The 122,254-nt window shown below is 42.4% G+C and overlaps 5 protein-coding genes and 1 long non-coding RNA gene across 8 annotated transcripts in view; 1 reads left to right on the top strand and 5 right to left on the bottom strand.

Annotated features, from left to right (window-relative positions):
• mfsd4b (major facilitator superfamily domain containing 4B) overlaps window positions 1-2,562 on the bottom strand; it is a 21,164-nt gene extending 18,602 nt beyond the window's left edge. Inside the window, exon 1 of the mRNA XM_034162451.1 lies at window positions 2,073-2,562. Within this exon, the coding sequence (XP_034018342.1) occupies window positions 2,073-2,342 (270 nt within the window). The 5' untranslated portion in view covers window positions 2,343-2,562. The remainder of the gene's footprint in view (window positions 1-2,072) is intronic.
• A 15,852-nt stretch (window positions 2,563-18,414) lies between these two features.
• slc16a10 (solute carrier family 16 member 10) lies at window positions 18,415-88,682 on the bottom strand. Of its 2 annotated transcripts, XR_004558490.1 has the most exons (7): window positions 88,256-88,682; window positions 45,171-45,315; window positions 33,693-34,122; window positions 27,323-27,466; window positions 20,681-20,909; window positions 19,250-19,563; window positions 18,415-19,029 (listed from the first exon to the last, which is right to left on the bottom strand). XR_004558490.1 is itself a non-coding variant. In XM_034162302.1 (6 exons), the coding sequence occupies exons 1-6, from the start codon at window positions 88,548-88,550 to the stop codon at window positions 19,334-19,336; spliced, it is 1,473 nt and encodes a 490-aa protein (XP_034018193.1). In that variant the 5' UTR covers window positions 88,551-88,682; the 3' UTR covers window positions 18,415-19,333. The 2 variants fall into 2 exon arrangements, 1 of the variants encoding a protein (XP_034018193.1); XM_034162302.1 differs by having other exon boundaries at window positions 18,415-19,563.
• A 6,274-nt stretch (window positions 88,683-94,956) lies between these two features.
• rpf2 (ribosome production factor 2 homolog) lies at window positions 94,957-103,963 on the bottom strand. The gene is made up of 10 exons (XM_034162609.1): window positions 103,849-103,963; window positions 100,845-100,977; window positions 100,677-100,714; window positions 100,264-100,303; window positions 100,090-100,171; window positions 97,637-97,713; window positions 96,630-96,729; window positions 96,452-96,554; window positions 96,204-96,348; window positions 94,957-95,404 (listed from the first exon to the last, which is right to left on the bottom strand). Exons 1-10 carry the CDS (start codon window positions 103,869-103,871, stop codon window positions 95,219-95,221), a joined length of 927 nt encoding a protein of 308 aa, XP_034018500.1. The 5' UTR covers window positions 103,872-103,963; the 3' UTR covers window positions 94,957-95,218.
• A 5,421-nt stretch (window positions 103,964-109,384) lies between these two features.
• LOC117503115 lies at window positions 109,385-111,772 on the bottom strand. Its single transcript, XM_034162285.1, has 2 exons — window positions 110,992-111,772; window positions 109,385-110,907 (listed from the first exon to the last, which is right to left on the bottom strand). Exons 1-2 carry the CDS (start codon window positions 111,352-111,354, stop codon window positions 110,620-110,622), a joined length of 651 nt encoding a protein of 216 aa, XP_034018176.1. The 5' UTR covers window positions 111,355-111,772; the 3' UTR covers window positions 109,385-110,619.
• A 2,518-nt stretch (window positions 111,773-114,290) lies between these two features.
• LOC117502869 overlaps window positions 114,291-122,254 on the top strand; it is an 8,268-nt gene continuing 304 nt past the window's right edge. The window contains exons 1-2 of the long non-coding RNA XR_004558419.1: window positions 114,291-114,670; window positions 118,814-118,818. This is a non-coding gene — a long non-coding RNA (uncharacterized LOC117502869). The remainder of the gene's footprint in view (window positions 114,671-118,813; window positions 118,819-122,254) is intronic.
• The window catches only part of amd1 (adenosylmethionine decarboxylase 1), a 32,383-nt gene continuing 26,560 nt past the window's right edge, over window positions 116,432-122,254 (bottom strand). Inside the window, exons 6-9 of one of the 2 annotated variants that reach the window (XM_034161999.1) lie at window positions 117,396-117,540; window positions 117,170-117,262; window positions 116,936-117,091; window positions 116,709-116,852 (exon numbers count right to left, since the gene is read on the bottom strand). In XM_034161999.1, the coding sequence (XP_034017890.1) occupies window positions 116,709-116,852; window positions 116,936-117,091; window positions 117,170-117,262; window positions 117,396-117,540 (538 nt within the window). Of the gene's footprint in view, window positions 116,853-116,935; window positions 117,263-117,395; window positions 117,541-122,254 lie in introns of both variants that reach the window. The other variant, XM_034161998.1, reaches the window with a different exon arrangement.

Genomic DNA, 122,254 nt, shown 5'->3' with positions numbered 1-122,254 from the left:
TTTCAGCAGCTGTCCGAGTGGCTGGTCTCAGACGATCTTGGAGGTGAACATGCTGGATGTGGAGGTCCTGGGCTGGTGTGGTTACACGTGGTCTGCGGTTGTGAGGCTGGTTGGATGTACTGCCAAATTCTCTGAAACGCCTTTGGAGACGGCTTATGGTAGAGACATGAACATTCAATACACGAGCAACAGCTCTGGTTGACATTCCTGCTGTCAGCATGCCAACTGCACGCTCCCTCAAATCTTGCGACATATGTGGCATTGTGCTGTGTGATAAAACTGCACCTTTCAGAGTGGCCTTTTATTGTGGGCAGTCTAAGGCACACCTGTGCACTAATCATGGTGTCTAATCAGCATCTTGATATGGCACACCTGTGAGGTGGGATGGATTATCTCAGCAAAGGAGAAGTGCTCACTATCACAGATTTAGACTGGTTTGTGAACAATATTTGAGGGAAATGGTGATATTGTGTATGTGGAAAAAGTTTTAGATCTTTGAGTTCATCTCATACAAAATGGGAGCAAAACCAAAAGTGTTGCGTTTATATTTTTGTTGAGTGTACATATATATATATATATATATATATATATATATATATATATATATATATATATATATGTGATAGTCTAGTGGTTAAGGTGTTGGCTTGAGTCCAGAAGATCATGGGTTCAACTCCCTGCCTGACTGGAAAATCTCTAAGGGCCCTTGGGTAAGGCCTTTAATCCCCTATTGCTCCCAGTGTGTAGTGAGCCCCTTGTATGGCAGCACCCTGACATCGGGGTGAATGTGAGGCATTACTGTAAAGCGCTTTGAGCGTCTGATACAGATGGATATATATATATATATATATATATATATATAAACAGCTGAGTTACCCGTTCTTATGCATGGATAATGCAGAAGAATTTTATATTTCATGTGACTTTAGTTAAGGTGTAGTAAGTTGTGTTGCACTGTGTGTATGTTGTCATCATTACTTTTCAGAGAGCAATTTGTGACATTCATGAGACTCAAGTGAATGATGATACAAAAGGTGACAGCAGGTCACATCACGGCAACGCTCTGACAGCCGTACACAGCAGGTATATTTTAATTGAACAAACGTGCAATTTTAACTCGCATGCAGCGCACGCTGGTCCGTTCGGATTCTAATTAAAGTGTACCCTAGTCAGCCGCTACTACTTAGTAAAGTCTGATGCTGCTACCTGACCTGAGTAGCACATGAACTGTGAAAATAAGGGCTCCAGTGAGCAGGTCGTGATCTAATATATAAGGCTGTGTGTGTGTGTGTGTGTGTGTGTGTGTGTGTGTGTGTGTGTGTGTGTGTGTGTGTGTGTGTGTGTGTGTGTGTGTGTGTGTGTGTGTGTGTTTGCGCACATATGCTTTCAACCTAAGGGTCCCAGTGTCCTCCCCCATGGTGCCCCCAGTCATCATAGCAAGTTTGGTGTTGATTAATTAATTACTGTGGCTGTGCATAGAGAACATACATGCACACACAGTCAGCCTTAGATAATAATATAATATAATATACATCTGGCAGTGACAGCCACCTCTCTGAGAGCTTGTGAGATTTTGCAGGACTTGAAACCTCAACAGAGTGAATTTATTGACGGAAAGCAGCTTTCCATAGCTGTTCTCTAAAAACAAACAGTACAAAGCTTCACTTGAACCTTTTTTTGGGGACAGAACAAAGCTTCACTTAAAGCTTCATTTAGGGGCAGAACAAAGCTTCACTGAAAGTATCGTTTAGGGGCAAAACAAAGCTTTGCTTAAAGCATCATTTAGGGGCAAAACAAAGCTTCACTTAAAGCTCCGTTTATGGGCAAAACAAAGCTTCACTTAAAGCATGACTTACGGAGAATAAGCTCGACTTAGAGCTTAGTTTAGGGGCACCTTAAAGCTTCGTTGGGGAGCAGAATAAAGCTTCGCTTGGAACCAGAAAAAAGCTCGCCTTAAAGCTTCATTCGGGGTCAGAATAAAACTTCGTTTAAATCTTCGTTTAGGAGCAGAATAAAGCTTCACTTTCTTAACAAAACAACACCAACAAACTGAATAAAGGTTCGGTTCTCACCAGGCCCAGGAAGGCTGCGCACAGGGAGACGGTGACCATCCAGCGGCCGAAGCCTCCTCCCCCGCCTCCGCCGAGCACGTCCACCCGGCTGTCGCAGCCGGTCTTCGGCGTCCTCTTGGCCGCTCTCAGCGCACTCTTCGGGCCTCGGCCGGTGTCCCTCCTCTTGTCGAACAGAGTGTCCTCCTCCAGCTCGTCGTTGTCGTTATCGTCGTCGTCGTCCTCCATTCGGGCGAAGCGGACCTGCTTCTTCTTCACGGCGGAGGAAGACATCGAACTCCCGCGAGCGACCTGTCACTTTAATGCCGGCGATGCTGCTCCGTCACTAAAACCTCCACGAGCTTAAAACAGCCAGCGGGCAGCTCGAATTACATCTACCGGACTTTTACGCTTCTTATTTGAACGGTTCTACAGACTCTGAGCCAGAAAACGGCAGCGAAGAACGGCGGAGCGTCCATATATCAAAGATCGTCAGTGGGACCGAGACTCACTCTGTGTGCGAATCAGCTGCCGAGAGACCCCGAAGAAGACGGCATGTTTACAGAGCGTGTGTCACCGTGTCATGGTTTTTGAGGGAAAATAGTGACCCCTAGTGTTCTGGAGCACCATTGCAACAGCAAATACATTACACTGGTCAACACTATTTTTCTTGCATGGAGTTTTTCAACGGTTTTGAGGTCATGTGGAGGCGCTGAATCCGAATCTTGTGTTAGTTTTTGCCAATCACATCACGTTTTAGAGATATGAAAACATATTCTCGTATCAAGCATTGAAGCCAAAGCTGCAGTCTCTCTCACCTCTTCAGAGCCAGAGACGATATTACGGCTCTTGTTCACATTTCGTGAACCTGGTTTAAAAACTGCGCTTTTAAGCTGCTTTTGTGCGATTAGTGGAGTCAAACTCGTGAATGAATGAGCACCTTTTGCATCAATATGGAACCTGCAGATTGCAAAAAAACGTGACATGATCGAGGAAATCTGAGCTCAGATTCAGGTTCAACACCAAAAATGACCCTAAATCAGTTCTCAAAGTCCATGCAAAAAATTTTTTTACCAGTTTTATCAGAGATTATTATGTTATTGTTTGTTTGTTACCAGCTGCTCGAAGCACTTCATCACGATGGGGGTCAGGGCCTCGTGGTCTTGACTGCTGCCTGTTTTGGGATGATCATGGAAGACTTGAGGTAGGTGGAGACAGTGATATGTTATACAGGCTGGTGAAGACTGCAGTCAGCTTTTCTGCACAGTGTTTCAGCTCCCGTCCTGGAACACCATCAGGTCCAGCTGCTTTGTTGGGGTTGATGTGGCTGAGGCCTCTTCTCACCTCAAGTGTGTGAAGCACCACTGATCCTCCTACAGGTTCAGCTGGGCATAGTGGCCAGTGTCCTTATCAAACCATGAAGTGGTTCAGATCATCGGGGAGGGATGGGTTTACTGTGGTGCTGCTTTTGTAATCAGTGATGGATTTTAATGCGCTACCACATGCACCGGGGATCAGAGCTGTTGAAGTCCTCCTCAGTTTGGTCTCTTCACTTCTCTGATGCCTCTCTTGAGGCTGGACCTGGCTGTTGGGTTTAACATATCACTCGGACGTTTGGCAATAGAATTTCAGCTTAGTTCACGCACACAGCGCTAGCACACACAGACCTTCCGAATCATGGTTTACTCTGGTTTAAAGTCAGAGTTACACTGCACAGGAGCTACATGGATTAAAAGTAGGGAAGTTCTTTCAGCTTCTCTCTTTTTCATTCAAGATCAACACAGTAGAGCCAGTATGGATGGGAACATAGTTAGGTACGTATGTAGGTGGGTACGTAGGTAAATAGGTAGGTATGTATAGAGGACGGTATGTATATAGAAAGAACCTGGATGTCAGCTTTCTTTACTTTGTTTTTTTACATAAGACGTAAGGCTGAGGTTCCTGGAAATTGTTACGTCCGCCAACGAAGTTGGGTGGAGGTTATATTTTCACCTGTTTGTTTGTGACAAACAATTTTACATATATTATGAAATTTTTACAGAGGATTCATATCCTGATAGGCAAGAACTGATTCAATTTTCAAGGTCAAAGTCAGGAAGAATCCCTATCATTTAACATCGAATGAATTTTCAAAAATTCATAACTTTGTCAAAAAAGATCGAATTTCTTTCATATTTGAGAACGTTATGTAGGATGGTAGCCTTTATCGACTGACAAAGTTTGGTCCAGATCTGATCTGGATTGTTGATTTTGTGGCCATTTAAATTTAACATTGAAAACCCCATTTAATGTACATTTTATTTTTACATATCTTAATCAAAACGTGCCCCAATCACTCTTATAATTGAAGTGGGGTTCAGAGTGGCACTTAGTTTCACCTGACAAAGTTTGATTTGGATCTGATTTGGATTGTGGATTTTGTGGACATTTGAATTTAATATTGAAAAGCCCATTTTGTGCACATTTTGCATTATATCTCAATCAAAAGTGCCTCAGTCGCTCTCATTTTTCTGCTGTGGATTTACCGACACCACCAAAAATGAATGGAGGTTCCAATGTTATGCTTGTTTGCCTTCCAGGTATCAGTCAGAAAGCAAATGCCAAAAAGCAATGACAAATTGTGCACAGCAGAGAAAACCAATGTTCTGTGAAAACTATCTGAAAATAATTCAGAAACCAAAAAAAGTTCATTAAAAAAAACTGACAACACCACAAAAAACTTTGCTCCAAGTGCATGAACTATTCATCCTGACTTTTGATCACATCTAATTTATCCTATGAAAAGTCACTTCTAACAGGACTGTGACCTTGAACATTTTTTTCAAGGTAAAATTTAGTGGAATTGGAAACTAGTGTTGGTGGAGGTTTGTGCTGCACGACTGCTTTAGTTTCTATTTGTATTTGAAAAAGGAAAAATGCTGCAAGCTCCCAAACATGATATATATATTTTTGACATCATGTTAATTTACTGTATTCACAAAAACATATTTCAGCTCCCAAATTCACTCTGCTTCACTATATGTTAATCGGACACTTGCACGAAATACTGATAAAAATGGCTTATGTATTGTTTGCACTGTTGGTTAATTTATTTCAACTTACACATTTTATTCTGTTACTGTACACAAATTCTAGAAATAATTCATGGAAAAATAAATGTATTAGCTTCAACAACTAATATTTGTCATCCACTTGATAGTGGGATTTAGTAAATCACTTTCTAGGCTGATTCACTGTGGCCCGGGTGCATGTGTCACACAAGTCATGTTATCAAATAGCTGATAGTCTGGAGAAGACATAACACATACTCATCAGTTGGACGGGGTAGTCTTCGAACTAAGAACAATTTTTTGCTCTCACAAACACACTGACATCAAATCAAATCAATTTTATTTATATAGCGCCAAATCACAACAAACAGTTGCCCCAAGGCGCCGCATATTGTAAGGCAAGGCCATACAATAATTACGGAAAAACCCCAACGGTCAAAACGACCCCCTGTGAGCAAGCACTTGGCAACAGTGGGAAGGAAAAACTCCTTTTTAACAGGAAGAAACCTCCAGCAGAACCAGGCTCAGGGAGGGGCAGTCTTCTGCTGGGACTGGTTGGGGCTGAGGGAGAGAACCAGGAAAAAGACATGCTGTGGAGGGGAGCAGAGATCAATCACTAATGATTAAATGCAGAGTGGTGCATACAGAGCAAAAAGAGAAAGAAACACTCAGTGCATCATGGGAACCCCCCAGCAGTCTAAGTCTATAGCAGCATAACTAAGGGATGGTTCAGGGTCACCTGATCCAGCCCTAACTATAAGCTTTAGCAAAAAGGAAAGTTTTAAGCCTAATCTTAAACGTAGAGAGGGTGTCTGTCTCCCTGATCTGAATTGGGAGCTGGTTCCACAGGAGAGGAGCCTGAAAGCTGAAGGCTCTGCCTCCCATTCTACTCTTACAAACCCTAGGAACTACAAGTAAGCCTGCAGTCTGAGAGCGAAGCGCTCTATTGGGGTGATATGGTACTATGAGGTCCCTAAGATAAGATGGGACCTGATTATTCAAAACCTTATAAGTAAGAAGAAGAATTTTAAATTCTATTCTAGAATTAACAGGAAGCCAATGAAGAGAGGCCAATATGGGTGAGATATGCTCTCTCCTTCTAGTCCCCGTCAGTACTCTAGCTGCAGCATTTTGAATTAACTGAAGGCTTTTCAGGGAACTTTTAGGACAACCTGATAATAATGAATTACAATAGTCCAGCCTAGAGGAAATAAATGCATGAATTAGTTTTTCAGCATCACTCTGAGACAAGACCTTTCTAATTTTAGAGATATTGCGCAAATGCAAAAAAGCAGTCCTACATATTTGTTTAATATGCACATTGAATGACATATCCTGATCAAAAATGACTCCAAGATTTCTCACAGTATTACTAGAGGTCAGGTAATGCCATCCAGAGTAAGGATCTGGTTAGACACCATGTTTCTAAGATTTGTGGGGCCAAGTACAATAACTTCAGTTTTATCTGAGTTTAAAAGCAGGAAATTAGAGGTCATCCATGTCTTTATGTCTGTAAGACAATCCTGCAGTTTAATTAATTGGTGTGTGTCCTCTGGCTTCATGGATAGATAAAGCTGGGTATCATCTGCGTAACAATGAAAATTTAAGCAATGCTGTCTAATAATACTGCCTAAGGGAAACATGTATAAAGTGAATAAAATTGGTCCTAGCACAGAACCTTGTGGAACTCCATAATTAACCTTAGTCTGTGAAGAAGATTCCCCATTTACATGAACAAATTGTAATCTATTAGATAAATATGATTCAAACCACCGCAGTGCAGTGCCTTTAATACCTATGGCATGCTCTAATCTCTGTAATAAAATTTTATGGTCAACAGTATCAAAAGCAGCACTGAGGTCTAACAGAACAAGCACAGAGATGTGTCCACTGTCTGAGGCCATAAGAAGATCATTTGTAACCTTCACTAATGCTGTTTCTGTACTATGATGAATTCTAAAACCTGACTGAAACTCTTCAAATAGACCATTCCTCTGCAGATGATCAGTTAGCTGTTTTACAACTACCCTTTCAAGAATTTTTGAGAGAAAAGGAAGGTTGGAGATTGGCCTATAATTAGCTAAGATAGCTGGGTCAAGTGATGGCTTTTTAAGTAATGGTTTAATTACTGCCACCTTAAAAGCCTGTGGTACATAGCCAACTAATAAAGATAGATTGATCATATTTAAGATCGAAGCATTAATTAATGGTAGGGCTTCCTTGAGCAGCCTGGTAGGAATGGGGTCTAATAGACACGTTGATGGTTTGGATGAAGTAACTAATGAAAATAACTCAGACAGAACAATCGGAGAGAAAGAGTCTAACCAAATACCAGCATCACTGAAAGCAGCCAAAGAGAACGATACGTCTTTGGGATGGTTATGAGTAATTTTTTCTTTAATAGTTAAAATTTTATTAGCAAAGAAAGTCATGAAATCATTACTAGTTAAAGTTAAAGGAATACTCGGCTCAATAGAGCTCTGACTTTTTGTCAGCCTGGCTACAGTGCTGAAAAGAAACCTGGGGTTGTTCTTATTTTCTTCAAATAGTGATGAGTAGTAAGATGTCCTAGCTTTATGGAGGGCTTTTTTAGAAAGCAACAGACTTTTTCCAGGCTACGTGAAGATCTTCTAAATTAGTGAGACGCCATTTCCTCTCCAACTTACGGGTTATCTGCTTTAAGCTGCGAGTTTGTGAGTTATACCACAGAGTCAGGCACTTCTGATTTAAAGCTCTTTTTCAGAGGAGCTACAGCATCCAAAGTTGTCTTCAATGAGGATGTAAAACTATTGACGAGATACTCGTCGAGTGGGGAAAACGGTTAGAAATGAAAACGGGTTGGCGGTGTACACGGGGCTTCTGTTTAGAACTACGCTTCTTCCTCACAGTCACCCAGTCAGCCTGCTTTCCCGGCTGCTCGGGATCTGCTGGAAGGGAACTTAACGGCGGCTAAGCTACCTTGGTCCGCACCGACTACAGGGGCCTGGCTAGCTGTTAGGGTTGCCAACCGTCCCTTGAAAAACAGAATCGTCCCTTATTTGGAAATAAAAGTGTGCGTTCCGTATTGACCTGAAACGGGACGCAGTTTGTCCCATATTTCTGTGAGAATCAAAAAGTCTGTAAAATGTCAATGGAATTGACTGGCGCGTTATATGGAAACTTACGGTAAATTTGATCCCAGCCTCTCTCCTGCTTTTCACCAATGAGCTGACAGACACGAGTTGACAATACAGAATCACTCTTATCTCATTGGTCGAGGGACATCTGCTCGCAAGAAGATACCGACGTCATGAGCCGACAACGGTCGCTGGACGACAATAAGAAATCAGCATGGCTAATATCGATACAGACACCGACACTGCAGATATGCCTACAGACAGCAATGTCTGTAACGTCATTACTCCTCCTAAAAAAAAAAAAAAAAAAAGAATGCAAAAATACAGGGGAGAATGAGAAAAGGAAAATGGCTGGGTGGAAAAGGTGCACAACAACAGTATTGTTTACTTTCCAGACTTTATTTTTTGCACTTTTTATTACACTAAATGTGTAAATGTGCACTGTTACATTGTTTTGGATGATGCAAATTTTCTATTGTTTTTTTTTTGTTAATTTATACAATTTTAAGTTAAGCAATAGCACTACAGAGATTTATTTTTAAAGAAGACAGAATGCTCATATTGAAATTGAGTGAAAATTTATTTTGCACTAAAAATAAATTGCTAAATAATAATTTGTTTTCCACGTGTTCATATCAGAACAAATGCATGTATGCATCTACCTAAATTCAGGGTCACGTCAACAGTCAAATGGTTAAAAATCGTTTCACACAGACGCTGGGAAGGGTGAAGGCAATGGTCAGAGTTGGCAACCCTACTAGCTGTAGAATTTTCCACGGTGCGGAGCCGAGTCTCCAATTCGCCCAGCCTGGCCTCCAAAGCTATGAATAAGCTACACTTATTACAAGTACCGTTACTGCTAAAGGAGGCCGAGGAATAACTAAACATTTCACACCCAGAGCAGAAAAGTGCGGGAGAGACAGGAGAAGCCGCCATGCTAAACCGGCTAAGAGCTAGTAGCTACGCTAAGCTAGCGGATTCCTAAAAACACACAAAGTGAATAATGTGTAAATAATTTAGAGGTGATTCAGCAGAGGGAGTGCTTTAGTTAAGGCACTTGAAGATTACACTGTGAAACAAATCATCATCTAGTTAACTAGATCAATCTAACTGCGCAGATTAAACAGCTAACAGATACAGAAAAACACCGCTGTGCTCCGGAACAGGAAGTGATACAATACCGCAGTGAGAGCCAACCACCAGTAGAGGCAAGCCACATCCACAAAATTTACTTTTGATAGGAAAAAACTGACTTCACTTGCCACTTAGTTTTACCCTTAAAGTATCCAAAAAACAAAACACTAATTTACAAGGGGGATGTCTTTATGCATAAAAATATGGCATAACTGGTGCAAATATATATGTAGTTTTGCAGATATAGCTACTGGTTCACCAGGCCCCGGTTTCCCCTACATATCATACTCTCCACTTCACTGTCCTTTTTTCTATCACTTTTTGTCAGTTATGGAATACAACACTTGGGAACAGGTTACCAGTTACTCCATGAACAGTCTTCTTGACAGACACCTCTTATGATGTCACAAAGTTGTGTATGATGTGATCAGGTTCCAGGTGATAATTCTGTGCTGGGATACAGAAACTCCCAATAATTTCATTCTGTCATGATTCAGTGTTCAAAAAAGGAGAAAGTCACTGAAAATTTAAACAACCTTTACTTCCTTGAAAATACTGAACTCCAAAGTGATTCATATCGTTTTGAAATATATTTTGAAATCAGATTACACAGGACGACACAGTCAGAACTCAGGAGAGATCTGAACTATTACATTCAACAGAAAAAAATACATGAGCTTCAAGAAAACGCAAAACAGAAAAATAAACACTGAACAGCAAAGATGTACTTTCTGCAGAACAGCCAAACCCAAAATGTATCTGTATTTTACAAACATGAAGTCAGAGGATCATTTGAAAAAACAAAAACAAGTAATAAAATGCATTAAAGATCATCTAAAAAGCTCCCAAACATGGAAAAGAAAGCCTCAATATGAACAAATAAAACACATAAAAGATTTGGTCTGACGTTATGTGATAAAAAAAAGTCTACTTATGTAAAGATTGAAAAAAAAAAGTTTGTTGTTAAAAACATCTCTTTGGTGAACACAAATCATTTCTGGTTTTAATTATTTTCATACTGAATAAAATATTTTAAAAAGACATTTAAATGCATGTGGAAACAGATTTACACTTTTTTTTAGGAAGTACTGATTAAAGGCAGCACGGTGAATTAGGGGTTAGCACTGTTGCCTCACAGCAAGAAGGTCATGGGTTTGATTCCCAGCTGTGGCCTTTCTGTGTGGAGTTTGTGTGGGTTGTTGAAGGTTTTGGGCAACTTGAGGACTAGATGTGAACACTGCCGTGTGCCTGAAGGCAAAGGACACGCCTCTAAAGTCAGAACAGCGATGTTTAGGTGAGGGCGGAGGCCTCACCTTTGACCCCTGACAACACAAACTGTCACAGGGAAAGTCTTTAAAAAGACACCGGAGGCAACTGTTCACTCTGTGACGATTCAGTCACTACGGACGCAACTGAACCGCAAATATACGACCCAACTCACAGTCAAATGAAGAGGGAAAAAAAACATGCACACACAACATTCCCCCGAGTCCAAATAAACAAAACAATAAATACAAAGTGAAAACACAAAATGTAAAAGCGCTAAGGTTAATGATGTAATGATTGTCTCCAATAATGATCAATAATTAGTCAACCACCTCAGATTTAGAATTAAAGCCTTAATACGCTGCTTTTAACTTAAAGTTCTTGTGGTTGTTTATGACCATGATGTGGTTCATGAGCATAATGTTGTTGTTTTTTGGAATAATGTTGTTGTTTTTGAGCATCATTTCAATTCCTTTTATTTATAATCACACCAAATCACAAGAAAGCTGCACCCAAGGCGTTTCACACGAGTAAGGTCAGACCTTACCAACCCCCCAAGCAAGAACACAGGCCACAGTGGTAAGAAAAAACTCCCTCTGATGTTTTTCAGGAAGAAACCTCAAGCAGACCAGACTCAGTGGGGTGACCCACTGCTTAGACCATTCTAACAGTTACAGAGCTACAAGCAGTTAAATTGCATTGACAGTTCAAATTCCAACATAAGGCCAAGCTGACAGAGTCCAAGAACTAGTCCCATATCTCTGAACTGGCAGTGGGACTTCTGGCTGTCATTGTGGAATGTGGCGGGTCGGATCGGCCCTCCAACATGTGGCACCTCGATCGCTCACCCAGCCACGAGGCACGCGGGTTTACCAATCTCAGCAACGGCACCTCAGACAGAGAGAAACGGTGAAGAATCAGACAGAATTAACAGCACCTTGGGCATTAGTTTTGAGAGCAATGAATCCACAGAAGCAGAGAGAGTACTAAAGTGGTCGCCGGCAGCTAACCCTTTGCTTCAATAACAAACCCAAACTTTTTGATCTAATAAGACTGAGACCTGCTCCATTTTTAAAAACACAGTTTTAGAGGAGAGTAAAAATGATTAAACACTACACATGTATGTTAGCCATGTGAAAGGGAAAACAGATGAGTCTTTAATCCGGACTTGAATGATTCCACAGAATCCGACTGTTTCATCTCAGCAGGTAGAAAAAAAAAAAAACAGGCGCACGATAAGAGAACACTCTGTGACCTGCTGACGTCTTTTTAACTTTAGGAACACATAGTAATCCTGCATCCCGAGAAGAAAGAGCTCAGGCTGGTACATAGGGTTTAATTAGGTTGGCTTGGTAGTTTCTTCACTTTATCACTAACACATTAGTCTAGGTTTATTGTTAGCTGTTCAAAATTGATGTCTGTGTCTCACAGGACCCAGGGCCATCATTTCAGTCTTGTCTATATTTAAAAGAAAGAAATTACTCGACACCCAGCTTTTCACTGAAGCAAGGCAATTCTCTAAGGTCTTAATGCATGTAAGATTACCCGCAGTTATCAGCATGTACAGCTGAGTGTCGTCAGCATAACAGTAAAAATAATTCCATAGCTTCACAATATCTGCCCAAGGGGTGCCATATAATGGGAGAAGAGCAGGGGGCCTAAAACAGACCATTGTGGGACCCCGTATTTCATTGGTATGTGATCTGACACTACATTATTGTACAATACACACTGGGAACGACTAGTTAAGTAGGATTTCAACCACGCAAGGACATTTCCAGCAATCCCAAAGAGGCCTATCCAGTAATATACCATGGTCCACCATGTCAAATGCAGCACTGAGTTCTATCAATAACAGAACCATTGTGGTGTCCGAGTCCAATTCAAGTAGAAGATCATTTACCACTTTAGTAAGAGCATAAAGTTGTTCTTTATGAACGTAAAGTTGTTGTTTATGATCATCATGTTGTTGTTTTGGGTGTAACATTGTTACAGTGGAGCAAAAAAGTATTTAGTCAGTCCCTGATTGTGCAAGTTCTCCAACTTAGAAAGATGAGAGAGGTCTGTAATTTTCATCATAGGTACACTTCAACTATGAGAGACAAAATGAGAAAAAAAAAATCCAGGAAATCACATTGTAGGATTTGTAAAGAATTTATTTGTAAATTACTGTGGAAAATAAGCATTTGGTCAATAACAAAAGTTCAACTCAGTACTTTGTAACATAATCTTTGTTGGCAATGACAGAGGTCAAATGTTTCCTATAAGTCTTCACCAGGTTTGCACACACTGTAGCTGGTATTTTGGTCCATTCCTCCATGCAGATCTCCTCTAGAGCAGTGATGTTTTGGGACTGTCGCTGGGCAACATGGACTTTCAACTCCCTCAACAAATTTTCTATGGGGTTGACATCTGGAGACTGGCTTGGCCACTCCAGGACCTTGAAATGCTTTTTACAGAGCTACTCCTTTGTTGCCAGAGCGGTGTGTTTGGGATCATTGTCATGCTGGAAGACCCAGCCACGTTGCATCTTCAATGCTCTCACTGATGGAAGGAGGTTTTGTCTTAAACTCTCATGATACATGGCCACGTTCATTCTTAACACAGATCAGTCGTCCTGTCCCCTTTGCAGAAAAACAGCCACAAAGCATGATGTTTCCACCCCCATGTTTCATAGTAAATATGGTGTTCTTGGAATGCAACTCAGCATTCTTCTTCCTCCAAACACGACAAGTTGAGTTTTTACCAAAATGTTCTATTTTGGTTTCATCTGACCACATGATATTCTCCCAGTCCTCTTCTGGATCATCCATATGCTCTCTGGCAAACTTCAGATGGGCCTGGACATGTACTGGCTTAAGCAGGGGGACACACCTGGCACTGCAGGATTTGAGTCCCTCTCTGCGTAGTGTGTAGCCTTTGCTACTTTGGTCCCAGCTCTCTGCAGGTCATTCATCAGGTCCCTCTGTGTAGTTCTGGGATTTTTGTTCAATGTTCTCGTGATCATAACTCAGCCACATGGGGTGTGCAGCCAGTACATTCTGAGTGCCGGTCCCAAGCCCGGATAAATGAGGGTTGCGTCAGAAAGGGCATCTGGCGTAAAACAAGCCAACCCAACTATGCAGACTCGGAATCGAATTCCCATACCAGATCGGTCGCGGCCCGGGTTAACAGCGTCCGCCACCGGTGCTATTGCCCAACAGGGTGCCGGTGGAAATTGGGCTACTGCTGGGCGAAGACGACGAAGAAGAGGAGGAAAACGTTGCCACGAACAGCGGGAGAAGAAGAAAACTAGAAGGGTGGAAATGAGAGTGGGGACTTTGAATGTTGGTAGTATGACTGGTAAAGGGAGAGAGCTGGCTGATATGATGGAGAGGAGAAAGGTAGACATATTGTGTGTGCAAGAGACCAAGTGGAAGGGAAGTAAGAGCAGGAGCATCGGCGGTGGGTACAAGTTGTTGTACCATGGTGAGGACAGGAAGAAAAATGATGTTGGGGTCATTTTAAAGGAAGAGTATGTTAAAAGTGTGTTGGAGGTTAAGCGAGTGTGTGACAGGGTGATGAGTGTGAAGTTGGAAATTGAAGGGGTGATGATGAATATCATCAGTGCATATGCCCCACAGGTTGGTTGTGAGATGAAGGAGAAAGAAGATTTCTGGAGTGTGTTAGATGAGGTGGAGGAGGTTGTGCCCAAGCATGAAAGAGTGGTGATAGGAGCAGACTTCAATGGGCATGTTGGTGAAGGGAACAGAGGTGATGAGGAAGTAATGGGTAGATATGGTATCAAGGATAGGAATGGGGAAGGACAGATGGTAGTTGATTTTGCAAAAAGGATGGAAATGGCTGTGGTGAATACCTACTTTAAGAAAAGGGAGGAGCACAGGGTAACATATAAGAGTGGAGGAAGGTGCACACAGGTGAACTACATTCTTTATAGGAGATGCAAGCTAAAAGAAATCAGACTGTAAGGTGGTAGCAGGAGAGAGTGTCACTAGACAGCATAGGATGGTTGTTTGTAGGATGACTTTAGAGGTAAAGAAGAAGAAGAGAGTGAGAGCTCAACAAAGGATCAGATGGTGGAAGCTGAAGGAGGAAGACTGTTGTGTGAAATTTAGCGAGCAGGTGAGAGAAGCACTAGTTGGAGGGGAAGCAATTTTGGACAACTGGAAAAGTACTGCAGATGTGGTGAGGGAGACAGCTAGGGCAGTACTGGGTATGACATCTGGACAGTGGAAGGAAGACAAGGAGACTTGGTGGTGGAATGAAGAGGTCCAGGAAAGCATAAGGAGAAAGAGGTTGGCGAAAAAGTTTTGGGATAGTCGGAGAGATGAAGAAAGTAGACAGGAGTACAAGGAGATGTGGCGTAAAGCGAGAAGAGAAGTGGCAAAAGCAAAGGAAAAGGCATATTGCGAGCTGTACAAGAAGTTGAATAGTAAGGAAGGAGAAAAGGACTTGTACCGATTGGCCAGACAACGGGACAGAGCTGGAAAGGATGTGCAGCAGGTTAGGGTGGTAAAAGATGCACATGGTAATGTGCTGACAAGTGAGGAGTGTGTGCTGAGAAGGTGGAGGGAATATTTTGAAGAGTTGATGAATAAAGAAAATGAGCGAGAGAAAAGGCTGGATGATGTGGTGAGAGTAAATCAGGAAGTAAAAGAGATTAGCAAGGAAGAAGTGAGGGCTGCTATGAAGAGGATGAAGAGTGGAAAGGCAGTTGGTCCAGATGACATTCCAATGGAGGCATGGAAATGTCTAGGAGAGATGGTAGTAGAGTTTCTAACCAGATTGTTTAATAAAATCTTGGAAAGTGAGAGGATGCCTGAGGAGTGGCGACGAAGTGTGCTGGTTCCTATTTTCAAGAACAAGGGTGATGTGCAGAACTGCAGTAACTACAGAGGCATAAAGCTGATCAGCCACAGCATGAAGTTATGGGAAAGAGTAGTAGAAGCTAGGCTTAGAAAACAGGTGAAGATCTGTGAGCAGCAATATGGTTTCATGCCGAGAAAGAGCACTACAGATGCAATGTTTGCTCTGAGAATACTGTTGGAAAAGTACAGAGAAGGACAGAAAGAGTTACATTGTGTGTTTGTGGACTTAGAAAAAGCTTATGATAGGGTGCCAAGAGTTGTGGTATTGTATGAGGAAGTCTGGAGTGGCAGAGAAGTATGTTAGGGTAGTGCAGGACATGTACAAGAATAGTGTGACAGCGGTGAGATGCGCAGTCGGAATGACAGACTCATTCAAGGTGGAGGTGCATTTAATGCACTCTGCATTTAATCAGTGATCGATCTCTGCTCCCCTCCACAGCATGTCTTTTTCCTGGTTCTCTCCCTCAGCCCCAACCAGTCCCAGCAGAAGACTGCCCCTCCCTGAGCCTGGTTCTGCTGGAGGTTTCTTCCTGTTAAAAGGGAGTTTTTCCTTCCCACTGTAGCCAAGTGCTTGCTCACAGGGGGTCGTTTTGACCGTTGGGGTTTTACATAATTATTGTATGGCCTTGCCTTACAATATAAAGCGCCTTGGGGCAACTGTTTGTTGTGATTTGGCGCTATATAAAAAAAGAAAAGAAAAAAAAAAAAAGGTGGGATTACACCAAGGATCAGCTCTGAGTCCTTTCTTGTTTGCAGTGGTGATGGACAGGTTGACGGATGAGATCAGACAGGAGTCCCCATGGACTATGATGTTTGCAGATGACTGATCTGTAGTGAGAGTAGAGAGCAAGTTGAGTCTAGTCTGGAGAAGTGGAGATATGCTTTGGAGAGAAGGGGAATGAAAGTCAGTAGAAGCAAGACTGAGTACATGTGTGTGAATGAGAGGGAGCCCAGTGGAATAGTGCAGTTACAAGGAGTAGAAGTGGTGAAAGTAGATGAGTTTAAATATTTGGGGTCAACTGTTCAAAGTAATGGAGAGTGTGGTAGAGAGGTGAAGAAGAGAGTGCAGGCAGGGTGGAGTGGGTGGAGAAAGGTGGCAGGAGTGATTTGTGACCGAAGAATATCAGCAAGAGTGAAGGAGAAAGTTTACAAAACAGTAGTGAGACCAGCTATGTTGTATGGTTTAGAGACAGTGGCACTAACAAAAAGACAGGAGGCAGAGCTGGAGGTGGCAGAGCTGAAGATGTTGAGATTCTCTTTGGGAGTGACAAGAATGGACAAGATTAGGAATGAACATAGAGGGACAGCTCAGGTGGGACGGTTTGGAGACAAAGTCAGAGAGGCGAAATTGAGATGGTTTGGACATGTGCAGAGGAGGGACCCAGGGTATATAGTCAATAGTCAATCAATTTATATAGCGCCAAATCACAACAAACAGTTGCCCCAAGGTGCTTTATATTGTAAGGCAAAGCCATTCAATAATTACGGAAAAACCCCAACGGTCAAAACGACCCCCTGTGAGCAAGCACTTGGCGACAGTGGGAAGGAAAAACTCCCTTTTAAACAGGAAGAAACCTCCAGCAGAACCAGGCTCAGCGAGGGGCAATCTTCTGCTGGGACCACATGCTGTGGAGGGGAGCAGAGATCAATCACTAATGATTAAATGCAGAGTGGTGCATACAGAGCAAAAAGAGAAAGAAACACTCAGTGCATCATGGGAACCCCCCAGCAGTCTAAGTCTATAGCAGCATAACTAAGGGATGGTTCAGGGTCACCTGATCCAGCCCTAACTATAAGCTTTAGCAAAAAGGAAAGTTTTAAGCCTAATCTTAGGGAGAAGGATGCTGAGTATGGAGCCACCAGGCAGGAGGAGAAGAGGGAGGACAAAGAGGAGGTTCATGGATGTGCTGAGAGAGGACATGCAGGTGGTTGGTGTGACAGAGGAGGATACAGAGGACGGGTGAGATGGAAACGATTGATCTGCTGTGGCGACCCCTAAGGGGAACAGCCGAAAGACAAAGAAGAAGTTCTCGTGATCATTTTGACCCCACGGGATGAGCCCCAGATCGAGGGAGATTATCAGTGGTCTTGTATGTCTTCCATTTTCTTACAGTTGCTCCCATAGTTGATTTATTCACACCAACCTGCTTGACTATTGTAGATTCACTCTTCCCAGCCTGGTGCAGGTCTAAAATGTTCTTCCTGGTGTCCTTCGACGGCTCTTTGGTCTTGGCTGTGGTTGAGTTTGGAGTCTGACTGTTTGACGCTGTGGACAGGTGTCTTTTATACAGATAACGAGTTCCAACAGGTGCCATTAATACAGGTAACAGGTGGAGGCCAGAACAGCTTCTTAAAGAAGAAGTTACAGGTCTGTGAGAGCCAGAAATCGTGCTTGTTTGTGGGTGACCAAATACTTATTTTCCACCATCATTTACAAATAAATTCTTTAAAAATCCTACAATGTGATTTCCTGGATTTTGTTTTTCCTCATTCTGTCTCTCATAGTTGAAGTGTACCTATGATGAAAACTACAGACCTCTCTCATCTTTCTAAATAGGAGAACTTGCACAATCAGAGGCTGACTAAATACTTTTTTACCCCACTGTATTTATGAGTGTAAAGTTGTTTACAAGAGTGATGCTCATTAAAGCAAAAACCTCTGCAAAGCCAGATTTTAACAAAAGGGTCGTGGTAATAAGACATTAAATTTTTAGGCTCCACCCACAAAATTCCAGGGTTTATATTTTAGGCCCCGCATGAATTTTTAATCTGAAAACGACTTCAGTGGTGTTTGAATAATTCTATTAACCACCAAACAGCCTCAAAATTAAATTAAAACTAAATTCTCAACACTGTTTGTTGGTAAAAGAAATACTGCTGAAAATCAAAACTATAATTAACAGACATTAATAACAGACACAAATAACCTTAATGTTTTTCACATGAATCAATAATATTTATGTTGTTAGCAGATATATGACAACTCTGAATTACCAGAATTGGCCTGTAGGGGGCAGATTTGTCTTCTAGCATGTTCAAGGGTGAATCTTAAGATTTCTTTTTGGAGCTGCTGTGCCTATATCGCCCCCTACTGCCTAATTCAGATTTTTTTTGGGGGGGGGGGGTCCTTGTCAGACTTTCAGGTTTCTGTTTTTTAAGGGTTTTTTTATTCACGGGTTTGGAATCATTCCCTCATCAGATCCTGGATCCTGGTCCTGGATCCGGCCTGTGGAGAAGAGCTGCTGGGGTCGAGGGGAAGTCCATGTGAATCCGTTCATGTGAGTGTCCAAACATCTTCACGGCTCAGATGATCCCAGAGCTTCACGAGTGTTACGGATAATCTCCTGAACTGAGATTCTCCCAGAGAACCTGATAACGGGAAGACGGACAGAAACTGTGCGGTTTTGACATTAAACAGAGACAGCAGTGAAGACGACAGGTGTCCCTTCAGACATCTGAGTGGACGGGCTTTGGTTTGTGCTGATGTTAATTTACTTGTATAATCTAAAAAAATCTGTGTTTTTCATTTTTAGACACATTTGTAAATCTGAAACCAGCCTTTGGATTAAAGTGGATTAAAGTGGAAATGTGGATGAATATTACAAACATTCTGTCTCTGTGGTGGAAGAAAATGTTTTGGTCTCGCATTGTTTGGACAGACGTGAGATGTTTCACTTCGACTCCTCATCCTCTGACTTTTTTCTGTTAGTTTTCAACACTTTGGTATTTCCAGACATTCTGCTGCTGCAGGCAGCTTCTGTGAACACATGAACACGGCGTCTCATACTTGGACTCTAAAACACTGCAGGTCAGCAGTCTCACGGCATCCAGGCGGCTGCGTCTCCGTTTGTTCAGAGGACAGACTCTCCGCTCTTCACAGGCCCGTCTTCCAGAGGTTTTTCGTGCTCGATCATCTTCTGGGTGACGTCCTGCTCCTTGTCCAGGGCCTGTTCCTGCTGCCGCCTCTTACGCCGGGCTTCCACCCAAGGTATCAGACACAGCACCATTCCTCCCACGATGGGCGGGATCCCCGCCAGGTAGAAGGCCACGTCGTAGCTGCCCAGCCGGTCCCTCAGGAAGCCTGCAGCCAGACACACAGAAAGAAGCACACTGTGATCCTCACCGGGGCTCAGAAACCACCACAACCTCCAACCGCAAGACACCAAAACGCCAAAACTCTGAGTCTTTGCAGAAAAAAAAAAAAAAAATCACTCGTTCATTCAAAGCGTCAGCCTGCGCAATCACTCGTTCATGTTCCTGCCTTTTGAGCATTTATGTAAAATCTGCCTCATAAACTTTGCAGAACAGAAAAATGAGTTTTTGTCTGAAGATGTTTCAGAGAAGCGCCTTGTGATGAACGTGTGAGCAGATGTGGACCGTGTGATGATCCTGGATGATCCATCATGGAAAACCTAAGAAGAATTCCAGCATGGATGCAGCTGCAGGACACGTGGACAATGTGTGCGCTTCAAATCACTGATGCTAAATGAACACTAGGTGGTGCAAATGTCCCATGAACACCCCAAGGTCTTTTGTTTAGAAAAAAAAAAGTAATTATTCTCACATGGAAACCATCAAGAAAACTGCTGCAGGAAAACTGTAAGTGATAAAATAAATATGTCTCCTCTTCATACTCGACCCCATCAGCTTGTTAGAGGATCCTTATGGTTTTTCTGGGAGACTGTCATTTTTTGGAGACCAAAAGTAACTGGACAATCAACTTTTTCTGTATCAAAAAAACGGAATGAGTGCTCAGTGTAGTAAACGTGGAGACAGACAGACAGATAATTGTTATCCTTTGTGGCCACTCTGGGGCGCTGTACACTCACAGCTCATCTTGCTTGTTGGGGAACTCATGAAAAGACTTGTTAAACGAGTCGCCGTCGGTGTTCTTCGTGTACGCTGTGGGTCTGTTTTGCTAAATGTTTGCCCTCTTTGCTGATGATGACTCAGTCTCCTTGACAGCATGGAGACACGTGAAATCTCCATCCTCTACTTTATTTATGACAACAAGTGGGATTATACAGAAGCAGAGCTGCAACTCCTGCAAAAGTCATCAGATGTTGATGGAATTAATCTCTGATTAAAGCTGACAGCTCTTTTCCAGTATCTTCTGACAGCTACGATAAGTGAACTTTTATCGTTCTACTGCGTGTGAGCGGTGGGTTGAGGGCGGTCTGCTGACTGTCCTGATTTACCTGCAATGGGAGGTCCCACAGTCATGGGCACGGACATGAGTCCCAGCAAGAAGCCGATGGCCTGCGACCCGTCTTTGGCTCCCACCAGCTCGAAGGCGATCGGCGCCATGATGCAGATGAAGCAACCATCAAACAGTCCCATCAGCAGACACACCGCGATCAGCCCGCCGAAGATGTTGCACAGTGGGATCATCATGGACATCAGGCCGATGACAAAAAAAGATGAGACCTGAGAACGAGACAGAGAAGGCTGCGCTCAGATGCAAAAATAATCATATTAAGATCATCTGCCAGTGTTGCGAAGTAAAAACAGGTTCAGGAGACACTGAAGTCCTCTGGACAAAGAAAGACTCGTTTTAACCAAATATGGTGAAAGTGGCTTTAATGATTCAAGGTGGATGGAAAACTGTATATGCAGAAACAAGGAAAATGTACTGAGCAGCTTTTCAGCTATAAACTGAGAAGTGTGAAAATTAAAAATGTCTGTTTTTGCCCTTTTGAGGCTGAGGGGGGGGGCACTTTTGATACCACTTTTTCATGTCTAAAATCAATGCTGATATTACAACATTCAGTATCTACCAATAATGATACCAATTCAAGGACAACTACATTTTTCTTATCAGTAGGCAGCCTCCCAAATAAGATTACCATATTAATTACAGACAAACGTATTGAACAGGTTTTCTCCAATACGGTGCATCCGGAAAGTATTCACAGCGCTTCACTCTTTCCACATTTTGTTATGTTACAGCCTTATTCCAAAATGGAGTAAATACATTTTTTTTCCCCTCAAAATTCTATTCACAACACCCCATAATGACAACATGAAAAAAGGTTTTGAAATTTTTGCAAATTATTTAAAATAAAAAACTAAGAATTCACTCGTCCATAAGTATTCACAGCCTTTGTTCAATACTTTGTTGATGCATCTTTGCCAGCATTTCCAGCCTCCAGTCTTCTTGAATATCATGCCACAACCTTGGTGCACCTATCTTTGGACAGTTTGGTCCATTCCTCTTTGCAGCACCTCTCAACCTCCATCAGGTTGGATGGGGAGCGTCGGTGTACAGACATTTTCAGATCTCTCCAGAGATGTTCAATCAGATTCAGGTCTGGGCTCTGGCTGGGCCACTCAAGGACCTTCAGAGAGTTGTCCTGAAGCCACTCCTTTGATATCTTGGCTGTGTGTTTCAATCAATCAATTTTTTTATATAGCGCCAAATCACAACAAACAGTTGCCCCAAGGCGCTTTATATTGTAAGGCAAGGCCATACAATAATTATGTAAAACCCCAACGGTCAAAACGACCCCCTGTGAGCAAGCACTTGGCTACAGTGGGAAGGGAAAAACTCCCTTTTAACAGGAAGAAACCTCCAGCAGAACCAGGCTCAGGGAGGGGCAGTCTTCTGCTGGGACTGGTTGGGGCTGAGGGAGAGAACCAGGAAAAAGACATGCTGTGGAGGGGAGCAGAGATCAATCACTAATGATTAAATGCAGAGTGGTGCATACAGAGCAAAAAGAGAAAGAAACAGTGCATCATGGGAACCCCCCAGCAGTCTACGTCTATAGCAGCATAACTAAGGGATGGTTCAGGGTCACCTGATCCAGCCCTAACTATAAGCTTTAGCAAAAAGGAACGTTTTAAGCCTAATCTTAAAAGTAGAGAGGGTGTCTGTCTCCCTGATCTGAATTGGGAGCTGGTTCCACAGGAGAGGAGCCTGAAAGCTGAAGGCTCTGCCTCCCATTCTACTCTTACAAACCCTAGGAACTACAAGTAAGCCTGCAGTCTGAGAGCGAAGCGCTCTATTGGGGTGATATGGTACTACGAGGTCCCTAAGATAAGATGGGACCTGATTATTCAAAACCTTATAAGTAAGAAGAAGAATTTTAAATTCTATTCTAGAATTAACAGGAAGCCAATGAAGAGAGGCCAATATGGGTGAGATATGCTCTCTCCTTCTAGTCCCCGTCAGTACTCTAGCTGCAGCATTTTGAATTAACTGAAGGCTTTTTAGGGAACTTTTAGGACAACCTGATAATAATGAATTACAATAGTCCAGCCTAGAGGAAATAAATGCATTAATTAGTTTTTCAGCATCACTCTGAGACAAGACCTTTCTGATTTTAGAGATATTGCGTAAATGCAAAAAAAGCAGTCCTACATATTTGTTTAATATGCGCTTTGAATGACATATCCTGATCAAAAATGACTCCAAGATTTCTCACAGTATTACTAGAGGTCAGGGTAATGCCATCCAGAGTAAAGATCTGGTTAGACACCATGTTTCTAAGATTTGTGGGGCCAATACAATAAGTACAATAACTTCAGTTTTATCTAAGTTTAAAAGCAGGAAATTAGAGGTCATCCATGTCTTTATGTCTGTAAGACAATCCTGCAGTTTAGCTAATTGGTGTGTGTCCTCTGGCTTCATGGATAGATAAAGCTGGGTATCATCTGCGTAACAATGAAAATTTAAGCAATACCGTCTAATAATACTGCCTAAGGGAAGCATGTATAAAGTGAATAAAATTGGTCCTAGCACAGAACCTTGTGAAACTCCATAATTAACTTTAGTCTGTGAAGAAGATTCCCCATTTACAAATTGTAATCTATTAGACAAATATGATTCAAACCACCGCAGCGCAGTGCCTTTAATACCTATGGCATGCTCTAATCTCTGTAATAAAATTTTATGGTCAACAGTATCAAAAGCAGCACTGAGGTCTAACAGAACAAGCACAGAGATGAGTCCACTGTCCGAGGCCATAAGAAGATCATTTGTAACCTTCACTAATGCTGTTTCTGTACTATGATGAATTCTAAAACCTGACTGAAACTCTTCAAATAGACCATTCCTCTGCAGATGATCAGTTAGCTGTTTTACAACTACCCTTTCAAGAATTTTTGAGAGAAAAGGAAGGTTGGAGATTGGCCTATAATTATCTAAGATAGCTGGGTCAAGTGATGGCTTTTTAAGTAATGGTTTAATTACTGCCACCTTAAAAGCCTGTGGTACATAGCCAACTAACAAAGATAGATTGATCATATTTAAGATCGAAGCATTAAATAATGGTAGGGCTTCTTTGAGCAGCCTGGTAGGAATGTGGTCTAATAAACATGATGGTTTGGATGATCTAAGATCTAAGATATGATTAAAGTGGTGGGTGGACTCATTTACTTTTTGAGCAAAGCCAATAGAGTCTAATAATAGATTAAATGCAGTGTTGAGGCTGTCATTCTCAGCATCTGTGTGGATGTTAAAATCGCCCACTATAATTATCTTATCTGAGCTAAGCACTAAGTCAGACAAAAGGTCTGAAAATTCACAGAGAAACTCACAGTAACGACCAGGTGGACGATAGATAATAACAAATAAAACTGGTTTTTGGGACTTCCAATTTGGATGGACAAGACTAAGACAAGCTTTCAAATGAATTAAAGCTCTGTCTGGGTGTTTAATTAATAAGCTGGAATGGAAGATTGCTGCTAATCCTCCGCCCCGGCCCGTGCTACGAGCGTTCTGACAGTTAGTGTGACTCGGGGGTGTTGACTCATTTAAACTAACATATTCATCCTGCTGTAACCAGGTTTCTGTTAGGCAGAATAAATCAATATGTTGATCAATTATTATATCATTTACCAACAGGGACTTAGAAGAGAGAGACCTAATGTTTAATAGACCACATTTAACTGTTTTAGTCTGTGGTGCAATTGAAGGTGCTATATTATTTTTTCTTTTTGAATTTTTATGCTTAAATAGATTTTTGCTGGTTATTGGTAGTCTGGGAGCAGGCACCGTCTCTACGGGGATGGGGTAATGAGGGGATGGCAGGGGGAGAGAAGCTGCAGAGAGGTGTGTAAGACTACAACTCTGCTTCCTGGTCCCAACCCAGGATAGTCACGGTTTGGAGGATTTAAGAAAATTGGCCAGATTTCTAGAAATGAGAGCTGCTCCATCCAAAGTGGGATGGATGCCGTCTCTCCTAACAAGACCAGGTTTTCCCCAGAAGCTTTGTCAATTATCTATGAAGCCCACCTCATTTTTTGGACACCACTCAGACAGCCAGCAATTCAAGGAGAACATGCGGCTAAACATGTCACTCCCGGTCCGATTGGGGAGGGGCCCAGAGAAAACTACAGAGTCCGACATTGTTTTTGCAAAGTTACACACCGATTTAATGTTAATTTTAGTGACCTCCCATTGGCGTAACCGGGTGTCATTACTGCCGACGTGAATTACAATCTTACCAAATTTACGCTTAGCCTTAGCCAGCAGTTTCAAATTTCCTTCAATGTCGCCTGCTCTGGACCCCGGAAGACAACTGACTATGGTTGCTGGTGTCGCCAACTTCACATTTCTCAAAACAGAGTCGCCAATAACCAGAGTTTGATCCTCGGCGGGTGTGTCGTCGAGTGGGGAAAAACGGTTAGAGATGTGAACGGGTTGACGGTGTACACGGGGCTTCTGTTTAGGGCTACGCTTCCTCCTCACAGTCACCCAGTCAGCCTGCTTTCCCGGCTGCTCGGGATCTGCCAGGGGGGAACTAACGGCGGCTAAGCTACCTTGGTCCACACCGACTACAGGGGCCTGGCTAGCTGTAGAATTTTTCACGGTGCGGAGCCGAGTCTCCAATTCGCCCAGCCTGGCCTCCAAAGCTACGAATAAGCTACACTTATTACAAGTACCGTTACTGCTAAAGGAGGCCGAGGAATAACTAAACATTTCACACCCAGAGCAGAAAAGTGCGGGAGATACAGGAGAAGCCGCCATGCTAAATCGGCTAAGAGCTAGTAGCTACGCTAAGCTAGCGGATTCCTAAAAACACGCAAAGTGAATAATGTGTAAATAATTTAGAGGTGATTCAGCAGAAGGAGTGCTAAGGCACGTAAAGATTACACTGGGAAACAAATCGTAATCTAGATAACTAGATCAATCTAACTGCGCAGATTAAACAGCTAACAGATACAGAAAAACACAGCTGTGCTCCGGAACAGGAAGTGATACAATACCGCAGTGAGAGCCAACCACCAGTAGAGGCAAGCAAGAGGATCCAACCTCTGTTTAGGGTCACTGTCCTGCTGAAAGATGAACCATCGCCCCAGTCTGAGGTCAAGAGCGCTCTGGAGCAGGTTTTCATCCAGGATGTCTCTGTACATTGCTGCATTCATCTTTCCCTCAATCCTGACTAGTCTCCCAGTTCCTGCTGCTGAAAAACATCCCCACAGCATGATGCTGCCACCACCATGCTTCACTGTAGGGATGGGGCCTGGTTTCCTCCAAACATGACACCAAAGAGTTCAATCTTTGTCTTATCAGACCAGAAAATTTTGTTTCTCCTGGTCTGAGAGTCCTTCAGGTGCCTTTTGTCAAACTCCAGGTGGGCTGCCATGTGCCTTTTACTAAAGAGTGGCTTCCATCTGGCCACTCTACCATACAGGCCTGATTGGTGGATTGCTGCAGAGATGGTTGTCCTTCTGGAAGGTTCTCCTCTCTGGAGAGGTGGAGCTCTGACAGAGTGACCATCGGGTTCTTGGTCACCTCCCTGACTAAGGGCCAGCTCTAGGAAGAGTCCTAGTGGATCTGAACTTCTTCCATTTACAGATGATGGAGGCCACTGTGCTCATTGGGACCTTCAAAGCAGAAAAAATGTTTCTGTACCCTTCTCCAGATTTGTGCCTCCAGACAATCCTGTCTCAGAGGTCTACAGACAACTGCTTTGACTTCATGCTTGGTTTGTGCTCTGACTGTCAACTGTGGGACATTATATGTAGACAGGTGTGTGTCTTTCCAAATCATGTCCATTCAACTGAATTTACTCCAGGTGGACTCCAATTAAACTGTAGAAACATCTCAAGGATGATCAGTGGAAACAGGAGGCACCTGAGCTAATTTTGAGCTTCATGCCAAAGGCTGTGAATACTTATGGACATGTGATTTCTTAAATCTAAAAAACAAAACAAAAACTTTTTTTAACATTGTCATTGTGGGGTATCGCGTATAGAAGTTTGAGGGAAAAAATAATTTCATCCATTTTGGAAAAAGGCTGTAATGTAAAAAAAATGTTGAAAAGTGATGCGCTGCGAATACTTTCTGGATGCACTTTAAATTGAACAGTGTGAAAAAAAAAAATGACATGGGGGGGGGGTGTTACCATGACCAGATAATAACTCGAGGAATGTCGACACCAACTTCATTGGAAAATCAGTGGAAAGCTTTTTTTTTTTTTTTTTTTTTTACAATTTTGGGGCGGGGGCTTCAGAATGAGTTACGGTCAGTGTGTGCAAAATATAATTTTTGGCCCTTTTGGGGGCCCGTAGAATGATTCACAGACATTTTTCTTGTCTGACCTGACAGGCCCCCAAGGATTGTTAGTACAAAATTCTAGAAAGTTTTTTCATAAATTTTTTCATAAATTTGTCAGCTGCAGAGTGAACTTCAAGTTGGAGTCAGTGTGGTTTCATGAGATCATTGCACGATTATAAAAACGCTGCTTCAGGGGCTTTTTTTGTGTGGGTAAGGAAGTAAAAAAACATTAACTACACACATTACAGACCGCCGGCAGGTTTAGAGCTCATCAGCGTGGAGACCTGGAAAGGAGCGCTGGCTGTGTGCTGCTGACTTTAACTGAGGCACGGCTCACCTGCAGGTAGACTTTGTTAACTCCGGGGATGTAGTCCGCCACCGTGCCAAAAATGAGACGGCCCACGCAAGACGTGATGCCGATGCACATAAGCAGCACCTCCTTGTTGGCATCTGTTCCAAAACGCTCCTCAACGTGCTTCATCTGATGAAAATAAAGCAAAAACAGAATGTCGGTTCCAGCAGGTGTCACTCAACAGCTTTCACATAAAACAAATGAAACACTTTCCTTTAAAACATATGAGGACAAATGCACAAAAACACTTTAATACGCTGATGTTACATTTTCAGTGCAGCGGAGCCAGAAGTGTGGTGGCCAATGACGGTGCCCCCCCCAACCACCACCAAATAAATGATCTCTATATAATAATTTAAAATTATATTATGGGAGTTAGATTTGTAAAATATATAGAGTCTGCTGTTTCTTCGAGAAATGTTTTAAACTACCTTTCCAAGAAAGAAATCCAGAGTTAATATTTTATTAGGCATGGCATGACATGACTTGTTGGCTTAGTGGTTAACACTGCTGCTTCACAGCGAGAAGGTTGTGGGATCGCTTCCCACCTGGTCCTTTCTGTGTGGTGTTTGAATGTCTCCCTCTGGATGCTCCAGCTTTCTCCTACTTCCAAAGGCATACAGATTGGATGAACTGTAAACTTTAAATCAGCCGTAGGTGTGACACCTGGGTAATGGATGAAGTAGGATATTTGCTGAGGTGAAATACGGTGGGGACATTATGTGCCCTGTGGCTGCTACAGTAACCATGAAGGTCCAACAGGAACCCTGAGTATGAGGCAGCTTTAGGGCTCTGGTGAGACAAGAAGTCCTCAATCAGGTGGACGAGGTGTTGGCCAGGTCAGGAATTGATCAAGCGACGATCTTCCTCACCATCAAGGGATTGCCACAGACAGACGGAGCACTTCTTCCCCTGTCTAAAAAGAACTAATCTGTAAATAAAGGCATTTGTCTGGATGGACTTCACTAAACGAGCCATCTAAAAAAAAAAAAAAACAACTCAAAGTGTGAAACAAATACTTTGTTCATCTAAAGGAAAACACAAGATGACACAAAGTGCTCCAACAGAACAGGAAGAGAGGCTGAAGCCGACTGCTTCAGGGAGGCGGCATCAAAGGATCGCTGTTAGCTTAAAGCTCAGTCCACTGTGCGCGCCACAGACACACAGACATGTGACACACTTTGGATGCATTCAGTGGTGCAGTTTCCAACAATCATCCAACAGTGAAAATAAATATGAACAAAGTTTGGAAGCTGTGGAATTTCCCCAGCGGCCTCAAAGAGGCCAAAGAATTCAACCACCAACTGGATCTTCTGTTTCTGGATGTCTGCTGAGCAAAAGATGACAGCGTCTGACAAGTCATGGGATCAACGCTAAGTTTTTGGACGTCATTGCCAGATAGTGTGACTGCCATGTGCAGTGAAGGGAAAGTCTCTCACTTCTTCCCGGTGATCTCTGGCGTTCCTCAAGGATGTGCTGTGGCTCTTGCTCTCTTTAATACTTGCATACATTGGGTGTTGGGTTAGGTCCTGGAGTCCACCGACTAACCTCAACTTTGCAGATGATGTTGTGATCTTTATAGAATCAGTTGATTCCCTGATTGCAACACTCGAGAAGCTGTGTTTGCTGTGTTCATTCATCACAGCTGTAAGACTTCAATCAAACAAACACCATCAGCTGCCCTGCCCCTTTCAGGAATCAAACACTGGAGCAATCATCACGATTCACTGCACTGTTACACCCCAAATGACTACAATAGCCGCTTGAAGCAGCGAAATCTGGAGAGCGGATTAATGCTCCAGAAAAGAAAAATCATGGTGAGTTGCACGTGAACTCACACATACACAGATCTGATTTCACAGCCTGGAGGAGGAGGAGTGTTGGGGAAAGTGTAGTGACACGGACCCACAACAGGGGGCGCAAATGAACAGTCAATAGATGAGCCAAAAGGTAACAATTTAATGTTGTGAATGTGCACAACGAATATACAGACAATCACAGAATATGATAGCAGCCAATACACAAAGGTGACGTGTTGGCAGGCTCGAGGATAGAAGACGTCTGTCCTGAGAAGAGCCGGAACCACACGATTTCCGCCGCCACCGAACCTGGTGAATACTGGAGCCGCCAAGTCCCGAATTCCCAGGTGATCACCGTCCCCGACGGTCGGATCTGGTACTGCTGGTGAGGAGCACAAACAGTGAGATGTGGGTGTGTGCACACCAAGTAACAAAAACAGTCAGAAGGTGGAAAGTCACCTCCACCTCTAATCACACACTCGTGCAGCTCCTGTTAAACCACTTATCTGGTTGGAGTGTGAAGCGAAGCCGTCGCTGATCACACCAAACGCCAATCCCACAGATAAGGAAACACTTACAGGAAAACAGCTGCAAAGAAGTTCAGACTATTAGTCAGTGTTTTCAGTTTAGCAGAGAATTACCTTCACAGGTAGATGATATCTTAGCAATGAGGTGGAGATGACGTCCGGGTTTTATGGAGTAGTATGATGAAGTGTAGATGGGTGACAGCTGTCATGAGATAATGAGTGACAGCCGTCACCCCCGGCTGTGTCCGTGGCGGCAGCGCCCTCTCGTGCCTGAAGCCCGCACTTCAGGCAGGGCGCCCTCTGGTGGTGGGCCAGCAGTACCTCTTCTGGCGGCCCACACAACAAGGAGAGTCAAATCACAAGAATTCAAACACGTCTGTCAGAGTGACATAAATATACACCACAGACTGTTGGCTTTGTGAGGGCGTATATGTGATGTCACAGACACTGATAGGTGGAGACACACACACACACACACACACACACACACACACACACACACACACACACACACACACACACACAACTTCACACAAAAAATCCCATTTAACTCCTTTCCACATAAGAAATGTGAACTTCAGCTCCATCCACTCAACCACCCATCTACTCATCCATTCACCCAAACAACCAATGGATGGATGGATGGGTGGTTGGGTGAATGGCTGGATGCATAAAGTAAGCCATTCACCCAAACAACCACCCATCCATCCATCCATCCATCCATCCATCCATCCATCCACCCATCCATCCATCCATCCATCCATCCATCCATCCATCCATCCATCCATCCATCCGTCCCTCCCAGCTGCAGCTGGTGGTGGAGGTAAACCCTGGACAAATCATGGACCATCACAGGATGCTCTGGTTTCCTGCAAAGCAAATACTGAATGACACAGCAACTGACAATCTGAGTGAACAGGCAGAGTGACACCAGCTGGCTGCTCGCTTGAACAAAACAAACCAAGATGGCAGAATAAGCTCCGAAACAGCTTATTTCAATTTATACCTAATATGTTTCTCATATATTTTGTAAAAATTAGTAAAAAAATAAACACCTTTAAATCTAAAAACGCTGTTTTTGTAACCAGATAAAATCTATGAAGTGATTAACAGGACAGCTTACAGAGATGTTAGCATACATGCCTCAGGAACGCACATCAAGCGACAAAGTCAACTGCGTGTCACCATCATTTGGAGCTAAGGTTGGGTGGAAAGTGTGACCTGACTGACAGTTAAGAAGGTCTTATAACATGTGCCATGTGCTGATATATCGAAAACGTGTGTGTGGGAGTACCAGCACACACACCAGACATCTTACACCGGCGTTTCGTTAGTACCAGCAACCTGTATAGACCCCTAGTGGTCAATGCCGTAAACACATTCTCGGCTGCCCTACGACAGCAGTGCCCCCCCCCCCCCCCCCCCACACCTGATCACACATCATTTTGTGAAGTTGCAGCATGTAAACAAGCATGTTGGTTCGTTTTAAGTCGGTTGTGGCGGCAAATAGAGGCCAAGACTTCTGGATCTGACTGTGTAATGCCACAAATCCTTCAGTATGATGAAACCTCCTCGTGAAGTTTCACGTGGAAGATGTGCAACGTAAGCTGAGAGAGTTCCTGCCCACGGCAATAACACACCACCACACCTTAAACCAACGCCTGAAGGTCAAAATCTTATCTGACATCAGCGATCATGTGTCCTCATCCGAAGTGCTGCTGGTGAACTTTGTAGTCTTTAGATATGCACAGCAGGACTTTGAGAAGAAGAAAAACAGACGGGGCGTGGTGCAGAGGCCCTAAAACACAACACTCAGCAATTTATCAAGGAAACATGCACGTGCACACACACGCACACACACACACACACACACACACACACACACACACACACACACACACACACACACACACACACACACCATTAAAAATGCAGAAGGTTTCTGAGGGTTCTTCGTCCCTGCAGAGTGATGAGTCACTTCCTGAGAGGCCTCGTGGCTCGTCTGCATGTGACGGCGGCAGTCGGAGTGTCAAAGCAGGATCCCTCCCGGACTTAAACGGGCTCCTGCAGCAGTTGCTGAGAATGTTGGGAAAACACCAGCGGGATCCTCAGAAGAGACCAATCTTCATCTAATAACAGAGTCATCTTATGCAAATACACAGTCCCCTCCTGAAACTCGTCAGAGTGCTCCTCTCCGGGCCTCCAGGGGAGGAGACCGCTCCAAAATCAGATTTCTCACCGCGACTCAGGGAAAACGACTCCTGTTTGTGAGACTGGAAGGAGATCTGCAGGTCGATGCGTCCTGTCAAGGGCAGACGGCCGAGCCCTCCTGTTTGGACACCAGTTGCTGAATTTGGAAAAATACTTAGGATTTTGATTAAGATCAAGGTTTTGGAGGCAGAGTCCTGGAATGTGTGCTTTAGCTATACATTATTACATTAATAAGCCCCGCCTTCCGTACATCCGAAACTTCCAAACTGAATAAGTGACTTGAGGGCCCCGTGGTTCTTTACGCACATGGAGGGCTCCCGGTCACACTGTAACATGGCGTCACACGGAGATTCATTGTTTCATCACAGTTATTGGGAAATTAAGGACCTTCTGGAACTGGAATATCAATGACAGGTAACAATATGATTCATCCTGTGATTTCAAATAAATAAATCTATAAAATAAGTTACGTTTGAATGCATTTGGTGGCTGCATTTGATTTTCTTTTCCTCGTGCGTGAAAAAGCGGCGACTTTATTTTCTCCAGATGCTCAGGAGACGATGGGACCCTGAAAGACCACCTGCTCACAGTCATGTGACTTAATGTAGCAACACTGTGCCAGATTCCAAGTGTCATCACCTCTAATCAATAGATAAACAAGTGACTCCATCCCTTCCAGGTTATTGATACAATAAGTCAAAAACAATAAACATTAGAAATTTGGAATTCTCCTGATTAACAGATCAAATAAAGAGAATAAAGTGATTTAATTTGATAAACTTTGATATACCAGATCAGTGAAAAAAAATATGTTTCACTTGTTACTATAATGCATCATATAAGTGTAACGGAGGCCAGCAGGTGTCGCTGTGCAGATGTAGTTCATAAACCTCACTCCAACAGTTCAAAAGGATTCTCTGGTCACAAGACCAGAGACCTGGCATTGTGACCAGAGACCTGGCCTTCTGCTTAGAGAGTGCGACCATGCTGAGGATCATGGGTTCGCGTCCCTTGGGGAGCGAATGGATGGAGTCATAACACAACGCAGAGTGCAGCTACTACATAAGTGTCTGCCACCTGCTGGGATTGTTGCAGGGAATGATCTTATTTCATGCATGAAATTAGGAGCAGGTGTAGCTGAAGATACATGTATCTTCAAATTAGTTTGGTTGTTGTTTTTTCTTTTTCCTGGTGTCTTGGGGAGGCGCTGCTTCAAGCACATGCAATCTAAATAAAAATAACATGAAAGGTTATAACATTTTTCTATGGACAAAGAGGTCTCACACACACACACACACACACACACATTATAATGTTCTTTGTTGACAAGAGAAATTTAAATATTCTCAGCTACTGAAGTGGACTTGAACACATCACGGAAACATTTAGAACTCCTGCGTTTGGCAGAATATTCCCTCCCTCTCAGACTGCACATTTATAGAAGTTAAACTGCTTCTTCTCAGGGAAAGGAGCCAGCTGAGCTAGTTTGCTGGAATCTGGTGAGGATGCCCCCTGGTGGTCTCCCTATAGAAATCTTCCAGGCACATCCAACTGGGAGGAGGCCCAGGAGAAGACCCAGGACACACTGGAGGGACTATATTTCCCAGCTGGCTTAGGAAAGCCTTGGGATCCCCCGGGAAGAGTTACAGGACTTGGTTGGTCTGTTGCTGGTCTGCGATCCGGACCCAACAGAAAATGAATGAATGAATGAATGAATTTCATCTGTTGGCATTTAAGTTCTGCTGCTCTTCACTACAGCAGTGTTTGACTTAAAGCAGAATGTCCGTGTAGATGTCAGTTGAAGAAATATCAACTTACCAAGTGCACGTAAGGCACAAAGTATCCATAAAGTGCTGCTGGGACGCCAAAAGCCCAGATACGATATCCAATAGAGCGCCAGATGTTGACATTGAAAATCTTGCTCATAGGGGGGCAGGAGCTTCCAGTGTTGCTGTTGGTGTGGTTGTTGGGCAGCAGAGGCCTGTAGGTGAAGCCGGCCAGTACCAACACAAACATGAGGATGCACAGGATGCGCATGGTGTGATACAGGCCCACCGTCTCCAGCAGGAACGACAGCGCAAAAGGCAGCGTGATGGTGAAGATGCTGCTGCCGGCCGTCACGATGCCGTTCACCAGGCCCAGTCGCTTTTTGAAGTAGTGGCCCAGGATGACCAGGCTGGGCTGGTAGGAAAACGAGCAGCCGCATGCAAAGACAATGCCATAGGTGAAGTATAACGGGCCCAGCGACCTGCAGGGGGCAAAACAAGAAGATACGTCATTAATCAAATCAATTTTATTTATAGCAAAAAGGAAAGTTTTAAGCCTAATCTTAAAAGTAGAGAGGGTGTCTGTCTCCCTGATCTGAATTGGGAGCTGGTTCCACAGGAGAGGAGCCTGAAAGCTGAAGGCTCTGCCTCCCATTCTACTCTTACAAACCCTAGGAACTACAAGTAAGTCTGCAGTCTGAGAGCGAAGCGCTCTATTGGGGTGATATGGTACTACGAGGTCCCTAAGATAAGATGGGACCTGATTACTCAAAACCTTATAAGTAAGAAGAAGAATTTTAAATTCTATTCTAGAATTAACAGGAAGCCAATGAAGAGAAGCCAATATGGGTGAGATATGCTCTCTCCTTCTAGTCCCTGTCAGTACTCTAGCTGCAGCATTTTGAATTAACTGAAGGCTTTTCAGGGAACTTTTAGGACAACCTGATAATAATGAATTACAATAGTCCAGCCTAGAGGAAATAAATGCATGAATTAGTTTTTCAGCATCACTCTGAGACAAGACCTTTCTAATTTTAGAGATATTGTGCAAATGTAAAAAAGCAGTCCTACATATTTGCTTAATATGCACATTGAAGGACATATCCTGATCAAAAATGACTCCAAGATTTCTCCATTAATGAGCAGCGTTAAGATGACATCCAACAGCAACAGCAGAAAAAGCTTCAATCATCTCCAAAGGTCAGAGCCATTTTTGGTACCAAAGATGCGAGGTTGGGTCTCGGAGCATGTGCTCCCTCCATCCACCAGACTACAGCACTGACCAGGCAGACAACAGGTCCATCCCCAACTCTGGAAAGGAGCCATTGCAGCCAGGTGATACGTCACCATGTCTGTGGCTTTTTCCAGTTTCTGAAGTCCTCAACACTGAGGCACCTACATGTTGGATCATGCTCAGGGAACCAATCCACATGGCTGTATTGTCAGTGCTGATGTTTCCTCAAAATGCAAACAGCACACCTCATCTCAGTCAATCTATCCATTTCTAGTTGAGGATCACAGGAGAGCTGGAGTCTAACCCAGTGGTCATTGGGTGAGAGGCAGACAGATCTTCAGACTATCACAGAGCTGACATGTATAAACAGAGAAACACATTCCCATTCATCTAAGTCTCCTGGCATAAGTGTTTGTTTGACACAAAGTCATTCTAGGGGTACCCAAGGATCTTCTGAACAGACCTTGTACTAAAGACATTCAGTCAGTGTTTGAGATCACGGCATAATGTCAGAGGCTCGCAACCACACTGGAGGAGAGAAAGCACCAAGATCATGAAGACTTGGACCTTCAATCCTCTGCTAAGGTATCACCATCGCCAAGCACCTCTGTCCAGAGACCACATGACTCCATAACCTCGTCGTAGGTGTCTCTTCATCTCAAAGCCTGAGGACCTGGACACATGAATGTCACAGCAGAGACGAGTGAATGTCTTACAAATCTGACATGGCTGAGTCCAAGAAGTCATTGAAAACCAGGATCTTGATCCAAACAATTGCAAACCCAGACACTCTGGCTCCTCCCTCAGCTTCTCAAGTGCTACAATCAGAATATCACAAAGCTCACAGCATCATCCACAACATCAAGGTCAGTAAACCTTCCAACAAAGGCACTTAAGTCACCAGTTTCCACAACCCTAAACAACATCCAGTATATGCAACCACTGGACGGTGTAGGGTCCAGTATTACTAGAGGTCGGGGTAATGCCATCCAGAGTAAGGATCTGGTTAGACACCATGTTTCTAAGATTTGTGGGGCCAAGTACAATAACTTCAGTTTTATCTGAGTTTAAAAGCAGGAAATTAGAGGTCATCCATGTCTTTATGTCTGTAAGACATTCCTGCAGTTTAGCTAATTGGTGTGTGTCCTCTGCTTCATGGATAGATAAAGCTGGGTATCATCTGCGTAACAATGAAAATTTAAGCAATGCTTTCTAATAATACTGCCTAAGGGAAGCATGTATAAAGTGAACAAAATTGGTCCTAGCACAGAACCTTGAGGAACTCCATAATTAACCTTAGTCTGTGAAGAAGATTCCCCATTTACATGAACAAATTGTAATCTATTAGATAAATATGATTCAAACCACCGCAGCGCAGTGCCTTTAATACCTATGGTATGCTCTAATCTCTGTAATAAAATTTTATGGTCAACAGTATCAAAAGCAGCACTGAGGTCTAACAGGACAAGCACAGAGATGAGTCTGAGTCTGAGGACATAAGAAGATCATTTGTAAATTTCACTAATTCTGTTTCTGTACTATGATGAATTCTAAAAACCTGACTGAAACTCTTCAAATAGACCATTCCTCTGCAGATGATCAGTTAGCTGTTTTACAACTACCCTTTCAAGAATTTTTGAAAGAAAAGGAAGGTTGGAGATTGGCCTATAATTAGATAAGATAGCTGGGTCAAGTGATGGCTTTTTAAGTAATGGTTTAATTACTGCCACCTTAAAAGCCTGTGGTACATAGCCAACTAACAAAGATAGATTGATCATATTTAAGATCGAAGCATTAAATAATGGTAGGGCTTCCTTGAGCAGCCTGGTAGGAATGGGGTCTAATAGACATGTTGATGGTTTGGATGAAGTAACTAATGAAAATAACTCAGACAGAACAATCGGAGAGAAAGAGTCTAACCAAATACCAGCATCACTGAAAGCAGCCAAAGAGAACGATATGTCTTTGGGATGGTTATGAGTATTTTTTTCTCTAATAGTTAAAATTTTATTAGCAAAGAAAGTCATGAAGTCATTACTAGTTAAAGTTAAAGGAATACTCGGCTCAATAGAGCTCTGACTCTTTGTCAGCCTGGCTACAGTGCTGAAAAGAAACCTGGGTTTGTTCTTATTTTCTTCAATTAGTGATGAGTAGTAAGATGTCCTAGCTTTACGGAGGGCTTTTTTATCGAGCAACAGACTCTTTTTCCAGGCTAAGTGAAGATCTTCTAAATTAGTGAGACGCCATTTCCTCTCCAACTTACGGGTCATCTGCTTTAAGCTGCGAGTTTGTGAGTTATACCGCGGAGTCAGGCACTTCTGATTTAAGGCTCTCTTTTTCAGAGGAGCTACAGCATCCAAAGTTGTCCTCAATGAGGATGTAAAACTACTGACGAGATAATCTATCTCACTCACAGAGTTTAGGTAGCTACTCTGCCCTGTGTTGGTATATGGCATTGGAGAACATAAAGAAGGAATCATATCCTTAAACCTAGTTACAGCGCTTTCTGAAAGACTTCTACTGTAATGAAACTTATTCCCCACTGCTGGGTAGTCCATCAGAGTAAATGTAAATGTTATTAAGAAATGATCAGACAGAAGGGGGTTTTCAGGGAATACTGTTAAGTCTTCAATTTCCATACCATAAGTCAGAACAAGATCTAAGGTATGATCCTTCCCACTGTAGCCAAGTGCTTGCTCACAGGGGGTCGTTTTGACCGTTGGGGTTTTACATAATTATTGTATGGCCTTGCCTTACAATATAAAGCGCCTTGGGGCAACTGTTTGTTGTGATTTGGTGCTATATAAAAAAAAAATTGATTGATTGATTGATTGATTGATTAAAGTGGTGGGTGGACTCATTTACATTTTGAGCAAAGCCAATTGAGTCTAACAATAGATTAAATGCAGTGTTGAGGCTGTCATTCTCAGCATCTGTGTGGATGTTAAAATCGCCCACTATAATTATCTTATCTGAGCTAAGCACTAAGTCAGACAAAAGGTTCGAAAATTCACAGAGAAACTCACAGTAACGACCCGTTGGACGACAGATAACAACAAACAAAACTGGTTTTTGGGACTTCCAATTTGGATGGACAAGACTAAGAGTCAAGCTTTCAAATGAATTAAAGCTCTGTCTGGGTTTTTGATTAATTAATAAGCTGGAATGGAAGATTGCTGCTAATCCTCCGCCTCGGCCCGTGCTACGAGCATTCTGACAGTTAGTGTGACTCGGGGGTGTTGACTCATTTAAACTAACATATTCATCCTGCTGTAACCAGGTTTCTGTAAGGCAGAATAAATCAATATGTTGATCAAGCTGTTTAGGCCTCTACTGGTGGTTGGCTCTCACTGCGGTATTGTATCACTTCCTGTTCCGGAGCACAGCGGTGTTTTTCTGTATCTGTTAGCTGTTTACTCTGCGCAGTTAGATTGATCTAGTTATCTAGATTACCATAGTCAATTGTCTTCCGGGGGCCAGAGCAGGCGACATTGAAGGAAATTTGAAACTGCTGGCTAAGGCTAAGCGTAAATTTGGTAAGATTGTAATTCACGTCGGCAGTAATGACACCCGGTTACGCCAATCGGAGGTCACTAAAATTAACATTAAATCGGTGTGTAACTTTGCAAAAACAATGTCGGACTCTGTAGTTTTCTCTGGGCCCCTCCCCAATCGGACCGGGAGTGACATGTTTAGCCGCATGTTCTCCTTGAATTGCTGGCTGTCTGAGTGGTGTCCAAAAAACGAGGTGGGCTTCATAGATAATTGGCAAAGCTTCTGGGGAAAACCTGGTCTTGTTAGGAGAGACGGCATCCATCCCACTTTGGATGGAGCAGCTCTCATTTCTAGAAATCTGGCCAATTTTCTTAAATCCTCCAAACCGTGACTATCCAGGGTTGGGACCAGGAAGCAGAGTTGTAGTCTTACACACCTCTCTGCAGCTTCTCTCCCCCTGCCATCCCCTCATTACCCCATCCCCGTAGAGACGGTGCTTGCTCCCAGACTACCAATAACCAGCAAAAATCTATTTAATCATAAAAATTCAAAAAGAAAAAATAATATAGCACCTTCAACTGCACCACAGACTAAAACAGTTAAATGTGGTCTATTAAACATTAGGTCTCTCTCTTCTAAGTCCCTGTTGGTAAATGATATAATAATTGATCAACATATTGATTTATTCTGCCTAACAGAAACCTGGTTACAGCAGGATGAATATGTTAGTTTAAATGAGTCAACACCCCCGAGTCACACTAACTGTCAGAATGCTCGTAGCACGGGCCGGGGCGGAGGATTAGCAGCAATCTTCCATTCCAGCTTATTAATTAATCAAAAACCCAGACAGAGCTTTAATTCATTTGAAAGCTTGTCTCTTAGTCTTGTCCATCCAAATTGGAAGTCCCAAAAACCAGTTTTATTTGTTATTATCTATCGTCCACCTGGTCGTTACTGTGAGTTTCTCTGTGAATTTTCAGACCTTTTGTCTGACTTAGTGCTTAGCTCAGATAAGATAATTATAGTGGGCGATTTTAACATCCACACAGATGCTGAGAATGACAGCCTCAACACTGCATTTAATCTATTATTAGACTCTATTGGCTTTGCTCAAAAAGTAAATGAGTCCACCCACCACTTTAATCATATCTTAGATCTTGTTCTGACTTATGGTATGGAAATAGAAGACTTAACAGTATCCCTGAAAACTCCCTTCTGTCTGATCATTCTTAATAACATTTACATTTACTCTGATGGACTACCCAGCAGTGGGGAATAAGTTTCATTACACTAGAAGTCTTTCAGAAGCGCTGTAACTAGGTTTAAGGATATGATTCCTTCTTTATGTTCTCTAATGCCATATACCAACACAGTGCAGAGTAGCTACCTAAACTCTGTAAGGGAGATAGAGTATCTCGTCAATAGTTTTACATCCTCATTGAAGACAACTTTGGATGCTGTAGCTCCTCTGAAAAAGAGAGCTTTAAATCAGAAGTGTCTGACTCCGTGGTATAACTCACAAACTCGTAGCTTAAAGCAGATAACCCGTAAGTTGGAGAGGAAATGGCGTCTCACTAATTTAGAAGATCTTCACTTAGCCTGGAAAAAGAGTCTGTTGCTCTATAAAAAAGCCCTCCGTAAAGCTAGGACATCTTTCTACTCATCACTAATTGAAGAAAATAAGAACAACCCCAGGTTTCTTTTCAGCACTGTAGCCAGGCTGACAAAGAGTCAGAGCTCTATTGAGCTGAGTATTCCATTAACTTTAACTAGTAATGACTTCATGACTTTCTTTGCTAACAAAATTTTAACTATTAGAGAAAAAATTACTCATAACCATCCCAAAGACGTATCGTTATCTTTGGCTGCTTTCAGTGATGCCGGTATTTGGTTAGACTCTTCTCTCCGATTGTTCTGTCTGAGTTATTTTCATTAGTTACTTCATCCAAACCATCAACATGTCTATTAGACCCCATTCCTACCAGGCTGCTCAAGGAAGCCCTACCATTATTTAATGCTTCGATCTTAAATATGATCAATCTATCTTTGTTAGTTGGCTATGTACCACAGGCTTTTAAGGTGGCAGTAATTAAACCATACTTAAAAAGCCATCACTTGACCCAGCTATCTTAGCTAATTATAGGCCAATCTCCAACCTTCCTTTTCTCTCAAAATTCTTGAAAGGGTAGTTGTGAAACAGCTAACTGATCATCTGCAGAGGAATGGTCTATTTGAAGAGTTTCAGTCAGGTTTTAGAATTCATCATAGTACAGAAACAGCATTAGTGAAGGTTACAAATGATCTTCTTATGGCCTTGGACAGTGGACTCATCTCTGTGCTTGTTCTGTTAGACCTCAGTGCTGCTTTTGATACTGTTGACCATAAAATTTTATTACAGAGATTAGAGCATGCCATAGGTATTAAAGGCACTGCGCTGCGGTGGTTTGAATCATATTTGTCTAATAGATTACAATTTGTTCATGTAAATGGGGAATCTTCTTCACAGACTAAAGTTAATTATGGAGTTCCACAAGGTTCTGTGCTAGGACCAATTTTATTCACTTTATATATGCTTCCCTTAGGCAGTATTATTAGACGGTATTGCTTAAATTTTCATTGTTACGCAGATGATACCCAGCTTTATCTATCCATGAAGCCAGAGGACACACACCAATTAGCTAAACTGCAGGATTGTCTTACAGACATAAAGACATGGATGACCTCTAATTTCCTGCTTTTAAACTCAGATAAAACTGAAGTTATTGTACTTGGCCCCACAAATCTTAGAAACATGGTGTCTAACCAGATCCTTACTCTGGATGGCATTACCCTGACCTCTAGTAATACTGTGAGAAATCTTGGAGTCATTTTTGATCAGGATATGTCATTCAAAGCGCATATTAAACAAATATGTAGGACTGCTTTTTTGCATTTACGCAATATCTCTAAAATCAGAAAGGTCTTGTCTCAGAGTGATGCTGAAAAACTAATTCATGCATTTATTTCCTCTAGGCTGGACTATTGTAATTCATTATTATCAGGTTGTCCTAAAAGTTCCCTAAAAAGCCTTCAGTTAATTCAAAATGCTGCAGCTAGAGTACTGACGGGGACTAGAAGGAGAGAGCATATCTCACCTATATTGGCCTCTCTTCATTGGCTTCCTGTTAATTCTAGAATAGAATTTAAAATTCTTCTTCTTACTTATAAGGTTTTGAATAATCAGGTCCCATCTTATCTTAGGGACCTCGTAGTACCATATCACCCCAATAGAGCGCTTCGCTCTCAGACTGCAGGCTTACTTGTAGTTCCTAGGGTTTGTAAGAGTAGAATGGGAGGCAGAGCCTTCAGCTTTCAGGCTCCTCTCCTGTGGAACCAACTCCCAATTCAGATCAGGGAGACAGACACCCTCTCTACTTTTAAGATTAGGCTTAAAACTTTCCTTTTTGCTAAAGCTTATAGTTAGGGCTGGATCAGGTGACCCTGAACCATCCCTTAGTTATGCTGCTATAGACGTAGACTGCTGGGGGGTTCCCATGATGCACTGTTTCTTTCTCTTTTTGCTCTGTATGCACCACTCTGCATTTAATCATTAGTGATCGATCTCTGCTCCCCTCCACAGCATGTCTTTTTCCTGGTTCTCTCCCTCAGCCCCAACCAGTCCCAGCAGAAGACTGCCCCTCCCTGAGCCTGGTTCTGCTGGAGGTTTCTTCCTGTTAAAAGGGAGTTTTTCCTTCCCACTGTAGCCAAGTGCTTGCTCACAGGGGGTCGTTTTGACCGTTGGGGTTTTACATAATTATTGTATGGCCTTGCCTTACAATATAAAGCGCCTTGGGGCAACTGTTTGTTGTGATTTGGCGCTATATAAAAAAAATTGATTGATTGATTGATTGATCAATTATTATATCATTTACTAACAGGGACTTAGAAGAGAGAGACCTAATGTTTAATAGACCACATTTAACTGTTTTAGTCTGTGGTGCAGTTGAAGGTGCTATATTATTTTTCTTTTTGAATTTTTATGCTTAAATTTCATTTTTTTTCATTTATTTCATTTATTTAAAAGAAAATAAAAACAGAAAAGCAGAATCAACAATAGATTGATAGAAATAGATTTTTACTGGTTGTTGGTGGTCTGGGAGCAGGCACTGTCTCTACGGGGATGGGGTAAGGGGGGATGGCAGGGGGAGAGAAGCTGCAGAGAGGTGTGTAAGACTACAACTCTGCTTCCTGGTCCCAACCCTGGATAGTCACGATTTGGAGGGTTTAATAAAATTGGCCAGATTTCTAGAAATGAGAGCTGCTCCATCCAAAGTGGGATGGATGCCGTCTCTCCTAACAAGACCAGGTTTTCCCCAGAAGCTTTGCCAATTATCTATGAAGCCCACCTCATGAAAATGAGGTGGGCTTCATAGAGGTCATCTACAAGGTTGTAGATGCAAGCGGTGGAAATGAGTTTCCTCCACCGAGTATCTGGGCTCTCACTCTGGGACACAAAGAGAAGCTCAAATATCTGAGAGGGACTTGCAGCAGAGACGCTGCTATTTTGTATCAGAACAAGCCAGCTGAGGTGGTTCGAGCATCTGGTGAGGCTGCCCCCTGGTGGTCTCCCTAGGGAGGTCTTGCAGGTGCGTCCACCTGGGGGGAGACCCCAGGGAAGACCCAGGACACGCTGGAGGGATTATATTTCCCAGATGTCTTGGGAATACGTAGAAATCCCCCAGGAGGACTTTGGGGGTCTGGCCAGGGATAGGGACACGTGGGATGAGCTGTTTATTCTGCTGACACCACAACCTGGAGCCGGATATACGGCAGAAAATACAGTTGTTCTCAAAAGTTTACATACCCTGGCAGAATTTTTGCTTTTTTGGCCATTTTTCAGAGACTATGACTGACAACACAAAAGCTTTTTTTCCACTCATGGTTAGTGGTTGGGTGAAGCCATTTATTGTCAAACAAGTGTGTTTCCTCTTTTTAAATCAAAATGACAAGAGAACTACCCAAATGACCCTGATCCAAAGTTTACATACCCCTGTTCTTAATACTGTGAGTTCCCCCTTTAACATCAATGACAGCTTGGAGTCTTTTGTGGTAGTTGTGGACGAGGCTCTCTGATGGTGAAGCTGCCACTGAATATGTTTCGGATTTTATTTACATTAATTACAAAGAAATACAAACAATATGGCACTTTATGGTAAATCTGCATGGAGCAGACAGTTCTCAAAAACTGAGTGACTGTGCAGGAAGGAGAAGAGTGAGGAAAGCCACCAAGACACCCAGACAACCCAGAAGAAGTTATGGGCTTATGTGGCTGTGATTGGAGAAATTGTGCACAGTGCAAACTTTGCGTTTTGTATCACTACTCTTAGCTTCATAGTGGAGTAGAGCAGAGAAGGATTTTCTTTCACCAAAACAGATCAAATCCAGGCTTGCATCTCAGATGTACCTTCTGGCAATTTGTTGCTAAATTTTCAGGTCTTCTTTTTAAGAAAATCCTCCTCTGTACCACTTCATCATGAAGATGGATAACTGGTGACTCAGACTTCTGTGGAAACCACTTTTACACCAAATCATGATGACAATCACCTGACTGAAATATCAGCATCACTTAATTTTTTTAGTACCTCTGTTGTGTGGGCCGCCAGAAGAGGAGGTACTGCTGGCCCACCACCAGAGAGCGCCCTGCCTGAAGTGCGGGCTTCAGGCACGAGAGGGCGCTGCCGCCACGGACACAGCCGGGGTGAGATGATGTGGAGTAGATGGGTGACAGCTGTCAAGAGATAATGAGTGACAGCTGTCACCCATCTACTCCACATCATCTCACTCCATAAAGACCGGACGTCATCTCCACCTCGTTGCCGAGACATCATCTACCTACGGAGGTAATATTCTCAGCCGTTGTTGTTCTAAAGAATTCGTAATTCTCTGAGTTGTTGCAGGAGTTCCTGAGGAACCTACTGACAACGGGACGCTAAGTGTGGGGAGACATGACGAGTGACGCACGTCCAACCTAAGTAGCCCTCAGTCTCTTCCTGTGTTAGTGGTGGAGGTGGAATAACCACCATAAGTGTTACTGGGTGTTCACACACCCACATCAGATTGTTTCTGTTCTTCGCCAGCAGTACCAGATCCGACATGCGGAGACGGTGGCCACCTGGGGACTCGGAACTTGGCAGCTCCAGTATTTTCCAGGTTCGGTGGCGGAGGAAATCGTGTGGTTCCGGTTCTTCTCAGGACAGACGTCTTCTATCCTTGAGCCTGCCCACACGACACCTTTGTTAATTGATTTTTGCACCTATTCTGTAATCTGCTGTGTTGAGTTGTGCTGTTCACAGCAGTAAAGTGTTCATATTTGACTTCCTCCATTGTCCGTTCATTTACACCCCCTGTTGTGGGTCCGTGTCACTACACTTTCCCAACAACCTCATGGATTTGCATTATCAGCCATAAATTGCCATTATCCCAACTTTTTTATGTGTTGCAGGAATGGATGAATAATAACAAATCAAATGATGATGATCACACAAAACATGAAAATATCTTGAGTTTGTACCATCTGCAATGAAACAGAAGTCAGATTAAATGTAAGAATCACTGCAGGGGTTTTATTTATTGATTTGCATTTTCCATATTGTTCTAACTTTTTGGTGATTTGGGGTTGTATCTGTCATGCCTTTGAGCAAGGCTTTTCATTGGAGCCATAGAGTGGCAGGACATTTGGATTGTCCTGACGGATGTGAATTTGTTTAAACAGACCTTTTCTTCTGACTGAAACAACAAACTGAAACAGGTTTGGTTCCTTACGTGACAAAGGAGCTGGCCATTAGGCCGATCAGGCCCACAGTGGCTCCGCCCACAGCAGTAATCCTGCAGCCGAGGATGTCGGTGAAGACGCTGACGATGGGAGAGCAGAAGAAGATCATCCCCATGGAGAGCGAGCCCACCCAGGCTGAAAAGGACAGAGAACAAACCCATGAGCAAATCTGTCAAAACAACCTGCGGCTCACAGCGATTATCCTTCCAGATCCCAAAACACAAACACGGAAATCCATCTGCACCAAGGATCAAAGTATCCTGTAAACTGTACCAATTCAAAGTGACTGCAACTTGTTTGAGACCATTAAATCACAATTTAACCCATTATGATATCAAATAAAGACCGCAAACTTTTTTTCAAGCTGTTTCTGTTTTAAATTCCGAGACGTGAAATGGTTGAAGCAAAGCTAGGGGGCGCTAGTCTCCTCCATTTCCCATTCAGTTTTGTTCTTCTCAGTCATCTCAGATGCAAAGTGCTTCCAGAAGTAGAACCACGTTTTTCTCAGCAGGACGTTGGTAAGTTGATATTTAAATACAAAAATTGTGCCTTTCCAAATTCTGGCGATAAACCGGAACTGAAACATCCCCAAAGAGAAGCAAACGTAAGGACGGGGACAACAGTCAAAAGTGACAATCACACAGTTCATAAGGTCTCTGAGTGTGAAGACGTGATGTTCCACTGGAGCTCCTCGTGAGTAAACAGAACCACTGCCTGGAGCACGTATAGAACTTAAAAGATCTCAAAAGATTTCATGCCAACAGGTGAAGAACAAGCCCACGCAGGTTTTCCTTCACGTCAAAGACCACTGAGAACTTGTGGCAAAACTCAGAGATAAACTCTTTTGCCTATTTGTTTTTTTACTTGATAAATGTGCGTCAGGTTGGACTAAGATCACTCGGGCGACGTGCTGAGGAAGTACTCTCAGGTTGTCCTCTGAGACAAAAGCCATCAAGACCTAACATCCACAACCTGAGCTGCAAGTGATCTCTGAAACGTTTGCTACCTGACAATCTGCACCAATTGAACATCTTGATCATTATTTCCTTGATCTTAAATCATGACAAATTCTTGATGATGTCTCTTGAAAGCTAAAGCAGAGGCTCAACATTTGTCCAGAATGAGTAAAAGAGCTGATTGGACAACAAAGGTACTCTGTTGCTTTGAGCGGGTGGTGGTCTACAGCAGTGGTTCCCAGTTATCAGGTGGGAACTGTTGTTACAGCCAGCAGATGATTGGCTGAACACACCCGACTCAGTTGATCAGGGTCTGGTTTCATAAAACAGTCTACTCTTGTTTAGTCAACTAAACTCAGTTGACTACTTTTTTGACGTTAGTCGTTGCACAAAGCGCTTAGTCTGCAAAAGTTTTGTATTAGCAGACTGACGTTTTTAGCCTGGGACAGAAGACACTAATCTTATTTTAGCTGACAAAACTTAAGTGTCTTACCTCAAAAAAGGCGGCTATCATGGACCACCACCTGATGGAGGAGGAAGCAAGGACAGACTTGAGGTGGGAGAAGGTGTTCTGAGACTGGAATAATCCATTGGAGATGTTTAGGGACACCGAGGCCGGGAGCGCTTCTCCCCTGCCGCAGCGAACGGCCATGTTTGTAGCAGACGGACCAACCTGGACGTAAGCAAAACTGCCGCACATTGGAGGTGTTTCTTGGCAACAGCACTCGTGAGGTCGCTATGACCGTTAAAATTGTTGACTAACGTAAGACAGTTTAGCCGTCGAACTGAAATGGAGATTAGACGGATAATGTTGGGTGACTAACCATAGTCGACTAAGTAAGTTTAGTAGACTAAAAGATTAGAGTGCTTTATGAAACCAGGCCCTGGTCTGAGCAGATCAGGCACAAATATAAAATATGCAGCACTTTGAGTCCAGAGGACCAAAATTGGGAAGCACTGGTCCAGAGGTTAGAGAGGCAGGCTGGTGACCAGAGGATCTTCTGTTTGATTTCCCGTCAGATGGGATAAGGGAAGAAATCAGTAAGGTTCCCTGGAATAAGATCATTAATCCCCAAGGCGCTCCTGGTTCTCGGTGTGCAGCGCAACGCTTAGCCATGCATGGCAGCACACTGACACCAGTGTGTGAATGTGACGCATCAGGGTAAAGCACTTTGACCATCTGCATTGGATAGAAAAGCTCTATAAGTCAAGTTCCCCTTGTCTGATTGAGAAAAGTACAAACTTGTAGTTGGTCATATTTCTGCACATCGTAAACACGGAGCTCATCTATGCGGATGACATGTCAATGAGCCTCCCAGCCAATTGCTTCACCAAAAACTTAATTCGGTGATGTCCAATTAACAGCTCAGTGGAGACTACTGACAACTACTGTGCAAAAACTGTATAGCACACATACAGTGAGGCCACCGAACACACGTTTTGTGAACACGTAACTGCAAGCAACATTATCTCCATGACTGACAAGACCTATATATAGATTCCACCGACTGCAGAAACAGCATTTTCTGCTGCTTATCTAGGTCCAGTTCATGGGGCAGTAGACCAAGCAGCTCCATCCACACTTCCCTATCCTCAGCCAAGTCCTTTAACTCTTCTTTTAGGATCCCAAAGCATTTCCCAAGGAAATATAATCCCTCCGGTGTATCCTGGGTCTTCCCTGGGTCCTCCTCCCAGTTGGATGTGCCCAGAAGACCTCCCCAGGGAGATGACCAAGAGGCATCCTCACCAGATGGTCCAACCACCTCAAGTGGTGCCTTTCAATATAAAGGAATCTCATTTCCCCAGCATGTACAGATGTGACCTTGAACTTTCTGTCATTACCCAAAGATCACGGCCATAGGTGAGGATAGGAGCGGAGCCATAGAATATGTGGATGTGACTCTGTTGGTCAAGTACCAATGCACAATGTGTTCTTCTGTAACAATAAAAGTGAAAGGAATGAAAGGATGTGTGGAGTTTGTGAGTGTAGATTCCACGTAGATACTAGCGGGCAGTAAGTATGATGCTGACACCGAGAAAGGAAAGTGTTTTATATCAAAGTGTTGAAATCTCAAAGGGGTTTTGGTGTCGACGGTGTTTCCACGAGGCAGCATCAGATAAATATATTCATCATACTATCAGCTATCATCAAGGTACAACAATATGACAAAAATGAAGGTCCATTCCCCCTCCAGTGAGTATCTCCAGATTCCTGCCCCCCCATCTCTCCACAGATGACATTGCTGTGCAGGTTAACTTTACCTTTAGTTGTTAGTTGTGTGACTTCTGTTCATTGTTAGTTGTGTTTTGACCTGCTTGTTCCTTCAAATGAAAGCCACTTACACGTCAGACAAAGAGAAATTCCAGACTGAAACACAGGACATCAGGATATTTTCTAACTGGAGGTTGTGTTTGCACACTGATACAGCAGGTCGGGTCTGTCTGCTTCGATAAAGACTCCCCTCCACTCTGAACCTGGTCACCCCACAAGAACTCGGCCTCCAGCGCTGAACGCTGGCACGACCCGACACAAACCCAGCAAGAAAAAGTCGGAACCTGACAGCACACGGAGTGAAATCATTTGTGTTCAGGATATTTTTATCAGCACGAGTGCCAGAAACATCAAATACGACCTGATTACAAACTCACAGAGCGTTAGTAAAGCTGCTGGTTGGTCAGTTATCTATTAACCAAAGTCAACGGAGACCACTCACTGAGCGGCGTATTTGAGCCGTATTGCCGGCGTGTGATGGACCATTCCACTCGCCATCCCAAATAAACAGCCCGTCTCTGTGTCACCTTCTGGAAATACGTTGATTAAAGACACTTTGGCGAACAATAGCTCCGCGACACAGCGAGCTGGGAGAAGGTGCTAGGGTTCATTTAACGCCACTTAGAACTCAATGTCAAAACAGCCGTTAATAAATCAATGGCACTCTGCACCAACAAACCAGGAACAGGAGCAGATGTTCCTCTGCATCGCCGTGTCATCGTTAGCGAGAAACACATAGTAGTAGTCAAAGAGGCACATCTGCAGTAAAAAAAAATTTTAAATTAGTGTCAAAATTTCCAACTTCAACTCAAATTTTCCTTTCACTTAATGGCAGAGCAGCTAACTTCAGGAAAACTGCATAAGATGTTCATGTTGGGGAACTCTTCAAAATCCGCCGACGATGGCTGACCACAGCAGCGGCAAAAATCCCACAACATATTTGAATAATACCAGCTTTTTAGTATTCTGAAACAGATGTTGCTCATTAAAATCTTTATAGCTTCATCAGCGATCGAACAGTGAAACTGTCCAAATGCTGGAAGCTGATCTGTTGGAGCGGCGATGCTCCTGAACATCACGTCTGATCTACAGAGTCATAGAATGGAGCAGAATACAACTTGAACTGAACTTGATTCTTCAGCTGTACAGGATCTGTCCAAAGTCTGCTTGATGGTCACCGTCTGGAAGATGACTTGGGACTCAAGTTCTGATACGTGGCGTCAGGGATTGAGACTGACCAATTAGTGAGTCTCACACCACAAAGAAGCAGAAGTTAGAGTCTCACGTTGAACACGCCTCAGAAAAGAAGACCCTTTGTGGTCTCAATGCATCGCAAACGTGGTTCTGTTCAGCTTCGGTTCTGTCACCTGGAGAAGGCTGTGTGATGTTAAAGGACACAAAATGTCTGATGGTCCAAAGAACATCTGTAAAGATGTGTGCAGAAGGACTGATCTTCACCCAAACATACAGAAAAGGCAAAGCAACCTTTGCTTTAGGCGTCATGGTAGACCGGACTGGAAATATACAGTAAGAACCAGCGAAGAGCTGCAGGTAAGGACTCGGGGTTTGAAGCCCCTCAGAAACTCCCCACTCTGCCAACATATTGGTTTGATCTGAAAATGTTAATCTGCCTGATTACAGCATGCTGGCACAGGTCCAGCGCCTCCTGCTGGGCAGCCTGCACCTCTGATGTGCTCTGAACTGGATGGAAACCCATTGGTACTGGGACAGGTTCCAAGATTCTGGATCTCCACAGGCAGAATAAATGACACTGAGGCTCACATCTGCTGTTTCACTAGCCAGCTAACATTACACAAAGAATGTTAGACCCGCTGACGTTGGTCAGGAAGTGATCACTGCTCTGCTGAACACACAGGTGACTCAAGCAAGAATGAGATAAACTTTCCATTGTTGACCAAAATAACACAGTTAAGAGGAAGTGGAGGAGAATTTGGTGCCAAGGACTTTGTTTCCAATATGAACCTGGAATAATCCTGTCAGGTGTTTGTCCACCTGAGTAAGACTAATGGACAATCCACAAACAAGAAAACAAAGCAGAACAGCCTGAGAATTTGTGGTTTTGTGGGATCTGCAAATTGTTGTGGGACATCATACCCACCCACACAGGTACTGTGAGTGAAAACTGGTGTTCATCATGGACACATTCTGGTTCCTACACCGTTCAGTTCGTGCATGGACTGGACATTTGGTCAGGATGTGGAAACAGCAGCTTTAGCTATTATCCTGACTGCAGGGATTAGGATCCAGCCCCCCATGTGACCGTTGACTGGAGTGAGCTGGTATAGAAAATGAATGAGCTGAACATATTTTTCCATAAATAAGTTGCAGGACCTTGCAAAGTAGTTTAAAAAACAAACAAAACAAAATTTATACTCCAAAGAAATTTGATACAAGCTTGGATGCAGACCATCTTTTTAGTGGGCGGAGTTAAAAACAAGATGATCAAGTTTACCATCGTGCTTTCCACCGTATCACCTGTGAGAGGTTTCAAAGCTTTTTGCAAACATCTCAGCCGTCTCACTCAAAGTCACAACGTCTCATCAGCTGTGATATAAAAACAAAAATCAGGATATTTGTGGATTGTTGAGAACAATGTTTCCCAATCCTGGTCCTCAGTGACCCCAAACCTGCACATTTTCTCGCTGACCTGCTCTGCCCTCAGCTGATTGGCTCAGCCGGGTGTCTGTTATCTCCTGACTGGCTGAGTACACCTGAGGGAATCCGTTCCACTGACCTCACTGGCTGGTTTGAGAACCACTGGACGTGATGCTGCCTGTGATTGGTCCACAGCTGTTTGCTTTGGGGGCGGGATGACGTGGGCTGCGTGCAGGACGCCAATCAATCAGTTGTCTGGGTGCCTTTGAAGTGGCGCTTTGCTCCACACTTTTATCTATGAACAACCTTCACCTGAGCTCCGACCGGAGCCATGTTACACATTAACTCCGCACGGCTCAAAAGCTGTCGAGGGTTTCAGAGTTACTGGGTTTATGTCATTGATTGTGGAACCTAATGTTGCAAAACCACCTCAGACATAATCCAGAACCCGCTACAAAAGGATCAGGAAAAGGAGCGAGAAGTTCTCTGAACGAGGTTCCGCTGGGATGAAAACAGATCTGATCTGGAGAAGCAACAGAAACATTGTTGTATTCATTCATTCATCTTCTAACCTGCTGCAGCTGGAGTCTGTCCCGGTGGTCAGCAGAGCCACTGATCCTCTTAAGTTCTTTTTGGTGGCTTCCCTCACTCGTGTCCTCGACCACTCAGTTTTTGAGGTTGGCCTGCACTGGGCAGATTTATCTCACTCAAACACTTTGAGTGATTTATCTCACTCTTGCTTCAATCCAGTGACATGTCAAATGATGTGATGATTTAATTGAGTGACTTTCAATAGGCAAATTTATTATTGTTTTACGTTTTTAATATAGATCTGGTACAGTTTTGTAATAATTTTCTAAATGCTATGTATAAGAAGCCTTATATTTACAGTGCTATTTTTATGTCATTAAAAAATAACCTAACCTTGTGCACAGTTTTTAAACGCACGGTGAGTAAATCCTTGTGGCGTTCTCTTGTGTTCTGAATATTCCGAGACTTTGACAAAAACCCACACATGTACCCTGTAAGATGCAGTTAAATAAATGACTCAATTTAACAGGACAATTCGACAACAGTAACTGCTGTCATCTTCCATGTTCTAAGGGTACATAAAGAGGACAAAAGGTGTAAACTTTGATCGAGTTTGAGGCACAAGATCAGTATACAAAGGAAATTTGTTCAGCTGAAGTAATAACCATGGGTCTGTCTGCCACCTGCTGGACATATCAGCAGTTGCAGGGAGTAACTTGATTATGTACATGATGGAAATTAGGAGTAGAAGCTTAATTTATAAAGCTGTGTGTAATCACGAAGGCAGAAATGTGCTTCTGCATCATTCAGCGTTATAAAGACGTGTACGTACGACTGTCCTTTATAATTATCAGAAATGTGCAGAAGAAGTGCAGTTACATCGACTGTTCAGTGTCAAAATCCAACCCCTTGTCCACGTCGTGGCACCTGGGTAACAGATCATGTAGGATAGCTGCTGTTGGGGTGAAATACGGTGGGGACCTTATGTGCCCCACGGCCACGACTGTAGCCACGGCGGCCCAGCAGGAACCCTGAACACGAGGTGGCTAACGGGCTCTGGTGAAATCCAATGATTGGGAATATGTTGATTATAGACACTGTCGAGAGACTGTCCTTTGTTAAGAAAAGAAACAAACTTCATTTAAACTTCATCACAAAGAAAAGAAAACTCACTGAATGGGGGGAAAATATCAGAAGTACTGAATTTGCATAAGTACAACAAATACAAGAACAAAACAATTCAATACTAAATTGATAAATATCAATAAGAGGGGCGATTAAAAAAACCTCACTTCCCTGTTCTTTATATCACAGTTTGTGAGTAATTTTATAATTTTATGATTATTGCAAATAATCTGAGTGTGTGCATGAACAGAAATAATACTGTAATAATACTTTAACTTTTTAAAGTCTGTGGGAGTGACCGCCTTGTGTTATGTTAGATTACATCGTGCCCAGAGACGCACCATTAACTGAGTAACAATTGCAATTGTGGTGTCAACCTGAAGGCGCGACCGGTTTCTCCAATCACAGCCACAAAAGCTTATACCTCCTTCTGCTTGGGTGTCTTGGTGGCTTCCCTCACTATTCTCCTTCTTGCACACTAACTCGTTTTTTTGGGAGCTGCTTCCCACAGACAGATTTACCATATAGTACTGTAATGACAGATGGAAATGAAGTCCAAGAAAGTGTTCATGTATCCATCCGCTAAAGAAAACTGGCTGCCAAAGTGATGATTTATATTAACAACAATCAATCTGTCCAATTACTTATGGCCTCCGACAATGGATGGACTGTGTATAAAAATATTTCTTGTCTGTTTATAACTCCCGTTCCTAATTTTGCCACCAGGGTCTCTCCGTGGGAGGAGCTGATTGGAAACTGGCCACAGGATGACCCTGTTTTATAAAAGCTCCAGTTTGTCCAGTCTGACCGCATTTCTTTAACCCCTTAATGCCCATCGTCGCATATATGCTACAATCTCTGACTCAAATATGCAACTTAGCAAATTGACCAGTATGCCTGTTGTCGCAAATTTATCATACCATCATTATTATTATAATATTATTATAACATTATAACATAAAGTCATTACCAGAATACCCAATATTACTATCTAGTTTTTGTGCAAAAGTGAAATTAATAATCTCAACATTATTTACCATCTACTTAAAGGCAAAAACACACACAAAACATTTTTTTATATATAGCTATATAAATTCGGGCGTTAAGGGGTTAAGTTTTAGCAAAGAACCGGCAGAGCAGGGACAAGTTCCAGCTGTCTGTTAGCACTTGATTGGTTGTGCACCTGAATGAGCTCATCAGCTTGTGGTCAAGCCGGGAGAGATGGGAATGTGTTGGGTTTTGTGGTACTTGAGAACCGCTGCTTTAGACCAAAAGGAGCAGCAGAAAGAAAAGATGAAGGAGTTGGAATAATAAAAGGAAAATGGCAAAAGGTTCTGAAGGGAAGCATTTGCTATGACATCATTGTGCAGCTACACGTAAATATTTCTAATATGCCTGAAGAGCTGGACTGACACGGCCAACGAGATAAAGACAATATTTTGATTTGAAATTATTTGGAGTTGAACTACCAGTGCAGAGGCCAGGGTTCGATTCCAGGTCTGTGCTTCAGGTTACCTGTCTGTCCTTGGACAACATAGTTCATCTGTATCATCTCAGTCCACCCAGCTGTAAAGATGTAATTCCTTTTGTTGGAGTTACACTATTATTATTATCATGTCTTTACCAGCAGCACTTGATGGAACTTACCATCAACAGTGAAACGTTTTCAACTTTTACTAATTTTACTGCCTGTCATAGAAACAAGAACCAACCTTATCTTTAACAGGGAGAAATGACAGGCAGCGAGACAGACTATTTAAGTGCAGAGAGTCACCTGGTTTTAATCAGTTAATGCGAGTTGTGTGATATTATAGAGAGCAATTAATCTGGAGGTAAATTGCCCATCAAGGCAACGGACACAACTGTAAGTTGATTTTTGGCTATCAGTCCATCTTATTTTCCTCATAAGTTAACTTCTCCAATGAATAAACAGTCAAAATCTTGCTGCATATTTGAGCAGTGTTTGTCACCATCCTAGCAGGCGATGTGAGCATTTCAGGGCATCTGGTACATTTCCTACTTGAAACTGAAAATTCAGTTTAAAAAAAGGCATTTTTAAATTTCAGAAATGTGTGATTTTATGCCATCTCCAGCATTCACTGAGGACCACTCACAGCCTCACATTTAATCAGACGGTGGCAAAGCTGCTAGATTTTGTTCTAGAGCAGAATAATTCATACTCAATGGTCAATGTAACTGCACCTCTACATAACCTGGTCACAAAGGTAGTTGTGGACCGAGAGGTCACTGTGTGCTCACTAAAGCCTCTTGAGACTGAGGAACCAGTCGGCTACTCAGACAGGCAGGAGATTTTGGTTGATAAGATAAAGAAAATGAGCACAACCATTTCAAAGAAGAATCTGCCGCAGTTCAATGATCAACCAAGGAAGATATAAGCAACCATTCTGAAGGAAAAGAAGGACTTGTCATCAAAGCAGGTGCCAGAGGTGCAGAGCAGCATGGACATTGCTAAGGAGTGGGGCATGGACCTAGGATAGACACAGTACTCACGCTCACTCACTTATCTTCAACTGCTTTTCTAGGACTGACTTGTGGGGACAACAGCTCCATCAGGGGACCCCAAACTTCCCTTTCCCAGGCCACATTAACCACCTCTGACTGGGGGATACCGAGGTGTTCCCAGGAGGCATCCTTACAAGATGCCTGAACCACCTCAGCTGGCTCCTCTCAGTGCGAAAGAGCAGCGGCTCTTTTCCAAGCTCCTCATGGATAGCTGAGCTTCTCACTTTATCTTTGTGTTCGGATGCTCTGCAGTAAGTCAGACTTGTTTCCAGTTGGGGTTGGCCTCCTCCAGGTCTGGGCCTTGTCACCAATCCTGTTTGTGATATTACAGGATATTGAGGCGTAGTCGGGAGGAGGAGGGTTTCCAGTTTGGTAGGCTCAGGGTCTCATCAATGCTTTTTGCAGATGATGTGGTCCTGTTGTGAAGGAGTTCCGGGACCTCGTGGTCTTGTTCATGAGTGAGGGGACAATGGAGCGTGAGATTGGCCGGAGAATCGATGCAGCAGGGGCGGTGTTGCATTCTCTCTACCATACTGTTGGGAAGAAAATGGAGTTGAGCCAAAAGGTGAAGCTCTCGATCTACTGGTCAATCTTCACTCCTACTCTCACCTATGGTCATGAGGGTTGGGTCATGACCAAAAGAACTAGATCATAGGTACAAGCTGCTGAAATTTGTTTCCTCATGAGGGTGGCAGTACTTGCTCATGATATATCCCCATCATCTCCACTCTTCAATGGCGAACTGCTGGCTCATTTAAACAAGTCAAAACCTATTGATGAGATTCAGCCTGGACAATACCTCACCCAGTAGTGCAAAATGTCTACTTGTCACTGATGTAGTTATAGATTTCATGTCAAAGACATGGAAGATTCCACAACATCAGTTACCTACTCTGGGTGCAGCAGAAAATGCCATTATCATATCTATGTCAAGACCTTCAGTTCACTCACTGTGTACTAGACTCCTACATTGAAATGTCTCTGAAGGAAGGGGAGAGCCTGCGACATACAGATTCAGTAAAGGGCATCAACATTATTGGCATGAACAGAGAGACAACTAACCCTCGCAACTTGACAAGTTCTGGGCACACTTTTGGTTTGAGACATGGTTTGCAGTCTAGACTATGGCAGTGCCGCCCTTATTGCCAGCTCTTGTCATTGATGATGAGGTGCTTCCAGCTGTGACAGGTGGCGAGGTGAAGAGATTCCAGACTTGGTGAACTGGACAGAGGAGGCAGATGCCAGAGTAGCGGTACATGTGGCATGGGCTGTCTGTGTGAAAAACTGGAAGAGAGATGTGACTATTTCAAATGACACTGACACTTTTGCATTAATGTTAACTACACCCCATTCCAGGAACTGGGGTAGAAGGAGATATGGCAGCAGTATGGCGCTGGTGATAAGAGGCCTGTGATGCCTCTGCATCAGGCGGTTTCTCAACTTGGAGCACCGCTGGACAACACAGTGATCAAAGCACATATGGGAACAAAAAAGGACCAAACATGTAGTTATAGTGTCTGAGCCAGTTCGGTAGCTGACAAACGTGGAAGAAGCAGGTACAGAGACAGTCTGGGGAGGAGCCAGGTCAATTACACCTGCTGAGGGGTTTGATGAACTTGAGTAGAGTACTGCAGTGATAGTACTGGAGTTGATGTACTCCGTCCTACAAGCAGTGTAATAAAACAAGGCCATTTATTCACAACTAACTAACTAACTAATGTGAGGCAAGAACCAGTGCAACATGGTTGGGACGAGCACTTTGGAGCTCTCCTGCCGTCAAAATGTCCAAACCCCTCACCTCCAAGTCTGCTCACGCTATGCAAGTGTGCAGGCAAGAGTTTAGAGGGTTTTTTTTATTGTCCTGTGCACAGTAAAAACAGGTAGTTATATTCAGCCCAGTCTCATGGTTTTTTTTTTCGTGCTCCCGTGACAAAATGAGTCAAATTTTCATGACAGGGTTTTTTTTTTTAACTCACTATTACTAATCCTACTGCTACCCCCAACCCTAACCTTAACCACCCCTTCACTTTTAATTTCATGCAGCCATCACGGAATGAATTAGAATGAATTCATGCTGCTGTGACAAAACTGAGGCGCTTTTCGTCACAATATCACAAACCAACAGATTAATGTATATTAACCTGAATCATGACTTGCTGTGAGACCAGGTTGCTGTACCACACAGTGAAATTCTTACTCTGTTCATTCTCCCTAGAAAATTTACAGGTAGAAAGTCCACATCAGATGATTTAAAAAAAAAAGAAAAACACATTATAAAATATACATTATTAGGCTGAAAAATATATTATAGACGCTATTTAAAGGATGTACACTTTAGAGCATGTGCAGATATGCAGTTTATGCAGTACTGGCAATTTTGTGCAATATTATTATGCAATATCCACTGCCACTGAAATATCCACAGTTTTGTACATACTTTTCTCTTTTTTATATGCAGTTTCTTTTTTGCTACTACATTCTTATATTTTTTTTCTTTTTTTAATTTGCGCTCTGGACAAACCTTTCATTTGGTTAATTGTATTTCTATTTATTTTCATTGATATGGTGCGAAATCACAACAAAGTTACCTCAAGGTGCTTCACACAAGTAAGGTCTAACCTTACTAACCTCAGAGCAAGAACACAGGCAACACTGGTAAGAAAAAACTAAATTTTATGTCTTTCAAGTCTGCGTGTGCTTTACTCAGGTTTCTATTTGCACCTTACCTTTCATTGTACCTGTTACAATGATAATAAGGAATTTGTATCTGTATTGTGTAGTTTTAAGCAGGATTCCTGCACAGGAACAACACTCCATGTGTTCTGTTCTGTCATGGAAAGATGGTCAGCTCAAGGTGTAAAAATCTGCACCAAGAATAAAATACTGACTATTATGTACACGAGCAATTTAAGGGATAGTTTCATTTATTTAATATGACATGGCCTGCAAGTACAAGAGAACATAATATTCCTTGTATCAACAGTACAGTTCTGCAAATATTAAAAATGTAGATTAGATTAGAGATTAAATTAGATATAACTTCACTGATCCCTTGGGAAGACTCCCTCAGGGAAATTGTGGTTCCAGCAGCATTGTACAGCAGCACACAGGGTAAGAAGCACACAGAGTATCAAAAGTGAAATTAAAAAAAGTTTGCAAATATAAAAATAAATAAACAAATGTAAATACCAGATGTACAGATCAATACTGATTTACTGCAGGTGTGAAAGAAACAAAAGTTAAAACACGTTAAAGTACAAATACACAATCTCAGTAATCAGCTGTGGGCGTCACTGCCCACATAAAGTCATCAAGAAGGTTCAGGTTTTACTGCATTTTCTTGTGCAGCTGTTGTATGAAATTCCCCTTTTTGGCTCTGTAGTTCTCACAAAAAAGAAAACGCTGACATGTCAAACTGATGACCAGACTTCCTGGTGGAGTCTGCTTCAGGTCTGACATGAGGAACGGTCTTCCCCATTAGAAACGAGTGCAAAGGAGAGACTCTCGCGTTAATATGTAGAAGAGTTAACCTGCAGCCGCCGTTGCACAATCACATCTGGTTCAGGGTTGGATTCTCTGTCAGTGGATTTATGGTTGCAGCACCGACAACAAATTACAGGTAAAGTTGTCAGCAGCAGGTCAAACTCCGAGCGGCGGCTGAACACACAGCTGGGTGGACGGTGGTTTTTGTATTTTTGTCGCTGTACACCACAATGGTGTTGAAAAGAAACTATGATCTGTAGTTTGACAAATTACTCATAACCTCTGAAAATGAAGAGTCTGTATGTGTATTATATATATATATATATATATATATATATATATATATATATATATATATATATATATATATATATATATATATATAGTAGGGCTGCAACAAACGATTATTTGGGTAATCGATTAATCTGATGGGGTTTCGACACGATTAATCGATTAATCGGATTAGCGGGGAATTTTTTTAAAATGTGCCAGGGAAACAATTTTTCTCTCCTTCCATCACTTTATTTAACAACAGAACATTATTTGAAAACTTAAAATACTTGAAAATCAACAAATTGTCAAATGTCCCTTGGCTGTTGAAATATAAAATAATAAAGAATAAAACAGTTTATAATAAAGAACAAAAATAATCTTTAATCAAATAATAATCTTTATCAAAGTGCTGAGTTGCCATAAAACAACACTGAAACATATAAATGTTATAAAATATAGGGTGAAAAAAGAGGTATTTTTGTTGCTGCAAATGAGCAATTAGTATAACCAGTTAACCATAAAACCTAAATCAAAAACTGTAGCCTGACTCATTATATGTACATTTTCTGTATAACTTGTAAACTATGTGGTCATTTCACAATGACACATGTGACTCACGTCTCTTTCTCTAAAATTGTATTGTAGCATTATTAGTTATTATTACTATTTTTGTTGTTGCTATTATTATTAATATATAAATAAAAATAAATTTAAAAATATTAGAATTTGTAATACATTTGACTCTTTTACAACAACAAACGCTGAGCCATTAATTATTATATAGAAAACAAATGCACAGACATGCTGAAATGCCAGCAGCTTAATGCTAACTTTAACATTGAAAACGCCATAGACAAGCTAACACGTTAGCATCCGCGTTAGCATAAAATACATCTATCAACCATTTCAGAAGACCATAACAGGTCAGTTTAAGATAAAAAAAGGTAAATATTCCTCACAGACATATGCTCTTTAGGGTTTTAGTGGAGAAAAATGAAGATAAAGCAAAATAAAACAAATGAAACCAATGAAGCAGCAGCTCGAAGCACTCCTTCATTGGTTCAAGATTCAAAGCAAAGCTCAGTTGATTATATGGAAGAAATGAAACATTTGCAGTAAAACAAAGTTATTTAGCAACTAATCGATGACTAAATTAGTTGACAACTATTTTAATAATTGATTTTAATCGATTAACTCGATTAGTTGTTTCAGCTCGAATATATATATGTATGGGTGTAACTTTTGAATAATTGTTATATTTTGGTTAAACTCTGTGAATTAAAGTTAAACATCTACACAACAATCACATCACGATTGCTTCATTTTATCTCCACTGTGTTGGAGAGCTGATGCAAAAACGTGTCATTGTCCTAATACTTATGGACCTCAGCATACAGCAGTTCTGTATGTGATGTTGAAGCACGTACCACCGTGATTTCACATTCAGAACTGCAGGACATCGGAGGCAGTGATACTAAAACAATATTTTTGACGTGGGTTCAGTCGGCGTCAGGGGTCTGTCCGCTCGTGATGTTTTGCTTCATACTGAGAAAAAAAAATCTCTCCCAGCTACGATATGTCAGATGAACTCCTGTTACTGGTGTGTGACTGACAAACATATCAGTTCAGAGCTGTCAAAACAGCAGAATTCAGAACTGCGTCTGTGGACAGTTCAAAGGTCCACAGTGGAGGCGATCATGGCACCAGTCCCAGGAATAACCCCATCTGGAATTCCTAAAGGAAGGGAACTGGAGCCAGCTGCTCACTTGGGAAGGACAGTGAGCTTGCACATCTGGCAGATCAGAGGCTGGACATCCCCACCCCAGTATCACACACTGCAATTGGCTGATTACGAGACCCAAATTTCCCACAAGCCGACGGCTGGATGGTGAGCTCTGAGGCCGTCCGTCAGAGGAAACGCCTACACACCTTCACCTACAGTGTTGTTGTTTGGACGCTCTAAAGTCTCAGACTCACAAATGTCTTCAGGCATGTGCACGTGCTGCTTTTTACACTGACCTCTGAGACAATGTCTGAGCAAAAAGAAAATACAAACTTATATCGACAAAACGTTTCAGATGAACAGCTGAGACTCAGTAATTGACAGCAGTATGTGTGTGTGGTTCACACAGTATTACTGTAACACTGACCCCAATCTAATGAAACAATTTATGGATAATCTAATAATAGAAAAGACTTTGGAGGATGGAACAAACATCCCCCCAAACAGGATGATTGTGACTGTATTTCTCAAGTACTGTTTAAATCTACTAATAGGGACATTCTAATTCATTTTAATGACATATTATTAAACTAGACGTGCATGTGAGAGCACAGTTTGGCCAAAGTACAAATAACTTGGAAATCAAATTGACAAAAGTAATCAAATTACTGCACGTGAGGAACCTGTTTGCTTCCTGCTGTAATAAATGGCAACAATAAATTAAAGTCTCATTTATTGCAAATAAAATGATAAGAAATTCAGCTCCAGAGCAAAATTAAATTACAACAATAAAGGCAAAATAAAACTTTAAAGATGGAAATCTTGAAGATTTTTAGACGTGAGCTGTGAAGTTGTTGTAGACTTCTGAAGTTGAAATGAAACGTTCTGATTAATAACTTGACTTTACTGTATTTATCTTTTTTATGGCGTAATTTAACTTTACAGTGTGTCAGAGGAACAACCTTTGGTGTTTTGACATCAGCAGGTGATCATGACTGTGAAGCCTACGGGGTGATACAGCGCCTGTGCGTCCTGCGCTGCGTCGAGCGCCAAAACTGCTTTTAGTGTACAACTGTCTGCCTAACAGAAGAACGGATAAAAGGACTGAATCAAAAAGCACTGATCTGTCCGTCTTTCAGCTGCCACCAATCGTTCAGAATTGCCACAGCAGAACTGCAGTGGGTCTGGCACAACTTTCACACCGGATGTCCTTCCTGACATCTTCAGTTTTACACGGAGAAGAACAGGCAGATCCTGACCTTCCAAAGCGGTTTCCAGCTAAGTACTAATCATGAAATACTGAGACCTGACGGGATCACAAGCACACAAAACAGAACGTTGATGATCTCTAGATACTCAAGTCTGATCGTCTTCTTGGCGCTCCACCAGCGCCGTGTTCCAACCCCGGTGGAGCCGGCCCAAGAACCTCACTAAACCATCCAATGGGTAGGCGCGACAAGCGGTGGGGACGAAGGACAGGGACCTGATCAACTCGAGTTTATGCCTGCGCTTACTGGGAATTCCTCGTTCATGGAAAATAACTGCACTAATAAGGCTGTAACATAACAAAATGTATAACAAGTGAAGTGCTCTGAAAACTTTCCAGACGTACTGTATGTTTATAGCAGAACTTCATAGGTTTTTGCCAGTTTTAGATGCGCTAAACTGGCTAAAATTAAACAGGGTCTAAACAGGGTTTAGACGGTCTACAACCCGACCTGGTCGGCCTCCAAATAGAATCAACCTTTTGCTGACTTCTCTATTAAATTAGACTGAAATCTGTTTATGTCATTTTGAGATTCCTGCTGAAGAAAGTGCAGCATCTTTAGTGGCAGGAAAAATAAATATCATAAAACCACATCATGATTATGATGATGAAGACTGAGATATAATTATTGTCCAGCCGTATCTCTAAATTGTCATCTCTAAAGTTAATGACCCGGAGTTCATCTGGAGTTCACAGGAGCTAAATGTAGCTCCGTTTTTGGGGATCAATGGTCCAGCTGAATCAGAACAGCCAGTGCAAGAAGGAAAGAGATGAAGATATTAAATGATTTTTACCGGCAACTTCTAAACCTTCATCCTGCCTGTCAAAACGACAGGCCCCTCCCACCACCCTGTTGCTTTCCTTGGCACTTCCTGTGCACATTGTTCAAGTATAAAATCCACTTATTGAAGCTTCCTGTCACAGCAGGAAGCCCCTGAGGTGAAGAGGCTGAAGGAGCACTTCACCTTCTTCATGGGAACAGTTTGAATAAGTGAGCGCTGACGCCAGGCGGGCTCAGGAAGACCCAGGTTAAACAGGAAGTGCTCCGTTATCATCGCCAACAGAAGAGCAATCAATCACACACAAAACCCTCCCAGTGCCGCCTCCACCGCTCAGATTACAGACTCAGGATCTTCTGGTGACGTATTTAAGACAAGAACATCCAAGAAAAACGTGCAAGTGCTCATGGGAGAGCAGCCTGCTGGTCTTTGATGTATTCAATAAAAACAAATAAAATATAGAATTAATGATAAAACTTGAGAAAGTTTCCAGTGAGAACGTCTGAAGTAACAGATCACCATCCAAACTGATAACTGATGATACTTCAGATAACAGGAACAGATCCAGGTCCACCCAGAAACCTCCCTCAGCTCCGGGTTTGTGAACACGGATCACTGTGATTTGACAGTACCAGGGTGTGTTTGTCACCAAGTTCAAAGGTTTGGAGAGAACCAAACAATTACATAAGACGCTGCATTTCAGCTGATTCCAAAGGCACACGGTGTTACATTTCACGGAAACATCTACAGAGACGGGACGATACAGACGCACAAACCCGCCATTTACTTACAATTCATCAAATAAAAAAATAAAAAAAATAAAATGTGTGTGTGTGTGTCAAAGGTTTTGTTTCACTGGACTGAGTCTTCTGAGAGGATTGCTGATTGACTACCTGCTGATTGATCCAATTGGTCCAATAATCAACTAAGTCCTGGTCCAGTTTAGACAAATTAATTTGACATTTCAGTCGCTCAGAAGACTAAAACAAAATGCTGAGATAAACTTTTAACATGAAGAAACGTCCTCCGCCTTTCAGATCCAGAGGTGGCTGAGATCTTATGGAGTCATGAGGTCAAAGGTCAGAGGTGTTTGGTGATACTGATGTCTTTGGAGGAGAATAAAAGTCCAAGTCTCCAGGGTCCTGGTGCTTCCCGTCGTACAGTCTAGTTTTCAGTCTTGGACTCGAACCAGTGACCTAAGGTAAGGTCTGGATGTCTTTGGTACCAGGTCTCTGTGGAGGATCTCTGGGTCCCACTGGAATGACTTTGTATCAAGCCAGTGGTTCCTAAGAGGATGAGGAGGCTCACTGATGCGGCCACCACATGTTTAGTCCAGTCATTTTATGAAAAAAAAAAAGGGGTCAACCCGGAACAAATTGCAACACAAATGATTTTGGTGGCATTTGAACCCTGAAACTGTTTTATAAAACATACTAAAAGTCTAGAAAGATTAAAAAAAAAAAAAAAATCGGGAACACTCCCAAAATCCAATATGGCCGCCCGAAAACATGAAAAAATTTAGTTTGTCCAAAATAACTAAAAAAAAAAAAAAAATCAATATTTAAGCACATAAATGTATTGATGTTAAATATTAACTTGGGTATTGTGGACATTTTGACACCAAAATGAGGTCTCTATCTGTAACGGTTCTTGAGATACAGCAAGTTCAGGAATGGAAAGGTGAAGATGAAGGTGACAACATGCCATTGCAAGAACAGGGATGGAAAGATTCTGATAGTCAGGTTGTCCCAATCATGACTGACTTGCAAGCAGCACCAGATTCTCTTCTGCATGCTGTGAGATGTAACTGCAGTACTGACTGTAGTACATTGCGATGTACATGTCGCAAACTTAACTTAGATTGCTCAGCAGCGTGTGGCAACTGCAGAGGTACAGGGTGTACAAATGCAGGCCAACTCGGTGATAACCAGGATGATGAGACGGAAATTTGAACAAGTAAAATTTCAAGTGTCATGATGTACACAATACTGATTTCACCTGAACTTTTATTATTATCATGCTTCATTGGTTTTACTGTAAAATTAGTGTGTCATTACATCTGTGTCATTAAAAAAGTTAGTGCAGCTGACAAGCACTAAGAATATTATTATTACATTCTTTAAATGAACGTTTCAGAACAGTTACTTGGTTTCAACATAACAATTTCACCATTTTTAGCCAAGTGTAGATGGCTTATGTGCTGTATCTCAAAAACTGTAAGAGCTACAGCCATTCTTTTGGTGCTAAAATGTCCACAATACACAAGTTTATATTCAACGTCAATACATTTCTGGGCCTTAACTGCAATATTTTTAACATAATAGGACACAAACCAAATTGCTATCCTTGAGTGTATGTAAAACTACTAGACTGTATCTCAAGAACCGTTACAGATAGAGACTTAATTTTGTGTCAAAATATCCACAATACCCAAGTTTATATTTAACATCAATACATTTATGTGCTTAAATATTGATTTTTTTTTTTTTTTTTTTTTTTTTAGTTATTTTGGACAAACTAAATTTTTGCATGTTTTTGGGTGGCCATCTTGGATTTTGGGAGTGTTCCCAATTTTTTTTTTATCTTTCTAGACTTTTAGTATGTTTTATAAAACAGTTTCACAGTTCAAATACAACCAAAATCATTTCTGTTGCAATTTGTTCTGGGTCAAACCATAAAATGACTGGACTAGTTGTCCATGTGGTGTGTTTCTCTGGACATGATACAGCATGTAGGTGTCTTAGTGTTGAGAACTCCAGCAGCTGGAGAAGGTCGAGGACACGCCCACATTTCACTTGACTGCAGAAGCCAAGATGGTTGCTTTGAACAAGTGGGCGTGGACATGTCTGCATGGATGGTTGCCATGTAGAACCTAAGGTGGTTCTGTGGTGTCAGGGTGACGCACGGTGTACCATCACATGCTCTTAGACCTGATCCCAGAGAAATGTTACACAATTATTTTAAAAATAGTTTCATTTATTTATTTATTGCTGACAGTGGGGGCCCTATCTTGCACCAGGGACGAATCAGCACACAGCATGATTTCACATGCAGAGCCTGCCTTCTTTAAACAGGGAGTTTACGTGCGCATGTCGGCCTGTTGGTTTAAAAATGAGGTGCAGCTGAGCGCAGCACTGCTGCATCACTATCACAACGCCGCGGAGGAGGTTTGGAACACAGTCCACAAAAAAAAAGGTCTAAAGTCAAGTGCAGACTTTTTCTGCTGATTACTTTTATAGTGCAATATTCTCTCTCTCACACACACACACGCCTTTTGGCAGAGTTGTGTGAACTTGTAAATGCTGTGAAGCAACCAGAAAATAAGTGTTTAGATAAGATATCTTTATTATGAACCACTGATGGAGCAAACGAACACAGAAATATAACTGCTGGGAAGGTGTCGTGACGCGGACCCACAACAGGGGGCGCTAAGGAACGGACAATGGATAAGCCAACGAGTAACAATTTAATGTTGTGAAAACACACAATGGAATACAGACAGAAATATGGATTGCCAATAATACACCAGGTGACGTGTGGGCAGGCTCGAAGATAGAAGACCTCTGGCGAGAGAAGAGCTGATTCCCACACAGCTTCCACCACCAACGGGCCTGAAGAACACCGGAGCCACCAAGTCCCGAGTCCCCAGGTGGCCTCTGCCTTCGGCTGTCGACCCCGGTACTGCTGGCAGAGAATAGAGAAAGTCCAGGTGAGTGTGAGTCCGCACACTCAGTAGTCCACTCACAGTTAATGTTCTTTTATGGAGGGAGCACCTCCACCTCCAATCACACACTCGTGCAGCTCCTGTTTAACCACTTATCTGAGATGGAGCGTGATGCGAAGTCGTCGCGGTCACGCCTTTATGCCAGCTCCGATAAGGACACCACAGGGCAAACGGCTGCAAAGAAGAGTTCAGTTTAGCAGAGAAATTTCAATAGAGACTGATTACCTCTTGGTTGCTGATTTCTCGGCGGGGAGGTGGAGTTGCAGTCCGGCTTTTATGGTGATGTGGATGATGAGTGACAGCTGGTGCTGGTGATGAGTGACAGCTGTCACTCTCTGTTGCTCCGACACCCTCTCGTGCTTGAAGCCCGCACTTCAAGCAGGGCGCCATCTGGTGGTGGTGGGCCAGCAGTACCTCCTCTTCAGCGGCCCACACAACAGGACCCCCCCCCCTCAACGGGCGCCTCCTGGCGCCCGACCAGGCTTGTCCGGGTGACGGTGGTAAAACTCAGCCAGGAGGGCCGGGTCCAGGATGAAGCTCCTCTTCACCCAGGAGCGTTCCTCAGGTCCGTACCCCTCCCAGTCCACCAGGTATTGGAAACCCCGGCCCTTCCGACGGACGTCCAGGAGCCGACGTACGGTCCATGCCGGCTCCCCGTCGATGATCCGGGCAGGAGGCGGTGCAGGTCCAGGGGTGCAGAGTGGTGAGGTATGATGAGGTTTCAAACGGGACACATGGAAGACGGGGTGGATCCGCAGTGAAGCTGAAGCTACCAGCTTCACTGCGGCCGGGCTGAGGACCTTGAGGACGGTGAACGGTCCGATGAAGCGGTCTTTCAGTTTCGGTGACTCGACCTGGAGCGGTATGTCCTTGGTGGATAACCACACCTCCTGCCCGGGCTGGTACGCATGGGCCTTGGCCCTCGTCCGGGCCTTCAACAGGGCAGAACGGGCGGTCCGCCACACCCAGCGGCACCTCCTGAGGTGGGCCTGGACCGAGGGCACTCCGACCTCTCCCTCCACAAGCGGAAACAATGGGGGTTGGTACCCCAAACACGCCTCAAACGGGGAGAGGCCGGTAGCAGACGAGACCTGGCTGTTATGGGCATACTCAATCCAGGCCAGATGGTTACTCCAGGCCGCTGGGTGCGCGGAGGTTACGCAGCGAAGGGCCTGCTCCAGCTCCTGGTTAGCCCGTTCTGCCTGGCCGTTTGTCTGGGGGTGGTACCCGGACGAGAGATTCACGGTGGCCCCCAGCTCCCTACAGAAACTCCTCCAGACCTGCGAGGAGAACTGGGGACCACGATCCAATACGATGTCCGATGGTATCCCATGCAGACGCACGACGTGGTGGACCAGGAGGTCTGCCGTCTCCTGGGCCGTCGGGAGCTTCGGGAGGGCCACGAAGTGGGCCGCCTTGGAGAACCGGTCCACTATCGTGAGGATGGCGGTGTTGCGCTCCAAGACGGCAGCTCTGGCTTCTGGTGGGACGTACAATCTGTTCTTAGGGCCAGTCCCCGGGTCCGGATTCCTTGCCAGGGCCTCCCGGACGGTCTTCTCCACGTCCCAGGTGAGGGTGGCCACGACAGTGGACTCGGGGATGATGGTCTCGGTTGGGCCCGACAGCTCAGCCTTGGCTTCGTCTTCGTGCACCCGGGACAGCGCATCCGATCGTTGGTTCTTAGTCCCGGGGCGGTATGTGATCTGGAAGTCAAAGCGCCCGAAGAACAGAGACCAGCGGGCTTGCCTGGGGTTCAGCCGCTTGGCGGTCCGGATGTACTCCAGGTTCCGATGGTCCGTGAAAACCGTGAAGGGCAACGCCGCTCCCTCCAACAGGTGTCTCCACTCTTCAAGAGCCTCCTTCACTGCGAGGAGTTCCCGATTGCCCACGTCATAGTTGCGCTCGGCTGGGGTCAACCTGCGGGAAAAATAGGCACAAGGATGGAGAACCTTGTTGGCCTCCACGCTCTGGGACAGCACGGCTCCTATCCCTGAGTCAGAGGCGTCCACCTCCACTATGAACTGGCGATTAGGATCAGGCTGCACCAGAACTGGCGCAGACGAGAACCAGCGTTTCAACTCCCTGAACGCGGCTTCGCACCGATCCGACCAGGTGAAAGGGACTTTAGTGGAGTTCAGGGCAGTCAGGGGGCTAACTACCTGACTGTACCCCTTAATGAACCTCCGGTAGAAATTCGCAAAGCCGAGGAACTGTTGCAGCTTCCTTCGGCTTGTTGGTTGAGGCCAATCTCTCATCGCCGCAACCTTGGCCGGATCAGGGGCGACGGAGTTGGAGGAGATGATGAACCCCAAGAAGGACAAAGACGTACGGTGGAACTCGCACTTCTCGCCCTTCACGAACAACCGGTTCTCTAACAACCGCTGTAGGACCTGACGTACATGCTGGACATGAGTCTCAGGGTCCGGAGAAAAGATGAGTATATCCTCCAAATATACAAAGACAAACCGATGCAGGAAGTCCCGCATGACGTCAATTACCAAAGTTTGGAACGTCGCGGGGGCGTTCGTGAGGCCGAACGGCATTACCAGGTACTCAAAGTGACCTAACGGTGTGTTAAATGCCGTCTTCCATTCGTCTCCCTTCCGGATCCGAACTAGGTGGTACGCATTCCTAAGATCGAGTTTAGTGAAGATTCTGGCTCCATGCAGGGGCGTGAACACCGAATCCAACAGAGGTAATGGGTATCGGTTGCGAACCGTGATCTCATTCAGCCCTCTGTAATCGATGCATGGATGGAGTCCGCCGTCTTTTTTGCCCATGAAAAAGAAACCTGCACCCATCGGGGAGGTGGAGTTCCGGATCAGCCCGGCAGCTAAGGAGTCCCGGATGTAGGTCTCCATTGATTCGCGTTCCGGACGTGAGAGGTTGTATAGCCTGCTGGACGGGTACTCAGCGCCCGGGATCAAATCGATGGCACAATCGTACGGTCGGTGCGGGGGAAGAGTGAGTGCCAGATCTTTGCTGAAGACGTCAGCAAGATCGTGGTACTCCTTTGGCACCGCCGACAGATTGGGGGGGACTTTGACCTCCTCATTAGCCGTCATGCCGGGTGGAACCGAGGATCCTAAACACTCCCGGTGGCAGGTTTCGCTCCACTGCGTCACAACCCCAGACGGCCAATCAATCTGGGGATTGTGCTTCACCATCCATGGGAACCCCAAAATCACTCGGGAGGTAGAAGGTGTTACATGAAACACGATCTCCTCCCTGTGATTCCCAGACACAACCAAGGTCACGGGCTGTGTCTGATGTGTGATTAATGGAAGTAGGGTGCCATCTAGTGCCCGCACCTGCAATGGTGACGGCAAAGCCACCAGGGGGAGCCCTACTCCCTTGCCCATCTGCTGTCCAGCAGATTCCCTTCCGACCCCATGTCTACCAGTGCTGGGGCGTGAAGGGTTAAATCCCCACTCAGGATCGTTACTGGGATTCGTGCAGATTTGCGGGGCTTCCCCGCGTGTGTGTTATGGCCCACCCTTAGCCCAGTTTCTAAGGACGGGCGTTGTAGTTTGACCGTTTGGGGCAGTCTTTTTGCATGTGCTCACAAGAGCCACAGGAAAAAAACACTCCCCGCGGGCCAGCCTCCTTTGTCTGATGTTTGCTTTCACTTTGGCCCTGCTCGTGTCCATAGCTTCGTCAGCAGGGGGAGCTGTTGCCACACGGAGCTCTCTGGCAGTGAAGCGTGGGGACGACGGCACCCTTTCGGAACCGGAATGGAGAGGGACGGCTCGTGCCCGGCCACGCCCCCCGGCCTGCTCCCGACGGTGTTCATCCAAACGGATGTCTAAGCGTATAACCAAATCGACAAGCCCATCAAAATCCCGCGGTTCCTCCTTAGCCAGCAGATACTCCTTCAGGACCGGAGACAGTCCGTTTATGAAGGCGGCGTGGAGCGCAACGTTATTCCAGCCGGACCTCGCTGCCGCGATGCGGAAGTCGACTGCATACTCAGCTGCACTCCAGCGCCCCTGTCTCATTGACAGTAGCACGCTCGAAGCAGTCTCGCCTCTGTTGGGATGATCAAAAACCTGTTTGAACTCCCGCACAAACCCAGCGTAAGACGTCAGGAGCCGTGAGTTCTGCTCCCAGAGCGCCGTAGCCCAGGCGCGTGCCTCTCCTCGAAGCAAATTGATCACATAAGCCACCCGGCTAGCGTCTGAAGCATACATAACTGGACGCTGTGCAAAAACGAGCGAACACTGCACGAGGAAGTCCGCGCACGTCTCGACACAACCTCCGTACGGTTCCGGGGGGCTTATGTATGCTTCAGAGGACGGTGGGGGGGGGGGGGGGGGGTCATTGAACAACCAGTGGAATGTCTGTGTCGGGCCCAGGACCAGCAAGAGGAGGGACTGCAGCAGCGCCCTGATCGCGCACTTCCACCCTGGCGGTGAGAGCCTCCATCCTCCGATTAAGGAGTACATTCTGCTCGGTCACCAAATCCAACCGAGCCGTGAAAGCGGTTAGAATATGCTGCAGATCACTCAACACGCCTCCCGCTGACGCCTGCGCCTCTTGCTCTTCCATTGGCCGTTCAAGCTCTGGTTGACGCCCCTCAGGATCCATGACGATTGGCCGAGAAATCCTGTTGGGAAGGTGTCGTGACACGGACCCACAACAGGGGGCGCTAAGGAACGGACAATGGATAAGCCAACGAGTAACAATTTAATGTTGTGAAAACACACAACGGAATACAGACAGAAATATGGATTGCCAATAATACACCTGGTGACGTGTGGGCAGACTCGAAGATAGAAGACCTCTGGCGAGAGAAGAGCTGATTCCCACACAGCTTCCACCACCAACGGGCCGAAGAACACCGGAGCCGCCAAGTCCAGAGTCCCCAGGTGGCCTCTGCCTTCGGCTGTCGACCCTGGTCCTGCTGGCAGAGAATAGAGAAAGTCCAGGTGAGTGTGAGTCCGCACACTCAGTAGTCCACTCACAGTTAATGTTCTTTTACGGAGGGAGCACCTCCACCTCCAATCACACATTAGTGCAGCTCCTGATTAACCACTTATCTGAGATGGAGCGTGATGCGAAGTCATCGCAGTCACGCCTTTACGCCAGCTCCGATAAGGACACCACAGGGCAAACGGCTGCAAAGAAGAGTTCAGTTTAGCAGAGAAATTTCAATAGAGACTGATTACCTCTTGGTTGCTGATTTCTCGGCGGGGAGGTGGAGTTGCAGTCCGGCTTTTATGGTGATGTGGATGATGAGTGACAGCTGGTGCTGGTGATGAGTGACAGCTGTCACTCTCTGTTGCTCTGACACCCTCTCGTGCTTGAAGCCCGCACTTCAAGCAGGGCGCCATCTGGTGGTGGTGGGCCAGCAGTACCTCCTCTTCAGCGGCCCACACAACAATAACAATATATATAAAACAATAAATAAATATTTACACACAACTGCGCCAACACAACTTATGGAACTCATGAGGGGGAAAAAAGACACAAAGACTACAGACACAATCACACAGGCTAAACAGGATCAGTGGTTTCTGACTCAGGATCATAGACCAGGAAGCAGGAACCAAGAACCAGGTAAGCAGTTCCCAAGTGCACAGCAATAATCCATGTCCGTGGCTGTATCAGATAATGGACATTAGATCCAGCCCGGTTGGTTTTAGTAGGAACACGATGACAAAGGCAACCTGACAAAAACTATTATGAAAAGTTTAGGATGGTCCCAGATATCATGGATGGCCACCACCAAGAATTTTCCATGGTGTGGTGACACTCCTTAAGATCTAGAGTTTAGCTCAGAGTTACGTCTCAATAAAAGTGGACAGAAATAAACAATAAAAGGACAAATAAACACTTTTATTCAATCCTGTAGAAATCAAGAAAGTGTTCTGATGACTGAAGAGCAGACAGGTGAGTGGATAAGAAGCCGGCCTGCCAACATGTGGATCTGGGTTGAAATAAATTAAGTTTTTTTTTATCTGACCTGTGGACAGCACACAGAGTAAATCAAGTTTTTTTTTTTTATCTGACCTGTGGACAGCACACAGAGTAAATCAAGTTTTTTTTTAATCTGACCTGTGGACAGCACACAGAGTAAATCAAGTTTTTTTTTTTAATCTGACCTGTGGACAGCACACAGAGTAAATCAAGTTTTTTTTTAATCTGACCTGTGGACAGCACACAGAGTAAATCAAGTTTTTTTTTTAATCTGACCTGTGGACAGCACACAGAGTAAATCAAGTTTTTTTTTTTAATCTGACCTGTGGACAGCACACAGAGTAAATCAAGTTTTTTTTTTTTATCTGACCTGTGGACAGCACACAGAGTAAATTAGTTTTTTTTATCTGACCTGTGGACAGCACACAGAGTAAATGAAGTTTTTTTTTTATCTGACCTGTGGACAGCACACAGAGTAAATTAAGTTTTTTTATCTGACCTGTGGACAGCACACAGAGTAAATCAGTTTTTTTTTATCTGACCTGTGGACAGCACACAGAGTAAATTAAGTTTTTTTTTTATCTGACCTGTGGACAGCACACAGAGTAAATTAAGTTTTTTTTTATCTGACCTGTGGACAGCACACAGAGTAAATCAAGTTTTTTTTTTTATCTGACCTGTGGACAGCACACAGAGTAAATCAAGTTTTTTTTTTATCTGACCTGTGGACAGCACACAGAGTAATAAGTTTTTTTTTATCTGACCTGTGGACAGCACACAGAGTAAATTAAGTTTTTTTTATTCTGACCTGTGGACAGCACACAGAGTAAATCAAGTTTTTTTTATCTGACCTGTGGACAGCACACAGAGTAAATTTTTTTTTTATCTGACCTGTGGACAGCACACAGAGTAAATCAAGTTTTTTTTTTATCTGACCTGTGGACAGCACACAGAGTAAATCAAGTTTTTTTTTTATCTGACCTGTGGACAGCACACAGAGTAAATTAAGTTTTTTTTTTTTATCTGACCTGTGGACAGCACACAGAGTAAATTAAGTTTTTTTTTTATCTGACCTGTGGACAGCACACAGAGTAAATCAAGTTTTTTTTTTTATCTGACCTGTGGACAGCACACAGAGTAAATTAAGTTTTTTTTTTATCTGACCTGTGGACAGCACACAGAGTAAATAAGTTTTTTTTTTTATCTGACCTGTGGACAGCACACAGAGTAAATCAAGTTTTTTTTTTTATCTGACCTGTGGACAGCACACAGAGTAAATCAAGTTTTTTTTTTATCTGACCTGTGGACAGCACACAGAGTAAATCAAGTTTTTTTTTTATCTGACCTGTGGACAGCACACAGAGTAAATCAAGTTTTTTTTTTATCTGACCTGTGGACAGCACACAGAGTAAATCAAGTTTTTTTTTTTATCTGACCTGTGGACAGCACACAGAGTAAATTAAGTTTTTTTTTTTATCTGACCTGTGGACAGCACACAGAGTAAATCAAGTTTTTTTTTTTTTATCTGACCTGTGGACAGCACACAGAGTAAATCAAGTTTTTTTTTTATCTGACCTGTGGACAGCACACAGAGTAAATCAAGTTTTTTTTTTATCTGACCTGTGGACAGCACACAGAGTAAATTAAGTTTTTTTTTTTATCTGACCTGTGGACAGCACACAGAGTAATAAGTTTTTTTTTTATCTGACCTGTGGACAGCACACAGAGTAAATCAAGTTTTTTTTTTTAATCTGACCTGTGGACAGCACACAGAGTAAATTAAGTTTTTTTTTATCTGACCTGTGGACAGCACACAGAGTAAATTAAGTTTTTTTTTTTTATCTGACCTGTGGACAGCACACAGAGTAAATCAAGTTTTTTTTTTTATCTGACCTGTGGACAGCACACAGAGTAAATAAGTTTTTTTTTTTATCTGACCTGTGGACAGCACACAGAGTAATAAGTTTTTTTTTTATCTGACCTGTGGACAGCACACAGAGTAAATTAAGTTTTTTTTTTATCTGACCTGTGGACAGCACACAGAGTAAATTAAGTTTTTTTTTATCTGACCTGTGGACAGCACACAGAGTAAATCAAGTTTTTTTTTTATCTGACCTGTGGACAGCACACAGAGTAAATCAAGTTTTTTTTTTATCTGACCTGTGGACAGCACACAGAGTAAATTTTTTTTATCTGACCTGTGGACAGCACACAGAGTAAATCAAGTTTTTTTTTAATCTGACCTGTGGACAGCACACAGAGTAAATTTTTTTTATCTGACCTGTGGACAGCACACAGAGTAAATCAAGTTTTTTTTTTATCTGACCTGTGGACAGCACACAGAGTAAATCAAGTTTTTTTTTTTATCTGACCTGTGGACAGCACACAGAGTAAATTAAGTTTTTTTTTTATCTGACCTGTGGACAGCACACAGAGTAAATTCAAGTTTTTTTTTTATCTGACCTGTGGACAGCACACAGAGTAAATAAGTTTTTTTTTTATCTGACCTGTGGACAGCACACAGAGTAAATCAAGTTTTTTTTTTATCTGACCTGTGGACAGCACACAGAGTAAATCAAGTTTTTTTTTATCTGACCTGTGGACAGCACACAGAGTAAATCAAGTTTTTTTTTTATCTGACCTGTGGACAGCACACAGAGTAAATCAAGTTTTTTTTTTATCTGACCTGTGGACAGCACACAGAGTAAATCAAGTTTTTTTTTTTATCTGACCTGTGGACAGCACACAGAGTAAATTAAGTTTTTTTTTTTATCTGACCTGTGGACAGCACACAGAGTAAATTAAGTTTTTTTTTTTTATCTGACCTGTGGACAGCACACAGAGTAAATAAGTTTTTTTTTTTATCTGACCTGTGGACAGCACACAGAGTAAATCAAGTTTTTTTTTTTAATCTGACCTGTGGACAGCACACAGAGTAAATTAAGTTTTTTTTTTTATCTGACCTGTGGACAGCACACAGAGTAAATTAAGTTTTTTTTTATCTGACCTGTGGACAGCACACAGAGTAAATCAAGTTTTTTTTTTTATCTGACCTGTGGACAGCACACAGAGTAAATAAGTTTTTTTTTATCTGACCTGTGGACAGCACACAGAGTAAATAAGTTTTTTTTTTATCTGACCTGTGGACAGCACACAGAGTAAATCAAGTTTTTTTTTTTATCTGACCTGTGGACAGCACACAGAGTAAATTAAGTTTTTTTTTTTTTATCTGACCTGTGGACAGCACACAGAGTAAATCAAGTTTTTTTTTTTTATCTGACCTGTGGACAGCACACAGAGTAAATAAGTTTTTTTTTTATCTGACCTGTGGACAGCACACAGAGTAATTTTTTTTTTATCTGACCTGTGGACAGCACACAGAGTAAATTTTTTTTTTTATCTGACCTGTGGACAGCACACAGAGTAAATTAAGTTTTTTTTTTATCTGACCTGTGGACAGCACACAGAGTAAATCAAGTTTTTTTTTATCTGACCTGTGGACAGCACACAGAGTAATTTTTTTTTTATCTGACCTGTGGACAGCACACAGAGTAAATTTTTTTTTTTTATCTGACCTGTGGACAGCACACAGAGTAAATAAGTTTTTTTTTTTATCTGACCTGTGGACAGCACACAGAGTAAATTAAGTTTTTTTTTTATCTGACCTGTGGACAGCACACAGAGTAAATTAAGTTTTTTTTTTTATCTGACCTGTGGACAGCACACAGAGTAAATTAAGTTTTTTTTTTTATCTGACCTGTGGACAGCACACAGAGTAAATCAAGTTTTTTTTTTTATCTGACCTGTGGACAGCACACAGAGTAAATTAAGTTTTTTTTTTATCTGACCTGTGGACAGCACACAGAGTAATTTTTTTTTATCTGACCTGTGGACAGCACACAGAGTAAATCAAGTTTTTTTTTTTATCTGACCTGTGGACAGCACACAGAGTAAATTAAGTTTTTTTTTTATCTGACCTGTGGACAGCACACAGAGTAAATTAAGTTTTTTTTTTATCTGACCTGTGGACAGCACACAGAGTAAATTAAGTTTTTTTTTTTTATCTGACCTGTGGACAGCACACAGAGTAAATCAAGTTTTTTTTTATCTGACCTGTGGACAGCACACAGAGTAAATCAAGTTTTTTTTTTATCTGACCTGTGGACAGCACACAGAGTAAATAAGTTTTTTTTTTATCTGACCTGTGGACAGCACACAGAGTAAATCAAGTTTTTTTTTATCTGACCTGTGGACAGCACACAGAGTAAATCAAGTTTTTTTTTTATCTGACCTGTGGACAGCACACAGAGTAAATTAAGTTTTTTTTTTTATCTGACCTGTGGACAGCACACAGAGTAAATAAGTTTTTTTTTTTATCTGACCTGTGGACAGCACACAGAGTAAATAAGTTTTTTTTTTATCTGACCTGTGGACAGCACAAAGAGTAAATAAGTTTTTTTTTTTATCTGACCTGTGGACAGCACACAGAGTAAATAAGTTTTTTTTTATCTGAACTGTGGACAGCACACAGAGTAAATAAGTTTTTTTTTATCTGACCTGTGGACAGCACACAGAGTAATTAAGTTTTTTTTTTTATCTGACCTGTGGACAGCACACAGAGTAAATTAAGTTTTTTTTTTTTATCTGACCTGTGGACAGCACACAGAGTAAATTAAGTTTTTTTTTTTATCTGACCTGTGGACAGCACACAGAGTAAATAAGTTTTTTTTTTATCTGACCTGTGGACAGCACACAGAGTAAATCAAGTTTTTTTTTTATCTGACCTGTGGACAGCACACAGAGTAATTTTTTTTATCTGACCTGTGGACAGCACACAGAGTAAATTAAGTTTTTTTTTTATCTGACCTGTGGACAGCACACAGAGTAAATTAAGTTTTTTTTTTTATCTGACCTGTGGACAGCACACAGAGTAAATTCAAGTTTTTTTTTATCTGACCTGTGGACAGCACACAGAGTAAATCAAGTTTTTTTTTATCTGACCTGTGGACAGCACACAGAGTAAATTAAGTTTTTTTTTTTTTATCTGACCTGTGGACAGCACACAGAGTAATATTTTTTTTTTATCTGACTTGTGGACAGCACACAGAGTAATTAAGTTTTTTTTTTTATCTGACCTGTGGACAGCACACAGAGTAATAAGTTTTTTTTTTATCTGACCTGTGGACAGCACACAGAGTAAATTAAGTTTTTTTTTTTATCTGACCTGTGGACAGCACACAGAGTAAATCAAGTTTTTTTTTTTATCTGACCTGTGGACAGCACACAGAGTAAATTAAGTTTTTTTTTTATCTGACCTGTGGACAGCACACAGAGTAAATTAAGTTTTTTTTTTTTATCTGACCTGTGGACAGCACACAGAGTAATTTTTTTTTTTTATCTGACCTGTGGACAGCACACAGAGTAAATCAAGTTTTTTTTTTTATCTGACCTGTGGACAGCACACAGAGTAAATTAAGTTTTTTTTTTTATCTGACCTGTGGACAGCACACAGAGTAAATTAAGTTTTTTTTTATCTGACCTGTGGACAGCACACAGAGTAAATCAAGTTTTTTTTTTTATCTGACCTGTGGACAGCACACAGAGTAAATTAAGTTTTTTTTTATCTGACCTGTGGACAGCACACAGAGTAAATCAAGTTTTTTTTTTATCTGACCTGTGGACAGCACACAGAGTAAATCAAGTTTTTTTTATCTGACCTGTGGACAGCACACAGAGTAAATTAAGTTTTTTTTTTTATCTGACCTGTGGACAGCACACAGAGTAAATCAAGTTTTTTTTTTATCTGACCTGTGGACAGCACACAGAGTAAATTAAGTTTTTTTTTATCTGACCTGTGGACAGCACACAGAGTAAATCAAGTTTTTTTTTTATCTGACCTGTGGACAGCACACAGAGTAAATCAAGTTTTTTTTTTATCTGACCTGTGGACAGCACACAGAGTAAATCAAGTTTTTTTTTTTATCTGACCTGTGGACAGCACACAGAGTAATTAAGTTTTTTTTTTTATCTGACCTGTGGACAGCACACAGAGTAATTTTTTTTTTTATCTGACCTGTGGACAGCACACAGAGTAATCAGTTTTTTTTATCTGACCTGTGGACAGCACACAGAGTAATTTTTTTTTTTATCTGACCTGTGGACAGCACACAGAGTAAATCAAGTTTTTTTTTTTATCTGACCTGTGGACAGCACACAGAGTAAATAAGTTTTTTTTTTTATCTGACCTGTGGACAGCACACAGAGTAAATAAGTTTTTTTTTTTATCTGACCTGTGGACAGCACACAGAGTAAATAAGTTTTTTTTTTTATCTGACCTGTGGACAGCACACAGAGTAAATTAAGTTTTTTTTTTTATCTGACCTGTGGACAGCACACAGAGTAAATCAAGTTTTTTTTTAATCTGACCTGTGGACAGCACACAGAGTAAATCAAGTTTTTTTTTTATCTGACCTGTGGACAGCACACAGAGTAAATCAAGTTTTTTTTTTATCTGACCTGTGGACAGCACACAGAGTAAATTAAGTTTTTTTTTATCTGACCTGTGGACAGCACACAGAGTAAATCAAGTTTTTTTTTTTATCTGACCTGTGGACAGCACACAGAGTAATTTTTTTTTATCTGACCTGTGGACAGCACACAGAGTAAATCAAGTTTTTTTTTTTATCTGACCTGTGGACAGCACACAGAGTAAATTAAGTTTTTTTTTATCTGACCTGTGGACAGCACACAGAGTAAATAAGTTTTTTTTTTTATCTGACCTGTGGACAGCACACAGAGTAATAAGTTTTTTTTTATCTGACCTGTGGACAGCACACAGAGTAAATTAAGTTTTTTTTTTTATCTGACCTGTGGACAGCACACAGAGTAAATTAAGTTTTTTTTTTATCTGACCTGTGGACAGCACACAGAGTAAATAAATTTTTTTTTTATCTGACCTGTGGACAGCACACAGAGTAAATAAGTTTTTTTTTTTATCTGACCTGTGGACAGCACACAGAGTAATTAAGTTTTTTTTTATCTGACCTGTGGACAGCACACAGAGTAAATTAAGTTTTTTTTTTATCTGACCTGTGGACAGCACACAGAGTAAATTCAAGTTTTTTTTTTATCTGACCTGTGGACAGCACACAGAGTAAATTAAGTTTTTTTTTTTTATCTGACCTGTGGACAGCACACAGAGTAAATTAAGTTTTTTTTTTTATCTGACCTGTGGACAGCACACAGAGTAAATCAAGTTTTTTTTTTATCTGACCTGTGGACAGCACACAGAGTAAATTAAGTTTTTTTTTTTTATCTGACCTGTGGACAGCACACAGAGTAAATTAAGTTTTTTTTTTATCTGACCTGTGGACAGCACACAGAGTAAATTAAGTTTTTTTTTATCTGACCTGTGGACAGCACACAGAGTAAATGAAGTTTTTTTTTATCTGACCTGTGGACAGCACACAGAGTAAATTAAGTTTTTTTTTTATCTGACCTGTGGACAGCACACAGAGTAAATTAAGTTTTTTTTTATCTGACCTGTGGACAGCACACAGAGTAAATGAAGTTTTTTTTTTATCTGACCTGTGGACAGCACACAGAGTAAATGAAGTTTTTTTTTTATCTGACCTGTGGACAGCACACAGAGTAAATAAGTTTTTTTTTATCTGACCTGTGGACAGCACACAGAGTAAATTAAGTTTTTTTTTTTATCTGACCTGTGGACAGCACACAGAGTAAATTAAGTTTTTTTTTTATCTGACCTGTGGACAGCACACAGAGTAAATTAAGTTTTTTTTATCTGACCTGTGGACAGCACACAGAGTAAATTAAGTTTTTTTTTATCTGACCTGTGGACAGCACACAGAGTAAATTAAGTTTTTTTTTTATCTGACCTGTGGACAGCACACAGAGTAAATTAAGTTTTTTTTTTATCTGACCTGTGGACAGCACACAGAGTAAATCAAGTTTTTTTTTTATCTGACCTGTGGACAGCACACAGAGTAAATGAAGTTTTTTTTTTATCTGACCTGTGGACAGCACACAGAGTAAATGAAGTTTTTTTTTTTATCTGACCTGTGGACAGCACACAGAGTAAATTAAGTTTTTTTTTTTATCTGACCTGTGGACAGCACACAGAGTAAATGAAGTTTTTTTTATCTGACCTGTGGACAGCACACAGAGTAAATGAAGTTTTTTTTTTATCTGACCTGTGGACAGCACACAGAGTAAATTAAGTTTTTTTTTTATCTGACCTGTGGACAGCACACAGAGTAAATGAAGTTTTTTTTTTTTATCTGACCTGTGGACAGCACACAGAGTAAATTAAGTTTTTTTTTTATCTGACCTGTGGACAGCACACAGAGTAAATGAAGTTTTTTTTTTTATCTGACCTGTGGACAGCACACAGAGTAAATTAAGTTTTTTTTATCTGACCTGTGGACAGCACACAGAGTAAATCAAGTTTTTTTTTTATCTGACCTGTGGACAGCACACAGAGTAAATTAAGTTTTTTTTTTTTATCTGACCTGTGGACAGCACACAGAGTAAATTAAGTTTTTTTTTTTTTATCTGACCTGTGGACAGCACACAGAGTAAATCAAGTTTTTTTTTTATCTGACCTGTGGACAGCACACAGAGTAAATTAAGTTTTTTTTTTTTTATCTGACCTGTGGACAGCACACAGAGTAAATTAAGTTTTTTTTTTTTTATCTGACCTGTGGACAGCACACAGAGTAAATTAAGTTTTTTTATCTGACCTGTGGACAGCACACAGAGTAAATCAAGTTTTTTTTTTATCTGACCTGTGGACAGCACACAGAGTAAATCAAGTTTTTTTTTTATCTGACCTGTGGACAGCACACAGAGTAAATCAAGTTTTTTTTTTTTATCTGACCTGTGGACAGCACACAGAGTAAATTAAGTTTTTTTTTTTATCTGACCTGTGGACAGCACACAGAGTAAATCAAGTTTTTTTTTTATCTGACCTGTGGACAGCACACAGAGTAAATCAAGTTTTTTTTTTATCTGACCTGTGGACAGCACACAGAGTAAATGAAGTTTTTTTTTTTATCTGACCTGTGGACAGCACACAGAGTAAATGAAGTTTTTTTTTTTATCTGACCTGTGGACAGCACACAGAGTAAATCAAGTTTTTTTTTTATCTGACCTGTGGACAGCACACAGAGTAAATCAAGTTTTTTTTTATCTGACCTGTGGACAGCACACAGAGTAAATGAAGTTTTTTTTTTTTTTTTATCTGACCTGTGGACAGCACACAGAGTAAATCAAGTTTTTTTTTTATCTGACCTGTGGACAGCACACAGAGTAATTTTTTTTTTATCTGACCTGTGGACAGCACACAGAGTAAATCAAGTTTTTTTTTATCTGACCTGTGGACAGCACACAGAGTAAATCAAGTTTTTTTTTATCTGACCTGTGGACAGCACACAGAGTAAATCAAGTTTTTTTTTATCTGACCTGTGGACAGCACACAGAGTAAATCAAGTTTTTTTAATCTGACCTGTCGTCGTTCTTTCTCCGAGTTGAAAATCACAGCTTGATGAAAATGTATCCACATAAGACGTCTGGAAGTACTTTAATTCCTTATAGTGGAATTGAGTGTGAATAACGGCAGCATTTTTAAAGATGTTCCTCTGTGTTTGTTCTGAGTGCATTTCTCAGCTGCCAACAAGCAGAAAATAAGTCACTTATTTTAAGGGCTGAAAGTCTTTTCTGTAATTATGTCACTTGTCAGGATGGCCCCAGAGTTCATCGCAGCTGTCCATCATGTCTTCAGTATTCTACTCCTGACGAAAATAAAACCCACTAAAGATCCATCAAGACAACAAAGTGTCTCAAATGACACTGTCATGAATGCTGACGTTATCATCAGCAGTCCAAGATGACAGCAGTGCATCCACGGCGCCCCCAGTGGCTATTGACTAAAGTGCATTGATGTGTCCTCTATTGGTGCTCTGTTCTCTGAGGAAGAGATAGAGGACTTGGCTGAGGATAGGGAAGTATGGGATGAGCTGCTTGGCTTAATGCCACTGCAACCCAGAAACGGATCAGCGGCAGAAAATGAATAACTGAATGTAAACACTGGAGCACAGACTTCTTAGAAGGTCCATTCGTACAACTAATACGGCACAGCAAACCGCATTATCGGAGACATTTATAATAAAATGGCAAAGGGCAGACACGGTCAGTCCACAGCAGCTAGCGGTCACAGCTAACGGTCTCTGTACAAAGCAGGCAAGGGGACAGAATAAGGTGCTGTGACAAGTCAAAGTCTTCCTTTACTTTTTGAGAGCCGTAGATTTGCTTGAGCCATTTTGTGTACTTTTGAGTGACAAATTGTACTTTGATGTTGAAATGTGTGACTGGCAGGTCTTCGTGAAGCCGCCGATAACGGTCTCTGCAATCACAGCCACAGATGCTTCTGGCTCTTTCGGAGTTGTCAGGTGTCTTGGTGGCTTCCCTCGCTGGTCTCTTTTGTGAATGCACCCTCGCTTTTTAAGGAGGGTCTGTTCAAGACAGATTTACCAAAACAGTCTGAAATCCTCCACCTTTAATCCGCCGACTCCTTAATGATAACACAAACCTCGACGTAAAACTGAGAAGCAGCTAATTATTTGCTTATGTCGAGCCCTTAAAAATGTGGAACTGCACACAAACAGTGCTGCAGCCACGAACCTGATCAGCTGATCTGCATTTAACTCCCTTCAAATTGCTATAATCTCACATTTCGTGCAACACAAAATTTGTTGACGTCCTAAAGAATGTGAATTTATCAGACGTCTGCTGTGGACTCATCGTCAGCAAGATCTGCTTTTATGACTTATGAAAGTGGGGAAACAAAATTCCTCAAAGTTTTCCTGAAGCTTGCATAATTGAGGTTGCGTCCAGCTGCAGAGTCCTCCTCCTATGTTCCCATCATGCATTAGTCCCAGTTAAGTAAATCAGAGCATTGATCTATGCCGGAGCGTCAAAGTTAAAGTTAAAGAAGCTGCAGCCTGAACACATTTCACCATAAAACCTCCTTTTTCCAAAGCGTCAGTTTGCAGCTGGTGAGTCAGGAAACCGTCAGGTTGTTCTGGGTTCCACCTACAGCCTGAGCAGGTGATAAACAGCAGCTCTGCTCACGTCGCTTGTCCATGGACGATGTGTTCATGAACTGAAGCTGCTTCGTCGACTCACCGGTCACTCGCACACGATGCAGAGAAAGACCGACAATGTGCACAAAGGAGCAGAAACCGATCAGGATCCACGCTGATCCGTTCTACAGAGTCCCGATACAAACTGACCCTTGGAATGTTTTCCGCTTAACGCCTTCATTCATCTCAACAGACCACATCGATCCTGTGGATGCCAACACCAAGAGACAAAACATTCAAAGAGAGGCCATGGTGGATATTGCCTTTGATCCACAATAAGCATCAGACAAAAACAAAATCAACAATCAGGATTTAAAAAATTGTTAATCTTTGTAAAATAAGAAACAAAAATCAGTGATCAAAGATAAGTGAAAAAGATTATGAGAATCAAAGAACAGGGTCAAAGGACAGCAATCAGGAGCAAAGATCAGTCATGAAAAATACATGATCAGGAAAAAAAGGATCTGGATCAAAAGTAAGCCAAAAAGATCAAAACTCATGGTCAAAGCTCAGCTATCAGGATCAAAGACGAGTGTCCTGGATTAAAGACCAGGATCATAAATGAACAATAAATAAATAAATGAGCTTGCAAGTGAGTTCCTGGTGGCTGGTTCACAGCCATGAGGCTCAATGAGGTTCATCCCAAATAAACAATGCGGTGTCTCCTCCACGTGGACCCACCACCCACAAGGAGAGACGGGCCTGGTGTGCTGACTGATGGACACTGGACAGACACTCAGTTAGAAGACAAGTTTGCATAAGGGGAAACAAAAATCAACAACATTTCAGACTCATAACATAGACTCTGATCAGGATTACAAGCACATGATCAGGAAGCTTCTAATTTGCACTATGATGATGTAATAACCAAGGACTATGTTTCATAGTTTCCCATAATGCCCCTGGCGGCCGCCTACACTTCCCAGAATGCACCACAGTGCCAGCAGAGTTCCGCTGTCTCACAGCACATGTAAACAATGGAAAAGTGAGGATGTGGATGGCGCTGATTCAGCGAGTTCATGAGCAATTATGATGATGATGACACGTTCTCTTAAGTTGAGAGGGTTATCTGGAGGAGGTGTAGCACCTGTGATAGACTGCTGCTGTGCACCGATGTTGTCTTGTTGTCCACGCTTCACGAGGTGTGTTGACACTGTGTCCTAAACTGGAACTCCGCTGAAACAATCTCTCGCGTGAGTCACGGACCACCAGACGGCGTGAGATTTCACAACTGCAAAACACTGAATAGAACAAAACCAAAACCAGAAACTTTATATTTTATGGTGTTCTGGAACAGAACTGTTTATTTAAAATAACTGCAACCAATTAATGGCGTTATTTTTGTTTTTTCGTTCTTGACAAGGGCTCCGTTTAGAGAGACCCAGTGAGGGCATCAGACTCCATTAATGCTCCACAGCCAAACAGGTGGCAAATAAATGGACTGCATTTATATAGCGCTTTTCAATCTGCATCAGATGCTCAAAGCACTTTACAATAATGCCTCACATCCTCCTCAATGTGAGGGTGCTGCCATACAAGGTGCTAACTACACACCGGGAGCAACTAGGGAATTAAGGACCTTGCCCAAGGACCCTTAGTGATTTCCCGGTCAGGCTGAGATTTGAACCGAGGATCCTCTGGTCTCAAGCCCAACACTTAACCACTAGATCATCACCTCCCCTGGTGGCGGTAATTCACCGTGTCCTCTTGCAAACTGCCACTAAAATTGACACTAAAAATCTGAAGGTGAAATTAGATTACGATGACTTTCATTATTCACCACAAACATAAACAAAACAACAAAAGAAGAAGCACATTTACGTGATTTCAGCACCAGAAGCTCAAAAACTAAAATAAAGAATAATTCCATTAACTTTGTAAATAAAACTCATTGTTACAACGTCATAATGTACTGACAGCCACCAAACGCACCATGCTGCGTTTTCAGGGTCAAAGCTTGGGATTTAGAAATATAACAAGTCACTAATAAGTTCATCTCAATGTATGTGTCACGTCAAAGGCACACACGTGTTCAGAGGTTCCCAAATTGATTCTCTGACACACGATAAATTAATTTCGGGTGGCGGGACAGAAGCAAATTTGATGTCTGAATTACAAACATGTAATTACAATGAATTAAATATTTGACAGAAAAAAATTATTCTGAATCATTCACTCACTCTGTTCCATCCACACAGGCCGGGTCACAGCACGTGCACTCTGAACTGTGTGCACACTGAAGCTAAATTAAAAACATCTGTTAAATGAAATGGAAGGAAACATGTAAAAACTTCAACTCATTGCTTCTCCTCAGGGAGCCTTGGTGGCTGTTCCCCACTCATACATGTTGATGCATCCCACACAAATCAAATCAAAAATCAAATCAATTTTATTTATATAGCACCAAATCACAACAGTTGCCCCAAGGCACTTCATATTGTAAGGCAAAAGCCATACAATAATTACAGACCCCAACGGTCAAAACGACCCCCTGTGAGCAAGCACTTGGCGACAGTGGGAAGGAAAAACTCCCTTTTAACAGGAAGAAACCTCCAGCAGAACCAGGCTCAGGGAGGGGCAGTCTTCTGCTGGGACTGGTTGGGGCTGAGGGAGAGAACCAGGAAAAAGACATGCTGTGGAGGGGAGCAGAGATCGATCACTAATGATTAAATGCAGAGTGGTGCATACAGAGCAAAAAGAGAAAGAAACACTCAGTGCATCATGGGAACCCCCCAGCAGTCTAAGTCTATAGCAGCATAACTAAGGGATGGTTCAGGGTCACCTGATCCAGCCCTAACTATAAGCTTTAGCAAAAAGGAAAGTTTTAAGCCTAATCTTAAAAGTAGAGAGGGTGTCTGTCTCCCTGATCTGAATTGGGAGCTGGTTCCACAGGAGAGGAGCCTGAAAGCTGAAGGCTCTGCCTCCCATTCTACTCTTACAAACCCTAGGAACTACAAGTAAGCCTGCAGTCTGAGAGCGAAGCGCTCTATTGGGGTGATATGGTACTATGAGGTCCCTAAGATAAGATGGGACCTGATTATTCAAAACCTTATAAGTAAGAAGAAGAATTTTAAATTCTATTCTAGAATTAACAGGAAGCCAGTGAAGAGAGGCCAATATGGGTGAGATATGCTCTCTCTTTCTAGTCCCCGTCAGTACTCTAGCTGCAGCATTTTGAATTAACTGAAGGCTTTTTAGGGAACTTTTAGGACAACCTAATAATAATGAATTACAATAGTCCAGCCTAGAGGAAATAAATGCATGAATTAGTTTTTCAGCATCACTCTGAGACAAGACCTTTCTAATTTTAGAGATATTGCGCAAATGCAAAAAAGCAGTCCTACATATTTGTTTAATATGCGCAAATCCGTTAACTCACCACAAAACCTCTCACTGGTGACAATGTGACTGGTTTATCAAAACACAGTTCTTACTGGACAGTGATTCATTGCTGAGAAGATTCAGGTGAATTACTCTGAGAGGGTGACATGTGACCCCTCTGATTTGCCTGATTAACTCCAACCCTGACGTAGTTTTGCTGAGCACTGTGTCATTTTTACACCAGCAGTGATGAGTAAAGAAAAGTTGTGAAAAGATAACTGCAAAATCATATGTCAACATGTAGCATATGTAGCTAGAATGAATGAAAAAAAGTGATGAATCTCTCTTGATATTCAGACTAAATTCTGCTCATGTTGCAGTAAATATCTAACAGTCAAATCCAGCAAAGTGTCAGGAGCAGATTGTTCATGTGCAGTGTTGCCACAGTGACTTTATTATCAGCTACAGACAACTTGTCAGAAGCTGCTGAATGCAACTAGTAATCTAACTTGGTTAGTAATCAGCACAGTAACTAATCAGCAAAGTAACTAATACTGAGTACTCAATCTTAAAAATAACTAAGAGTACTAGTTACTTTATTAGTTACATTCAGCAGCTGCCAACAAATCTGCAGCTGCTACAACCCCTGGCAAAAATGATGGAATCACCGTCCTCGGAGGATGTTCATTCAGTTGTTTAATCTTGTAGAAAAAAAGCAGATCACAGACATGACACAAAACTAAAGTCATTTCAAATGGCAACTTTCTGGCTTTAAGAAACACTATAAGAAATCAGGAAAAAAAGATTGTGGCAGTCAGTAACGGTTACTTTTTTAGACCAAGCAGAGGAAAAAAATATGGAATCACTCAATTCTGAGGAAAAAATTATGGAATCACCAACCACTAAGCCAACTTGCTGCTCCAGCCTGGTCATTAATCAATTTTCTGACACTTATCTGAGTTTGAGTTGCAGTGGCAGCAGACTAAGCAGCTCATCCCCCACTTCCCTATCCTCAGTCAAGTCCTGGTAATCAACTAATCTTTCAAGTCATCCTCTCTAAAGTTTGACATGTGTGTGATGTGAGGCGTATGGACCTGTACTCTGCCCTAAAACACGTGAGAGAAAGAAAGAGGAAAGAAGCGGTTTCGGGTGGAGTAGTGAAATCAGCAAAAGGTCATAGGTTCAATTCCCTGTCCAACTTAAACTCTTCCTTATCTACTTCTTGACTTCTCAGAAAAACGTGACTCGCGGAGCTGCAAATATGAGTTCAGACTTCACTCACAACCTCCACTCAGATGTTCTGTCACGGAAGCAGACCGGTACCACGTGGTGGGGGTTCCGACTTTGAAGTGAGCCACGTCACGAGCTGAATGTTGACGTCACGGGCCGGAGTGGACTCACCTGTCCGGAAGCGCAGGTCCTCATCGTGCTCGGATCCGAACTCCCGCAGCAGGGACAGGAAGAGGATCCCGAAGGCGTTCTGGATGCCGAACACGGAGCCGTTGCACCACATCGCGGCCAGCATGACCAGCCAGCCCCAGCCGCCCTCCGGGTGCACGAACTCCGCGTGCGGCTGCTGCTCCGCCGCGCTCCCGCTGCCTCCGTTCTCCTTCTTCTCCCCCTCCGCCGGCTCGCCGGCAGGGAGCGCATCTTTCCCCGCGGCCTCCCCCGCGGGCACCCCGGTGCTCTCCGTCATGGTCCCCGTCAGTCCGCTTTTATGTTTCAAACAAAGTGAAAGAGGCGCAGGATGCGGATTCAGCCAAAAACCGACTCGACGTACGTTAGGACGAAGCTTCGTCCATCAGCGGAGCTCCGGTTCCGGCCTCCCGCTGCCGTTAAGATGTCATAAAGCGGCCGTCAGAGCCTTATAAAGTCAGGGCGGAGGGGCGGGGCCGAGGGAATCCCTGCAGCTGATTGGACGCCTCCGCAAAGCGCAAAAAGTAACTGCTCGAGTTTTATGTTCTAAAAACAGAAGAAAACTGTTATAAAACTGTTCAAGTTAAAACAAACCAGCCGACCGGCCAGGACCCAGACAGAGACCGGAGGGGCACTGAGTGGAGTGCAGACACACACAGGCGGCTCCAGAGTACAGCATCATGGGGCAGCAGCCCCCCTCCAACCCCCCCACAAACAAATTACTGATTTCAGCCCATTTCTCACACCAATTAATAAAAATTATGTAATTTTTCTCTTACTCCAGTTCTAAATTTTCCAAGCAAACAACATTTTAGCTGAGCAAGCTCACATCCCAAGCTAACGTTGCCTACATTCATATGAAGTCCTTTATCTTGGGTTGTTTGAATATGTGGCCAAATTGAGTTTTAGAGTGTAACTGATTAATAGTAACAATGAAAGTTTATTTTTGTGATTTACCCCCCCCCCCCCCCAAAAAAAAACACAACCACTTTTAGATGAACAGAATCTGTGAGGAATTTGCTGTTCCTGAAGAAATGAGCAGGAATACAGGTTTTTCTTTTGGAAATCATTCAGGAACATGTAATAAAGTGTGAAAAGCAGCAGATAACCAGGAAACCTTCAGGGTGGCAGTGCTGACATGAGAAAGTGAAGCATTTCTTCAGCTGTTCAGAGAGAAACTTTGCAGCTTGTTTGTGAAGAACAACAGCACCCCCTGGTGGCTTCATGTACCCAATGACAACATCTCCTTCAAGACTGAACCATTCCCAAATGATATGGAAAGCAGCAAATGTAAGAACACAAATCCTCAGCCTGAGAGTCTGACCTCTGACCCCTGTAAGATTATGGAATCACTGATTGGAGATGACATCATAAAGGCCATAAAAGAAAATAAGTGACAAGCAGTATGGGTTTGCCTCAAGCAGATTAACAACATTACAACTTATATCTGGACTTTGTTAATCAATGAAAGTTATTCCTTAGACATAGCTTACATAGATTTTACAAAAGCTTTTCATAAATCATCCACAGAAGGTTTATAGGAAAATATCAAGCTATGGAATATGTGGAAAAACTAATACATGGATAGAGTTTTAAATTTTTTTTAAGCATGGTGCCACATAAGTAACATGTAAGCATACCTCAGGGATCTGTGCTAGGGCCATTACCATTTGTTTTATTCATAAACAATTCAAATCTGAAGTTGTATTGTTACAATGTGTTTATATGCTGATGAAATGAAAATGTTCAGGAAAACTGAAAGGCCTCACATGAGTGTGCTTATTTCACAAATTGTTCAACATTAATGTACCAAGAGAAGAGGAAACTAAAGCGTGTATCGCTACTCAAGTCACCAAAGCAAATCAAATGATGGTCGTTATTCTGCGTACATTTATTAAAAAGGCAGAGCAAAATTCCTTATTCCAGCAGTTTTGAGGTCATTTTATAAAAAGATCAAAGTAATTTAAGATCTGCAGAGGACAGCTGCTCAGTCAGTTTATCTTCTGATAAAAGTCCAGAAACTCGGCTCACCAACTCTGATCTTCTGCAGATTCCGATATCGCTGAGGCATAAAAGACCATAAATATTTATCATTTGAAACTCGAGCGCCGACTTCCAAGTCACAAAGTCGAGGGTCACTTGAGGACACAAAAGTTGTAAAAAATACAAATGATGAACATCAAAGCACTGTCAAAGCAGCTACTTTCAGTGCGTTGACAACAGGAAGTCCAACGGGAAGTCCTAAAGAAGTCGTAAAGTTCACGTCATTAACTGAAAAATATTTAACTGTAAAACGAGTCAATCCTTCGTAACAAAACACGACTGGAGGCACTATTTCTTTTTTATGATCGTCAGTCTGAATTTTGTGCTGCTTCCAATTCAAACAGGAATTTTGTGGATCACGTGACTCATCAAAACCCACTAAAGGGCCTTTCAGATGGCATGTGCTGTGAACGCCACAAACAGATGTGGAAAATGGGCGGAGTTCTGTGTTCTGTAATCTCACAGTTGCAATGTTTATGAAGATTCGAGTTTTCCACAAAAAAGAATTAAATAAAAAGTGAAACGGTCTGTGAATCATAACCACAAGATTAGCAGCAAAAGCAGAAGAACGAGTGACGGATGACATCCTGTTGGGAGGAGCTTTGTCCAGTGACTGTTCAGTGAAGACAGGCGGAGAGAGAGAGAGAGAGAGTGTGTGTACGGTCACTACAAACCATAAATGTGATGTTACTGAGTTTTTATCAAAGCATTTCCTTTCGCCGTGGTAATTTGTTGACGGTCCCTGAGCTCCGTTCTTGCTGCCGGTTGCACATTAAGATCATTGTAATTCACAAAGGACATCTTATTTTGGGGGAAAAAACAGTTTTGGTCGGTTGTAGTTTGTTGTCTGTATTACAACGTTTGGAAAAAGGTGTAATTTGATTTAAAACGGTGATTCACTTTGAAGTTATTGATTCTGGAAGGTCAAATCTTTGAGTATCTTTCCAACTTAACTCCCAGCCGGGCGCAGGTCAGTCTGGGTGCCCCATGCCCCGCCTCCCTGGAAAAATTTCATTCATCCGGGAACACCTTATGGGAAAATCCACACTTTGTGTCCAATCACAGTGTACCGTCGCCGTTTACAAATCACGATTTTCGATTATGACTGTGGAATTCTCACGCTTGTCTTTACTGAGGGATTGGAAGCAATGGAATTGCATGAAGATGTTTTGTTTGTGGATGTGCAGTACGTGGCACCTTATCGATAAGGTGTCTAATTTCTTTTTTTAATCCAGTGATTGCAGGGGTTGAAATAGTACATGCATGTGCTAGTTTGTGCACGTATTATTTGAGCGGTGCACATAATTTTATACTGCACTAGCACTGGTGCAAGTAACTTTATCCAAGTTTTATCAACTATAAGCACCAGTGGAATGAACCAATAAAGGAATAAATAAGGGAAAAAAACACACAAAGTGAGTTACTGTGCTCTATTTGTTGTATTCGCACGCCCATATGTAAACAAAGAAAAAAAAACTGGCAGCTGCTGCGGTTCCTCTCTCTCTGCCCTCAAACTCTGTCATCATTGTGTTATAAACCAGTCACCATTTGTTTTATTATACATCTCTGTAGTTAATAAAATTATCTTCACAGACAATTAGTTTGCATGCGCACGTGGAGAACAAAAAAAACCTGTCTGCCGCTGCTGCTGCTCTCCCCTCAAACTCTCCCCAGAGGAAGAGTCTGACACATCAGAGGAGGAGTTTTAAGGTTGATGGTGCAAGTAATTTTTTGTTACTAGCACCAGTGCAAGTAGGTTAAAAAAATGTATTTCGACCCCTGGATTGCAATGCGACTCTGTAGGATATAGTACTATTTGTGTTAACATTTTCTTTTTATTACCATTTTTACCTGAGGCCATCAGGTATCGCAAAAACTTTGCATCCATTCATCGGTCTGTCTGTGCTCAGCATAAGTCCAATCCTGTTACTGCCAGAGTCTTCAAATTAACATGGAACATTATATTTCAAGAGGTCAAAAGGTCACTTTCTGGAGCAGCGGGGGTGACAGCCAATCAGAGTAGAGCTGCACCGTTACGTCAGTGGCTGGTCTCTCCAAAACCACTTTGTTTTGTGTATTTATATGTATATACGTTTCTCATATATTATGTAAAAGCCAGCAAGAAATAAACACTTTTAAAACTTAAAATGGTGTTTTTAGAACCTAATAACACCTCGGAAGTGGTCGTTAGTGTGCATGCTAACGTCCCGCTAACTTCTGCTCTTGTCAAAAGCTCAGTGTTACTAGCTCAGACTGTTCCACTGTTTAATAAAATGGGATTATGGGATCTATCATGTGGGGCATTGGGGGAGGTCTGAGTGGTTTTATTTGTCTTATTGATTTAGTCGCTGGAACGTCACTTCCACGTTGCTTCTGCAACACGCGGCAATCGATGTGTTTTACCACAGAGATACACTGTGTATTTGGGAGTGGGATTTGCTCTTGAATTCCAGATTTCAGTAATTATTTGTTTGAATTTAGTTCTATTTCTGTTGTTGGGGTCTTAGTGCAGCCTTCCACTATCCAGAGGGTTTGGAGCGACATAAAACCAAATTAGCAGTAGCAGGACTGACATCTCGTCCGTACCAACACGAAGCTGGACAATGGAAAAATTATCCCACAGAATGGCCAGATGTTCAATATCCTGATATTTATTCCTCGCTCATAGACACACCAGGTATTTATGAAAGTAATTTGTATTTTGTCATTTATGTCATGTATGCATTGTGAGTTGCTGCTCTACTCCAGGAGGGGGCGTGCTGCTGGTTATTTCCGCCCAAAGTAACACGTGATACTGACGGATGTGAAGCGTCATCGTTTCGGTGTGTCCTCATTATGTCTTATAAAAAAAAAAGTTTTATAAAACACTGTTCTGTGTCCAGGAGGAGCCACGCTGCACAAACTTAACATTCTATGTTTTGTTTTTCATATCGTAATGGATTTTAATTTTCTTTCTGCCTGTGTTGGTATAACTCGCTACATCTCATCGCTCAGGCATTAAAAAACAAAATCAGTGGCTAAAATGTAAAGGGGAAAAAAAACCCATCTAATTGAACTGTCCGCTACTTAAACAATCCGCCAGCTCGATTATTGTCGTTGCTAAGCACGTTGCTAAGGCCTCACAGACGGAGTCCCCGGATGTGTTTTGGCTGCAGCTGCCTGCAATGCTCCACACTAAACAGCTGGTGGCGGTAGTGCACCGAGCCCCTCCTGCAGACGCCGATAAATCGTAAATTTGTTTATGATCGATCGAAAGGCTTTATTGAACATGTACAAATTGTATGTAAAATCATAATAATTAAACAACTGCAAATTATTAAGAAGACAATGCTGATACGGATGAGGGCATTTTAGCATTGGGTTATATTTATTCTTGTTTATTGAAAGTTAAAAAAGTAAACGTTACTTGCCCATTGTTCGACAGAATTGTTCCTAGTGTCCGAAACAGAAAAAAGGCGCCTCAATCAATGGATGTTCTTCGGGGGCCCAGCCAGGCTTAAAACGGCAGTGGTGACCAATGTCGTCGGTTCTTGCGCCTCCTGGTGGTGTGAAGCTGTATAGCCAGGGAGACACACAGGCAAGTCTCCACCACCGATTTCTATTATCGATAAATCGATGATCTCCGCACAGGTACAAATCGCTGCACGCGTTTGTGGATCTTCCGGGGAAGGAAAGAATACAAAAGTGACGTGTAAGAACACATCAAAAAGAGTGGCCTGATTTTTACAGACACACAGATGCACACACAGGTCTTTTTAAAAACATTCGTGAATCTGTGCTTGCACGCACGAACACACATTTTTGTTGTTTTTTAAAACACATTTCTGGATCTGGAAACTTTTTTTTTTTTTTTTTTTACACATTTGTGTTTCAGGTTACACACACACACACACACACACACATTATACATTGTGACTTTTTTAGTGATTTTAAATCTGCGTATGGTGGTTGTCTGTAGTGGTCTTGTGTGCTTGTGCTTATTTGACTTCGGTAAAGTTAGAAAGATATTCACAGATTCAAAGTTCATGGCTCAATAGATCTTAAGAGAAATGTTGTAGAAAAACAAACACTAGTTTCAAACCTCAGGAAGGTAGACAACGAGCTACAACCTTATTTTTATCCATATGAGCCGGAAAAATAACACTGATCTGAACGGGCAGGCGGCACAGAAACGGAAGCTTAGGGACCGTCTACAAAGTGCAAAAAAAGGACACCAGAAAACTATTGAATAAATCATTGTAATAAGGAGTGATATCACCAAATTTACTGCACACAACAGTGGTGTCGGTTTAGCGTTATAAAAGTTAACTTTTCAGTTAGCGGATTAGTGGTTATTGAAGCTAACGTTTTGGTTAGCTGTGCCCACCACTGACTTTATGCAATCATCACTCAAAAATACCTCTCCCCCTAAAGATTTCACCAAAACTCACCTGTTTGTCCAACAGAGCTTAAACTTTTTCAGCTGTTGGACAAACAGGTGCATTCTGCAAAAATGCATTTTGGCTTTAAACTCCCACAATCCCTCAATCAAAATTCATCTGTTCCCACATTCTGTTAAGTGTACTGAATCTTCTACAATGGGCTAAATCTGCCATCAAGAAGAGGGGGGGGGGGGGGGGGGGGGGGAATCAAAATAGCTCCAAAGCTCTTCAGAAGTTTTATTTCATTTAACATGAGTGTATTTTGGTTGATTTTACACAAAACACTCTGAACAGTTCTTCACATTCCTCCTGTTTACCATCGAGTCTCTGCAGGTTAAGAAAAAGACCAAACTGAAGAATTTTTACATTCATTAAAGTAGATGCTGCTTTCTTGGCGGCGACATGTCTGCTCCTCAAACAGTCTCACAGCGTGGTCGATGCTCGCACAGCAAGCTCAAATGGCACTCTCGGCCCGGCGCCGACCTCAGCGCTCTACCTTTGACACTTTGGGTGTTCCTGCACCCTCCTCCCCTGTGACTGTCTCGACTTTCCTCTTCCTCAGGCCCTTCATCTTGCGCGTCTGCAGTTTCGATAGATCCTGCTTCTGCATGTGCACTCGGCCAAACTTGGTGCCAAAAGCATCATGGGAAATGTTCTTCTTCTTCTTGGGCTGTAAACAGGGAGAAACAGAGGCATCAGCTAAAGCGTTCCCACACAGCAGCTCCACTGTGTTTTGCTTTTAGACGCCGCTTTTTCCTGAATTTGATAAACAGACAGGAAGTGAAATTCTACAAACAACCCACTTATGTTTCACAATAAAAGCATTTTATTGTCAAAGCAGCAGCACAGTGTAGACTTTTATTGTGAAAAGGCACAGTGTCTCCGAGGCGCACCAGTGTTGGCAAACATAATGGTGCTTAATTTTTGGGACATATAACCAGATTTTCAGAAACGTCACATGACCACAATGTGACGAAGAAAAATAAAAAGTGTGGTTTAAAACAACCTCAACAAAGTGGTTGATTAAATCCTGGAGATGAAGTTTGATCATTTAACAAGGACTACATCAGCTAAAGTTATATTTGCTTTTAAATTAGCGTGTCCATAAACGCCTGTGCCTTTTTTATGTTTCTGCAAACAGAACGCCACGAACAGTCAAAGCAGCGGTTCTTCTCTCTGGAACCATTGTTCAGATTGTCCTCATCGTCTTCCTGTGTTAGAACCCTGAGATCCACCTTATTAACAAAGTCTATTAATTCCACTGTTTTGTAGTCATTTGTCATGATTGTTTTTTGCTCCATTCAAAAACGTCTTTCAGCATCTGTCTCAGTGTCCTAAACGTCTTTGTTAACAAACCCGGCTTTTGGCTAACGCTGAACCCACCGGTTGCTGCGTTGTACCTCCGGGTGTATCGGGTTATTTTAAACGGGATGAGTGTGGTTCCGCTCAGCTGTCCAGGTGACGTTTACCTTCAGAGCTTTGGGCTGTTTATGAGCCGTCTTGTAGAGGTCGTCTGAAGCCAGGTGTGTCCGCCTTATCACGAAGTCGAAAGACGGCCCCATCTCTTCCAGTTCGATCCGCGGCGTCCGGCAGCCAGACTTCTTCAACAGACACCTGCGATCAAACTCCAAGTCAGGCAGAGACGAGATCCACACACCTCATGAGGACCGGTCCCCACCTCAGGTCTGTTCAATCCAGATAATTTTGGTTTCTGTACCTGTAGCTACGCATGTAGATTTTACCGTCCAACGCTGTGAAGTGCAGAACGTGTTCCAAACCCGCCAGGCGCACTGCAGACACCGTGGGACCTCTGAAGAAGTCTGAGACACACGTGGGGGGACACATCAGTCCAAATGAGACACACGCAGAGACAAACTCATAACACCGTTTCATACCTATGAGCAAACTCTTCAGACGTCTATGCTCCTCGTCTGCATTAAAAGCTTCACCAGCAAACACCAGCATGGGTTTAGTTCCCTCAGGACATTTAGTGACCTGTGACGAGCATGAAACAAAAATACATAAAACAGGTCTGCCCGCCAACTTCTGCCCAGCCAATCAGGAGACAGGGGGGTGAACCCATTTCACCAAACGTCACCAAGAGCAGAAGTGTTTTCTTTTTGAATAAGACAGCGTTAGCGCAACCCTAGCGTTGGTGTGGTGGTTCCTGGACCGGCTCTGTGGCAGATGTGTTTCTTAGTTTGTCAATAACTAGTTGGGGTCACAGCAAAAACAGATTTTCTGTGGTTTATCCAAACCGGTGTCCACGGAAGCCGAGGACACGACTTCCTTAAAGGTTAACGTGTCGTTAGCAACAAGCTAATCAATCTAAACGAGTACATAAAGATGCAAAGTTAAATGTTTAATATAACCCCGACTAGATAACAAGCTACTGCTAACCAACTGTTAGCAGTAGCAAACGGTTGTGATTAATGAGCTAGCACAGTTAGCTAATAAAAGCACACTCCCTTTGTAGGCGACTAAGACATACCCACATTTCACCTGGCTGACTGGTTGCCACCCCGGAGTCCACTGTGGTCCCGTGGTGTGGTGGTTTCTGTGCCGCTTCCAGACCTGATCTGGTTGTTAATGTTTTTTGATGAGCAGGATTTTATGGACCTGGATTATGTGAGCAGGTTAGCTAGCACCAGTTATCATCACTTTCAGCAGTGTTTACTCAAAGACCAGCTGTGGAAACGCTCCATGTGATTGGTCACCAATGCACACAGAGACACAACATCTCACCACATGTGGACGACACGGGACACGTTTTCTCCATGTCAATTACATTGATAATTAAGTGAATTTTACTCAAAGTTTGTTGTAAAAAAGCTGGTGCGACTCTTCCTGAGAACAGTCAGATTCTGCTTGAGAGACGAGAACTGAACACAGAAAAACTGACCTTTATTTCTGCCAGTGAAACGTATTTCTCAATTCCCAGTTCAATCATATCGAGCACGTGGAAATCAAAGAGACGACCTGCAAAGAGCAGAAAATCAGCTCATATCTCAAAACTGATCTAAGGAGCTTCACTCAGGAAGACGAAGCAGACTCAAACTTTTTTCTTTCAGTTTCAAAATATTGCATTTTCCAAAGTATCAGTTTTCTGTATTATCAGCTCATTAATCTAGGATTTTTGTGAACTGTTGTTGTGTACTTATTAATATTTATTCTTTGTTTTGTTTCATGCATTCATTTCTGTGAAAGTCTGATCTAAATGGTTACTATCATAACAATGATAATAATAATAATAATAATAATAATAATAATAATAATAATCTATATATTAAAAGCCAAGTGGCCTCTGTGTATTTGTGTGAGTGTAGCTTCAATCACAGACAAACTGGGGAGAGCTGACATTTGCCATTTGGTATGTTTATGTATTTTGGGTCAAGGATAAACGCTGAAAAAATGGAATGTTGAGAGGACAAATATTTTTTGAGAAACTACGGATATTAGCTAACAACAGTGAACAATGGATAATTAAATTCTGGACTCACACGCCATTCCAGCAGGGGGCAGTAAAACACCTATATATAACAAATGCATTATATTTTTAGTATATACCAGTACATCCCACTCCAAACTAGTTAAAAAAAGACATACTCCAGAAAATATCGTGTGTGTGTGTGTGTGCGTGTATATATATATATCTATACACACACGAGGTCTATTAGAAAAGTATCCGACATTTTTTTTTTTTTTTCCAAAAACCATATGGATTTGAATCACGTGTGATTACATTAGACATGCTTGAAACCTCGTGGGCATGTGAGAGTTTTTTCATGCCTGTCGGTTACGTCATTCACCTGTGGGCAGTCTTTGAGTGAGGAGTCGTCCACCCTCTTGTCGTTTTTTCATTGTTTAGGAATGGCTCAGAGACTGCTGCTTTGTTTGATCAAAATTTTTTCAAAACTGTAAGGCACAACTGAGTGGACACCATTCGATAAATTCAGCTGGTTTTCGGTAAAAATTTTAACGGCTGATGAAAGATTTTGGTCTGGTAGTGTCGCCATAAGGACGGCCCATGGCGCCTGACGGTGATCTGCACTTCGAGGCTGCGTTGTCTCGCCGTTTCAAGTTGAAAACTTCCACATTTCAGGCTCTGTTGACCCAGTAAGTCGTCAGAGAACAGAGAACTTTCAGAAGAAGTCGGCATGAGGAGTTTATTTGGATATTCCATTGTTAACGGACATTTTGTAATGAAAGAACGTGCGGGCAGAGTCGCATGTCGGGCTGGACCCGACCGCGGGGGGTCGCGACAGGAAAAACACCTCCGTTGGAAACCTTAACGGGCAAGTTGGAACATGCCCAAGCTGTTAAACAATTTCTCAGTTACTCACTTGTTGAAAGCCATCAAAAGCCGCCTGAATTTTACAAATGGTTTTCAACACGGAGGTGTTTTTCCTGGTCACGGCGCACACAGATTTGCTGAGTCGTCACGGAAACAACTCGGCAAATTTGCGCGCACGTCTTTCATTAAAAAATGTCCTTAAACAGTGGAATGTCCGCATAAAGTCCTCATGCCGGCCTCTTCTGAATCTTCTCTGTTCTCTCACGACGTCCTGGGTGAATTAAGCCTTAAATTAGGATGTTTTCAGCTCGAAACAGGCCTGCTCCGTGGGAAGTCCTTACAGCGACAGAAACACCCCATAATCTCTCATCAGCCGTTAAACTTTTCACCGAAAACCATCTTAATTTCTTGAATGGTGTCCACTCGGATATTCCTCACAGGTCCAGAAAAATTTTTGATAAAGCAACGCGCGCTGTCTCGAGCAGCGTGTGAAACAAAGGAATTCAGCCGAGAGGGCGGGACCACATCTCACTCAAGGCCTGCCCACAGGGACACGCGTGAAAAAACTCACGCATGCGCACGAGGGTTCAAGCATGATTGGTGTAATCGCACGTCATTCAAAGCCATATAGTTAAAAAAAATAATAAAAGGGTCGGTTTATTATCTAATAGACCTCGTATATATTCTTTTTTTTGCAATCACCAACACGTTGACTCAAACTCTGGATTTGAACTAATGTGGCGTGTTTCATAAAATGATAAACACAGGATTAAGACTGAATTAACACCTAATTTTGTACGTGATAATGTACTGACATCCAGGTTAACTGTTCCCTGTGTGTGTGTGTGTGTGTGTGTGTCAGAAAAATGTAATGTCTTCAGATTATTACAAATATGTGACTTTTTTTTAAAGTCTGACTGTGTTGTTGATGCTAAACTATCTGAGGACACGCTGATCACCAAGAAGCTAGAGGACACAATTTTCTCTGACCCACAAAATTAAGTTCATCATTAAAACACAAAAAGCGAACATTTAGTAGAAAAGACTACAGGTTGTTTTACCAAATATAAGGTTGTTGGGTCGTTTCTTGTTGTGGGAGCCAAACAGAAACAGGGAGCAGTCTGACTTCTTGGAGAAAAATTCCTGATAAATCAGCAAAAACAATTTGTGAGTCAACCCGGTGGAGGGGCATGTCATTAAATATTTAAGAAGCTGTGTGTGTCTTACACACTGACCAGTGACGTGGAGTTCTCAAATGGACGAGTTATGTTCTTCCTGAAAACAAAGCCCAGGATTTAGATGTCCCTTTGTGACATCACAAGGACAAACTTAAAGATGTCCGCAGACAGTGAGGGACGTTTACACTCATTTAAAACTGACACTTTGATGAGTTAAAGTCAGATATGGCTGGAAAGATTCTGCAAGCTTTTTTTTAATTGATAATAATGAAGAATAACAAGATTATTGTGACTGTCAGACTGAAGGGTTTCTGTTCATTTGGACCTTTACAGATTATTACTGCATCAGAATACAAAAACCTCAACCACCAGAAGAAAGCACTGAGTCCGATTTGGATCAAACCTTCGGAATGCCCTCACATTCAACACTGATGATGTTATTAGTTACCTTACAGGGAGAGGTCACTTACTTCTTGTATAGTACAGCGTTCGGCTTTTTCAGTAAATACTGCAAGAAACACATTTTATATTTTTAGTTCACTGTTAAATTATTGTACCCAGAATAAATAACCATCTTTGTAAAAAGATGATGATGGTGACGGTTTGCTGAACCCGAGGAGGGTCGGAGCGTCACTTACCAAGTCCTTCAGGGCCTGAGTGACGGTCTGACTCGTGTTCCCACCCTTCATGATCATAGCGCTCTTCATGTCTTCCAACAGTTTGGGTGCTCTGCTCTCCAGGAAGCGCTTGGAGCGCTTATTTTTAGGTTTTCTATGGAGACAAACAAGCAGAGAACAAAATAAAAACAAATGTTCAGTTCAGCGCTGCAGGACGCACATGGCTGATCACTTCATGCACACAAACAAGCCAAAAAACAACAACAAAAAAACAGGAAAGCCAGCCCTTCAGACTGATCTGATGAGTCTCTTAAGGCGCTTTTCTACTACAAAGCTCCAGCACTACTCGGCTCTACTCTGTTTGATTCCAAGCACGTCTTTTTCTACTACAAATAGAACCTCTTCAACGTGGGCGGGGGCAGCAGAGCAAACTGTAGTGACATCGTTTTATACGCGACATATACATAAACAATGGTGGACTCCGTGTGTTTACTGCTCTGTGAGTTTTTAAGAGAAAACTGCTGGCTCCACAGCTCCAGCAGACCACAGCGTCAAGTATGGCTGATGCCACCACAAAGTCATAAAAGGCTTTCAGCAATGTCTCCTACACACAGCAAAGGACCTCAGTGTCCACAGCAGGTGAAGACGACCAAGTGAACACTTTCCTCCTTCTATTAATGTCCTTATACAACTGAAAAATGTGAAAACTAGTTATTTTGTAAATAATACACAGTAGTGCAAACCTAAATGTACATCTGTCCATTACATCAACACAAATGTGCAATTTGCCTTCTGACTGATATTCAAGCATTTGTTTTGTCAAAAATACAGTACTCCTCAGATACTTTATGAGAAATGTGGATCATATTTATGAATGTTTATTACTTAGAAAAGCAGAGTTGGTAACAGTATGCCTATTTTTTTAAACATGCCAACAAAAGTCTTGGAGGGTAAAATGTATTAATAAAACTGTGCATTTTTAAAGAACTTTGACACAATGACACATGCGCACTCTCAATCCAATTAATTAAAAACAGCCCTTTTTGGTAAAACCAAGTTATCTTAGTTTAAAAGGAGACAAATCTTTGAAGTTTTAGTGAGATTTAATGTGAATAATGATAGTGGGCCTGTCCCCAGAAGTACGTCATATGCTCTTTCATTTAACCCCTTTATCATCCACCCTCAAACGAGACTATGGTTCCCTATTGGATGCATTTTTACTTTTAAAAGTACTAAAAATGTTAAATTATGTTTTTGACAAAAACTTTTATTTGGGTTCTATAACCGAATGTTTGAAATTGGTATTTAATTGGTATTTCCAGGTCACTGAAGCAGCTCTCACCATGTCTGACTCAGAAGATGCCATTCCTCTTGCACCACTGGCTAAGAAAGTGAAGCATTTTAATATTTGTTTTGTTTTATAAAATGCACATATTTCTGAAATCTACAGAACAGCAGCTTTCATTTGATCTATTGCACTTGAGTCTAATGTAATTTTCATTTTAAGTCTCAGGCGTTCACCATGCTTTCACCTCACTTTTATCATTCATTCTGATGTATAACTTCACAAATCTGTGGGCAAAAAAGACTCAGAAAAATAGTCCAACTATCCAAACAATACATCTGTATGACTTAACTTATGCACACACACACCAGTACAATATAAGGTGTGTCGGGTGTGTAACCTTTGGGCGTGTTGCATAGATGATCATCATGTATACAGCCTTGGCCTTCAGTCTAATAACACGGAAATAACTGTAACCCCAATGAAGCGGGTTTACGGACCATTCATAGACAAAAAAAAAAAAAAAAAAAAAAAAAAGACTATTCATATTCATTATTTATTAAAATGCAGCATTGCCACAGGTGTTAATTGTGGACTGGTTTATGTGATGCAGGGATATGCCATGGCCTGCGCATTTAATCCATCGCAACTCTGAATACTAAACTGATTTGCACATGTATTTTTTCTTCTGCCATATTTTACATGTAACTATGATACAGGACAAATGGTTTGTTGTATTTTAATATTCATATTAGTATTAACAGTACTATTCTGATTTAGCCTAGACTGTAGACGGGTATTTTACAAACACTGTAAACACACACATTATACGTATACACACATACACACACACTAATGTATGATAGAGAGGGTAGATAGTGGCAGTAAAGTCAACTGTTTTAGTAATTTGAAGAGACAATATATGATTAGGCTATAAATAAATATTTATATATATAAAAAAAGTACTGACTAATGAATACGTTATATTTCTATATAAAACATAACAATGGATATAAGTTATAACACAGGTGTGATCTCTCAGAAGTGTGACTTGTCTATGAATGGTCTTTTTTTTTTTTTTTGGTCTATGAATGGTCCATGCCTATGAATCAATGAGGACTATCCAGTTAAAGCTCCAAACCAACGTTTATCTGAACAGTGATCCTGACAGCAGACACGTACGAGCTCAGTGTGCACAGCAGCTGAGCATCAGGAGGAGCTTGAATCCTGGTTCAATCCCTGTAATTTAAAGTTTTTAAACCTGGAGAAATGACATGTGACCAGAACACCACCAGCAGATTATTTATTTTACTTTTTTTCTGGACACTTGCAGATCTGAAATTGGAGTTTTTGAAATAAAATTGTAGAAATTTTTGAGTGGAAATTATGCAAGTTTTTCCAGAGTGCAGACTGCTTAAAGCGACCAAAAAGCAGCTAGCTGTTTTTTAACTAAACAGATAACGTTAATTAAAATAAAGTTACCAATGAAGCTGATAAATCTTTATCGTTATCATTTTTAATCGTTACCAAACTGTTTTTTAACGTTCATGTAAAGACAAAACACACGAATAAACGTTATTTTGACTTTGATATTTTTAATTCTGCATGCTAACAGACTGTCACGTTAGCTAACGCTAACAAAGCTTCCAGGACTTTAAAAAAGGGGAAATTGGTGATTGTAGAACAACCAAACCGTCATTGAAAAACATCGCGTCACCAAATGCTTACAAATAAACTTACGTTACACCGTCTAGCTGCGTCATTTTGCCGTTTTTATTCCAAAACACAAACTTTTACTGCCACTGGAATCCACGTGAAGGCATCTTCTTTTACGGCACTATGTGTGGTTTACGTTGGGTGAAGTAACCACAGCTCACTACCGCCGCCAAGTGACTGAACCGGAGTAAACAATGGCGGCCATCTTACTACAATAACAATAACAATAACAATAATAATAATAATAATAATAATAATGATGATGATAATAATAATAATAAGTCCTCTCTCAGGATGGGTCACATCAATCCAGAGGTGCAGTTTAACATCTACAGACCCTATATTTCTTTTCAGTGAGTTCTCATATGACCATTCATATAGTTCTGACTCAACTGTTTCAAATATTAATTCACACGTTAAATACTGTACAAGTAGAATACTAAAATAATACACGTTTTAAATTAACTTTAATATGTTACAGCTGTGACCTCGGTCAGATTACAACAGGTGCCAGAAAGCGTCACCAGGTGACTCCAGTGCCCTCTGACCCTTAACTGCTAAAAGCTTGTCTGTCTTATTAAAGTTAGCTTATTCATCATCACTGGATCTGGGCGGTAAACGTAAATGTTTTTTAAGTTATTTAATGTTTTCGTCTCCTTAATATTACAGATTTTACAGAATTTAGAGCTCCATAGTTAGTGCATTTGTTTGGCTCCTTTTCTAAATGAATTTTCCATTAATTGAATTTATCTTTCTCTAATTCTTTGAATAAATTACTTTTACTATTAAAATAAGTTACAACTTAATTACATCACCACGTAAATTTGCAGTTCAGTACCCCCAAATAAGTAAACCATTCCGTTAAGATTTAGCAGGTTTCATTGATCAGCGAACTTTCACACTTTACACCGAGCGCCCTCTGGCGGCCGATGAAAACATCGCCGAACTCAACATGTTATTTGGTCACTTTCAAAGGGGTCTACGGCGGCGTATTAGGGCCATTCAAAGACAGGAAAAAAAAAATGGAGATTACATTTTCGAGTTTAAAGTCACAAATATACGAGAATAAACGTGCAAATTTATGAGAAATAATACGCAAATTTGCCAGATTAAAAACATGCAAATCTGCAAGAAAAAAGTAGTAAATTTGCCACAATTAAACACGCAAATTTTCGAGATTATAAACATGCAAATATGTGAGAATAAAGCAGCAAATTTGCAAGAAAAATGTAGCAAATTTGCCAGATTAAACACGCAAATTTTCGAGATTCTAAACATGCAAAGGGAAAAAAGAAGCAAATTTGCGAGAAGTAAATCACAAATATACGAGAAATAACATGCAAATTTGTGAGATTTAAACATGCAAATTTGCGACATTATAAACGTACATTTGCGAGAAGGCGAGATTAGAAGACTACAGGTACACAGCGACGGAATGAGACGGAACAATGGCTTCATCATGTACGTTTTTACCGTCAAAAAGAATTAATACATGAGTAGCGGTTTCAATATTTAATGTCTGAGAGATAAGAGAAATAATGCTATAATGCTTGTGCTTGCAGTTAATACAGATGTAGGTAACAGCTAGCCTGGATGTTAGCTATGCTGATTTGGCTATTTATCAAATTATTAAGTTGATGTAGCTAGAATTAAATGTATTTTTTATGTATGCTTTTAATTTGCATAGGCTCAATATCCTTTACATTTACTAGCAGGTTATTATAGCCCATTTAAAAAAATTAATAAAACTTAATAGGCTAAAGCAACTACTGTAAATGAACAAGTTTTTAAAAAATATTTTCTATATTTATATTTTTAGTGATATTGGTCTGTGTCATTAGGTCAGATAATGCAAACCATGTATGATTTAAGGTTGCTGATTGATATTGTGGTGTCTTTTTACAGCAAAAGGCAGAGTCTTGACAGTCTCTGATTTTTTGCGAGAACGTGGAGTCCAGAGGAGGTTATTAACCATCTGGAGAATGAAAAGGTACCAGGAATACACACAATAAATACAAAGCCATATAGTATTTATAAACAGTCATTGCCATGTGTCATCCTAATTAACGTTTTTGTGAATAATCTGTTAACTGATGTTATGTCCTTTACTTCCACAGATTGACATCCATGTCATTTGTCTTATGGAGGACAACGATCTGGCTAATTATATTCCATCATATGGGGATCGTCTGGCATTGAGAAACTTTTGCAAAGGTCAAACATCTCTTGAGAGGAGGAAGACTGGACTTTTTGAAAAACTGAGGTCAAAACTTCAACAGAGAAAAGAAATTGCTGCCAATAAAAAATAAAGGAACAGTACAGCACAATGAACACACTGGTCCTGCCAAAAAGCGAGGTAAAGCGAGCCATCGCATAATTGAAATAGGGTGGATTCATTTTGAGAAGGGGGAGTTTAAGCAAATAAGAGCCAAACAAGGAGGTGGCACTCGAACCTTGGATCTTGAAATACAAACTGGGATGCACACTGTTCTAGAAAAGGAGAAGAATCTTTTCTTTCCTGGTGGCAAAGTCCACAAAAGGCCAGGAAAGTGATTTTAGATTTGAGCTCTGGGATTATAAGCAAAATAGAATTACTGAGAAGGACATTACCACTGGTGTTTTCTATGACACTACATGTGTGTCCAGGTTACCATTTTATATTGCTACTTTTTGCAAAACACAGCCAAGTCCTACAGACGCATCTGAATCAGAAGCAGGAAACAATGATACAGAACTCCTGGAGTCAAGTGACAATGAAAGCGATAAAGATCATTCTAATCAACAGACAGATGATGATTCATCAGAAGATGGTGACCTGTTAGTTCATGATCATGTTGAAGGCGGCACACTTAGCCACCCAGCCTTACCTAATGCAGACATAGATTTCTCCTCAGTCATTGACCACAGCTATGCCCAAGACCCTAAACACAATACAGAGCTTGTGGACCTCATCTCCTCATCTGATGATGAAGTCACATTTGGCTCATACGTTGATACTGCAGAATATTCATCAGATGAGAACGACACAGAGCCATATGACTTTGAATTCATGTTGCAACAGCCGCCTTCCACCTCCAGTGTGCCCACTCCACGCCCCACACCACAGGTGCCTTCTACCTCCAGTGTGCCCACTCCACGCCCCACACCACAGGTGCCTTCTACCTCCAGTGTGCCCACTCCACGCCCCACACCACAGGTGCCTTCTACCTCCAGTGTGCCCACTCCACGCCCCACACCACAGGTGCCTTCTACCTCCAGTGTGCCCACTCCACGCCCCACACCACAGGTGCCTTCCACCTCCAGTGTGCCCACTCCACGCCCCACACCACAGGTGCCTTCTACCTCCAGTGTGCCCACTCCACGCCCCACACCACAGGTGCCTTCCACCTCCAGTGTGCCCACTCCACGCCCCACACCACAGGTGCCTTCTACCTCCAGTGTGCCCACTCCACGCGCCACACCACAGGTGCCTTCTACCTCCAGTGTGCCCACTCCACGCCCCACACCACAGGTGCCTTCTACCTCCAGTGTGCCCACTCCACGCCCCACACCACAGGTGCCTTCTACCTCCAGTGTGCCCACTCCACGCGCCACACCACAGGTGCCTTCTACCTCCAGTGTGCCCACTCCACGCCCCACACCACAGGTGCCTTCTACCTCCAGTGTGCCCACTCCACGCCCCACACCACAGGTGCCTTCTACCTCCAGTGTGCCCACTCCACGCCCCACACCACAGGTGCCTTCTACCTCCAGTGTGCCCACTCCACGCCCCACACCACAGGTGCCTTCTACCTCCAGTGTGCCCACTCCACGCCCCACACCACAGGTGCCTTCTACCTCCAGTGTGCCCACTCCACGCCCCACACCACAGGTGCCTTCTACCTCCAGTGTGCCCACTCCACGCCCCACACCACAGGTGCCTTCCACCTCCAGTGTGCCCACTCCACGCCCCACACCACAGGTGCCTTCTACCTCCAGTGTGCCCACTCCACGCGCCACACCACAGGTGTTCTACCTCCAGTGTGCCCACTCCACGCCCCACACCACAGGTGCCTTCTACCTCCAGTGTGCCCACTCCACGCCCCACACCACAGGTGCCTTCTACCTCCAGTGTGCCCACTCCACGCCCCACACCACAGGTGCCTTCTACTTCCAGTGTGCCCACTCCATGCCCCACACCACAGGTGCCTTCTACCTCCAGTGTGCCCACTCCACGCCCCACACCACAGGTGCCTTCTACCTCCAGTGTGCCCACTCCTCATTCTACATTACTGCTGCCTTTTGCCTCCACTGTGTCCACAACACAGCTGCCCTCCACCACGTCAAGAGCTGCAAAGATCATAATCATCCATCATACCAACTGCTTAAATGACATGATCAAAGAATTTTGTGATCCAGCAGTGCTGACAGAAAACATAATCATAAAACTGATACTCCCTGATAACTCTGTGGAAAATGCTGTTGGTTTAGGTGTTCAAAGGGATGTCTATTCCTCATTTTGGCAAGATTTTTATGAGCGCTGTACAGTGGGAACAAATGTAAAGGTACCTTTTATAAGGCATGACTTTAGCAGTGAAACTTGGAAGGCTATTGGGAGGATTCTTGTCCAAGGTTACCACACATGCCAGTATCTGCCAATCAAACTGGCTCTACCTCTTCTGGAGTTAGTTTTATATGGAGAAGTGTTAACTAATTTACTTGAAACATTTATGCATTTTGTAAGTTCTCATGATCGCAATAGTTTGCAGCAGGCCCTCGATTATTTTGCATCAGTTGAGTTGGATGAGGTTCTGTCAAACTACGAATGCCGCACAAGTCTTACACCAGACACACTGAGAAACATCCTGCAAGAGATTGCACACAAGGAGTTGGTGCAAAAGCCTATGTTTGTGATAGATTGTTGGAAGGATGTAGTGATACCAAATGTCTCTTTCACACATGATGAGCTTTTGAGGATGTTTGAAAACTATAAACCAACTAAAAAAGTAGTGGCATTACTTCAATTCCCAGAATCAATGACAGGAAGCCAAAGGGAGGTCCACAACCACCTTAAAAGATATATAAGAGAATTAAATGAAGACAAACTGGGAAGGTTCCTGAGATTCACAACAGGAAGTGATGTCCTTACAAGAAGACCTATTGGAAGAACATGTGGATGTATTCTGGAAATAGCTGATTGTTACGATGGATTTCCTGATTTCCAATCCGAGTTTAATGCCATCTTAGAGAGCAACATATGGATCATGGACATTGTGTAGTTCATGTGGATGGAACAGATAATAGTTTAAAGGGAGACTAAAAATGTAGTAAAGTTTGTTAGATACAAAGAAATAAGAAAGAACTTTTTTCCCCCATTTCCATTCTGCACTTTTATTTTCTGTTCTGTTTGTCATAAGACATTTACATAGTTGGATGCCCCCTGGACGCCTCGCTGGACAGGTGTTCCGGGCACGTCCCATTGGGAGGAGGCCCTAGGGAAGACCCAGGACACGCTGGAAGGATTACATCTCTCGGCTGGCTTGGGAACGCCTTGGGGTTCCCCCGGAGGAGCTGGGGGAGGTGTGTGTGGATCAGGAGGTCTGGGCAGCTTTGCTTGAGCTGCTGCCCCCGTGACCCAACTACAGATAAAGTGGAAGAAAATGGATGGATGGCATTTACATAGTCACATGTAGTGGTCTTAAAGAGTAAAGTATTCACTGTTCACTAATTGTTTAGAGATGATGTTGAACAAATCATCTACAGATGTTTTAGCAATATAAGTAAACAATGCTGCATCTTAATTTTAGTGTGTTCTGAACTGTATAAATACTGTATAAAATGTAAAGTTGAGCACCTAAGTGGGATACCAGTTCATGGGTAGGTGTGCAAAAAGGAATAGTTTGTAAACCAATTGTGAAGTATTTTGAACTTTTTTTTTTTACCAAAACAATTGTGTAAAGCATTTCTACATGTTTAACACATTTAAGTTTAGCTGTTACTATAATCACACACAAGAACAGTGTTTATATCATTCCAAAATAAAAATAAATACATCAAAACATGCACATAGTGAGGTATGGTGTGTATTCCCATAGGATTTTCATGCTAAAATTGATTTTGTTGCTGCTTGGGTTTCAACAGGGCCTAGACTGTTATAAAATGACGGCGTTCAAATTTTCAGACCCCTACAACTCTCTGGCAAGGGGACAAATGTTAGCACACAGGTAAATTGAAAATCAAGTTAATCAATTTCAAATATACACCAATATATCTGTCTTGTTGAGAGGATTATAATAATAGTAATAAATAAATATAGTTTGTCTAGGTTCTGACCGATATTTACACAGGTATAGGGCTTTAAAGCTTCAAGGTCATCCTGGGGTAAATGCTCAGATGTTATTGAAAGTGGTGTCAAATGATTCCTCTTGTCATACTGAAGCGGAAAATGAATTTTAACTGATTTTGCGATGGCACCATTTCCAACATCCAGAAAAAGTCTTGGTGGCCCCCATAGACCATGTAGAACCTTGACACACTCTGCCATTTAATTATCCAATCAAATGCCATACACTGTAAAACAGCTTTTTTGGGGACCCTATGACATAATACAAACAACTTTTCACCAGTTTCAACAAAATCTGAGCATCTGGTCAATTTTACCCCAGGATAACCTTGAACCATTGTGAGCCTATACTGCTTCAAGTAAAACGCAAAAAATCCATTTCAGCACAAAAATCCTACGGAAACTGTTTCATTGACATACTACGATACCACACTAACACGTTCTATGGCAATGCTGTTAGATATTTTCCAGTATCACTGTTCTAAGTGATGTAGCTCATCTGAAGGATGGCCCCATTGATTCTCCTGCATGAGTAACACAGAGAGATCGTAAACTGTCTCATCACAAGGGATCTGGCTCTTCGGTGTGCACTCTTCCTTACACACAGCTACTTCTTCAGGCTCCACGAGTTTAAGCTTATCCTCTGCACCATACAAACTTGGGACTGTGTACATCAGAACAGGATGACCACTATGCACATCTTGGCCAGGTCGCAGTCTGATCTTGTGGGTATTCCACGTCTGCACTACCTCATCCAACTCCTACAAAAAAAAGAATAGAAAAAAAAGCATGATTAATAAAAATGATTTTGAATTCAGATATAAATGGGTATGTAATAAACTTACCTGAACAAGGCCAAGAAAACAAAACTGTACCAGGTTTTTATCCAAAAAGTCCCCAGAAAACTGTCCATCATCTTGAAGGGTTTTGAATATGTTCATCCAGAATTGGACACTTTGTTTCCTTAAAACCCCCCATAAAGACTCAATACGCTGATTCCCTGTGCTTCTTCCATACACAAAACTGTTGTCTCCTGCAAACGAGTCATCATGGTTTCTTCTAAGAAACACTTGCATATTGGCTACATGTCCATTTTCTGTGCCGTGATCTGCGCGTATCCTTTCTGGACACCCACCCGACTGTGTTACATTTTGTATGTAGTAATCAGCTACAACCTTTGGGTCATTGTTGGTCGTGTAAGCTTCCATCCACACAATAAAACGACTGAACCCATCGATGCATCCGTTAATGGCTAGACCTTATCGTATGAGTCCATGTGCCAAACAGCATTAGGGCCCTTGTGCTATATTGACGGCGTCGTGATTTTCTAATATCAACACCGAGTGGATCAGTTAACTTAACCAGCTGGCGTACTGTGTTCTGCTGTTGCACAGCTCGTTGATGAAGCCAGCGGTAACCTTGCATCTGTCCGTGCTGTTGCAGCTCCTGGTACACAAATGTAAACACGTCATCTAAGGCAGCATGATTTTTTCGAGGAAACAGGTGCCTCTTCAGAGTGCGAATACTAATAATGGCATGGTCATTCTGGGCTAATATCGCAAGTATCTCCTTGTTAGAAAACCATAAGGAAAAGTAGAGTTTGATCAGATCGTCCAACGCAGCCATTCCCACGCTCGCCAAAACAAACCAACTTCCCATAGTGTCATTTCCGTTTCCGCCAAGTCTTACAAATAAAACATCCTCACAGATTTGCATGTTTAGAATCTCGAAAATTTGCGTTTAATCTGGCAAATTTGCTACATTTTTCTTGCAAATTTTCTGCTTTTTTCTCACATATTTGCATGTTTATAATCTCGAAAATTTGCGTGTTTAATTGTGGCAAATGTGCTACTTTTTACTTGCACATTTGCATGTTTTTAATCTCGCGAATTTGCGTGTTATTTCTCGTAAATTTGCATGTTTATTCTCGTATATTTGTGACTTTAAACTCGCAAATTTGCTGCTTTTTTCTCACATATTTGCATGTTTAAAATCTCGAAAATTTGCGTGTTTAATTGTGGCAAATTTGCTGCTTTTTTCTTGCAGATTTGCATGTTTTTAATCTCGCAAATTTGCGTGTTATTTCTCGTACATTTGCATGTTTATTCTCGTATATTTGTGACTTTAAACTCGCAAATTTGCTGCTTTTTTCTCACATATTTGCATGTTTAAAATCTCGAAAATTTGCGTGTTTAATTGTGGCAAATTTGCTGCTTTTTTCTTGCAGATTTGCATGTTTTTAATCTCGCAAATTTGCGTGTTATTTATCGTAAATTTGCATGTTTATTCTCGTATATTTGTGACTTTAAACTCGAAAATGTAATTTTTTTCCTGTCTTTGAATGGCCCTAATACGCCGTCGTAGGGGTCAGACTCGTCAATAAAGTCAAATTAATGTTCCGTGTGTGTGTGTGTGTGTGTGTGTGTGTGTGTGTGTGTGTGTGTGTGTGTGTGTGTGTGTGTGTGTGTGTGTGTGTGAGTGTGTGTGAGTGTGTGTGTGTGTGTGTGTGTGTGTGTGTGTGTGTGTGTGTGTGTGTGTGTGTGTGTGTGTGTGTGTGTGTGTGTGTGTGTGTGTGTGTAAATCTTCTTCTTCGTGATTAATGGCGGTTGGCAACCAGCTTCTATGGAGCATTACCGCCACCAACTGGACTGGAGTGTTGGTCAGGAGGCTAACATCCCCAAAACCAAATTACAAAAAAAAAAAAAAAAAAAAAAACCCACAGCAGTCGACTCATACCCCGTGTAGTAATCCTGTATTCTTCAGATATTCATAAAAGTATTTGAAGCAGATCCCACCAGACCCTAGCTGAAGTATGTTGCGTCAGATGACGACTACTTGTCTCCCTGCAGCTGATTGGACAGTAGTTTTCTATGCTGTTGTTACTTTGGACATTGTAGAAGAATGTGGTGGCTAAATCTCGTCGTTCCAGGCAGTGAGAGCTGTTAGAAGCAAGGTAGAGACAAAACAAAACCAGCTGATTTCAACAGACAATCAATGCAGCCCGAGCTTGTTTTAATCGGGCGGCCAGTCGCGGAAGGTTTTTTTTTTTTTTTTTTGTCATTGTTTTCTAAGTGACTTTAGTCACTATTATTTTAGTTTTTTTTTCTCCTCGAGGACCACAATGGAAATAAGTGTTTATGCTTATTTTGTGTTATCCTCGGCAATTTTATATCTTGTATGTATTTTATGTACTTGTATTTTACTACCAAATAAATCAAAAAGTACGAATTCTCGCCTTCGGATTGGGCACTTCGCCGGAAGTGACGTGACTCCGCGGCAGCCCATAAACGAAAGAAAACTCAGCACTGCAATATCACTTTATTTTTTTCGGATATATCTATCACTTCCATAATTACTGGGGTATTAACCTACAAACATTTAATAAAAGTAACATTTCGGCAGTATTTTGTGTCCTTGAGGAAAAAGATTTGTTCCACCATTAAAGAAGTCGCGTTGTCGATTTTTCCGAAAAATCCGTTATCGAAGGCTAAAACGGGTCGTCTTTTCTTGACAATTCAGTGTTTTATTCTAGTTTTTATGTATCAAACAATTATCTGAATGTCGTTTAAACTGGTTCCGCTTTACGGCTCCTTTAATGTTTTGAAAGCGATTTCACCTCACAGCCGACAGGGGGCGGTAATGCCTAAAAAGTTTGGTTCATATTTGGCTTTTTTTTTGACAAATTACACACTTTGACTTGTCCAGTCTGCAGCACGTCGGCGTGCGCGCGCTCATAAAATATACACACACATATATACATAAAAGACCTTACGGAATATTTTTTTTAAGATTACTATTTTCCTAATTGTTCCATTTCATCGCTGTTCTTAATGAAACTAACGATTGACTACTCAACTATTGTCAGAATGAGCTTTTGTTTTTCCTAGACCCCGTTTGATGGTAAACCTGAGCTTTGCAGCACATTTTATATTATTTTTTTTAAACGACTTAATCAACTGACCGATCAACTTAGAAACTCAGACTTTGATAAATGAATCTGAGTATTTGTTGGGTCTTAATGTTGATAGAAAACCTGCATTAAAGTCACCACACAAACGTCCACACTGTCAGCTTAAAATACACACAAATTACAGAGTGCTTTTTACTTTGAACCGTTTCAGATATTTGCCCAGAACTGTGTAAAATCAGCGACACTACGCAAATGTGCAGAAAACTCAGACGAAGGCACAGATAATCATCTTTTTATTAAAGCATGGAGCTCGCAGTACAGATATCAATAGCACATCTTTGACCAAAGAACAGCAAAAGAGAATTAGAACAGCAAAGTTTCTCCTTAAGTACATCCAACCCAGAACTTTAACACCTGATTCATTCCAAATCCAAGAGGAAAGACACAAGAAAAACAATCACTCAACTTCAGAGAAGATTTTACATTAAAAACACCAACAGGGGAGGTATTGGTCCACAAAAAAAATAAAATTATTTAACTGTAAGACGGGTTAAAAATAAACTCACAGCAATGAGGCTAAAATGCATTTAATCAGCGTTAATGAAGCTGCTTCAGTTGGCATCTGAAATTGACAACAGGGTGTGGAAATTCTAAGCACAGACTGCTCCTCAGATAAACTGTGTGGATGCTCCTCAGCAGCACCACACAAACCAGACAGAACCCATTCTCACTTTAAGGACACCGCTTGTGCCCTGAGCACATTTCTGTCCCCTCCCACGGAGCTCAGCTTTCCACGGCGCACACCGCCAGAGGGGCATTAAGGCGCTTCAGCAAACTGGTTCTGCCATGTCGGTTTGAAAGCAGGTTCAAACCGCATTCCTTCAGGATCACCGCGAGCACTGAACCACCAAATGTGACATTTGTCGGAAATTCAAAGTGAGATTAAATTACAAGTTAGCCACCACCACAGCAAAAAAAAAAAAAAAAAAAAAAAAAAACAACCATGAAGAGGAAGCAGCAGGTCGATTCTGTCCAGCAGTAACAGGAACAGAGAGTTACACTGCGACGTTACATAGCACGAGAAAGTCACATGCACCCCCCCCCCCGAACTGAAACAAAAAACTGCCACGGAATCACATTTTGGACCGATTCACTGCGACGACTGTCTGGACACAATAATGCTAATAAAAGACGTGGAAGGATCTGGGGTCACCCTGGCGTGCTCAGACCGCACCGCCTCCATTGTGCATTTACAGATTTGTGATTGAGCCGGAAAGAGGGAGAGGACATTCAAAAAAGGGAAAGTGCTTTGCTGGGCAAGTGCTGCAGCGAGCGGCATTGTCCATTCAGAGCCCAGCGGAGCAGCCAGGATGGCCGGCGGGGTGGGTGAGGGATTGTTGTGCTTCCTTTCCAAAAAGTGAGCCATCAGTCGGCTAAGACCTGCAGTTTGAGGACAGTTAGGTCTTATGCCTGATAGACCGTGTGGAATCCAACAAACTACCACATCAGTGCAGCTTAGAAACTTATTTATTCATTTTCAATAATGACCAAAGACGTTGTGCTTACAGTCAAGCGTGAAAGCAACAAAACAAATAAGTTATGTGATTTGATTATAACGGTGGCAAAGTTGTTAAACGAAGTCACATTTCATCATCTTCCTGTCCAACACTGATCCATAACCAAAAGTTATCAGTTCAAGAGGGTGTCCTCAGAAAAAAAAAAAAAAAAAAGGTGGACTAATAACGACAAACAGAAACATGTTTCAGGGCGTCAAGTCCTATTCAGTCCATGTCAGACCAGAATATTTGGTCAAGAAGTTGGCATGAAATCCAAACAGCTCAGAACAGAACACAGGATGATGATTACATACACCCCCAAAGTTATTATTGGTCTTAGTTATTTATTTCCTTTCAGTGTGTGTGTGTGTGTGTGTGGGGGGGGGGGGGGGGGGGGGGGGGGGGGGTAGTAATTATGAAGCATGGCTCTGTTCTGAGGCAGCAGTGGACTTTGAGGGCACCAGAATCTGCAGCTGGCAACAAACCTTCACAAATTACTTTTTAACTAAACCAGAATAACTGCAGATTGTTCAAGGATCTAAATACGACTCAAACAGAAGGTTCATGGTGCCTCACTTGTAGTGATCAGAACCCCAATTCATTTATTTTCACAGTTACTGATTTCTCTGCTCAACACAGGAAGTCTGATCACCACTTTAATTAAAATCACCCCAGAACATTTGATTTCGTATGCATCAGACGCTCTTAAGTGTACAGAGGGCGTGGCGATGGGCGAATGGAGGGGCGCAAGGCGGCGGTGCGGCGAGCACGTCAGGGCTCTGGACTAGTGCGGCCGGAAGCCTTGTCTGTGGGGGATGAGGGGGGAGACCTGCAGGAAAGGACCTTTGCACCGCGCACGGGTGAACCACCTCAAAGAGAGCGCGTTTAATTCATCTACATGCACTTCAAGATCACACCAAGAGTGAGCTAGAATATCGAAACGGAGGAAAGCGCTTTCATGCAAGAGATCTATGTCACAGATACAACAACGCAAACTATTCAAACGAGAAGTCGCCGCAGCTTCGGCGCCACAGAAGAGGAGGGGGGAGGACGGCGAGGGGCTGCCCTCCTTCTTACGCCTCTTCATCCTGAACCCTCAGCTCTTCTGGCTCTGCTGGCGATTCACCGCGTAGCTAGTGAAGACAAAGTTGTAATCGTTGAACTGAGCCAGCTGGCGATCTAGACGTTTGTAGCCTTCGAGTTTCTGCACAGAAGAAAAGACGCTGCGACATTTGGAGCGCTGGAGGGGGACAGAAGAGAAAAAGTGCTCAGTAACATTTATAAAAATCACCGTGAAGAACACAGAGTGACACGACAACACACCTGATTGACAAAGAGCGTCGTCACAAACTTTCCCGGCTTGAACACATCCACAACCTTCCTGACCAAATCGTCGTACGATGTCTGGGAAAGATTGGTCTCAAAGCTGACGTAAGAGAACTCTGGTTCCGGGGTGATGTGGATGGTCCAGTAGGTCCCCTGGAGAGCCAACAGAGTCTCGTTACTAAGGTTCTTTCCAGTGTCGTCCACCGACGTCGCTAACAGACAGTCACTCACGTCAGTCTTCATTCCATTCATCGAGTAGCCACAAGGGTTGAACATGGTGGCGTCAATCACAGAACCTGGTATCAGGTCACGAATTCCACTCATCTGTTCAGAGGAACATGTTTTAGCTCATCTGACAGCTGCCCTCAATCAGGCGTCGGCTGCACAAACCAGACTTCCTGAAGGGATCGCTATCAAACAGTTTCCCGGAATAACGACCGACAGCGTACCAACTTACATGAGTGACATCATTGGCAGAAACACCATCTTTCATATAGAACTGGTCCATAATGGCTGGATCGAGGTCGCTCATCAGAACTTCCAGTGTCTGATCCGCATGCTTGTTCTCCCAGTACTCGGGCAAGTCCAGGGTAAACAGATACCTGGTGAGAGACAAACACCACAGTTACATCACTCTTCTCTCTCTGAAGCCACACCCACACACAGTTTTAACATCTGTTAGCACTAAGCCAGAGTACAGCAGGTCTCATGACAATGTTGCAAACTTTACCTTTCCATTCTTGCAAATATCTCATTAAAAAAAAAAAAAAAAACTTCCACTTTTCTCCTCACTGCCTGCACTCCCTTCTTCAACTCTTTACCTCACTATTATTTTGGAAAGGTGACCATACATTTAAAGTCATCTACCTGCACTATTGATTAATGCTCTTGGTTTCAGTTCAGAAGGTTCCGGGTTCAAATCCCACTCCTGTCACATTTTTCCATGTAACACGGAGTTGCGTCAGGAAGGGCATCCGGCGTAAAACCTGTGCCAATTCAACATGCAGATCCACCTTTTGGATTTACTGTGGCGACCCCGAGTGCAAAACAAGGGAGCAGCCGAAAGGACATACAGTGAGGAAATTAAGTATTTGAACACCCCGCGGTTTTGCAAGTTCTCCCACTTAGAAATCATGGAGGGATCTGAAATTGTCATCTTAGGTGCATGTCCACTGTGAGAGACATAATCCAAAAAAAAAATTAAAAAAATCCAGAAATCACAACATATAATTTTTAATAATTTATTTGTATGTTACTGCTGCAAATAAGTATTTGATCCCCTACCAACCAGCAAGAATTCTGTCTCTCACAGACCTGTTAATTTTTCTTTAAGAAGCCCTCTTATTCTGCACTCTTTACCTGTATTAATTGCACCTGTTTGAACTTGTTACCTGTATAAAAGACACCTGTTCACACACTCAATCAATCACACTCCAACCTGTCCACCATAGCCAAGACCAAAGAGCTGTCTAAGGACACCAGGGACAAAACTGTAGACCTGCACAAGGCTGGGATGGACTACAGGACAACAGGCAAGCAGCTTGGTAAAAGACAACAACTGTTATGATTATTTATTAGAAAGTGGAAGAAACACAAGATGACTGTCAATCTCCCTCGGTCTGGGATTCCATGCAAGATCTCACTTTGTGGGGTAAGGATGATTCTGAGAAAGCTCAGAACTACACAGAAGGACCTGGTCAATGACCTGAAGAGAGCTGGGACCACAGTCAAAGATTACATTAGTAACACATGATGCTGTCATGGTTTAAAATCCTGCAGGGCAGCAAGGTCCCCCTGCTCAAGCCAGCACATGTCCAGGGCCGTCTGAAGTTCACCAGTGACCATCTGGATGATCCACAGGAGGCATGGGAGAAGGTCATGTGGTCAGATGAGACCAGAATAGAGCTTTTTGGAATCAACTCCACTCACCATGTTTAGAGGATGAGAACAACCCCAAGAAAACCATCCCAACCGTGAAGCATGGGGGTGGAAACATCATACTCTGGGGGTGCTCTTCTGCAAAGGGGACAGGACGACTGCACCATATTGAAGGGAGGATGGATGGGGTCATGTATTGTAAGATTTTGGCAAACAACCTCCTTCCCTCAGTAAGAGCATTGAAGATGGGCCATGGCTGGGTCTTCAGCATGACAATGACCCCAAACACACAGCCAGGGCAACTAAGGAGGGGCTCCGTAAGAAGCATTTCAAGGTCCTGGAGTGGCCTGGCCAGTCTCCAGACCTGAACTCAATAGAAAATCTTTGGAGGGAGCTGAAACTCCAAACCTGATAGATTTGGAGAAGATCTGTATGGAGGAGTGGACCAAAATCCCTGCTGTAATGTGTGAAAACCTGGTAAAAAACTACAGGAAATGTAACTGCAAACAAAGGCTACTGTACCAAATATTAACATTGATTTTCACAGGTGTTTAAATACTTATTTGCAGCAGTAACATACAAATAAATTATAAAAAAAAAAAAAAAAAAAATCATACATTGTGATTTCCGGATTTTTTTTTTAGATTATGTCTCTGACAGTGGACATGCACCTAAGATGAAAATTTCAGACCCCTCCATGATTTCTAAGTGGAAGAATTTGCAAAATCGCAGGGTGTTCAAATACTTATTTTCCTCACTGTACTTACTACCTGCACTATTCCACCCCAACCCACCCCCCATTCACACACAAATAATCTTGCTCCTACTGACTCTCCTTCCCCTTTTCTCAAAAGCGCATCTCCACTTCTCCAGGCTAGTCTCAACCTGCTCACTACAGATCACAATGTCATCTGCAAACGTCATAGTCCAAGGAGAGTCCCATCTGATCTTGTCCATCACCATTACAAACAAGAAAAAGATCGGAGCTGATCCTGGATACAATCTCACCTCCACCCAGCCTACCTTCCAATAATCTTTTCCATCACTTCCTTCTGTGGCTGATCAGCTTTATGCCTCTGTAGTTACTGCAGCTCAGCACCTCACCCTTATTTCTTAGTGAGTGCCAGTATGTTTTTCTACTCCTCAGGCATCCTCTCACTTTCCAAAATTTCATCAACGATGTATTTAAAAACTCTGCTGTCATGTATCCTAAACACTGCCATGCCTCCACCGGAACCTCATATGGACAAACTGTCTTTCCACTCTTCACAGCACTCCTTCATTCTTCCTAACTTGTTGCATTTCCTGATTTACTCTCTCTACATGATCCAGGCATCTCTCCCTCATTTCTTTGATTTAACCTTTATTTAACCAGGTAAGTTATTAAGAAAAAAAATTCTTATTTACAATAACAACCTTCATTCATCAGTTCCTCAAAGTACACCCTTCACCTTCACCACACTCCTCAGCATATCATCATCCGCATCCTTCATCACCCCAACCTGCTGCATATCATTTCCAGCTACGTCTCTGTCTGTCTGGACAGCCAGTCAGTGAATGTCCTTTTCTCATTCTTTAGTGTCTTCAAATACCATTTGGTTTGCATCCTTTCCTCAGCCACATATCCCTGTACTCCCATTTCTTTCATCTTGCCAACTATCCAAATTCTTTCTTTGTCAACATCTTTATATTTTACTAAATATCTTCATTCCCCCATCAATGCTTGCTGGTTCCTTCACATCAGAACCTTTCTATCCATCTCCCACACCACTTCTGCAGTAGTTGTTCAGAATCACTTCACTTCCATCCAGTGCCTGTCTCCCCTCCTCCCCAAATCTCACACAATCGCAGTTATGGGTGTGAAAATGGTTCAGAGGATTAGAAAAAGCATGACATTTGGCACAGGCATTCAATTACAGAGGTGGAATCAATCAACACCATTAATTGTGTAGCAAGAGTTGCTAGGCAGATGCATGATTATCTCACTAGAGCCTTCTATGAGTTGCACAATACACCAGAGCAAATACCTGAAGAGACTGAAACTTTTATGGAGTACTTTGTCTTTCTCTATGACAGGAGAGAGACATGTGTCTCAATCAATGAAGTCAGAAAGCTTCTATTCATGCGTGAAGGACACCCAGTGTCAGACCTTCCTCCTACCAAGCAACATATTAGGACAGCGGTGTTGCAAGGTGCACACTACCAGAAACATACTACTACTCAATCATCAACTGCCATCTCCTGCCGAGTGGGGATGGACTTGTCCAGAACAGTGGACAACCTGCCAGACACCAGAGCCTGCAAATATGTAAGAGCAAGTTTAAGAGTTCAGTTTATTTGTCAGCGAGATCGTGATGTCTGAACTAAATGCTTGAATGCATTATCTGTTGCCTGGCAACAAAGCAATAATCTTTCTGTATTTTGTTGAACTGATTTGCTTTTATGACATGTCAGCAGAAGGTTTTGATGTTCTGTAACCTGGTACCAGTATTTGTTAATGGAGTGGATCAAATTTATTAGCACATTATTGGGGTCAATAAGTTTCCTAGAAACTGCTGCCAAGAAACTTTGGAGATGCAAAGGCTCCACATCAGGATACTTTGATAAATGCATGTGCCAATATTCATGCTTTTATTAGGAACTGAGCCCACCACCTTTATTACAATGGCCTTCCTCTTTCAGCTCCTACCATCTGATCCCTGGTTCAGTTTTCATACCCCTCTTCTTCACCTCCAGTCTTCCCACAAACCACCACCCGATGCCATCCAGCTACAGTCCACCTGTGTGCACATTCCTCCACTCATCCTCCTCACGCTTAAAAACAACCATTTTCATCCTTTCTGCACATGGTTCCATTGCCTACCCATCCACATTCCTCCCCTTGACTGTCAAACACTCACTTCACCACCTGAACACGCGTCTACTCTTCTCCTTTCCGTCGTATCAGCCAACTCCTCTCCCTTCAGTCAAACTGCCAATGCTCAAAGTCTTGACTCACTCACACTTCTTTACTTTCCTCCTCTCCTGCTGCCTCTGGACAATGTCTCCACCTCTTTCCCAAACACTGGCACAGTTTTTGCCGGCACCCTGCCATCAGCTGTTAACCCAGACTTCAACTGACCTGGTACGGAGTACGCCCTTTCCCCTGTGGCTGAGTGTCACAGAGAATGGATGAATTTAGCATAAATTTAGATTGTTTTTTTTATAAATCACAAGAGCAAGAAAGGAGGAGGAAGCAGCTGCAGCAGTTCTGGGTTCCAGCTCTTTAATCAGCGTCTCCAGACTAGGCATGTGAATCTCATCACTGACAATGATTTGATACACACCTCGATACACTACCAGCGATACGATTCACCCCGTTCCAGATTCAATGCAATTTGATGGCGATTCAATTCCTCACAATGCGACACGATGCGATTTGGTGTAATACGATTCAAC

Source organism: Thalassophryne amazonica, chromosome 21, assembly GCF_902500255.1.
Source record: "Thalassophryne amazonica chromosome 21, fThaAma1.1, whole genome shotgun sequence".
Taxonomy (NCBI): Eukaryota; Metazoa; Chordata; class Actinopteri; order Batrachoidiformes; family Batrachoididae; genus Thalassophryne; species Thalassophryne amazonica.
This window is presented reverse-complemented; position numbering and strand designations above follow the sequence as displayed.

Bases quoted from the DNA above. Each gene is read 5' to 3' on its own strand.
- slc16a10 (XM_034162302.1), bottom strand. From the start codon at position 88,550: ATGACGGAGAGCACCGGGGTGCCCGCGGGGGAGGCCGCGGGGAAAGAT. The intron at 20,910-27,322 runs GTGAGCCGTGCC...TCTCGTTCTCAG, and splicing joins TTAACAAAGTCTACCTGCAG to GTCTCATCTTTTTTTGTCAT. The intron at 19,564-20,680 runs GTAAATCAGGAC...GTCTGGCTGCAG, and splicing joins TGTGGGACCTCCCATTGCAG to GCTTCCTGAGGGACCGGCTG.
- rpf2 (XM_034162609.1), bottom strand. From the start codon at position 103,871: ATGACGCAGCTAGACGGTGTAAC. The intron at 100,978-103,848 runs GTAAGTTTATTT...TTGTCTCCATAG, and splicing joins ACGCAGCTAGACGGTGTAAC to AAAACCTAAAAATAAGCGCT. The intron at 95,405-96,203 runs GTAAACGTCACC...CCCTGTTTACAG, and splicing joins AACAGCCCAAAGCTCTGAAG to CCCAAGAAGAAGAAGAACAT.
- LOC117503115 (XM_034162285.1), bottom strand. From the start codon at position 111,354: ATGGAAGCTTACACGACCAACAATGACCCAAAGGTTGTAGCTGATTAC. The intron at 110,908-110,991 runs GTAAGTTTATTA...TTTTTTTTGTAG, and splicing joins GTTTTCTTGGCCTTGTTCAG to GAGTTGGATGAGGTAGTGCA.